The sequence below is a fragment of the Lepidochelys kempii genome, chromosome 13 (assembly GCF_965140285.1).
Source record: "Lepidochelys kempii isolate rLepKem1 chromosome 13, rLepKem1.hap1, whole genome shotgun sequence".
NCBI classification, from domain to species: Eukaryota; Metazoa; Chordata; order Testudines; family Cheloniidae; genus Lepidochelys; species Lepidochelys kempii.
Window position 1 is genome coordinate 37,851,864 of NC_136392.1, and position 131,461 is coordinate 37,983,324.

A 131,461-nucleotide genomic window follows, 5' to 3' on the forward strand; every position below is an offset into this window, starting at 1 on the left:
CAAGGGAGAATTTGGGGGGATTTTAAAGATGGGTTTCCCCAAACTCCTATTGGATTTTGATGCCCAATGTCCGGACATATCACCAGGAATTGGTGTGTGCAGGGGGGCAGAGGGGGATAGATCTTGTGGCTGGCTCTGAAAATTGCACCCTACAATTCTTGGGGAACCTCACCTGTTGTGTTGGTGGCACCAGTTCACCTTGATGGTCACTTAGGATATGAGCTAACTACTTACGCTACTAAACGAGTTGGTCAGCCTTGTATTTAGCTGTGATGTGCTCAGCCCCTTTCTTGGCTTTGAAGAAGAGCTCAGCGTAAGCATGAAAACTTGAACCTCCACCATCAGAAGTGCGTCCAATATATAATATCACCTCAACCACCTTGTCTCTCTAATATGCAGGGACTGACATGGCTACAACAATATGGTGTTACCTGTGACATTCCCAGCCCTGGGGGATGGGATCCACCTCCCACCCCTGTTCTCCTCTTACCTGCAAGTGAATTCCCCAGAGTTGCTGGGACCGGCCTGCAGGATGCTGAGCAGAGAGACATACATAGAGCCGATGCTGGGCTCTGTGGTATCGATCTCAGACCATGCATCCCCGGGGACGAGCTCGGCTCTGTCCTTGTAGAAGTGAAACCTCCGATCACCAGTGTCCTCAGGGGCCGTGCAGGTGATGAGCAGGGGGATCCCTTCACTCACCACTCTGGACAGGGGATCCACTGTCAGCAGCTGTGGGCAGTGCTCTGAGGGGAGCAGCAGAGGGTGGGGGCGGGGAAGGGGCGGCTATACTGTATAATGGGCACTAGGGGGCAGCAGAGGGTGGGGGTGGGGAAGGGGCGGCTACACTGTATAATGGGCACTAGGGGCAGCAGAGGGCAGGGGTGGGGAAAGGGCGGCTACACTGTATAATGGGCACTAGGGGCAGCAGAGGGCAGGGGTGGGGAAAGGGCGGCTACACTGTATAATGGGCACTAGGGGGCAGCAGAGGGCAGGGGTGGGGAAAGGGCGGCTACACTGTATAATGGGCACTAGGGGGCAGCAGAGGGCAGGGGTGGGGAAAGGGCGGCTACACTGTATAATGGGCACGAGGGGCAGCAGAGGGTGGGGGCCGGGAAGGGGCGGCTGTACTGTATCATGGGCACTAGGGGGCAGCAGAGGGTGGGGGCAGGGAAGGGGCGGCTGTACTATATAGTGGGTGTTGGAATATAGATATGCAGGCCTGCCTGTAAAGACCTGTACTTTAAGAACTTAGGTGTATTTTTATCACTTTTATCACAGTTACAAGGGTATAAAACAAAGAATCAAAATCACGGTCCACCTGAGTCTTCTCTCACTAGGATAGTCTGAGGCCTTGTTCTTAGGCTAAGCCCTTTGGTGAAGCAGCAGGGGCAGCCCTAAGCTGGGAAGCAAATGGTCGCATCCTCACATCCCAAACCAGCCACACTGAAATAAGGTGCCATTGCGCTGTTAGGAAGAGGATCCTGTCCTGATAGTGCCCATTGCCTCCAGAGAAAGAAACAGATCTTACGATGGTTAAAGAAACCTTAGTTTGATAACATCCTGTCTGGCAACAACTCACTTATCAGTGGCTGTGGTTGTGAAACCCTCATTTCTGTGTGTTTTATCTTTATGGCCCCCACTTCTCTCTTGTTAATCTGTATGGTTCTCTAACTGATTCTTTCTGCTGTATACTTAATTTTGCAACGCTTTGCGGTGTCAGAGCTGGGAAGGGGACACTGGGGAACAGACTCTATTGGCTTATAGAGAGAAGCCAGACTGGTGTGAAGGGCTTCGGAATATGCTTGCTTGGAAACTAACCCCAATAAGGGTTGAGGATGGGGTGGCTATACTGTATCATGGGCACTAGGGGGCAGCAGAGGGTGGGGGCATGGAAGGGGTGGCTGTACTGTATAATGGGCACTAGGGGGCAGCAGAGGGTGGGGGCGTGGAAGGGGTGGCTATACTGTATAATGGGCACTAGGGGGCAGCAGAGGGTGGGGGTGGGGAAGGGGCGGCTGTACTGTATCATGGTGTCAAGGTTCCTCCCCCACTCTGAACTCTAGGGTACAGATGAGGGGACCTGCATGAAAAACCTCCTAAGCTTATCTTTACCAGCTTAGGTCAAAACTTCCCTAGGTACAAAATATTCCACCCTTTGTCCTTGGATTGGCTGCTACCACCACCAAACTAATACTGGTTACTGGGGAAGAGCTGTTTGGACACGTCTTTCCCCCCAAAATACTTCCCAAAACCTTGCACCCCACTTCCTGGACAAGGTTTGGTAAAAAGCCTCACCAATTTGCCTAGGTGACTACAGACCCAGACACAATGAACAATCCTCCCAACACTTGCACCCCCCCTTTCCTGGGAAATGTTGGATAAAAAGCCTCACCAATTTGCATAGGTGACCACAGACCCAAACCCTTGGATCTGAGAACAATGAAAAAGCATTCAGTTTTCTTACAAGAAGACTTTTAATAAAAATAGAAGTAAATAGAAATAAAGAAATCCCCCCTGTAAAATCAGGATGGCAGATACCTTACAGGGTAATTAGATTCAAAACATAGAGAACCCCTCTAGGCAAAACCTTAAGTTACAAAAAAGATACACAAACAGAAATAGTTATTCTATTCAGCACAGTTCTTTTCTCAGCCATTTAAAGAAATCATAATCTAACACGTACCTAGCTAGATTACTTACTAAAAGTTCTAAGACTCCATTCCTGTTCTGTCCCCAGCAAAGACAGAATATAGACAGACACACAGACCCTTTGTTTCTCTCCCTCCTCCCAGCTTTTGAAAGTATCTTGTCTCCTCATTGGTCATTTTGGTCAGGTGCCAGCGAGGTTACCTTTAGCTTCTTAACCCTTTACAGGTGAGAGGAGCTTTCCCCTGGCCAGGAGGGATTTCAAAGGGGTTTACCCTTCCCTTTATATTTATGACACATGGACACTAGGGGCAGCAGAGGGTGGGGGTGGGGAAGGGGCGGCTGTACTGTATCATGGGCACCAGGGGGCAGCAGAGGGTGGGGATTGGGAGGGGGCTGCTATACTGTATCATGGGCACTAGGGGGCAGCAGAGGGTGGGGGTGGGAAGGGGCGGCTGTACTGTATCATGGGCACTAGGGGGCAGAAGAGGGTGAGGGTGCAGAAGGGGCGGCTGTACTGTATAATGAGCACTAGGGGGCAGCAGAGGGTGAAGGTGGGGAAGGGGCGGCTGTACTGTATCATGGGCACTAGGGGGCAGCAGAGGGTGGGGGCAGGGAAGGGGCGGCTGTACTGTATAATGGGCACCAGGGGGCAGCAGAGGGTGGGGGTGGGGAAGGGGCAGCTGTACTGTATAATGGGCACTGGGGGCAGCAGAGGGTGGAGGCGGGGAAGGGGCGGCTGTACTGTATCATGGGCACTAGGGGGCAGCAGAGGGTGGGGGCGGGGAAGGGGTGGCTGTACTGTATAATGGGCACCAGGGGGCAGCAGAGGGTGGGGGTGGGGAAGGGGCGGCTGTACTGTATAATGGGCACTAGGGGGCAGCAGAGGGTGGGGATGGGGAAGGGGCGGCTGTACTGTATAATGGGCACCAGGGGGCAGCAGAGGGTGGGGGTGGGGAAGGGGCGGCTGTACTGTATAATGGGCACTAGAGGGCAGCAGAGGGTGGGGGTGGGAAGGGGCGGCTGTACTGTATAATGGACACTGGGGGCAGCAGAGGGTGGAGGCAGGGAAGGGGCGGCTGTACTGTATAATGGGCACCAGGGGGCAGCAGAGGGTGGGGGCGGGGAAGGGGCGGCTGTACTGTACCATGGGCACCAGGGGGCAGCAGAAGTTGGGGGCGCGGAAGGGGCCGTTATATTCTGTCAGATCGGGATTGAGTTGTGTGGGGTGTTCCTGTCGCTGTCTTGCAATCCCAAAGCGCCTGTCTCAGTGGTGCGTTGTTTCCCTAGTGCTCTGCCCCACCCAGATATCGCAGTGGGTGCTAGAGCTGGGAAAGCAGAGGATGGGTGTCTGCCTATGGCGTTTCCTGTCACCTGGGCTCCAGGACAATCCTGGTAGGATTCCAGGTGCTTTGGGGATGGGGATGATGGGGATGGGGGAAGCTTCTTCAAGATCTACTTCTCTCCAAGGACAACACACCCTAAAGAGGCCTACGGAGACTCACTCACCACAGATACCCAGCAGCATCACTCTGATTGCACTGGGCGTGTTGTCGGGACTCAGGTCTCCAGCAGCAGCAGGTGTAGACGCCAGCATCTGGCCCGGTAGCGCTCCTGTGTCACGGGCTGGATAGGAGTTCAATTCATCGCTGTCCCTTGGAAATTGGATCCCAGGGTGACGGTCTCTCCCACGATGTAGACCGGATGGTCCGGGCTCAGGAGATCTGGGGCTGGAACAATGAGGCTGGAAAACAAGAGTGGAGCAGAGGGAAGATGGAAGAACTGGGTGGATTTTATTAAAGAAAAATCCTCAATCATGCTCAATTCTAACCACCCCTAGCAGCCCTTCAGTCGATTTCTCTAGTTCTCTGACAATATTTTCTTTATGTCTCTGTGTCGGTTAAACTCAGGGCAGCTCCCCTCTCTCACAGCAATGGGATCAGGCTCTCTGCATACTCCGGCAGAGTCACTGAATCAGTGAAAATCCCATCACATTATCAATTTTTTCTTCCCAGCCCAGGGTGCTAGCGACCAAGTTTGTTTTTAAATGGCAGAGCAGATGCCGCTCTAACCACATGACTTCAGGAGCCGAGTCCTTAGGGCGGGGGCTAGAATCCATCAACCCTGCCCTACAACCATGCTCGGGGCGCAGGAAGCTCACTCTGGTAGCACACACTTACCCATGAAGGACACGGAGGCAGGCCCACACTCCTGGGACGCGACATCCCTATCACCCAGTCTCTTTCACAGCAAGGCTGGGATCTGATAACTCTGGATGTGCTGACCTTTGGCCTCTGGAGAGACCACTTGCAGCTTCCCTTTGAAGAACTGGAATTGGATCAGGGCCTGGTGCCCAGGAGCCAAGCATGTGAAGTTAAGGGATTCCCCTCAGAGATACGCTACCTTGGAGGGGTTCCGAGTGAGCGTAGGGCCTGGCGGAGGGTCTGGAAGAGAGACACGGGGGTTAACGCCCAGAGAGAGGAGTCAATAAGAGGGATATGGAGATAGGAAAGTGGGACACAAAGGGACCTCCCCAGCCCTTGAGGTAGGGCAGCCCCCATTCTATAATAACATTCCCCAGTTTATCAAGCTCAGTCTTCATTCTAATCAGGTTGTTTGCCCCCTGCTGCTCCGACTGGGGGGTTGTTCCAAGCCTCCCTCTTCTGACGGTTAGAAACCTTTTCCTCCTTTCCAGCCTCAACTGACCCCTGGCCAGATTTCTTCTTGAGACCAAATAAATTGGTTAGTCTCTAAGGTGCCACAAGTCCTCCTTTTCTTTTTGTGAATACAGACTAACACGGCTGCTACTCTGAAACCTGTTCTTGAGACCATTTGTTCTCCCCCATTTTTTCTAGTGTCTCCTTTAGCTCCAGGAGCTCTTCTTCCTCCTGGGGGTTTAGCCCTCTAAAATATTTCTAGAGAGCACTAGGTCCCGCCTCGGCCTGCATTTGATGCTTTTCACTTTCCTCTCCAATCTCCTGCGCATCCCACCAGCCTTTCTTTGAACCTGCTCCAGTTAGAACTCCTCTTTCTAGAGCCTGGGTGTCCAGATCTGGACAAGCTATTCCGGAGGTAGTGCAAACAGTGCCTTTGTCCCATGGCATGAATGCTTCTGCATCTCTCTTGGACATACCTCACCAGATCCCATGCCGTCCCATCGCCATAATTGTCACAGTGTCCTATAAGATCCCTGACAAACCTTACTGAACAGAGTTGAATAAAGTTTTAACATCCTGAATTAAGATTTAACATTGGAGTGAAGTTCTGAAATAGCCTCCCAAAAGGAGCAAAAAAACCCTAACTTTTTTCAAGACTGAGCTCAATAAATTTATGGAGGGGATGGTCTGATGAGGTTGCCTATGATGGCATATGGCCCATCTGCAACTGCTATTAGCAAATATCTCCAACAGCTAGAGATAGGGACGGCTCTGAGATACTACAGTGAATTCTTTCCCAAATGGCTAGCTGGTGGGTCTCACCCACACACTCAGCGTCTAACTGATCACCAGATTTGAGGTCAGGTAGGAATTTTCCCCTAGGTCAGATTGGCAGAGAGGGTTTTTTGCTTTCTTCTTCAGCATGGGGCACAGGTCACTTGCTGATTTGTATTGGAGGAAATGGTGGGTTCTCTGGAACTTTAAATCAAGATGTGAGGCCTTCAGTAACTCAGCCAGAGGCTCGGGGCTATTACAGGAGCAGGTGGGTGAGGTTCTGGGGCCTGTGAGATGCAGTAGGTCAGACGAAATGATCACGATGGTGCCTTCTGGTGGAGGGTCACAGGAACCAGAAAAGAGAAGTCCGCCCAGAAAAGAGAAGTGCCCCAAATTGTGCTGAGACCAGGAAAAGGGAACCAGCTGCAGCACAGAGGCATGGCGCCAGTGGTCAGGGATGAGGGCAGGGTTGGCTTTGTCCAACGGAACTGGCTCTGGTGTTGGGCCTGTCACGAAGTCAACAGTCAAGTCAGTAGCTCAGCCAGAGGAGGCGATTACAGGAGCAGGTGGGCGAGTTGCAGGTTTGTTTAGTGACATTTTGCCAAAATTGATACTTTTTTCTAAATGTTTCAATTTCGACAAAACCAGCATGTGCGGAAGAAAATTTTCAAACCAGCCTTGGCCAGGGCTGCAAAAACGAGTTTTTGATTTGACGACCACCCTCCTTCACTGAGTCAGCCAGTCCCCCTGCCCTGGGGCCAGATCAGAGCGAGCGCCCTGACCAGAGCTGGCATCCCCTAGAGAATAAAGCCCCCATGACCCATTCCCCTGAGCCAGCCAGTCCCCACCCTAAGGCTGGATTGCAGCTGGTGTCTCCTAGAGGGGAAAGGCCCCGTGTCCCATTCCCTGCCCCCCTGAGTCAGCCAGTCCCCCTGCTCTAAGGCTGGATCAGACCTAGCGCCCTGACCAGAGACAGCACCCCCTAGAGGGGAAAAGTCCCCATGTCCCATTCCCCTGAGCAAACCAGCCCCGACCCTGGGGCCAGATCAGAGTCAGCGCCCACTAGAGGAGAAAGGCCCCATGTCCCATTCCCTGCCACCCTGAGCCAGCCAGTCCTCCACCCTGGGGACAGATCACAGCCAGTGCCCCCAACAGGGGAAAGGCCCCGCATCCCATTCCCCTGAGCCAGCCAGTCCCCATTCATTGGCGCTGAAACGGACTAAGATAAGGGACCCCAGCTTTGCAGCTGAGCACATCTGCCCAATCCAGATCACACACAGGTCCCACCACGGGTGGACCAGATGTCTGGGAGGTGCGCATTGTCCTGGAGCCCGGTGAGCTGATAGGCCCACCAGGCTCCACAGTGCGGAGCATTTAAAGTTCTTTGGTCGGGGCAGGGAGGTTGGCAACCATTGCTGGCTGAGTCACAGCGAATGGTGGGGGTGAGGTGAGGAGCAACCCGGCTTCCTTCCCATTCTCAGGGACCACAGAGGACAAACACGACCGAGGCTTCTGCTAATGTGAGGAGCATGACAACCCTCTCCCTCCTCTCCTTTTCTTCTCCCCCGCCACCCCCCGGCTTTCTCGTTAGCCACCCACTCCCATCTCTGTAGGGAAGAAGCCGGGAAGGTTGCAACGGCGGGATCTGAGCAAACCCAGACGTTCTAACATAAAAGGGTTGCAGCGTCCAGGAGCTGGGAAGGAACCTGAGCAGAACAGCCCAGCCCCACTTGTAAAGCATCACACGCTCCCTCATGGGAGGCAGGACTGGGATTCTTGAGCCTCTTGTGAGTGGTGGGGAAACTGAGGCACAGGGTGAGGCAGGTGATCAGGCACTGCGTTGTTTTTTTTTTTTTGCACCAGGTCCCCATCCAGGGATTTTCCTTCGATTCCGTAAATGACAACCCCCCCTCCGCCCCCAGGCTGGTCCCTAGCCTGTGTCTGTCCTAGCCTGCTTGCGGTCACAGTTGTAGTGGAGCAGGTCAGCCAGGGTCAGTGTTTGGCTGGGAGACCTCCCTGGGTGGTGAAACTGATACAATGAGGGCGCTGTGCTGCAAAGACCAGAGTCAGGGGCTCAGTAGGGGGCGCTGTCTCCTGTGACTCAGTGCTGACCGCAATGCCCCAGCGCTGTGCAAGGGGGCGTTGTGCTGCAGGGCGCGGGCTCAGCACCTCAGATCCTGCCCTAAGCCTGGAGCAAGCAGTATGGAAACGTGGGCTGTTAACAGCTGCCGTGCCCCGCTCCAGAGCCATCTGCATTTCAGTGCTGGGCAATCTAGCCCTGCCCAGTGGCACTGGGTGGCTACTAAACAGCAGCTGCACCCCACCCCAAAGGCAGCTGCATCTCAGCAGGCTGCTCCAGGGTGGTGCAAGGCGAGACAGAAGGGGGCTAGTCTTTTTCTCGAGGTTTTTACACCTGGACACACCCCCAGTAGGAGCCCAGCGCAGCTGAGAACCAGTTAGAGGAACTTGGGTGTGAACAGGTTCTGCCGGGGGACCCTCCATGCCCCGGACAATTGCAAGTGGCAAAGGCAAAACCTCAAGCAGATGATGGTTGCAACTTCCCTTGTCTCTGCAGGCAGCAGCAGGGAATGAAGATGATGATGATGATGACAATGATGAAAGCTGCTCCCAGGGTCAGCTTCCAAAGCCAGTGACAGCGGAGAGCTGGAGAGAGAAAGAGAGAAAAACATTCATTGACTTGTACTGCCCAGGCTGGGGAACGAGGTCTGGAGTATGTGTTCCCCCTGCCCCCTGCAAAAGGGAATGACCCCCGAGGCTGTGAGCTTCTCCACAGCAGTGCCCCGTCAGCTACCAGCCAGGGCCCCCAGCACTGTGAGCTTCCCCAAAGCAGTGCCCAGCCTGGGGACCCCCAGGGCTGTGAGCTTCCCTGCAGCAGTGTCTAGCCTGGAGATCTTTGGGGCAGTGAGCTTCCCCACAGCAGTACCCTACCAACCCCCAGGTGGGGCCTCCAGGGCTGCAAGCTTCTCCCCAGCAGTGCCCGGTCAGCAGGGGAAGAGAAGGGGAGACGGGGGAGCAAAATCCCAGCAAACATACACCATCCTGCCCAGTATCCGCTGGGCGGGGGAAGTAGATCACACACACAGAGACAGAGCTCATCCCCTCCAACAGGAGCCCTCCTTTGACACCCCACCCACGGGATTTCCTTGTGGTTCTCTGTTCACCACAACTTCAGTTCAGAATAAGCTGCCAGGCTTAGGGGGTCCCCGTGGGCCAAGTCCTTACAACCGTACCCTAAGGCTCGGCGACCCTCCGTGGACTAGGGCCTCTGTCCGTTGGGAAAAAGGCCCAAGACCAACTGAAAACCAGGCAGTTCATTTACAAACCCTTCCTTCACCCACTGGCTCCCTGGGGAATCCAGGTTGAGCTAATAGATGAGAACCACTCCTGGGGGGTGTCTTCAAAGGGGCTGATAACCAGAGCAACTACATTATCATCCCCTAGAGTGAGCAGACATCCTGATATTAGGGGTTCTGTCTTAGCCAGGCAACTCTACACCGTGCTCCGAAAAATAAGTGTCCCAATTTTTCACCCTTGCTATCTGGTCACCCTACCATCCCCCCTCCTGGAGGAGTTATAGACAAGTTCCGTACGAGGAGCGATTAATAAGACCGGGACTTTTCAGCTTGGAAAAGAGACTACTAAGGGGGAATATGCTAGAGGTCTATAAAGTCATGACTGGTGGAGCTCAGTGGTTTTCAACTGTTTTTCATTTGCAGACCTCGAAAAAATTCCAAAGGGAGGTGCGGAGCCCTTTGGAAATCTTAGACGTAGGCTGCGGACCCCCAGGAGTCCATGGGTCACAGGTTGAAAACTACGGCTGTAGAGACAGCAAGCAGAGAGGCGTTATTTACCCCTTTGTATAACACAAGAACTAGGGTCTGCCCAACAAAATTAATAGGCAGTGGGTTTTAAAACAAACAGAACGAAGTACTTCTTCACACAACGCACTGTCAACCTGTGGAACTCATTGCTGGGGGACGTTGGGAAGGCCCAAAATATAACTGCGGTCAAAAAAGAAGGAGATACACTCATGGAGGATAGGTCTATCAATGGCTATTAGCTATGAGAGTCAGGAATGCAACCCCATGCTCTGGTGTCCGTAAGCCTCTGACTGCCAGAAGCTGGGACTGGAGGTCTGGTAACCCCACGAGCGCTCCTCATCAGCCCATCCATATGCCACTTCTGTCCTGTCCTTGATGTACTAGAATCGGCTCAGTTCATAGCCCCTGGGTGCCAAGCTGGTGAACATAACAGGGTCTCCAGTGTGGGGTGGGCACTGGTGACTGATCTTCTGAAGGATTGCTTGAGACTCTAGCTTTCCCCGTTGGTATGGAATTGCTGGCTTTTTGGTCATGTTGCAGAAGACTGGGAGGGTCTCCGGAGAAAGTTGAAGGTCTGCTTCCCAGATGATGAAAGGGGTCAGTGGCCAGCTGAACTCCCACGGCACTGAGGATTTCTCAGGGCTGGGATTTAATTGAATTATATTTATTCTGTGGTGAATGTGAGTGGGTCACTCAGAGCCTGTAATAAACATCTTTACTATTTTCACTAACGACAAGGAAGAATGCACCAGGCGTGAGGATGCTCACCTAGGAGTTGGGCGAGCCCAGTTCAATTCCCTGTTCTATCACAGACATCCTGTGCCTCACTTTCCCCCCTTGAAAAATGGAGGGGAATAGCCCTGCCCAATCTCATGTGTGGGGGGACTATGAGGATGAGTGAATTAAAGGTTGGGTGGGTCCCACATACTAGAGTGATGGGAGACAGATAGGGAGGAGAGGGGTAGATTCCCTATTTAAATATGGACAACGGGCCTGCATATAAATTCAAGACATCATAGTATTTCATACCTGTTATTTAGGGGCCCAGTGGGATTCTCAAAACATCTAGGTCCCTAAAATTCATTTATGGATGATTATTATTGGGTAATAAGTGGGGCGGGGACAGACGGGAGAGCGGAGCGGGGAGAGACGGGAGAGTGGGATAATACCTTGCTGGGTACATCTACACTGCTAATGGCAGTAGGCCTTAGAGCCTGCATCTGTGTCTGCACTACAGGGCTAAAAATAGCAGTGTAGACGGTCCCAGTCAGGCTTGGAGACCCACCCCCCTTTGCTGGGTTTAGGAGCCCAAGTGGGAATGTCTATCCCTGTAGTGCGAGCCCTGTGAGACCAAGTCAGTTAACCTGGGCTCTAAGATGTGCCACCATGGATAGTCGTACCCATTGTCCTTCCCTTTAGGTCGACACTATCTCTGCCCTGTGTTTCTCTTCCTTTCCCTTTATACTTTCCTTCTCTGACTTCCCAGTGAGCACTCAGGGTCCATTGGAACCCAGATCTCCCAGAAGAAATGATTGACCAACACTAGGAAGGCGAAAGCCACAAGACCCCAGCAAGATGACGTCTCCCATCTGGGATCTTGAGGGTCATCCAAGCTTCTGATGCATCCTCCTCCTTTGCATCTTCAGCTTCACGCTCTACATCCAGATGGGACTTGGGGGGAAACTTCCGTTTGCTGGAAGGAGTTACAGGGATTGAGAAATGGGGAACCTCCAGCACAGATGGGGCCATGGGGGCATGGGGAGGGGAAGGCCATGATTCACTGAATCTACCCTACACCAAAAAACACAGTCCCACCCACCCTGGAAGGACCTCCCTTCTAGGAGGGATATGGTAAGAACATAACCCGTGGAACGTGATGCCCGGGAATATTGTGAAGGTCAAAAATATAACTGGGTTCAAAAAAGAATTAGAGAAGTTCATGGAGAGTAGGTCCATCAATGGCTGTTGGCCAAGATGGTCAGAGATGCAATCCCATGCTCCAGGTGTCCCTAAACCTCTGACTGGCGGAAGCTGGGAGTGGACAACAAAGGATGGATCACTCAATGATTGCCCTATTCTGTCTCTTCCCTGTGAGGCATCTGGGAAAGGCCAGTGTTGGAAGACAGGATACTGGGCTAGGTGGACCACTGACCTGATGTCCTTGTGTTCCCTCTAGGAAGGACATTGTCCATTGCTCTCTCTAGCTAGCAGTCACGGAGGACAGCTGGTGAGTGCCAGGCACGTGTGCCATTTGGGCAGCCATCAAACTGGGCCAAGAGCCAGCAAATTCTGTTCATCCAGGGAGCTGCCGGGGAAGGGGGGGAATGACTCTTGGTCACTGCCAATGTGGGCTGGGATTGGAGCCGATGGTGCTAAGAGGAGATGTGATAGGACAGACAGAGCCCTCCAGGTGGGGCACCCTACCACCCTTGTAGGTGAAGGTGGGGGTGACAAACACAGTATCTTGGAGACTATTGCATTGACTTTGTCAATGTGAGCTGCAGCTGGTGTGGGTCAGAGATCTCATTCCAACATCATGGGGAAGGTTCGCCGACCTTCCTTTCCCACTGGGAAAGTGTGATATGAGCTCAAACAAGACCTGAAACCACCAGGAATTGCAAGGGAACTGCAAATCCCAAGTCCGGAGGGAGCCCTGCCAGTAGAGAGGTGAGATCCCACCAGGGTGCTTGAGAAGGTCACACAACCATCTCCTGAGTCACATGGCAGCTACTGAAGGGATCTGCCCACAGTCCCAGGTCCATCACCTCCTTGTTTCCCACAATGACCCACTTGTCTCCGAGACTAGAAAGCCCATCGCTCTGAGTGCTGATCATATCTACTCAATGTTCTCCGCTCCATGAGCTTTCCACCCAGGTCCTGTTACAGCCTCCATCGCTGAAGTTACTGGATGACTTCCAAACATTTAGGAGATTTGCCCTCACAGATCCCCACTCAGACAAGGGATGTGCGACCTTCTCAAAATGACGTGTATTTCCATCAATTCATGGCTTCTGAGTCCAGAAGAGACCATGGCGGCCATCCCATCCAGCTTCCTGTATAACACAGGCCATAGGAATGCCCTGAATTAATTCCTGCTTCAGCCTAGAGCTGATCCTGTAGAAGAATATCCAATCTTCACTGAAACACAGCCAGGGACGGAGACTCCACCACGGCCCTGGGGAAATTGTCCCACTGATTAATCACCCTCAGTTTTACAAATTTACACCTTATTTCCGGTCTGAATTTGTCGAGATTCAACTTCCAGCCATTGGCTTGTGTTAGACCTTTCTGAGCTAGATTGTAGGGCCCATTATCACATATTTGGTCCCCATCTAGGTGTGATGCTATTCACATAATCTGGGACCATATAGATCATTGTTGCAACCGAGGTCCTGTAGTGGCACCAAATCTTGTAAAAAGGGAGTCAAATGAGATGTCAGAGAAGGTGATGGTTTGCTGATTATGATTATGCTGGCTATATGTGTGTATCATTTTTGTAGTTGAAGCTATGAATATTGGCTCTCTACTGTCTGTATTTCAAACTTATGCTATGCTTCTGGGTGACACTCCAGACAAGTTGGTGTCAGCTCTGCCTAGCCTGCTTGATGGCCCATTAAGGACCATCAGCTACACAACTGACCCATTGAGAGAAGGCAGACATGCCTTGGGACTCAGCAAGGTGTGCAGGGACCTGCCTATGAACAGAACTCTGAGGTGTTTCCAGGCCATGTGATGGACAGCTTGTCTTTGGGACGAAGAAAGAAAGACCACATGGCAAGAGACTATAAAAAGCTGCTGCAGCTCCTCCATCTTGTCTTCAGTCCTGCTTCTTACCTCTGGAGGGACTTTGCGACACTGAAGCTTTGAACGAAGGACTGAAAGACCCATCCCAGAGGTGGATGTGCTCCAGAGACTTGATTTAAACCTGCCATTTATTCCATCACTGCTACAAGCCTGAACCAAGACCTTTGCCATGACTGTATGTCATTGATTCCATTTAACCAATTCTAGCTCTCATCTATAGCTTTTTCCTTTTATGAATAAACCTTTAGATTTTAGATTCTAAGGGATCGGTAGCAGCGTGATTTGTGGGTAAGATCTGATTTGTATATAGACCTGGGTCTGGGGCTTGGTCCTTTGGGATCGAGAGAACCTTTTTTGTTTTACTGGGGTATTGGTTTTCATAACCATCTGTCCCCATAACGAGGGGCACTGGTGGGGATACTGGGAAACTGGAGTGTCTAAGGGAATTGCTTATGTGGCTTGTGGTTAGCCTGTGGGGTAAAACCAAAGTCCTCTCTGGCCGGCTGGTTTGGTTTGCCTTGGTGTGCACAGAAACCCCAGCCTTGGGCTGTAACTGCCCTGCTTTGAGCAATTTGTCCTGAATTGGCACTCGCAGTTGGGTCCCACCAGAACCAGCATCATTACACTAGGTACTTACAACCTGAGATCAAGTCCCCTCCCTTAACCTTCTCTCGTGAGCTAGAGAGCAGTTGACAAATGGGAAAACTGAATCACAGAGAGCAACAGGAGCATAAAGAAGCTAAGCACCCAACTCCCACTGGATTCCAGGCGGGATTTAGGCACTTTGACAACACTAGCTTTTCCCATGGTCACACTGGAAGTCTATGGCAGAGAAGCAAATGAACCCAGGTCACCAGAACCCAACTCCAATCCCTTAAACAAAAACACATCCTTCCTCTCCTCACACAGACAGGCGCTTCGACTTGCCATCCTCATCTCCCGGCTGAGTCTGCACCAATACACAGAAATAGTCACATTAAAAAAAAACCCACAATGCAGCATTAGCCTGTGGGACATCTTGCCACATTACCTCATTTTGAGCCCAGGAGCAAAGCAGCAGTCCAAATAGGGTGAAACACGTCTATGTGAAAGACAAGACTATTCCAGCTATAACTCCTAACAAAATAACCAGCAGCTTTGGAAGGCATCTGAACTCTGCCGATACTGTTCTAGGGTTGATTTATACTTAAGCTTCAAAGGGTGAGGTGTTTAAATCAATAAACTGCCATGGCTCTGAGAAGGGATTGTGGTCTACTGGTTAGAGCATGGGAAACTGGAATTCCAACTCGGGGGGAGTGGGTGGCATGTGGGTGTGGGGAATGGGTCACAGGGCCTTTCCCCTCAAGGGGGTGCCGGCTCTGATCCAACCCCAGGCTGGGGGACTGGCTGGCTCAAGGGGTGAGGAATGGGGAATGGGGGCTTTCCCCTCTAGGGGGCACCAGCTCTGATCCAGCACCAGGGGTGGGGAGACTGGACTGGCTCAGGGAATGAGATATGGGATCTGTTCCTTTTTCTAATCCAGCCCCACCTTGATGGACCCTGACTGAATTTGGTGTGTGTGGAAGGAGATTAGGGTGCACCAGGTCCGGTCTGCGGGGGGATCAAAGCCGGTTCCAGCCTCTAAGACCAGAAGAGACCATTGCTTCACTGCAAGGCATCATGGGAGATGGTGCACATGCCCAGCTGGCCTGCCCTGGGTTTTGACATTTCAGAGGGGAAACTGGCGGCTTGGCTTGGCATCTGCATTTCCTGCCGTAGGGGATGTACAGAGGGGATGAGTCTCTAATTTGCAGAGTGGAGATGGCACCGGTGGCAGAACTGAGAACCCAGCTCCTAGCCCCCGAGCCACCAGCTCTGCATGGCGCTAAGTCTCCTTCTGCCCATACTGGGTAAGTGGCCTCCCTCAGCCCTCACCCCGTCTGTCTGTCCTGAGCTCATTCCATCCCTCGGTCCCACAGCTGGAGCCCTCATCCCCTCTCTTCTCTCTTTCAGCCTGTCTCCAGATCCTTCCCCGGCCAGTGTCCCTCACAGGTAATGTTCTCTCCTAGAGGGAAAGGAGGGCTTTTCTATCCCCAGCCCATGTCCACCCTGTGGATGGCTCAAGGGGCCCCATAGGAGCGTAGGAACCAAGGTCTGTTGACTCCACAAGCCTGTCTCTGACAGCGGCCAGTGCCCAAAAGCAAGGGGTAATCTGACCGTCGCTCGAATCTCTCACCTTGATCCTTAGTGGGTAGAGATTGGGTTAAGGCTCGAAGCTTGAGGTTGCATACCCCTGGCAACATTTGCATTGGCATAAATTCTGATAGCCTGTGGCAGTCAGATAAACATCCCAGGCCTCTTTAAATCCTCTTAAGTCCTTTACCTCAACCCATCTGGTGGCAATGACTTCCACAGGCTCACTTGCCTACTCCCCTTCCAAAGCGTCTCCTGTGGAAGCCAACTATCCACTTGGTCCACACGCGAGACATTTTGTTTTGTTTTTCATTGAGAAATGCCACTTCATTGAAAGCAAGAGTTTTTTGGGGGGAATGGTTAAACAAGATTTGGCATTGTTGAACCAGAAACTTTCATTTTTCTGAGGCAAACTTTTTTTTTTTTTGGAAACCTTAGTAAATTCCCCCTATGAAAGAGTTGGAGAACCAAATGCAGGCCTCTCAAAACAATCATTTCAATTGACCCCCCAGCTGGATTGTTGCTCAGATTTTAAATTCACACATTTATGGGCGATTTTGAATTTTCTTCACAGTTTGGGCAAAAATATCAAAGTGTCACAATTTCTCACATGCTGGGAAAACAGTCTTGCCCCCGAACACCCACCCGCCTACCCATGCAATAAGTAGCTGTGATTTCCCCCCACACAAGCATGCTCAACGGCTGAAGAGTGAGTCACGTAATTGCTCAATATTTGGGGTTCTCTGCATGTTAGCGGGATGGCATACGGAGAGCTCACCCAGCTGAAGCCTGTCTTGGAAGGAAACAAACTGTTCCTCAGGGGCTGCTAGCATGGCCTACAGAGGAAATGTTTAAAATGGTTTATAAATAGACTTCCGCTCCCACCCACCCCCAGTCTGCAGTCGTGGAGGAAAGCTCATTTGTGCATTGCACTCTCTATTCAGCTTCCTCATTTTTCCTAGTCATGGCCAGGACTAGTAATGACAAATTTGGTACAATGCACAGTAAGACAGGAACTCCTTCCTTAGCCCTGCCCTGCCCTAAGAATCAGGGGCTGCAGGAGTGGGGCAGGGCCTTTCACCCTTAAACACACGCACATAAAACTCGTGGTTAGACTGCAGATCTCCTGGCCACAGGATGTTGCAAAGGCCAAGAGTTAACAAGGTTCAAAGTGCGGAGGGACCTTTATGTGGATTACGAGAGCGTCTGGGTTTCTAAGAGTTAATGTCATTAGATCTTCTTAGACCTTAGTCCTCACATTTTTGGTCCCCCTGTAGGTCCTGATGTATGTAATCACCGCACCCACTGTCCTGCTCTTTGGTAAACTAAATAGATTGAGCTCATTGCGTCTCTCATTCTAATCCTTTAATCATTCTCGTAGCTCTTCTCTGACCCCCTCTCCACTTTATCACCATCCTTCCTGAAATGGGGACGCCAGAGATGGATGCAGGATTCCAGCAGCGGTCACCCCAGTCTCAACTACAGGGGCTAAATAACCTCTCTAGTCCCATCTGAGAATCCCATTTATGCCCCCAAAGATCACATTAGCCCTTTTGGCCACAGAGTCGCTGGGGGAGCTCATGGTTTAAAAGGTTACTCACAACAACCCCACAGCTTTGCACGTTCCCTGTTCCAGCCGTTGCTCAGTACACCCTCACGGCTCCATTGACTTAATTTTCCTAAGCCTTCGGAGGCAGCTGTATATTTGAGAAGGAGACTGGAATTTTCTCTTCAGCTGGGAGCTACTGTTCTGCCTATCTCATAAGTCTAGCTGATATTTAGTCCTGTCTTGAGTGCAGGGGACTGGATTAGAAGACCTTTTGAGGTCCTTTCCAGGCCTACAATTCTATAACAACTCGGGCTGGGCAAAAATTTGCCACAGACAACATTGTTCCATCCAGAAATGCAGATTTGGTGATGTCAAAACATTTCACACCTCTGTGAATTTCATGCCATTTTTCATTTAGGGAAATGAAACGAAAATGGAGAGTTTTGATTTTTTCTAAATGAAAGAGTGTTTCCTTTCAAAATTTCCTTCCATGCTATTTTTTTAAATGTCAGAAATGTGTAAAAATGCTCAAAGTTAAAGCAAGACATTTTGATTTTGTCTGAACTAAATGGTTCCTTCAGTGCTAAACAATTTTTTGCTGTTGTTACTTTTCAGTGCGCCAGAAATGTTCAGTCCAATGCAAACCATATTTTTTCTTTTGACTTTTCGAACAAAAAAAAATCCAGTTTTCAAACAGCTCCACTCATAATGCAATAAAAAGTGCCACTGAAAAGCAGCCAATTCAGAACCAGCCAAAAGAAATATTTCTTTCTGCCCAGCACATCATTGGGCTTTGGAACTCATTGCCACAAGACATGGTTGAGGACACAAGTTTAGCAAGATGCAAAGAGGGGGTTGTATGTTTAAGAAGAAATAGCCAGAGTTAGAATAATGCTAACAAAAAACACTGGAAAGGATATTAAACTTCATGCCTCAGGGTTTAGGACAATCAGTAACTCTTAGAGATCAGGAGGAGAGATTATTCCACATCCTCAAGGTCTCATGCAGCTTCTCCTGGAACATCTGCAAAGTGCCTGAGACAAGATACTCCATTGGGGTACCTGGCATCTGATCCAGGTGGCAATCCCTCTGTTGCTATGGGAATGTGTCCTCGGGTCAGCTGAAGAAGTTCAGTTCCTGGGCAGGTTAGGAAGTGGGCTGGGATGACTCCATCAATTTCAAGTTTGGGATGGCATGGTGGTAGGGGTGGGGGCGGGGGCATCTAACTTCTAACACACTACGCTTGCTGCAGTTTTTACTCATTTGTGCGTATTGTGGCCTAGAGCTGTCCTGGCCAGCTGCATGACCTAGGACATTTCCCTACCCTGTGCCTTGGTTTCCCCATCTGTAAAATGGGGATAATGAAACAGACCTCATGCTTGGAGACCAATTGATGAAAAACGCTAGGAAATATTATTATTAGACCACTTTCTGCTTCCAGCTGAAGCTTCCCCGACGCCCTTGCTGACTGTGAGCCCAGAATATTCCACCTACCGTGTTGGCAATTCTGTTACCTTCACATGCTTAACACCCAAAGGGCACCAGGCCATGCGATTCCAATTTCTAAGGGATGGAGCTGAAGTGGACTCTGCAGAGACCCAAAGTCAGCTTCCCCATACCTACAATCTGCCTCGTCTAAACGTGCATGACTCCGGATCCTACCGCTGTCGGTACTGAACACCTGGGCAGAAGATTCCATCCAAACTGAGTGATCCTATCACCATAAATGTCTACGGTGAGTCCATGTTATCAGATAGAGAGTTTTCCAGCTACAATGGCCCCATCGCTCAGCGGTTAGAGCCTTGCTCTTATAGACTAGGTGTTAGCATTTCAATTCTCACTGCAGCTTGGAAGAGTATTTTGTGCTGTACCTCAACCACAAGATATGGCTCAATGGACGAATGATTGGGTGGGACTCTCTGGCCTGCGTCATACAACAGGAGGTCAGGGTAGATGATCACAGATGGTCCCTTCTGACCTTATAATGAGTCTATGAATGGGGGGAAGGAGAGATTTCAGTGAGCAGATGTTAAAAGATGATGATTAGGGCTATGAAGCAGCTTCCATATGAGGAGCGATTAATAAGACTGGGACTTTTCAGCTTGGAAAAGTGGTGACTAAGGGGGGATATGATAGAGGTCTATAAAATCATGACTGGTGCGGAGAAAGTAAAAAAGGAAGTGTTATTTACTCCTCATAACACAAGAACAAGGGGGTCACCAAATGAAATGAATAGGCAGCAGGTTTAAAACAAAAAAGGGAAGTATTTTTTCACACAGCGCACAGTCAACCTGTGGAACTCTTTGCCAGAGGATGGTGTGAAGTCCAAGACCATAACAGGGGTCAAAAAAGAACTAGATAAGTTCATGGAGGACAGGTCCATCAATGGCTTTTAGCCAGGATGGGCTGGGATGGTGTTCCTAGCCTCTGTTTGCCAGAAGCTGGGAATGGGCGACAGGGGATGGATCACTTGATGATTCCCTTGTCTGTTCATTTCCCCTGGGGCACCTGGCATTGGCCACTGTCGGAAGACAGGATACTGGGCTAGATGGACCTTTGGTCTAACCCAGTATGGCTGTTTTTATGTTCCTATGTACAAGATTAAGCTATTCACATGGCTGGCTGGAAAGTTTCAACCAGAGCTATTTTTATTGAAGTATCTGGTTTTGTCGAAATCAAAACACCCTGTGGGAATGTCCCAATCTCAAGAAGTTTCAAGAGAAAGCAGACAGAATTTTATTGTAGGTTGATGAAGTTAGATTTAAAAAGGACCTTAAGAAATTGGAGAATGGCCCTGAAATCCACAAGATGAAATTTGATAAAGACAAGTGCAAAGTGCTACACTTAGATAGTCATTAGGAAGGGGAAAAAATCAAATGCACAACTGCAGAATGGGGAATAACTGGCTAGATGGTAGTCCAGCTGAAAAGGATCTGGGGGATATAGTGGATCACGCATGGAAGATGAGTCAAGAGTGTGATGCAGTTGAGAAAAAGTCGTATCTCATTGCAGGGTGGGCACATATCGTTAAAGGAGGGCCGTATGTAAGACACGGGAGGTCATTGTCCTGGTCTACTCAGCACTGGTGAGGCCTCAACTGGAGTACGGCTCCAGTTCTAGGGCCCACACTTTAGGATGGTTGCGGACAAATTGGAAAGAGTCCAGAGGAGAGCAACAAAAATGATGAAAGGTTTAGAAAAATCAGACCTAAGAGGAAAGGTTTAAAAAAATTGGGCATGTTTAGTCTTCAGAAAAGAGGACTGTATGGAACGGACTGGAAATATCTGCAAACCAGAGAACAGTCTGTAGGTATGTTATGGGCTGTGCTAAAGAAGATGTGGATCAATGGTTCTCCATGTCCAGTGAAGGTAGGACAAGAAGTAACAGGCTTAATCTGCATCAAGGGAGATTAAGGTTAAATAGCAGGAAAAACTTTCTAACTCTAAGAGGAGCTAAGCTCTGGAATCGCCTTCCAGGGACAGGTGTGGAATCCCCATCACTGGAGGTTTTGCAGGGCAGGATGGACAACCATCCACCTGGGATAGTCTACGTTCACTTGGTCCTGCCTCAGTGCAGGAGGTTGGATGTGATGACTTCTCAAAGTTCCTTCCAGCCCAACATTTAGAGGATTCTGTGAAATGTTTCATTTCAATAGTTGTACGCAGTGTCGTTGGAGCAGTGTTGGTCCCAGGACTTTGGAGAGACAAGGTGGGTGAAGTAATATTGTTTCTTGGATCGACTTCTGTTGGTGAAAGAGACAAGCTTTCAAGCTACACAGAGCTCTTCTTTGTCTCTTCCACTAACAGAAAATTGGTCCAATAAACTATATTACCTCACCCACCATCTCAGCTAGCAAACAGGGGACCACAAATAGGGCAGTTTGAGAAGGGGAGAAGGAGATCCCCCAGCTGAATGAACAAGGTGCAAGTACTAACCTTGAGGTGAGTGAATTTGTTTGACTGCTTGTGTGTTTCTTTCTCTTTCAGGTTATTTCAGTTATTTTAGTTACTGGGTCAGGTGGGATTGTGTGTCTCGGGACTGTTTGGCCCTTTGTTCCCTGGATCATCCTTGATCATGTTTGATCACCCTCCCCCTGTATGACTAATGAGGGGGTAGGACTGACCTAGGAGAGAAGGCCTTAAAAGCCGGAGGCTAAGCGACCAAGGGGAGCTAGTGCATAGGGGAGTTTGAGAGGGAGTTTGTAGGAGGGAGTTGTAATACAGTCACTATTGTTAGGAAGAGCTGCCTCACCACTGCCAACACTGCTCCTGTCTCCTCCACCTGTGCCTGTATCCAGACAAACAACCTGACCATAGACGCCGCTACCCAGACCCTGGTGTGGACTTGCAGAGACTGTGGCCTGCATTTCCCACTCACAGAAACCCAGGCTGGGGGGAGCATCCAGGGTGAGAGGTGCCTGCTGGCGGAATCTCTCAGGAAGCAGGAGGGAGAGCTATAGGAGGAGGTGACTGGGCTGAGGAGCATCCGTACCCATGAGGAATTCCTCGAGAGTATTCACATGGAGACATCCAAGGCTGAGGAAGCTATCCAGCTACAGAGGACTGCTGTCACACCACTCGGGGAGGAGGCCATGGCTCTGTCACAGGGAGGACACTGGCTGCTGGTTACTTCTGGCAGCAGGCAGTGCTCCACCCCTACTCCCAACCCACCCACCGTGGTGATGGAAAACTGATATGCTACCCTGGCAACGAGCGATGAGGAATCACCCCCAAAAATGGAGAAGGAGAAGCCATGTACCCCCAAGGCTGGGAGAATCTCAGCCGCCACTCCTAGGAGGAAATGTAGGGTAGTGGTGGTTGGTGACTCTCTTTTGAGGGGGATGGAGGCACCCATCTATCACCCTGACATGGCATCCCGAGAGGTATGCTGCCTGCCAGGGGCTGTATCCGAGATGTTACGGAGGGACTGTCGAGGATCATCCGGCCCTCTGACTCCTACTCCATGCTACTCATCCATGTGGACACTAATGATACTGCGAGGTAGAGGCAGACGCATTCTGGAGGTGAATGTCTGGCTGCGAGAATGGTGTCACAGAGATGGGGTCCACCTATCGAGGAAGGGGATGAGAATATTTGGATATAGACTGGCTAACCTAGTGAGGAGGGCTTTAAACTAGGTTTGAAGGAGGCAGGTGACCACAACCCACAGGTAAGTCAAGAACAAGGAGACCTGGGAGAAGGTTCAGATTTAGGCAGAAGCATGGGCTGTTATAGCAGGGATAAAGGAGAGACAAGACAGAACTGGGAGGAGAATCAAATTAGTATCTTAGATGTCTGTATACTAATGCGAGAAGTATGGGAAGGAAGCAGGATGAATTCAAAATGCTAGTAAATAAATACAACTACGACATAGTTGGCATCACAGAGACTTGGTGGGATAATACACATGACTGGAACTTTGGAATAGAAGGGTACAGCTTGCTCAGGAAGGACAGGCAGGGAAAAAAGGGAAGAGGTGTTAACTTGTATATTAAATATGTACACACTTGGACTGAGGTCGAGCTGGAAATAGGAGACAGACTTGTTGAAAGTCTCTGGGTTAGGATAAAAGGGGTCAAAAACAAGGGTGATGTCATGGTAGGGGTCTACTACAGACCACCTAACCAGAAAGAAGAAGTGGATGAGGCTTTCTTTAAACAACTAACAAAATAATCCAAAGTACAGGACTTGGTGGTGATGGGGGACTTCAACTACTCAGACATCTGTTGGGAAAATAACACAGCAGGGCACAGATTATCAAGTAAATTATTGGAATGAATTGGTGACAAGTTTTTATTTCAGAAGGTGGAGAAAGCTACGAGGGGAGAGGCTGTTCTAGATTTGATTTTGACAGTGAGGAACTGGTTGAGAATTTGAAAGTGGAAGGCAGCTTGGGTGAAAGTGATCATGAATGATAGAGTTCATGATTCTAAGGAATGGTAGGAGGGCGAACAGCAAAATAAAGACAATGGGTTTCAAGAAGGCAGACTTTAGCAAACTCCTGGGAAGTAGTAGGTAGGATCCCATGGGAAGCAAGTCTAAGGGGAAAAACGATTGAAGACAGTTTGCAGCTTTTCAAAGAGACATTATTAAGGGTACAAGAGCAAACTATCCCACTGTGTAGGAAAGACAGGAAGTCTGGCCAGAGACCACCCTGGCTTAACCAGATCTTCAACGATCTAAAAGAAAATTTAAAATGTCCGACAAAAAGTGGAAATAAGGTCAAATTACAAAGGATGAATATAAACAAATAAGACAAGTGTGTAGGGACAAAATTAGAAAGGTCAAGGCATAAAACGAGATCAAACCTGCTAGAAACAGAAAGGGTAACAAGAAAACATTCTACCAATACATTAGAAGCAAGAGGAAGACTAAAGATAGGGTAAGCCCATTACTCAATGAGGGGAGAAAAACAATAACAGAAAATGTGGAAATGGCAGAGGTGCTTAATGACTTCTTTATTTCAGTTTTCCTCAAGAAGGTTGGTGGCGGTTGGACATCTAACGTAGTGAATGCCAGTGAAAATGAGGTAGGATCAAAAGAGGCTAAAACAGAGAAAGAACAAATAAAAAATTACTTAGACAAGTTAGATGTCTTCAAGTAACAAGAGCCTGATGAAATACATCCTAGAATACTCAAGGAGCTGACTGAGGAGATATCTAAGCCATTAGTGATTATCTTTGAAAAGTCATGGAAGATGGGAGAGATTCCAGAAGACTGGAAAAAGGCAAATATAGTGCCCATCTATAAAAGGGGGAATAAAGACAACCCAGGGAATTACAGGCCAGTCAGAGAGGGTACACTACTAAAGTTTGTGGACGATATCAAGTTGGGAGGGGTTGCAAGTGCTTTGGAGGATAGGATTAATATTCAAAATGATCTGGACAAACTGGAGAAATGGTCTGAAGTAAATAGGACGAAATTCAATAAGGACAAATGCAAAGTACTCCACTTAGGAAGGAACAATCAGCTGCACACACACAAAATGTGAAATGACTTCCTAGGAAAGCGAAAGGGATCTGGGGGTCATAGTGGACCACAAGCTAAATATGAGTCAACAGTGCAATGCTGTTGCAAAAAAGGCAAACATCATTCTTGGATGGATTAGCAGGAGTGTTGTAAGCAAGACATGAGAAGTAATTCTTCCGCTCTACTCTGCACTGATTAGGCCTCAACTGGAGTATTGTGTCCAGTTCTGGGTGCCACATTTCAGGACGGATATGAACAAATTGGAGAGAGTCCAAGAAGAGCAACTAAATGATTAAAAGTCTTGAAAACATGACCTATGAGGGAAAATTGAAAAAATTGGGTTTGTTTAGTCTGGAAAAGAGACAATTGAGAGGGGACAGTTTTCAAGTATATAAAAGGTTGTTACAAGGATGTGGGAGAAAAAAATGGTTTTCTTAACCTCTGAGGACAGGATAAGAAGCAATGGGCTTAAATTGCAGCAAGGGAGGTTTAGATTGAACATTAAGAAAAAAATCATACCTGTCAGGGTGGTTAATAACTGGAATAAATTGCCTAGGGAGGTGGTGGAATTTCCATCATGGGAGGTTTTTAAGAGCAAGTTAGAAAAACACCTGTCAGGAATGGTCTCAATAATTCTTCGTCCCACTATGAGTGCGGGGGACTGGACTAGATGACCTCCCGAGATCTATGATTCTATGATTCTCTCTCCATAATTATAAATGGAAAATGGTAACAAAGTGGTGAATTAAGAAAATGTGGAGGAAAACTCGATGGTTTTGAAACAAACATTTCCAAAATGTTGGATGTTTTAATCCTGAATTTTTTTCATTTTGTGGGGGGAAAACCCTCAGGTTTGATTTCCAGTTTTTCCCTTACTATGAAATAATTTCAGAAAATGAAAAATACATCATTGGAAATTATTTTCTTTTCCATTTAAATAAAAAAACAACAACCCCATTTTCCAATGGAAAAAAAATCCATTGAGTGGAAAAAGTTCTACCAAGAACCAGGCTACGTACTCTTGAGTGCCATCTGGTGGTGTTTTATCTGTTAACTAACTGTATCTCCAGACTTCAGAGGAGCAGCCATGTTAGTCTGTATCCGCAGAAAGAACAAGAGGACTTGTGGCCCCTTAGAGACTAACACGTTTATTTGAGCAGAAGCTTCTGTGGGCTACAGCTCCCTGCATGGGATGCATGCCAGACAGAGAGAGCTCTGGTTATAGGAACTGGGGATGAACATTTTTCAGAGACAACTTCATGCTCCTCCCATTGCTGCTTCTCTTGAGATACGTCCCTTCGCGAGGAATCAGCTCCTGTTGAGTTATCACAAAACCTATTTCTTAGAGGATAGTTCACTGGGCTAGGGGTTGGGAACCAAAATGTGGGGTTGTTTGTACCAGTGTATCGGGAATCACTTTGAGTCACTCTCTTTTCACTAACCCTTCTGCTCCTATTCCAGAACGACCACCACCACCGTCACTTTCTCTGGACCCCCCCCCCCCCCGCCTTGAGTACCTTCTGGGGGAACAGGTGATGCTCAGCTGCATAGATCCCAAAGTCGGGGAGGTGACAGGATACAGATTCTACAATGAAAGAAATGGGGAGACCTCCACCTCTGCCCCTGACCCAAGCGGGGGAGCCAAACTGGTCTTCCTTGCACTTAACGTGGCTGATGCTGGACCATATATATGCAAATACTGGAGAGCAAAATCTGGGCAAGAGATACGGTCGGTGGGAAGCCAACCAGTCTCTGTTTCAGTGCTGGGTGAGTCCCCCATTCATGCTGCTCTTCGATGGAGCTGGAGGATGGGTGGGGAAAGCTGATCCCGTTTCACAGAGGATTTCCATAGTTCAAAATCTGGTTTCGTTCCAATTTGGAACAAAAGCCAAGAATTTCAAAGTTCATTCTCCAATAGTACCAAAGATAGGTCTGTCTAACGTGGCCACTTTAATTGGCTACTCCAGCTCACTGCAGAATCCAATAGGACCTTCCGACTGAGAGTCATCCTAGCCACAGGGAGTGGGACTTATGTATGCGCTCAATGCTTTCCCATTGATGAAGGCCTCCACAGACACCAGGAAGTTGGGCAATGCTGGTGGCAATGGAAAGACAGTGACTCGGAAGGGATTGCAATTTATTTCCAGTGTTTTGGGTCCCAGAGACCCCCAAAGTCCCTCTGAATAAAACCATTTCACCTCTTTAATCTCCTCCACTAGCGTGGTGTCCCACGCCACATGAGACCTGCCTCTGCTAACCCTTCCTTTTGCTGCTCCCCTCAGATCCTCCTTCCCAACCATCACTGAGCATGGATCCCCCGACTGGAGTGATTAAGTAAGGGCTCCCCCTGCTGATCACCTGCACAGCCCCCAGGGACACCGGTGAGCGAAGATTCCACTTCTACAGGGATGGAGCTGAGTTCATCCCTGGGAACACATGGTCTCAGATCAGCACCACGGGGCAAGAGACTGGCTCTACTAATGTCTCTGTGCTCAGAATCCCACGGGCCAGTCCCAGCAGCACTGGGAAATTCACCTGTGGGTATGTCCAGAAAGTGTGCCAGAAGTGGGTCTCGTCTCCCAGGAGCCAGGCTGTGAACATCACCGTGACAGGTGAGGAAACTCCTACTTCCTAGCTACCAAGATAAAGACTTCCCCTCCCATGCCACATGATGCAAAAGGAGAGCAGAGAACACCATGAGCATACTGGGAAATGTGCAGTATCAGGGGCAGAACCCGGCAGCACCCACTGATCCCACAGCACGGACCCCTGCCCTTGTATAACAACTGAAGCCTGTTGTCACTGCATCAGGGTTAATATTTACATATTCTGTGCGGCCATCCACACCACAGAGTGACTCGCATATCCGGAGAGCTGGCTGCATTTCCTCCTCCAGGGGGCAGCACATACCTGCACACACACAGAGAAAGAAAGGGCGGGTGGGGAGGGCAGCAGACAGCTAAATACACGATTCATTGCATCATTTCACAGGGGAATTCTTTTCTCTACTGTCTGTGCAGCGGACAAAGTTTTCCTGCTCCGGTTCCTGGTGGTGGGTGGTTCCTTCTTCATCACCAATGGCCTCATCTTCCTCATCTCCCACTGCTGCTTGTTGCGCACAGGTAACTGGTTAAGGCGGCAGCTCTGATGCATGGACTGTTCCCAAGAAAATAACCCTTTAGAGATCTCAGAAGTCCCCCCTCCCTCCACCCCTCCAGAATATCAGCTCAGAGCAGTGGGTTTACAGGGGAAGGCTGTGACCTGTGAGACATCACTAACCCTCTGAGCTGCAGACAGTCCTAGTGCCAGTGACCGAGACGTGGGCAGTTTTGTCTAGTGGCTAGAGCAGCCATCAGGAATCAGAGGCAAGGGTCAGAACTGGAGTCAGAGGCCAGGTGGCAGAGCCAAGGTCAGGAATGTGGGATGTTAGATGGGGTGGGGTCTGAGTTACTAAAGGAAATTCTTTCCTGGGTATCTGGCTGGTGAATCTTGCCCATATGCTCAGGGTTCAGCTGATTGCCATATTTGGGGTCGGGAAGGAATTTTCCTCCAGGGCAGATTGGAACAGGCCCTGGAGGTTTTTCACCTTCCTCTGTAGCATGGGGCACGAGTCACTTGCTGGAAGATTCTCTGCTCCTTGAAGTCTTTAAACCACGATTTGAGGACTTCAATAGCGCAGACATAGGTGAAAGGTTTTTCGCAGGAGTGGGTGGGTGAGATTCTTTGGCCTGCGTTGTGCAGGAGGTCGGACTAGATGATCATAATGGTCCCTTCTGACCTTAGTATCTATGAATCTATTAATCTATGAATCGGAGCAAGACCATGCAACAGCTGTGCATGAGATGGGACATGGAGACTCTTACATCCATTGGAACCTGGAGGAGGAATTGTCAGGAGATGAAAGCTATGAATGAAAAATGCCAGGGGATCCAGAATGACGCAGAAGGGAGTGGGGCGGATTGACCTGGGAATGTCATCTGGTTTTACTGGGACTGTCGGCATTGGGGATGGGATAGCAGGAAGTGACTTTACTTGAGGGAAGATACCTGAGCCTGTAACCTGAGCCAGGAGGGGGGTTGAAGCCAGGTGACACCTTTGCCTGGGAAACTGGACAAAGGCTGAAGGAGGAGCTGGGGGGAGGGGGAGAGAAACGCCTGGAGGGGGGGTTGTTTTCAGTTTTGGGCTGGTGGATGAAACGCAGGGAACCCCAAGGCTGGGGTCTAAGCTCCCTGCCCCTCAGAAGGACTTGATTTTACTGGCTGGCTGAGAGTCACGGTGAATCCCAGGAAGAGGGGTGCAGGGCCCTGACTCCCCCACACTCCGTGACAGGTGGTGAAGGCGGTTTTGCACGGTGAAGCGCCCCCCAGCAGCACACTGGGGAATTACAGTCAGGAAGGACTCAGCTGGGACAGCACCTGTCCCGAGCACCCAACCCACTCCCTGCAGCACAGCGCCATCTAGCGCCACAGCGGGGAACTGGAGTCAGCACACTGCTCCCTGCATTACAGCGCCCCCAAGAGCTGCACAGGGGAATTGGGGCCTGAACGGACTCAAAGAACAGAGCGCCCCTAGTGAGTCCTCCCACGTCCTCTCTTCAATTTTTTTGCCTCAGGGTGTGGATGTAGCCAACCCTGTTTAGCTGGGGGGGTGTTTACGAGATCCCAACCCTGGGGCAGGAGTGCAGGAGCTGAAGCTCACTGGGTGATGGGGCAGAGAGGGCTAAAGAATGCTCATTGCTTCTTGCGTTTGTGTTCCCAGGGTCTGCAGGACGCTCGAGGGGATTTTGGATCAGTAAAAGGCTCCCAGCCGTTCTCAGTCTCTCCATTTCACGATGCAGTCCACTTATTTGGTGAATGCCGAGGGCCAAGAATTCTCCATGCTCCCAACTGCGTCCTTCCATGGGTGAAAGGGTTCTTCAGAGGCTGCATGCCTAGGGGTTAGAGCAGGGGGCAACTGGGAGTCAAGATACTTAGGGTCTGTTTCCAGCCCTGTGACAGAAAGGAGGTCTAATGGGTTAGAATAGGCAGGGCTGGCAGCCAGGACTCCTGGGTTGTGTTCCAAGCTCTGGGAATGGAATGGGGTCTAGTAATTAGAGCAACGGGGGCTGGGAACCAGGACTCCTGGGTTCTATCCCTGGTTGTGGGAAAGGAGTGTCATTCTCTTGGGTGTTTTAGGGGACTCCTTCCTTGCTCTGTCACCATCAGCTTGCAACTTTGTTTATAGGGGCTCACAGTGATCTCTTAACAGCTCCTGTCAGCACGGCTGCATGGGCTCCTCTCATGTGGGCACCGCATTTACCACATCACCGGCAGCTGTTTTTGTTTTGCTCTCTGGCAAGAAGCCCTGTTGCTGTTGACACCTCCCTTCCCCCCTCACAGAACCACCAGCAGCTCAGCACCAGACATGTCAAACCCGCACACACAAAAAACCAACCCAGAAATTGGGCTTGTTGCTTGTTGTAGCTTGTTGCTTCTGGTTTTTGATCAGCTCCCGGCAAGCAGGGGCAAGGGGTGGAGAGAGAGTCAGGGATCCACAGTGGGCCCACCGCAGTCCCAGACTGCACACCGTGGGATCTAGTCACACAGAGAGTTGGAGTTCTTAGGGATTGGCTTGTTTTGGCCTTGTTTTGAAATGGGATTAGCTTGATTTTTGGATTATTATGAAAGTCAGGGTGCTTATTTACCACATGAATGTTGGCAACTGTGCTCAGCACCTGTGGAACCTCCTGCTGCTTTGGATGCAAAAGGTCCCTGCCCCGTGAGCCTCCCTGGCCACCCCTGATGTGCCACCTGAGTCGGCTGAATGCCAGCCAGCCAGTCCATCTCCAAACCAAACTCTGCACCCATCTGTACACGCTTATGCTTCGTATCATCCACTTTCTTGCCCTCATGGCCCACTCCAACACTAAATAGCAGGTCCTGTTGCAACCTGGAGAGGGCAGGAAGCCCTGGTGGGCCAATCTGCACTCCACTCTGGTCTTCTCCCACTCACTTTTTCATCCTGGCACACTCCACTCATGGCCCCACAAAGTCACAAGGCCTTCTCATCAACCTGCAGGTGTTGGCCAAGCCGGCCATCCTCCCAGCCTGGAAGGGAAGCTCAATGGAGGGGCTGCTTCATAACTATGGCACCTCTTCCCTCTTCCTCACCCCATCACACTTCCAGGCAGAATTCCTCCGGGTGGCATCCTCTGACTCCACGGACACGTTTGAGGAGTGGGGAAAGGGGCACTGCCAGGGGTTCTCTGCTAGGTGCCTCTGACTTCACTCCTGTCCTGGCTTATTCATTTGTTGTCCCTCCTAGTCACTTGCTGGTGAGGTTCAGTGGCTGGTCTTTCGAGTTGGATGAGCCAAGGCCCGCTTGTCCAAGTACCTCCAGGAGGTACTTGGTCACCTAAATTGGTCTCAGATGCCCCAAGCTGTGGCCGCTGGGTTTCCCAGACCCTCTAACAATGGCTGGCTCTGTGACACTTTATCAGACCTCTGTCAGACTCAGGAAAATGCTCCCACAAGTTCCCCGGCAGCTGGACATGGGATGGGGGTGGGGCTGTGCTCTGAGAATCCTCTTCCTAGACGCTGTGGTGGGTCTGGTTCCCAAGCTCAGGGTCACCGGAGCTGGAGTTGGGAAGGAATTTCCCTCCTCCCCGCAAGCTAGCTTGGCAGGGACCTTGGGGGTTTTCACCTCCTTCTGGAATGTGGGGTGCAGGTCACCTGCTGGGACCACAATGGGCTGCAGGCATCAGTGACATGTCAGTCTCTCCTGTTCTCCTGAGGTCCGAAAGTCTTTGGGCTCAAGATAGGGGGCCCAGGTGAAATGAAGTGGCCTGCACTATACTGGAGGTCAGCCTAGATGAACTCCATGATGCTACACTCAGATCGAGAGATGGGACCCCTCATCAAGGTGCCTTCACTTTTGTGACCCAACTGACCTCTCCTTATTTCTGGCTGTTTTGTGGTTTCCCTGCCACTGCTTGTGTAGAAATCAACATGATGCCAGCTTATTTCTGTTCTCCTTTAGAGGCTGCTCGAGTGGTTAGAACTGGCGGGCTGGGAATCAGGACTCCTGGGTTGTATCCCTGCTCTGCGAGGGCAGTGGGGTCTAGTGGTTAGAGCAGTGGGGGCTGGGAGGCAGGACTCCTGGCTTCTCTCCTCAGCTCGGGGAGGGGAGTGGGGACTGGTGGTTAGAGCAGTTTGGGCTGGGAGCCAGGACTTGGGTATTGCAGGGAACTCCTTCCTCATTCTGCCACAAACAGCAGGTGACCTCGTTTGTGGCTAATCACTGAGATCTGTTAATCTCTGAAGCCAGAACAGTCCTGGCCCCTCTCACTTGGCCAACCAGCTTTGTCCGTTATCCGCAGCCCCTGCTCGGCCTTTGTGTGGCACCAAGAAGAACAAGGCAGCCACCCACACACCTCCCCCATGGTCCCACAGAGGCGCTTGAGAAACCTTCTCTGGTTAAGGGGCTTGTGAAGGGGTTGACTCACCACGGGAGCACCTTCTCATGGCTAGGTGGGGCTGAGCAGCTGCCTCTCGCTCTGGCACCCCCTGCTGATGTCCCTCGGCAGGTCCCACTCTTCAAGTCCACCCTTTTTGGGGTAACAACTGGCAGCAACTGAAAGGCCAACCAAAGTAACTCCGAGACCTTATGTGGGATCTGTGGTCCTTGTGATCAGCACATCCCTGCAGGCTCCAGAGTGTGCTTAGCCACTTAAATCAGGGGTCTTCACACCACCGTCCCAGGCCACCTGGCCCTGTCTGCTGCAAGCCAAGGTCTGCGCCTGTCCAACTGCTTGGGGCTGCTTTCCCAGCGGTTTCTTCCTGCCCAGCCTCTCTCCAGCTTTCCTCCCCACAGCTGCTCTGGCTTGACCCTTCTTTCAGGATCCCTGGGCTCATTCTCCCACACGCCCAGGCTTTTGTCCTAGTCCTGACTCTGAGAAGGGAACGGGGTCTAGTGGTTTGAGCACTGGGGGCTGGGACCCAGGCCTCCTGGTTTCTATCCCCACCTCTGAGAGAGGAATGGGGACTGGTGAGTAGCAGGATGTGTGTCTGGGAGCCAGGCCTCCCAGGAAGCAAATGCAGACACCACCACCTGCCCCTTCTGCTACAAACGATCTTCTGTGTGTACTAACCAGCCTGTTCCTCCCCAGCTGCATGGCACAACCTGTCAAGCCTGGCTTTGCCCTCCAGGTGTGGTTAGGTAAAATAACAAGCCTGTGTGGGGCAGGCATGCTGTCCCAGGGCTTAAACACCCCTGGGGTTCTGTTCCCAGACCCTCCAGCCACTGGCACAGGCCTGGCATCTCCCCGGGCCAGGACGCAGGCCTGATGTGGAATCTCCAAGATCTGCTCCTAGAGACGCTCATCTGGGTTCTCTCACCTGGGAGCATTTCCAGCTCCTGGGCTTTCCCCTCACTCTGGTTACTGACGCTCTTGTGTTTACTGCTCTTTGGTGATGTGCCAACTCCTCCCTCCAGCTCTTGTTAGGTGGAAATAAAGATGATATTTATCACCAGGTGTCATCTCTAAATCATGTTTCTCTCTTGGAGATAGATAGATAGATAGATAGATAGATAGATAGATAGATAGATAGATAGATAGATAGATAGATAGATAGATAGATGGGTATGTATGGGAATGGACAGACAGATAGATGGGGACATATAGGGATAGACAGACAGATAGACGGATGGGTGCGTAGGGGGATAGACAGGCAGATTGCAGATAATCTCACATGCAAAGCCCTGAACACTGAATCCAAGATGGAAGCTGGGCCATGAGACACCGCTGGTTCTGAAACAGCTGTTTCAAAATCAAGTAAAAAGCGATGATTATTTCAACAAATAGATTCAATTAATTCTAAGCAAGAAGGTTCCCCTTTGAATCTGGTCCCAGGATGGGGACTGGCTGGTTCATGGAGTGGGAATGAGACATGGGCCCCTTCCCCTCTATGAGGTGCTGGCTCTGATCCACCGCAGGGTGGGGAACTGGCTGGCTCAGGGGGCGGGTAATGGGACACAGGGCCCTTTCCTCTTTAGGGGACACTGTCTCTGATATGGCCCCAGGAGGGATGACTGGCTGGCTCAGGGGGTGAGGATGGAGATATGGGGCCTTGCACCTGGAGGGCAACTCTTTTTCAGTGCTCTGGGGATGCACAGAAAATTCAGGCTGCAGCATCTCTGGCACCAACCCTTCTCACGGGCTGTCATAAACATACAGCTAAGGGTGGTATAAAATCCCTCCTTTACCTGTTAGGGGTTAAGAAGCTCAAATAACCTTGTTGGCACCTGCACAAAAGGACCAATAGGGAAAGAAGATACTTTCAGATCTGGGCGGGGGGAGGTTTTGTTTGTGCTCTTTTTGTTTTGTTCCCTCTGGTTAGAGAGAGAGAGACCAAGCAGGTAACCCAGCTCCTATTGAAATGATACATCTAAAATTACAGAAATTGTAAGTAATAGCAAGGAAATGCATTAGATTATCTTTTGTTTTAGCTTGTGAATTTTCCCTATGCTAAGAAGGAGGTTTATTCCTGTTTTTGTAACTTTGAAGTTGAGCCTAGAGGGGAATCCTCTGTGTTTTAAATCTTTTTATTACCCTGTAAAATTACCTTCCATCCTGATTTCACAGAGGTGCTTCTTTTACTTTTTTCTTTATAATAAAGTTCTTCTTTTAAGAACCTGATTGATTTTAGTGTCCTAAAGATAAAGGGTCTGTGCTCACTTTGTTAACCTATTGGTTAGTATGAATTCTCAAGACTCCCCAGGAAAGGGGGTGAAGAGGCTTGGGGGGATATTTTGGGGAAATAGGGACTCCAAGTGGCCCTTTTCCCTGGATGTTTGTCTAAATCACTTGGTGGTGGCAGCAATACCATCCCAGGACAAAGGAAGGATTTGTGCCTTGGGGAAGTTTTAACCTAAGCTGGTAGAAATAAGCTGAGGGGGTCTTTTATGCAGGTCCCCACATCTGTACCCCAGAGTTCAGAGTGGGGAGGGAACCCTGACAGGGCCACTCCCCTCTAGTGGAGGCAGAGGAAGTCACAGCCTCAGTTGTAGTCACCGCTCAGCTCAAAGGTTGGACATGCAGCATCATCCCAAGTGAGGAGGGACTGAGGGCAGCTGATCACTTTCCGTCACCTTCTCCAAGACCTGCACTGGCGGCTGTACTTCAATGAAGTGCTTGTGTGAGGGGCCGGAGTCTCAGCTGGTGTAAAGAACTCTCAGGAAAGTGGGGTACAAAAAGGGGGGTGGGTTGCTGAGGCAAATGGTTCAACCCCAAGACCCTCATTCCCATCAGGTTTTCACCCTACATTCTCCATCCAGGGGCAGGGGCAGAAGAGAACCCACCAGCTAGCCATCAGACTTCCCTGGAGATCCACTGATTTACACCTGCTGGGGATCTGGCCCCTTTGACTCCAGTGGAGCTACGACCCATTGACCCCAGCTGGGGATCTCGCTCATTCATGGCGATGACTCTGAAACCAGCACACTGGGTCCTTGGGTGTGTTTGAAACTAACATTTGGAGGTGCAACTGTGGTGCAGGGAGCGTTTGCACTGACGGGGAGTGATGGGGCTGCGGAGGGTTTCCAGTCCCCAAACCCTGACTCTGCGTGATGGGTATTGACTCTGAACTGGCACTAAGAGGGGGTAACAGGAGGTGGAGGGTGGGCCAGGCCCAGTTGGAAATGGAGCCTAGCTGCGGAGGGCTGGGTGGTGAGCAGAAAGGGAGGCATTCCAGATGTGATGAGGGATGTGGGGAGAAGCTCTCCTGCCTCTCTGGTTGCTGGAGGCTGGAGGGAAGGTCTGGAGAGCAGCAGCTGTGCAGACAGCCCAGGGAGGAGCTGGGGAAAGAGCCTGGGGGAAAGCCAAGGTACAAAGGAGTCCGGGAGGCAGTTGTGAGGCATCTGAGGGAGCAGATCTTAGCTGCTCACCACAGGGTCCTGGGACTGGAGCCCAGAGAGGACCGGCAGGCTTTGGGTTCCCATACTGACCCCTGGGAATGGTGGACGGGATCCTCCAACACAAGAAGAAGAAGGACAGCTGAGTTTGGGAGAGGGCCTCCAGAGGGAAAGTCCTAGGAGGTATTGCTCAGCAGAACTGCTGGGCAACAACCCTACAGAGCCTGGAGAGGGGTGAAGGGGCTGCAGAAGAGGGAGCCTGGGGAACGATGGAGAATTATGTTTATGTAACCCTTCTGCCCATCAGAGTTGGCAGCAACAAGGTTCAGTATCTAGGGGTTCCATTTCAATAACACAATGCAAAACCGGATCGAGCCCTCACCCAGTGACCTGGGACAATTACATACCACCCCCCTGGGAGCCTCTAAGAGGAAATACTTCCCCTCTTGCAAGCACAGAGTCTGAGTTTAGCAAAGCCTTTTAATAGAGGAGAGAAACAATGCAGCATTATGTTGGGGGAAACACCATAAACAAGATTCATAACACAAACCATGAGCAAGAGACCCATCCCCAAGTAAATTTGGCAGTGTCCTTTTCCCCTCAGGGTCTTAAGTCCAGCAACCCAACAGTCACCCCCCGCACACACACACACAGTTTCTGTCCTTGGTCAGTGCAGCCCCAGAGTGGTCCTTGAGTCCAGCAACCCAAAAGTCACCCCTCCACAGTTTCTGTCCTTGGTCAGTGCAGCCCCCACCCAGTTCAGAAGTTTATCTGCAGAGTTTACTGCCCAGCCTAGGTGGAAGTGGGGGGAGGCAGGTGGGGGGCATCTTATATGCTCAGCTGCTTGGGTCGATGGCCAAGTGCCAGGCCTCTCCATGGGGTTCTGCTGCAGTCTTCACCACCAGCTGCACCTCTCCGCCAGCCATCCTGCTGGCTGCTTCTCTCTGCCAACCACCCTACTATCCGCTCTGCTCCCCACACCTCTCCGCTAGCCAGCCTGCTAGCTGCTCACCAAGTTGTCTTCAGCCCCCACCCTTTAACACAGCTCTTAGTAACTTCAGCTCTCAGTGATTTTAGCTGATAGTAGGGGTGCCCCAGTGCTGGTGCACCAAAGTAGATCTAATGCTTAGACCTAGGTATCAGTGATTTCAGCTCTGCAGCATGTAACGAGACTCCTAATGGAGTCAAAATTAGCTATGTTATTACACAGTGGAGAGAGAAGGAGTCAAAGTAGCATTTAGGGCCCACAGAAGAGACCCACACTACTAGGTACACATACCTGTCGTCGTCGTCATCGTCATCATCATCATTGTTGTTGTTGTTTTGTGTTGTTTTGTTTTTTGTTGTTGTCATCTCCCCCCACGCCCTTTCAGTGGGTTTTGGAACCCATGTCCCTTGCCTAGCGAGTTCTGCTTCGTTGAGGGTGAGTCCCCCTTGCCTGGCGAGTTCTGCTTAGTTGAGGGTGAGTCCCCCTTGCCTGGCGAGTTCTGCTTAGTTGAGGATGAGACCCTCCATCATAAAATGCCAAGTATAGGTCTACTGTCCTTGATTCACATAACCAGGATAGCAACGCTTTATTACTCCTGCCCCAATAACAAAGATACTGGGGACCCCACAACAGCCAAAGTGACCATTTGGGCAGGCAGTCCATCATGTTAGGCAGGGTGGGTGTGCCCATGCAAATGAGATCAGCCCCTGAAGTCCTTTTCCACAGCTCACCACCAGATGTCACGGTAGAGCTCATTCCAATTCTGCTTACATGTATTTGAGTTTAATTTACTGAACTCTGTTTATCCCCATAGCAGAGAGTCCTTAAAGTGACCCTGCTGAAGGGCCTCAACGTGGGAGGCGAAATCACCCCAGGGCATGAGGATCTGGCGGAAGTGGTGCTATGCCAGGCTCTGCCATGAGGAGGAGCTCCAGCAGTGAGTTCCCTCTTCCCCACCCAGCCAGACCCTTAACCTGGGGCCAGACCTTCTTTCCCAAAGTGAAAGAATCCGACATTTCCAGTTCACCAGGAAACTGCCACCTATGGACCGGCATTGTACCTGCTGCGGCTTTGATCTCTGGCTCTGTATTCTGGGCATTGTGAGTTTCAAGCCTTCATATGAGGCAGAGATTTCAATTACCCAAGGTCAAAGCGCTTTGGGGCTTTACTTTATCTACCCTCACATGACCCACAAATACCATGGGGATCATTTTCCAAAAGTTGTGGCTCTTCTACAGCAGGAAGAAGGATAAAAGATAACACCAACCAAACTGGGCTGAAAAGCTTAATGGAAAACAGAGCAGTGGGTTGATTTCCATCTCCAACCCACTAGAGCCCATTTCCCTCCCAGAGCGTGGAGTAGAACCCATACATCCTGACGCCCAGTCTCCCCTGCTCTATCCACTAAACCCCACACCTCTCCCAGAGCCATGAATAGAACCCAGGAGTCCTGGTTCCCAGATCCCCCTGCTGGCTGCCTCAAAAGAACACATGGGAGGAACAGAGAGAACTCTCCATCATTAACATTCAGACAAATCAATGAAGTGTCTCAGTGTTGGAGGGTGTCAGAGAATTTCACTTTTGTCCTACAGCCCTTGTGGGCTCTGCCTGGGGGCCTCTTGCAGACCCTGGAAGACACAAACACAAGGAGCAATGAAGGGTCATCAACGATCTGGTCTCCATTTTACACCAGGTCCTGCCTCATGAGCTGATATACGCTCTGATTTCTCACACTCAGCCAGGTTGAGTGACCCCCAACAATATTCTGTGTATTCCTTTGGGGGCGCTGTGCTGCAGGGAGCAGGGCAGGGGCTCAGCAGGGGGCGCTCTCCCCTGGCAGATAGTGCAGGCTGCCATGACCTGTGCAGTGCCAGGGGGCACTGTGTGTTAGGAAGGGGCATGAATGTCTCCTTAGCGTGCATCATGCTAATGGATTTGTCATCTCATGGAAGGTGTGCATAGAAGCGAATGACCTGCCCCGTCATTAAATACCCATATACTGGCTCTTAACATGCACAATTCTTGTCCCCAAAATTCCCACCTCCGCTTCGACTGGGCATGTAAATCTTGCTCTGCTGTGTTCATAGATGTCAGTTCCATGCCTTTGTATAACAGCTGCAGTGTCCTACACTGGGGGAGGTTGGATGGTGGCTGGGATCACTGCTCGCTGACATTGTGCAAAAGCCACTATGCCCCACTGCAGGGGGACTGCATAAAGTGCTGGGTGCCATCTTTTGGGGTTTGAATCAGAACCTTCTGCCCCATAACCTTTGGTGCCTTGAAATGCTCAGCTCCTGCAGCTCCCTGTCTGGATGCTCCCTGCCAGCAGACAAGCGTGTACGGAGCATCTGCGATCAACAGCCCTGGTTTAGGAATGCCGACTCCAGTAGCCTGCTTGGTACCTCTCACCATGCTCTGGTCTCTACAAGTCTTGGTTACTACTAGCCAAGGGACGCCAACACTCCCTGCCCCGGCACAAATTTCTCCCCAAACCATCTGCCTGGAAATGTCCATCCCTCTCCTGGAGCATCCAGACCAATAATAAGGGTCACTTGCTCCTTTAAAGAGACAATCCACAGCTGCTCGCCACGTTAACTCGAGTTACCAGTGACTTGAATTCAAACCCAGCCCTGGGTTGGTTTAGATTAAAATGAAGCAAATTTATTAACAACAGCCCATGGGTTAAGTGATGCCAAGTGAAAAGAATCCAAGCGAAAAATGATTACAAGAAAATCACTGTGAAAACACGCAGCTGAAAGACTAAAACTCAATGTAGCAAGGCACGGTCTGCATTCAAGATGGTTTCGCCCTCCGATTATGCTTGGTCCAGCCTGGCCAACTGGCTCTCAGGTCATAACCTTCCATCAAACTTTGGGGCACTGGTTTCACCTGTCTTCTTAGGTGGAAGATAACTTGGAGGTTCACTGCCCCTCTCTCTATTGTCCCTGAGAGCATGTTCCTTTAAGTTCATTGATGCTGCTTCAAGAAGCAGGAAAGTCTCCTGGGGGAGCCGCTTGAGCTCCCCGCCGATAGCTGAGTCCTTACCTCCTGTCCTTGGTGGCTTGATGGCTTTGTAGAATTTCAGAAAGCCTTTGACAAGGTCCCTTGCCAAAGGCCCTTAAGCAAAGTAAGCTGTTACAGGATAAGAGGGAAGGTGCCCTCATGGATTGGTAACTGGTTAAAAGACAGGAAAGAAAGGGTAGGAATAAATAGTCAGTTTTCAGAATGGCGAGAGGTAAATAGTGGTGTCCCCCAGAGGTCTGTACTGGGCCCAGTCCTATTCAGCATACTCATAAATAATCTGGGAAAAGGGGTAAACAGGGAGGTGGCAAAATTTGCAGATGATACAAAACGACTCAAAAGAGTTAAATACAAAGCAGACTGTGAAGAGCTACAAAGGGATCTCACAAAACTGGGTGACTGGGCAAAAAATGGCGGATGAAATTCAGTGTTGTTAAATGCAAAGTAATGCCCATGGAAAACATAATCAACACTCTACATATAAAATGATGGGGTCTCAATTAGCTGTTACCACTCAAGAGAGAGATCTTGGAGGCATTGTGGATGGTTCTCTGAAAACATTCACTCAATGTGCAGCAGCTGTCAAAGAAGCAAACAGAATGCTGGGACTCATTAGGACAGGGATAGATAATAAGACGTGTAACAAGGGAGCATGGCCTCCCTCCCAGATGGATGGAGGGACAACCACAACCGTGTCCTCGTGGGCCGAGCCAGGACACCCTCTCCCTCCCCGCCGGAAACAGAGGGGCGGAACAGGAACCTGAAGTGTAAAAGGCAGGCCCGCCAGCTCAGATGGGGAGGAGCCACCAGAGGAGAAGGACATCTTCCATCCACTGCTGGAGCTCGGACCCAACAGCGCCTGCTACAGCGCCCGAAACCCACAGAGACTGCCAGAGCTGCCAGAGACACCAAGTAGCTTCTGGGGCTGCCGCTAGCTATTTATCCCGGCAAGATGAACGACGACCCTGGGACCAGGTACCCCAGCCCCAAATAGGAGTGTAGAATGTAGCCCAGGGCAGTGGTGCTCAACCAGGAGTATGTGTACCCCTGGGGGCACCCAGAGGTCTTCCAGGGGGTACATCAGCTCATCTAGATATTTGCCTAGTTTTACAGCAGGCCACATAAAATGCACTAGCGAAGTCAGGACAAAGTAAAATTTTATACAGACAATGACTGGTTCAAACTGCTCTACATATTATACACTGAAATGTAAGTACAATATTTATATTCTGATTGATTTATTTTATATTGCATGGTAAAAATGAGAAAGGAAGTAATTTTTCAGTAAGTGTGGCTGTGACTCTTTTGTATTTTTATGTCTGATTTTTTAAGCAAGTAGTTTTTAAGTTTCATAGTAGCAACTGTGTTAGTCTGTATTCGCAAAAAGGAAAGGAGGTCTTGTGGCACTTTAGAGACTAACCAATTTATCTGAGCATAAGCTTTCTTTAGCTACAGCTCACTTCATCGAATGCATTCAGTGGAAAATACAGTGGGGAGATTTATATACATAGAGACCATGAAACAATGGGTGTTACCATACACACTGTAAGGAGAGCTATTACCAGCAGGAGAGCGGGGGGGGAACCCTTTTGTAGTGATAATCAAGGTGGGCCATTTCCAGCAGTTGACAAGAATGTCTGAGGAACTGCTGGAAATGGCCCACCTTGATTATCACTACAAAAGGTTACCCCCCCACCCCCACCCCGCTCTCCTGCTGGTAATAGCTCACCTTAACTGATCACTCTCTTGTTACAGTGTGTATGGTAACACCCATTGTTTCATAGTCTCTATGTATATAAATCTCCCCACTGTATTTTCCACTGAATGCATCCGATGAAGTGAGCTGTAGCTCACGAAAGCTTATGCTCAAATAAATTGGTTAGTCTCAAAGGTGCCACTAATACTCCTTTTAGTTTTTAAGTGAGGTATAACTTAGGGATGCGCACAACAAATCAGAAAGGGGTACATTAGTCTGGAAAGGTTGAAAGCCACTGGCCCAGGAGAGCCAAATATAATTGTTTTGGCTGGATTTCTCCACTGACCCAGTGGTGGACCATTCCACCACTCTTAGGGCCCTGGGCTAGAGTTGGGTGGGCCTGGGTCCCCCTACCCCCTGCCACCCACCCGGGATGGCAGGATCCCCACTCTAGGCCAAGAGGCCTGTGTTTGTTGGTGGTTTGCCAGAGCCAGGACCCCCAACTGTTTGCAGCCCAGCCCTGCTTGAGTGTCTGGGCTTATAGACTTTACTGCTCTGCCCTGACTACAGGTGAGAATCCTCTATCTGTTTGGTGCCCCATCCTGACCGGGGGCCTGGAGGCCTAGACTCATTATTGCTGTGTCCTGAATACAGGCCAGAGCCTCCTAACTGCTAGCTGCCCCACTCTGCCTGAGGGTCTGGGCTTATAGACCTTGCTGCTCTAACCTGATTGCAGGCTAGAGCCCTCTGTTTGGTGCCCCGCCCTGTCAGAGGTCCTGGCCCCCTAGACTCATTACTGCTCTACCCCACCAAGTGGTGGAGACCCCGGTGCTAATTCCCCCTGAACCGTGCCCTTTCAGAAGCCTTGTTGCGAAGGAGCGTGGCCTTCCTCCCAGAGGGATGGAGAGACAGCCACGACCACCTTACAGACAGAAAACATCATATTGCCTCTACATAAATTCATGGCATGCCCACTGTGACAGGGCACCCCATATTCTTCACAGTGATATTATTGTTAATTGCTTATGGCATCATCATAATGCATTTTATGCAAGATAGGTCATGTTAGATATCATTGAAAATTTTATAATTTACTGAATATGATTATCCTATTTGTATGCGTGTATCCTTTTTGTATCTGAAGTTAAGAATATTGATTATGTATCTGTGTTACAAATGTGTTTACACACGGGCAACACCCACTAAGCAGAAGGCACTCAGTCTAGATGGCTGGATGGGAAAGGCCCATTCAGGTTAATGAGCCATTAGGAGAAAACAATAGGCCTTAGAAGAAGTTTATCTCCACCAGTGGTGGAGGGAGGAGGGGGCCTTCCTGAGGAACCTACAAACAGCCTCTGACTCATGGCTGATATGACACTACAGGGACTTGTGACCAGGTCACCTGGTGCTGGACTCCATCTTGGAATACATGTTTTTCCACTGGCTGGCATGGGAACCAAGCTTTGACACAAAGGGTTCCCGCCATATGCAACAGCTAATTCAGGCAGGGGAGGGATATCATCATGGCTCTTCACTGACTCCCCATCCAAAGAGACTCCTGAAAACACCTGAGGAACAAAGACTGAACTGGGGGAAGTCCTGGACCCAGGCTAGAGGTATTTTTAGCCTGTGAACAAAACACCTGGGGATTCCAAGTCATAAGTTAGTGCAGCTTACCTCTTAAGAGCCTGCATCTGCTTGTGTCATCATTTAAGATGAGAATTTTCTATTCATATCCGATCTATGTAATATACGAGCAAAAGAACATAAAAACAGCCAGACTGGGTCTGACCAAAGGTCCATCTAGCTCAGTATCCTGTCTTCCTACAGTGGCCAGTGCCAGGTGCCCCAGAGGGAATGAACAGAACAGGTAATCATCAAGTGATCCATTCCCCGTCACTCATTTCCAGCTTCTGGGAAACAGAAACTAGGGCCACCATCCCTGCCCATCCTGGCTAATAGCCATTCATGGACCTATCCTCCATGAATTATCTAGTTCTCTTTGAACCCTGTTATAGTCTTGGTTTTCACAGCATCCTTTGGCAAAGAGTTCCACAGGTTCACTGTGCATTGTGTGAAAAAAATACTTCCTTGTGTTTGTTTTAAACCTGCTGCCTATTAATTTCACTTGGTGACCCCTTTTACTTGTGTTATGCGAAGGAGTAAATAACACTTCCTTATTTACTTTCTCAACACCAGTCATGATTTCATTATGTTACGATTAGTTTGCATGTTTTGTTTATTTGCAAGGTAATCTGCTTTGATCTGATTGCTATCCCTTATAATCACTTAAAATCTATTGTTTGTAGTTAATAAACTTGGTTTTGCTTTTTCTAAAAGCAAGGTGTCTGTTAATCATAACTCGGGGCAGAAAGCTATTGTACATTCCTCTCCACATTGAGGGAGGGGACAAATTTCATGAGCTTACGCTGTACAGTTCCCTGTGCAGTGCAAGGTGGTATAATTTTGGCTTTACACTCCAGAGGGGGTGCTTGCCTTAGGAACTGAGAGGTGCCCTAGCTGGGCCTTCCCAGGCAGTGGCTGGTTAAAGAACCTGTCTGCATATAACTGCAGCTGGGTGTGTCCCTACCTGTGTGTGTGCTGGTAAAAGTGCAGGCTGGAGCCTGGGAGAGGGCTTGTCAGGCTGGTCACAGCAATACAGTGTAAAGGGAGCCCAGGCTGGTGGGTCAGGGGACTCAGTGGTACCCCAGTTCCAAGTGGCAGCCCATGGAGGGGAACCCTTCACACCCATATCTTGAATACTGCGTGCAAATCTGGTTGCACCATCTCAAAAAAGATATATTGGAATTGGAAAACATACAGAAAAGGGCAACAAAAATGACAAGGGGTATGGAACAGCTTCCGTATGAGGAGAGATGACTAAGACTGGGACTTTTCAGCTTGGAAAAGAGACAACTAAGGGGGGGGATATCACAGGGGCCTATAAAATCATGACTGGTGTGGAAAAAGGAAATAAGGAAGTGTTATTTACCCTTCTTAACACAAGAACTAGTGGTCACCAAATGAAAAGGGCAGCAGGTTCAAAACAAACAAAAGGAAGTATTTCTTCACACAACGCACAGTCAACGTGTGGAACTCTTTGCCAGAGGATGTTGTGAAGGCCAAGACTACAACAGGGTTCAAAAGAGAACTACATAAGTTCATGGAGGATAGGGCCACCAACAGCTATTAGCCAGGGTGAACAGAGCTACAAACCGTGCTTTGCCAGAAGCTGGGAATAGGTGACAGGGGATGGATCACTTGATGATGACCTGTTCTGTTCATTCCCTCTGAAGCACCTGGCATTAGCCACTGTCAGAAGACAGGATACTCGGCTAGATGGACCTTTGGTCTGACCCAGTCTGGCTGTTCTTATGTTCACCACATATGTACATCATAATTCTCTTGTCACTGGGCACCTGCTTCATTTGTATTCAAGCCCTGGGAAGACCTGGTTCCCCTTTGTTCAAATGCAGACTTTATAATAGACTCAGAGAGGACAGCCATATCTCCACCTGGTGCGTTCTCACATATACGCCACAGTGATACTATTGGCCAGTGTGGTGGGAGTGTGCAAGGCAGAACGTATACACACGTCATTGCAGCCATGTGTAGGGTGTGAATGCAGGGCTTCCTGGGTTCACACTGAGCAAGCAAACTCTGTGCATGAGAGTTGTGTAGCTGTGAAACAGTAGCCACGCCCCTCCCCAGACATGGATGCATTTTGGTTGGTTGCTGGAGCCTGTGTGGTGTCTAAAACCCTTTCAGATTGAGCAGAGGCACTGACTTCCCCTCTTTCCACTGGGTGCTTGACCCGCACTCTGCCCCTAGTCCTGCCCCCACTCCACCCCTTCCATGAAGCCCACCCCTGCCCCGCCTCTTCCCACCCCTTCCCCACCCCCATTCCAACCCCTTTCCCAAAGTCCCTGCCCCACCTCCACCCTATCCCTGCCCCTATTCCAACTCCTTCCCCAAATCCCCGCCCCAGCCCCACCTCCTCCCCAAGAGCACCGCGTTCTCGCTCCTCCCCCTCCCTCCAGCTGTTTGGCGGCGGCCGGACAGGAAGCACTGGAAGGTAGGTGGAGGGGCAGGGATGCGGTGCACTCAGTGCAGGGGGAGGAGGTGGGGCGGGGGGACGGGAGCTCGGCTGCCAGTTTGTACAGAGCACCCACTAATTTTTCCCCATGGGTGCTCCAGCCCTGGAGCATCCAAGGAGTCGGCACCTATGAGATCCAGTGGATGCTTCTCAGATCTCACTCTTGGACTTTCCACCAGAACCTTCTAACCCCCTCTCCCAGACTAAAATTCAAGGGGAGCGATTGCAGCCCAAATGGGTCACCCTATGGAGAGAATCCAGGGCCCAAACTGAAGGTCCCCCTTCACAGAGCAAGCCAGTTACCTGGATCTAGAAGCAGCAGTGGGAGACGAGGAAGATGAGGCCATTGATGAGGAAAAAGGAGCCACCCACTACCAGCTCCTGGACCCAGAGGAAGCTGTGAGCTGCAGAGAGAGGAGAATAATGAGTGGAACCGGTAGATGAACATCACTGCTAATGGTGACCCACATGATCTCTGTGTGTCTGTGCCTCCAGGACTCATGACAAACTCCCCTGGATCCCAGGAGCCATCAAGGTGAGATGTGAGACCCACCCAGCCCTTCTCTCTTAGATAGGTGGATACCGACCCCTGATTCTTCCCATCTGTGTGTCTGTTCTGCTTCTCTCTTCCTGCCCTCCAATGCAGTAACCTGCCCTGACCTCGCTTGGCCATCAGGGGCACTGGGTGCTGGTTGCTCGCTTGAGAACTGTGTCTCGGGTTCGAGGGTGAATTTATGTGGGAAGTTGTTAAAAGCCATAGCCCGCCTCACCTGATACTGTGACATTCATGGCCCAACTCCTTGGGGACAGGATCCACCTCCCGCTCACATTCTCCTCATACTCGCAGGTGAATTCTCCAGTGTTGTTGGGACCAGACCACAGGATGCTGAGCACAGAGATGTTCATAGAGCACGTCCTGGACTCTGTGGTGTTCACCTCAGATCCAACGTCCCCGGGGAAGATCTTGGCTCCGTCGTTGTAGAAATGAAACATCCGCTTGCCGGCATCCCTGGGGGCCATGCAGGTGATGAACAGGGGGAGCCCTTCACTCACTGCTCCAGACAGAGGATACATGCTCAGCACCGGCTGTGGAAGGGTGTCTGAGGGGAGGAGCAAAGGGAAGGGTTCAGCAAGGACAGGGCAGTGGGGGAAATGGAGATGATGCCCGAATTTAGTTTACCCAGAGCTGACCTGTGCTCTCTCTCCAGAGCCTCTTGCTTTACTTCAGGATCCTGAGGGGATCCCCGCAGAAATGAGTGAGAGCCAGGCTAGGGGATGGGGATGGATTCCTTCAGATACAATGTGGGACTGAGATGTGGGGGTCATAAGGTGGCCAGGGTCACCAGGAGGTGATTCATTTTCTGTAACCCTTCCATTACTGGTTTCAGAGTAACAGCCCATGTTAGTCTGTATTCGTAAAAAGAAAAGGAGTACTTGTGGCACCTTAGAGACTAACCAATGTATTTGAGCATAAGCTTTTGTGAGCTACAACTCACTTCATCAGATGCTGTAGCTCACAGAAGCTTATGCTCAAATAAATTGGTTAGTCTCTAAGGTGCCACAAGTACTCCTTTTCTTCCTTCCATTACTAATGCCCTAGCTCCCAATATTTATGGAGCCCTCTGTAGATAGGGAGGGCCCAGGTTGTCTAGCCATCCCACCCTCTCTGGCCAGACTTTCTGAGACTTGGACGGCCTTGCTGGGATTCTACCATCCGAGAGGTTAAAGGAGCAAGGCAACCATGTTGGATGCCCAGGTCTGTTTCCGTTGGGCAGCCATGTTCTCGGCCATGTTGAGCAGCCATATGTTGTGCTGGTCTTTGAGGAGCAGACATTTTGGAAATCAGGGGGACATATTGGGTAGACATGTCCTTGGCTGTCTTGAGCAGCCATGTTATGTGACTGTGTTGACATCAGTATAGCGGCCATGTTGCCAATTGGGTGGGCATTTGGGATATTGAGGAAGCCATTTTCTCAGCTGGGCACCCATTATGGGCCTGAATATTGTGATGTAAGGCTCATTGAGAACATGAAAGAAGAACGGGCAGAAGAGAAGGGGAATAAAAGGAGCAGAAGTTAATTTAAAGACTAGAGTCCAGCTTAGAAGGAGGGAGAAAGGATAATAAGCAAAGTGGAATCAGAAGAGGCAGGAGTAGGGGCCAGAGGGAAGTTAGCACTGGTTCTGGTCTAGTTCTCTGGCCTGTGTAATGCTGGAGGCCAGAATAGATGGTCACAGTGGTCCTTTCTGGCTTGGCAACCTATGAAGTATGATCTATGATCCATTGATCTGCCTGGATTATCCAGGCCTGGGGCTCTGGTTTCTTTGCTTCAGCTATTACCCCAGCTGGCCTCTCCTGGTTGCAATGGGGACCGTGTCAGAGACCTGCTCCCTTCCTTGTCTGTGGGGTCTGTGCCTAAGAGCAATGAGTTGTGGAAAGGGCAAAGCAGTGAGGCTGGGGGCTGCTCTGGAGAGCAGAGGGAGGGGAAGACAATTGTTCTGTGGAGAGGAGCATCTGGGGCAGATGGGGCAGTGCAGAGGGGAGAGGAGAAAGTCCCAGGCTCTGCGAACGGGTCTCTGGGCAGTCAGACTGGGGGCACTGCTGGGGAGAGGCAGGGGGCACTGGGAGCCCTGGGATCATGGCCTGGGCTGCACCAGCACAATTCCCGGGAGTGGCTGGGAAGGGATGGAGAAGGGCCCCCCCCAGTGAGGACCCTCACGTCACACACCCCCAGGTGGAAATAGGGTCTCACCCATCACAGGCACTGGGACAGGAGGGCTCATTTTGGACGGGATCTGTCGCCCATGCTCTAGTCTCCAGTACAGACAGGTGTATGCCTTGCTATCTGCTGCGTAAGTCGTGGTGATCAGCCAGGTGCCCTGGCTGAAGTCTCCTTTGGAGATCCGCTCCCCTCTTTGATTGAAGAACCTGTATCTCTTCACTTCCTCTCCAAAGGGAGCTGAGCACCTCAGCATTACCGACTCCCCTAGGATATAGATGGGATGCAGGGGGTGGAGAGAGAGCGTGGGGGGTGGTGGAGGATCTGGAATAAAGGTAGAAGAGGTCCCCACAAAATGAGAAGAGGAGATAGATGAGCAAAGTTCGTGACCCACACACACACAAACCAGCCCAATTTCCCTGCCCAGTGCTGCCTCCCCCAGGCTGATAGAGGTGGGCTGGCTTTTCCAAGATGGGATCTCCCAGACGGATGGGCATACCCGGAACAGACAGGTGTGTAACCCAGAGACTCCCAGTGCTGTGACATTCAGTGTATGAAGAAGCTGCTCCCAGATCAGCCCCCAGCTGAGATGCTCCACCCTCCCACAATGTTGAATTGGATTTTGCAGCTTTGTGACCCCAGGGGCAGCCCAGCATGTGACAGGAACAGTCTCTCCAGAGAGCTATCCAGGGTGCTCAGGGCTCAGGGAGTGGGACGGGGCCGCAGGGGTTTTGGAAAACAGGGGTCAGCATTAGATACAGAAGAAGTGTCTCACCCAGCTGGAATCTGTGGAAGGACCTGGGAGGTGAGGGGCAGATATTACAAGGCAAATTTCATTTCAGGAATTAGGAGGGGTTGGAGACTTCTCCATGGGAAACTCCCTGCACCTCTGTACCTCACTGACCCCCAACCCTGCACTGTGCCCACATGTTTCCCAGCAGGGCTACGGTATGGGTGGTCTCTGCCTGAGCTGTGAGCATCACCCAGTCACTCCACTGGAACCAGGGACCTCTTTGGAGACCAAATCCCTGCCATGATAGACTAATTTGTGTCCTATGGTGCTTTCACCCCAGGGGCCAAGCATGTCAGGATAGCACCTTCCCTTCTCATACACATGGGCAGGGAGGAATCCTGGCATATTGGTGCCGGCAGGGGGTTGGGTAACATGATAGTAACCAATGCCTCCCCTGACAGAAATCATGACTGAGGAATCCAGGCAGCTGCAGGGCTGTAGATTTACAGAGGGTGGCCCTGACAGCACCCACCTGGGACCCTGGTGCTTTGAGCTTGCCCACAGCAGTGACCCATCAGTGCCCAGTCTTTTCTGATCAGTAGGGACCTCCTGAGGCCACCACAAAGTGTCTGAGATCCTGGGAGTGGCCCTGACCAGAGACAGGGGGTGAAGCTGGGGTGTTGGAGTGGACTTAACATTCCCAGGAAGTCTCCCATCAAACAGCAGGAAAAACAGGGGCTCACCTGTCACTGTTATGGAGACGGAGCTACTGTTCCTAGATGAGATCTCTTGATTGGATTCCAATCTCCAGTACGCACAGCTGTATGACCCAGCATTTTCCTTCTCTGCTGTGAACTCCAGCCGGGCTCCAGCGTTAGGGTTGAGGACTACGCTGGAGTCCTGCTGCCCTTTGTGATAGAAGAATCTGTATCCTGAAACCTCCTCATGCCCAGGAGCCGAGCATGTGAGGTTAACCTGCTCCCCTAGGAGATACACTGTGTACCAGTACTCCCGCAAGAGTTTGGGGGCTGGCGAGAGATCTAGAAGAGAGGCAGGGGGTCACTGTTGAGGGAGAGGCCACGATGGAATGAGCAGAAGGGAGAAGGGGACAGAGATGAGTCCTGGACAGACATGATCACAAACCAGCCTCATCTCACTGTTCAGCACCCGCCCCCACACTGGGAAATACACCACGGAAAATAGACCATGGCCCGTCTCTCTCCCTCTGGGATCATTTTATAGATTCCAAGGCCACAAGGGACCATTGTGATCATGGAGTCCGACTTCCTGTGTCATCCAGGCCCTAGGACTTCCCTGCAGTGATTCCTCTGTGACCTAGAGCAGATCTCTGAGAGAAACATTCAGGCTTGATTCAGAAATCACCAGTGCTGGAGAATCCACCACGACCCATGGGGTATTGTCCCAGTGGTTAGTTCACCTCACTGTTAAAATCTGCACCTTATTTTCAGTCTGAATTTATCTAGCTCCAGCTCCCAGCCATTGGCCATGTTTGATCTTTGTCTGTTCAACTGATGAGCCATCGATTGTCCAATTTCTGTTCCCCACATAGGAACTGCTAGATTGTGATCAACTCCCCCTTAACCTTCTCTTTGTTATGCTAAACACCTCCAGCTCCTGGAGTCTCTCACTATAAGATGGACCCACTCTTTGTGCGGCTGGGCAAATTCCAGCTCCCCCATCTGTGAAACTTAACACCCTCCATTCCACAGCCTGCTTCCCCTTGATAATATCCCCCCTCTGACCCACAATGTGCTGGTTTCCCCTCCCTTGCACAGAGGAGATGGCAGAGTGGGTGGGACCCAGACTGTGCTGAGGAATAATTCAGAGATGGGGGCAGGAGCCCAGGAGAGAATCTGCTTTTCTCATCAGGGATTAGGGGCATCAGGAACAGAGATAGGGCAAAAAGGATCCTTCATCCACCTGGTGCACCCCAAATCCCCACACTCTCTGTAATGTTGCACCCCATAGTGCTTTATGGGAATATGCTCATGAATTTATATATGACATAACTGGAATATGTTTTATGCTACGTATGCCATGTAACATATCTCTATAAAGGTTATGATCTAGTGAATATATTCATCCTATTTGTATGCATGTATCATTTTTGTATTTGAAGTTATGAATATTGGCTGTGTACTTATTTAATCTTAAAAAGAACAGGAGGACTAGTGGCACCTTAGAGATTAACCAATTAATTAATCACTTCATCGGATGCTGTAGCTCACGAAAGCTGATGCTCAAATAAATTGGTTAGTCTCTAAGGTGCCACTAGTCCTCCTTTTCTTTTTGCGAATACAGACTAACACGGCTGCTACTCTGAAACCCATTTAATCTTAAGTAGCCTCAGTGAAGCGGTTGGTCAGCTTCCTGAGAAAAGACTATTCTCAATAAGTGCCCAATCAAGAAACACTTAAGGCAATAATGAACGTGGAGACGCCAATCCACATCTGAGCTTTCCCAGGAATGTGGCTTGGCTGGTAAGGAACTCAGTCACGCATGGACATGTGACTGGCCCATGTGACTCCAAAACTCTATTTTGTAGCTGGATTCTACACAGGGGGAAAGAAGGGTGACCACCCACAAGTGAAAGTCTATTTAAACCCCTGGGAGACCCCTCCATTTTATCTTCAGCTGGCTCAAGAGATAGCCTCTCCACCCCAAAGGATACCTGAAAGAAACTGGGACTGTCATAAATATAAAGGGAAGGGTAAACCCCTTTAAAATCCCTCCTGGCCAGAGGAAAAATCCTCTCACCTGTAAAGGGTTAAGAAGCAAAAGGTAACCTCGCTGGCACCTGACCAAAATGACCAATGAGGAGACAAGATACTTTCAAAAGTTGGGAGGAGGGAGAAAAACAAAGGGTCTGTGTCTGTCTGTGTGATGCTTTTGCCGGGGACAGAATAGGAATGCAGTCTTAGAACTTAGTAAGTAATCTAGCTAGGTATGTGTTAGATTATGATTTCTTTAAATGGCTGAGAAAATAGCTGTGCTGAATAGAATGACTATTCCTGTCTGTGTGTCTTTTTTGTAACTTAAGGTTTTGCCTAGAGGGATTCTCTAGAATCCCTTCAAGAAGGATGTGGATAAATTGGAGAGAGTCCAGCGAAGGGCAACAAAAATGATTAGGGGACTGGAACACATGAGTTATGAGGAGAGGCTGAGGGAGCTGGGATTGTTTAGCCTGCAGAAGAGAAGAATGAGGGGGGATTTGATAGCTGCTTTCAACTACCTGAAAGGGGGTTCCAAAGAGGATGGCTCTAGACTGTTCTCAATGGTAGCAGATGACAGAACGAGGAGTAATGGTCTCAAGTTGCAGTGGGGGAGGTTTAGATTGGATATTAGGAAAAACTTTTTCACTAAGAGGGTGGTGAAACACTGGAATGCGTTACCTAGGGAGGTGGTAGAATCTCCTTCCTTAGAGGTTTTTAAGGTCAGGCTTGACAAAGCCCTGGCTGGGATGATTTAACTGGGAATTGGTCCTGCTTTGAGCAGGGGGTTGGACTAGATGACCTTCTGGGGTCCCTTCCAACCCTGATATTCTATGATTCTATGATTCTATGTTTTGAATCTAATTACCCTGTAAGGTATTCACCATCCTGATTTTACAGAGGTGATTCTTTTTTACTTCTATTAAAAGTCTTCTTGTAAGGAAACTGAATGTTTTTTCATTGTTCTAAGATCCAAGGGTTTGGGTCTGTGGTCACCTATGCAAATTGGTGAGGATTTTTACCAAACCTTCCCCAGGAAATGGGATGCAAGGGTTGGGAGGATTTTGGGGGGAAAGACGTTTCCAAACTACGTTTTTTCAGGAACCCAGATAAAGTTTGGTGGTGGCAGTGGAAGTCCAAGGGCAAAGGGTAAAATAGTTTGCACCTTGGGGAAGTTTTAACCTAAACTGGTAAAAGTAAGCTTAGGAGGTTTTCATGCAGGTCCCCACATCTGTACCCTAGAGTTCAGAGTGGGGAAGGAACCTTGACAGGGACAAAGGACAGTAACTACAGGGGGTGCGTGAGTGATTGCTGGACCCAGACTAGAAGGAGCCTAGTCTGTAAAAGAAGCTTACTGGAACATCTTTGAGGGTGAGGTTTCATCTGTAATCACCTTCTTACTGTATTAGGCATAGACTTGCGTGTTTTATTTTATTTTGTTTGGTAATTTACTTTTTTCTGTCTGTTACTACTTGGAACCACTTAAATCTTACTTTTTGTATTTAATAAAATCACATTTTACTTATTAATTAACCCAGAGTATGTATTAATGCCAGGGGGGTGGGGGGTGGGGAACAGCTGTACATATCTCTCTATCAGTGTTATAGAGGGCGAACAATTTATGAGTTTATCCTGTATAAGCTTTATACAGGGTAAAATGGATTTATTTGGGGTTTGGACCCCATTGGGAGTTGGGCATCTGAGTGTTAGAGACAGGAACACTTCTTAAGCCGTTTTCAGTTAAGCTTACAGCGTTCGGGGACCTGCTTCAGACCTTGGTCTGGGTTTTCAGCAGGCAGGAGTGTCTGGCTCAAGCCAGCCAATGTTCTGAAGTCCCAAGCTGGCAGGGGAAATGTCTCAGAGGTAGTCTAAGCACATCAGTTGGCAGTTCCCAAGGGGTTTTCTGTGATCCAACCCGTCACACTCTCCATCCAGGGGGAAGTGGGTGCAAAAATGGGGATTATTGATACAAATGGTTCAACCCAAAGACCCCCATTTCCATCAGGGTATTCACCCCATGTTCTCTACCAGGGGCAGTGGTAGAAGAGGGGGGAGAATCCATCAGCCAACCATCGGACCTGCCTAGCAGTAGCTAGAAGGCATTGAAAAGAAAAGAGGAAGCTCAGGCGGATGTGGGGAAGGGAAGGGAGGGGGGCAGTTTTTCCACCCACCTTGTTTCCTCTGGGGTCTCTGAAGAACCTGCTTTTAATGTCCTCTGGGCGGGGCTGAGTCTGTGCCCCTGCGCCCTTAGTCCTTTGTGGGAGGCCAGAGCTGGAGCAGAGAGAGCCCCCCCTCCACATTCAGCCCCACAGTGATGAGCCCCTGACCGGGAGGGACTCAGAGTAATGGGGAGGTGGGTGGTCAGTCTCCATGGCCCGTCCAGCCCTTGCTCTCTCTGCTGAGGCTGCCAATGTGCAGCTGGGTAGCATCATGGGGAAGGAGGGATCTTCTCCCCTATGGCCTGGGGTGGGACCCACCAAAGGGATCAGCTGGGGTCACTCTTCCATCCCCATGGACATGGCTCTGGACTGGAGCTGCTGCTGCTGGGGCAGGTTCCAAAGGAGATACTTGTGAACGGGGCAGCCTGGCCCACCCAGGGGATGACATGAGGGCACCCGGGGATCCCCCCCTTGCTATTCCAAACACCACAGTGTGAGAGGAGCGGGGTCCCTGACCTCACTCCCTGAGATGCCCCTTCCCACACGAGCAGCTCAGAAAGGACAGGAGACGTCGTTACCTGCGGGGTACACCGGTCTGAGGAGTATCTGGAGAGAGGCTGGAAGAGAAGAGAAGAGAGGGGCTGAGAGCTCCAGCGAGGGGATGGGGATTCAGGGGGATGGAGGGATGTGGGGCAGGGAGGGGGAGGAGTCTACAGACAGACAGAGGGGTGAGGGCCGAGGGAGGTCACTTACGCAGCAGAGGCAGAAGGAGAGTTAGCGCCATGCTGAGCTGGTCGCTCTGGGCTGGGAGCTGGGTTCTCGGCCCCGTCTGGGTGCAAGGAGGGGGCAGGGCCCCTCCCCTCTGATGGAGGCAGAGGAAGCCACAGCCTCATTTGCAGCCACTGCTCAGCTGGGCGGCAGGACAGGCAGCAGCATCTCAGGTAAGGAGGGGCTGAGGGCAGCTGACCACTTCCCGCCACCTTCTCCAGTGTTTGCACTGGCTTTTGTACTTCAACGCAGAGCTGGGGGGAGGGGCCGGACCAGCCGCCCCCGAGGGCTGGATCTTCCCAGGGTAGCCCAGGGTACCAGCTGGTGTAAAGAAATCTTCCTTGAGTTACACGGGTTTACACCCACTGGGGAGCTATGGCCCATTGACCCCAGCTGGGATCTGCCCCATTGACTCCAGTTGAGCTACAACCCATTCACCCCAGCTGGGGATCTGACCCATGGACCCAAGCTGGGGGTCTGGGCCATTTACAGTGATGAAATGGCTGTCACTGCTGGAGGGTTTTTTTCATTGTTTGATGTTCCCGATGTGCTCACGGATATTTCTGCCCAGAACGCAAGAAGAGAAATTGCAGTATTATATCTTTGATGCAACCAGCCTCCTGGCCTGGGGCCAGCCCTCCTTACCAGGGCATAATTTGCATGTCTGTTGATCGAAGTAATCAGAGTCACTTTTAGTTCATCAGGAAGCTGTCATCTAGGGTTTGCCCTAGTGCAGCTTTGATGTCCGGTCCCGTCCGTAGCGCTCTCAGCCTTGTAAGCATAAAGGCTCAATAGGAGCTGGAGATTTTAGTTGACCAGTGCAAGCAACTATAGGGACATAGTTTGTCTTCCTTGGGACACCCTGAAAATATCAGGATCCCCAAACTTCCCACTACTCCACAGTTGATACATGAATAAAAAATGGCACGAACCAAACCGGGCCAGAAACAAGTTTAATTCAGAAGAGCATGGTTGGACAGGGGCATTTACCAGCAGCTCTAACCACTAGATCCAAACTCCTCCCAGACTTGTGATAGACCCCATGAGCCCTGGCTCCCAAACCCCCCTGCTCTAACTACTAGACCCCACTCCCCCTCCCAGAGCCAGGACAGAACCCAGGAGTCCTGCCTCCCAGCCCCCTGTCACGGAGTCACTGGAGCGATGCCCTGGAACTACTCCATATGAAGCCAGTCAGTACTCTGGGGGAACCTCCTCTCTCTGAGCAGACTGTCTCCAGGGCAAGAAGCTTACACCTTCCTGGGTCTGACCTTGAAGCATTCAGCATCCCCTTCCACACCGTGGGCTTCCCACAGCAAGTCTGCCCGGGGGGGGGGCTCCTGGGTAAGCCAGAGGGCTCTACACCCCAACTCCGCAGTCAGATATGACTCTCAGCCAGCCAGTAAAACAGAAGGTTTATTAGTCGACAGGAACACAGCGTAGGGCAGAACTTGTTTGCACAGAAATCGGTGACTTTCAGCCAAGTCCATCCTGGGGGGAGGGGAGCCCAGAGCCAGGGCTCTGGCCCACCCCCTGCGCCACAAGCCAGCCGAGACTGACTTGCTTCCAGCTGCCTGGCCCCTGCCCTGCCAGTTGCTCCTCCTCCGGCCTTTGTCTCGCTTCCTGGGCCAAGAGTCAACTGGTCACATCCCCGTCCTGGGTCTCAGGTTATGAAGGGGCAACCATAGCATCCATGCAGGCAGCTGGAGCAGCCCCCGCAAAAGTCACACATACTTATTCCCACCACCTAGACATTGATGCAATACACAGGGAAACTGAGGCACACACGGCATTCATGCAAAACAGTAAGATTCCCATACATCATAACAAGGGAAAATCCCCACTTTGTCACAAACATTCTCTCCACCCACCCCACTCTTTCAGTCTGTTCATTCTGATCTCACAGTACTTGATATTCATAAGTAGTGAATCTATGACCCTGACACACTCAGACGCCCTGTCTCCTGCTGTTTGCTGGGTATCTCTGCTCCAAGTATCGGGTGCAACACAGCTCAGTTTTTCAGCTCCAGAAGGGGCCATCCACCTGGTCAGTTTCAATCTGTCTCTGATCAATGTCACTCCCTGGGTCTCTGGATCCCCTGGTGTGTTTGGAGGGGGCATAGGTGCTATTTTGGGGTTTGGGGGCTGCCAGTCAGTAGTAACATTTGAAAACTTAATGAAGCAAACCACAAATCTCCCCCATCTCTGGTCTCTGTCAGGCCCTGGTGTCAGACAAGGCATGGTGGGGTTGGGCTCCCCAACAGCAGGGAGAGGCTCCCAGCTAATTATTAAATTTGTCATTTAGAGGGCACTGCTGTGAGGAAGCTCGCAGCCCCGGGCAGTGCTGTGAGGAGCTCGCTATATAGTCCATTCTAAGCCTCCAGCCCTGCCACTTCATTCATGATTATCATCAGGAGATGGATCAGTTAATGGCATCTTACCCAGTCCCCATGCTGGCACCAATATGCCAGAGAGGGATAATCTGCTGTCTCCTGCTGGGTAACATGTGGGGGGGAAGTGCAGGGTTGGAGCTCAGTGAGGTACAGCGGTGCAGGGAGTTTCCCATGGAGAAGTCTCCATCCCCCTCTAATTCCTGAGATGAATTTGACCTGGTAACATCTGCCCCTCACCTCCCAAGCCCTTCCAGAGATCCCGGACAGGTGTGACCTTCTTCTGTATCTAATGCTGACCCCTGTTTTCCAGACCCCCCTGTGGCCCTGTCCCTCTCCCTGATTCCTAATCTCCCTGGGTACCTCCCCGGAGACCCTGTTCCCCTCACATGCTGGGCTGCCTCTGGGGTCACAAAGCGGAAGGATCCACTTCAACATGGTGGTCAGATGGAGCACCTCAGCTGGGGGCTCATCCAGGGGCAGCTTCACTCATCCATAGAGCATCGCACAGCTGGGGGCCTCTGGGTTCTGCACCTGTCTGTACTGGGTACCCCGATCCAGCCAGGAGATCCAAGTTGGGAAAAGCCATTCCCTCTCCACCAGCCTGGACACAGACCTGGGCATCAGACATGGTCGCCTTGCATGTGTACCCTCTGGGAAGGTAGAATCCCAGCAGGGCATCCAGCTCTCACACAGTCTGGCCAGATGGGGAAGGAATCCCCAGATGTCCTGGGCCCTCCCCATCTACAGAGGGTCCATAAATATCACGGGCTGGGGCATTGGTAATGGAGAAGTGACAGAAAATGAGTCACATCCTGGTGACCCAGGCCACCTTCTGACCCCTACATCCCATCCCCATATTGTAGCTGAAGGAAGATATCCCCCTAGCCCGGCTCTCACTTATTTCATTTGGGAGCCCCTCAGGATCCTGAGGTGAAGCAAGAGGCTCTGGAGAGAGAACACAGGTCAGCTCTGAATAAACTGAATTCTGGGCACCATCTCCACTTCCCCACTGCCATTTCCCAGCTGACTCCTCCCCTTTGCTCTGCTCCCCACAGATCCCCAGCCCGTGCTTGAGCTGGATCCCCCTTCTGGAGCAGTGAGCAAAAGACTCCCCCTGCTCATCACCTGCATGGTCTCCAGGGATGCCAAGGAGTGGAGATTTCACTTCTAAAAGGACAGTGTCGAGATCATCCCCGGGGACATGGGGTCTGAGATCAACACCATGGAGTCTGGCACCGGCACTATGAATGTCTCTGTGCTCAGCATCCCGCAGGCCGGTCCCGACAACACTGGGGAATTCACCTGTGGGTATGAGGAGAACGTGAGCGGGAGGTGGATCCTGTCCCCCAGGAGCGAGGCTGTGAACGTCACTGTGAATGTCACCAGGACAGGTGAGACTTCTCTAATTACTTAATTCAGCTCAGTGTGTTGCTCCCATTGGAGGAGAACCATCCCCTGGAGCTCTCATAGGAAAGGGAGGTTGGATGAGGTGACAGATGTCACATGGGGATAGAAAACAAAGTAGAGATGAAAATCCCTCTTCTCCCCTCAGGCCCTTTCTATCTATGACACTTGCATGCCCAAGTATCTGAGCTCCTCAATGTTGTTAATGGATTTAGCCCCTCAGTGCCCATTTTAGAGATGAAGGCCAGGAGACGGTTAGTCAAACAGGGGGCTGTGGTAGAGCAGGGAATTGAACCCCCATAGCCAGTGTCCAATGTTCACTGAACCATCCTTCCCCTCTTTGGATTGACGAGCAGGCTGCTACAGACTGAACGTGCCATAGACAACACAGTGAACTGTTGTCACAAAAGTTTGGGGGCAAGGACTGATTCCTTTGTGGACTTCAGAACTTTTCTCAGGGATGTCTGGCTGTCCTCATGGCCCCTTCTCTCTCTTTTCTTATTCTGCTGCGTGAACAGCCTCTCACAATACCCGTGGTATTCTGCTGACAACAGGTGGCATCTTGCTTCTGCGTGGAGCCCTGGCTGCTCTCATCTCTTACTGCAGGAGGAAGAAAAGAGGTGTGTGAAAGGGGGAAATGTGCTGTGATCTCCCATCTGCTCCCTCGATATGGTCTAGCCAATAACTATTCTGTAGTGATCAGTGTAAATAGTTTTAAACCATTAACAACCTTTTAGAAAGCAATGTGCCATGGTGTGGGTATGGAAACCAAATCTAAAATATGCATGGCAAATGAGGTATATTCCTTTAAATGAGAAGGCAATGTTTAAAAGGAAGATAGAGGTGTAAAAAATATTAATGGACTTTTCAAATGCATCTTGGTATGTATTTATTTTAATAACACGTTGTCAAATAACCAACTCAGTTGAGGTTTGATTTAAGACAATCAATCAATCCTTAATACAGCACTATATAGAGAAAAGAAAGGAAAACGTACAAACCCTCTGAGCCTGGAGAAGTGTTGGCAGCTTACTTCACTTCTAAGTCACTCCCCAAAACTCACACCTTACATACTGAAAAAGAACGAGGAGGACTTGTGGCACCTTACAGACTAACAAATTTTATTGAGCGTAAGCTTTCGTGAGCTACAGCTCACTTCATGGGATGCATGCAGTGGAAAATACAGTGGGGAGATTTTATATACACAGAGACCATGAAACAATGGGTGTCACCATACACACTGTAAGGAGAGTGATCAGGAAAGGTGAGCTATTGCCAGCAGGAGAGCGGGGGGTGGGGGAGTGGGAGAACCTTTTGTAGTGATAATCAAGTAGGGCGATTTCCAGCAGTTGACAAGAACAGTAGGAGGGGAAATAGTTTTACTTTATGTAATGTAGACTGTAATAAAGACTCCCAGTCTTTATTCAAACCTAAGTTCATTGTATGCAGTTTGCAAATGAATTCCAATTCAGCAGTCTCTCATTGGAGTCTGTTTTTGAAGTTTTTTTGTTGAAGAATTGCCACTTTTAGGTCTGTAATTGAGTGACCAGAGAGATTGAAATGTTCTCTGACTGGCTTTTGAATGTTATAATTCTTGACGTCTGATTTGTGTCCATTTATTCTTTTACGTAGAGACTGTCCAGTTTGGCCAATGTACATGGCAGAGGGGCATTGCTGGCACAGGATGGCATATATCACATTGGTAGATTCGCAGGTGAACGAGCCTCTGATAGTGTGGCTGATGTGATTAGGCCCTATGATGGTGTCCCCTGAATAGATAAGTGGACACAGTTGGGAACGGGCTTTCTTGCAAGGATAGGTTCCTGGGTTTTTGTTGTGTGGTGTGTGGTTGCTAATGAGTATTGCTTCAGGTTGGGGGGCTGTCTGTAGGCAAGGACTGGCCTGTCTCCCAAGATCTGTGAGAGTGATGAGTCGTCCTTCAGGATAGGTTGTAGATCCCTGATGATGCATTGGAGAGGTTTTAGTTGGGGGCTGAAGGTGATGGCTAGTGACGTTCTGTTCTTTTCTTTGTTGAGCCTGTCCCGTAGTAGGTGACTTCTGGGTACTCTTCTGGCTCTGTCAATCTGTTTCTCACTTCAGCAGGTGGGTATTGCAGTTGTAAGAATGCTTGATAGAGATCTTGTAGGTGTTTGTCTCTGTCTGAGGGGTTGGAGCAAATGCGGTTGTATCGTAGAGCTTGGCTGTAGACAATGGCTCATGTGGTGTGGTCTGGGTGAAAGCTGGAGACATGTAGGTAGGAATAGTGGTCAGTAGGTTTCCAGTACAGGGTGGTGTTTATGTGACCATCGCTTATAAGCACAGTAGTATCCAGGAAGTGGAACTTTTGTGTGGACTGGTCCAGGCTGAGGTTGGTGGGGTGGAAATTGTTGAAATCATGGTGGAGTTCTTCAAGGGCTTCTTTTCCATAGGTCCAGATGATGAAGATGTCATCAATGTAGCGCAAGTAGAGTAGGGGCATTAGGGGACGAGAGCTAAGGAAGCGTTGTTCTAAGTCATCCATAAAAATGTTGGCATACTGTGAAGCCATGCGGGTACCCATAGCAGTGCCGCTGATTTGAAGGTATACATTGTCCTCAAATATGAAATAGTTATGGGTGAGGACAAAGTCACAAAGTTCAGCCACCAGGTTTGCCGTGACATTATCAGGGATACTGTTCCTGATGGCTTGTAGTCCATCTTTGTGTGTGTCATAAATATAAAGGGAAGGGTAAACACCTTTAAAATCCCTCCTGGCCAGAGGAAAAACCCTTTCACCTGTAAAGGGTTAAGAAGCTAGGATAACCTTGCTGGCACCTGACCAAAATGACAAATGAGGACACAAGATGCTTTCAAAAGCTGGAGGGAGGGAGAAACAAGGTCTCTCTCTGTCTGTGTGTGTGATGCATTTGCCGGGAACAGAAAGGAATGGAGTCTTAGAACTTAGTAAGTAATCTAGCTAGAGCTGCGTTAGATTCTGTTTGTTTAAATGGCTGAGAAAATAACCTGTGCTGAACGGAATGGATATTCCTGTTTTTGTGTCTATTTGTAACTTAAGGTTTTGCCAAGAGGGATTCTCTATGTTTTGAATCTGATTACCCTGTAAGGTATTTACCATCCTGATTTTACAGAGGTGATTCTTTTACTTTTTCTTCAATTAAAATTCTTCTTTTAAGAACCTGAGTGCTTTTTCGTTGTTCTTAAGATCCAAGGGTTTGGGTCTGTGTTCACCTATGTAAATTGGTGAGGATTTTTATCAAGCCTTCCCCAGGAAAGGGGGTGTAGGGTTTGGGAAGGATTTTGGGGGGGAAAGACGGTTCCAAGCGGGCTCTTTCCCGGTTATATATCTGTTAGACACTTGGTGCTGGCAGCAATAAAGTCCAAGGGAAAAAGGAAAATAGTTTGTACTTTGGAGAAGTTTTAACCTAAGCTGGTAAAAATAAGCTCAGGGGGTTTTCATGCAGGTCCCCACATCTGTACCCTAGAGTTCAGAGTGGGGAAGGAAGCTTGACATATGAATGTCTCTGTGCTCAGCATCCCGCAGGCCAGTCCCAGCAACACAAGGGAATTCACCTGCGGGTATGAGGAGAACGTGAGCAGGAGGTGGATCCTGTCCCCCAGGAGCCAGGCTGTCAATGTCACTGTCAATGTCACAAGGACAGGTTAGACTTCCCAAATTACTTAATTCAGCTCAGTGCGTTGCTCCCAGTCGAGGAGAACCATCCCCAGGAGCTCTCATGGGAAAGGGAGGTTGGAAGAGGTGTCACATGGAGATAGAAAACAAAGTAGAGATGAAAATCCCCCTTCTCCCCCGCAGGCCCTTTCTATCTATGACCCTTCCATGGCCCAAGTATCTGAGCTCCTCACAATGTTTTTAATTGATTTAGCCCCACAGTGCCCATTTTAGAGATGGGGAATGGAGGCAAGGAGAGGGTAAGTCCCACAGCGGGCCTGCGGGAGAACAGGGAATTTAACACCAATATCCAATGTTCAAGGCCAGCTCAATAACCACTGAACCATCCTTCCCCTTTTTGGAACAAAGAGCAGGCTATTACAGATGGAACATGCCATAGACAACACAGTGAAGGGTTATCACAGCAAATTTGTTGCAAGTGCAGATTCCTCTGTGGGTCCCAGACTTTGTCCCAGAGTTGTCTGGCTGTTCTCATGTCCCCTTCCCTCCCTTTCCTTTGTCTGCTGTATGAACAACCTCACACGTGATATTCTGCTGAGAACTGGTGGCGTCTTGCTTATGGGTGGAGCCCTGGCTGCTCTCATCTGCTACTGCCATAGGAAGAAAAGAGGTGTGTGAAAGGGGGCAAGAGGATGTGATCTCCCATCTGCTACCTCGATATGGTGTAGCCAATAACTATTTTGTAGTGATCAACATAAAAAATTTTAAACCATTAATTACCACCAAGCATCTTACCACGGTGTGGGTAAGGAAACCAAATCTAAAATATGCATTAGAAATGAAATATTTACCTTTCAATGAGATGACAAAGTACAATGAGAAGATAGAGTTCTAAAAAATATTTATACGCTTTCAAATGTATAGTGGTATGTCAAGGTTCCTTCCCCACTCTGAACTCTAGGGTACAGATGTGGGGACCTGCATGAAAACCTCCTAAGCTTACTTTTACCAGCTTAGGTTAAAACTTCCCCAAGTTACAAACTATTTTACCTTTTGCCCTTGGACTTTTGCTGCCACCACCAAACGTCTAACCGGGTTTATTATGGGGAAAGAGTCATTTGGAAACGTCTTTCCCCCAAAAATCCTCACCAAAACCTTGCACCCCCCTTCCTGGGGAAGGTTTGATAAAAATCCTCACCAATTTGCATAGTTGACCACAGACCCAAACCCTTGGATCTTAAGAACAATGAAAAAAACATTCAGTTTCTTACAAGAAGAATTTTAATAGAAGAAAAAGTAAAAAGAATCACCTCTGTCAAATCAGGATGGTAAATACCTTACAGGGTAATTAGATTCAAAACATAGAGAATCCCTCTTGGCAAAACCTTAAGTTACAAAAAGACACAAAGACAGGAATATCCATTCCATTCAGCACAGTTTATTTTCTCAGCCATTTAAAGAAATCATAATCTAACGCATCTCTAGCTAGATTACTTACTAAATTCTAAGACTCCATTCTTGTTCTGTCCCCAGCAAAAGCATCACACAGACAGAGAGAGAGGCTTTGTTTCTCCCTCCCCCCAGCTTTTGAAAGCATCTTGTCTCCTCATTGGTCATTTTGGCCAGATGCCAGCGAGGTTATCCTAGCTTCTTAACCCTTTACAGGTGAAAGGGTTTTTCCTCTGGCCAGGAGGGATTTTAAAGGTTTTTACCCTTCTCTTTATGTTTATGACATGGTACATGTTCCATTTATTAGCACATGATGTCAAATAACCAACTCAGCTGAAGTTTGATTTAAGACAAATCATTTCATTTGATGCGAGCACTAAGACCTTTGTTTGTGGTTAGGGTGAAGTGAGAGGTAAAACAATTTAAAACTTGCAGACATCTTCATGTCTCTGGGCTGGGAAAATACATATTTAAACAAATACAGAGGAATTGTAGGACCGTTTTCACCCTGTGCCCTGGTAGAAGCCCCAGAATCACACATGCACTGAAATCTATGGGTAAAAAGCTGAGTTTACCTTCTTCTTTCTCAAGGCTGCATATTGCAGCTAGGCATTGCCTCATGATATCTCCCCACTTCAGCTCTATTCTCATCTTGTTCTGTTTTAGTTCCACAGCCTCTGAAAAGAACAGAGGGATTGTGACGTTATTGGCATATACTGTGACCTTATAGATAATTGTTGCAACCACTGTTATATATTTGTAGCAAATATTGTGCAAAGGTGGTCAAGTGAGGTGTCTATGAGGAGGTTATGATTTGCAGGTTATGATTTGCTGTCTGTATGCATGTATCATTTTTGTGTTTAAAGTTATAAGTATTGGCTCTATACTGTCTGTAGTTCAAACTTGTGCTATGCTTCTGGGTGACACCCCAAACAATAAGAAAAGGAGTACATGTGGCACCTTAGAGACTAACAAATTTATTTGAGCACAAGCTTTCGTGAGCTACAGCTCACTTCTAGCTCACGAAAGCTTATGCTCAAATAAACTTGTTAGTCTCTAAGGTTCCACAAGTCCTCCTTTTCTTTTTGCGAATACAGACTAACACGGCTGCTACTCTGAAACCACAAACAATGTGGCATCAGCACTGCCTAGCCTGCTTGATGGCCCATTAAGGAGCATCAGCTACACAATAGACCCGTTGAGAGAAGGCAGATACACCTTGTGACTCAGCAAGGTGTGCAGGGACATGCCTATGGACAGAACTCTAAGGTTTTTCCATGCCATGTGGCAAGAGACTATAAAAGGCAGCTCTCTCATCTCCATTTTGTCTTCAATCCTGCTTCTTACTTCTGGAGGGACTTTGCTACAAACTGAAGCTCTGAACAAAAGACTGAATGACCCATCCCAGCTGTGGATGTTCTCCAGAGACTTGATTTGAACCTGCACTTTATTCCATCACTGCTACAAGCCTGAACCAAGAACTTTGCCATTACTGGATGTAATTAATTCCATTTAACCAATTTTAGCTCTCATCTATATTTCTTTCTTTTTATGAATAAACCTTTAGAGTTTAGATTCTAAAGGATTTGCAACAGCATGATTGGTGAGTAAGAACTGACTTATATATTGACCTGGGTCTGGGACTTTGTCCTTTGGGATCGAGAGAACCTTTTTTCTTTTACTGGGGTATTGGTTTTCATAACCATTCATCTCCATAACAAGTGGCCCTGGTGGTGATACTGGGAAACTGGGGTATCTAAGGAAATTGTTTGTATGACTTCTGGTTAGCCAGTGGGGTAAAACCAAAGTCCTCTCTGTTTGGCTGGTTTGGTGTGCCTTAGAGGTGGAAAACCTCCAGCCTCTGGCTGTGACTGCCCTGCTCGAAGCAATTTGTCCTGAATTGATACTCTTAGTTCTGTGCCACCAAAAGCAGCGTCATTACAGGGATCTCAGCCCAAAGAATGCACCAGGAACCTGGATCCCAGCCATCATGATAATAAGGAATCAAAAGCCACGGGTGCTGGAGCAGACCAGATGGAACAGGTAGCATGAATGGATTTATAGGCTAAGTTTCAAACCATAGCACAGTCCAACTGCCTTGAAACTATACGGTCTGAATCTTTTGCCCATGCCTGAGATGCAGCTGCCTCTCTGGGGTGGGAGAGTCACATAAAAGCCACAAAGAGATGCTGCACAGGGTTCATTCACGCAGGAGGAAGGGCAGGGGACTGGTCATCAAATTCCCCATCACCCAAATCTCCGTTGAATCTCAGAATGTAGGGTTGTGAAGGGACCTCAAGAAGTCATCTAGTCCAGCCCCCTGTGATGAGGTAGGATTACTTAAACCTAGACCATCCTCATGGGTGTTTGTCCAACTCTTCTTAAAAACCTCCTGTGACGGAGATTGCACAACCTCCATAGGTCACCTGTTCCGGAGATTAACTACCCTTAAAGTTAGACAGTTTCTCTTAATATCTAACCTAAATCTCCCTTGCTGCAGATTAAACCCATTATGTCTTATCCTACCTTAGGTGGACATAGAAAACAATTCATCACCATCCTCGTTATAACATCATCTTAAAAGACAGTTACCATGTCCCCGCTCAGCCTTCTCGTCTCTAGACTAAACATGTTCTCCTCTGGACCCTCTCCAATTTGTCCATGTGTTTCTTAACGTGTGATATGCAGAACTAGACACAGGACTCCAGCTGAGGCCTCACCAGTGCAGAGTAGAGCAGGACACTTATCTACCGTGTCTTACATATGACACTCCTGTTCATACACCCAAGAATGATATTATCCTTTTTCTCAGCAGCAGCGTCTATGCACCCCTCCCCCTCACCATTTCTCTTTCCTCCCCCACCAGGGCTCAAAAGTCACCTACGCGCTCAGGGTATTCCAGGCCTTACGGGCCCACACAACCCAGTCGAAAAACAAAGCCAAGCCTGATGAAGATGAGCATGTGCTGTATAGCGAGGTGGTGACAACGCACACCTGGAAGGCAGCTAAATAAGGAGGGGAAACCCTCTCTACGTCTCTCTGCATCTTCTCCACCTCCTCCAGGCAACTGTATCCTTAACCCTTTATACCCCAACAGCTCTTTTATGCCACTTGGCAAAGGGCAAACCCAGCACACTGTTGACAGAATATTTAGCCAACCAACATCTTGTCAGGTGTCATATAAAAACTGGTGACACACTGGTCATGAATATCACTGCATGATGTGTATACGGGTGGTGTAGAAAGAGTTATGTATGTGTGCTGGAAATATGTTATGAAGCTATTTGGGAAACAAACAAATGTGGATTTATGATCTCCCTGGATCAAGCTAATGGCAGATCAGAAAAACAGCCTGGCTTGTGTGACACTGGCAGATCAGATGCCAGCTCTTGCCCAGGCTGCAGGCATTAGCTAAGAACTGACACCCTTGTAGCTGGAGATCAGACCAGGCCACCTGTGTGTTAGTTTTCCTCAAAATAAGTATTAGGTCTTGTCTACACTACAGAGTTTTGTTGACTCAAGTTGTGCTGACGCACGGCTGCTACTCTAATTAAACCGTTGTTGCATGTCCACACTAGCAGCTCTTGCATCGACACAGGGAGCGGTGCTCTGTGGGTAGCTATCCCACTGTGCAACTGGTCGCAGGGGGCTTGGGAAGGGCTTCCAATGCCTCATGGGCCAGGTACAGCATCACACGATTCAGGTTCCTCAATCCCATCGTTCCATGGGCATCCTTTTAGATTGCCAGCCATTTCTCAACGGTCCTGGTCACATAAGAACATAAGAACAGCCACACTGGGTTAGATTAAAGGTCCATCTAGCCCGGACTTCTTTCTTCTGACAGTGGCCAAAGCCAGGTACCTCAGAGGTAATGAACAGAACAGGTCTTCACCAGGTGATCCATCCCCTGTCGCCCATTCCCAGCTTCTGGCAAACAGAGGCCAGGTAACCTGCAACCCAGCCATCTCTGTCAGAAAGCATGGATCCTGCTCTTCAGTATTGTGCTGTGCGTTATGAACACAAGGCTACCAGAGGAGCCCAACGGGAGCTATTGGGCTGAGGGATGCCTTGAAGGATGATATTAACACTGAGCCCCAGTAATGTGTGTTGCTGTCAGGTGCTGAACCTGGCATTGTTTGTTTGCACCATGCTAAGAGCCTTGTAATGATTGCTGTGTGTGCCCCAAAGTAACACATTTTAAATCACTTTTTAAAGTAGCGCTCGGTAATAAGACCAAGCTGACATTCCTGATCACTAACACAAGAAGCCCACAGCAGTGGGGGGGGGGCAGGAGGGCAGTGTGAAAGGGAGTGAGAGAGGCAGAGTGTGAGTTGGGGGAGAGTGAGTGTGTCCGCACGCTGTCTCTTTAAGTCCAGACAGCAGCCAGAAGCAACCAATCCTGAGGCAAAAGCTGATGCACAGACAGCTGGTGTCCCTCTATTCCCCCACCCCAGCTCATTACACCAGCATGGGGAAGGAGACACCCCAACTTCAGCCTCCAACTCCCTCCCTGGCTCTGCACAGCATGGCACGAGCCTCCCCGTCCCCAAGCAGCAGGCCACCCTGCCTGCCTGCTGCTGCGGTCCTAGGGCCAGGCAGAGCAGGATTCCCTGGTAGTGTTTTGATTCCATGATTCCCTCCGAGTTCTCCCACAGCCTCCTCTCCCCACAGACCCAGGAGATCCACCCCGTCCCGTCGTCCAGGCGGGAGTGCATCTGCTGCGGAGCTGGCGTGCTCAGCTGGGCAGTAGCTATGGGAGCTCTCCATGCTGAGCAGTTTCAAAACTTCCTAGGGCTTTGAACAGGGAGGTGCGCGAACCTCTGTCGCTGGATGTGGGGCAGCAGAGTTCAAAACTGAGCAGAGCGGTCCTGCTGGGCATTGTGGGATACCTCCTGTAGGCCAGTTACAGCGGCATAATGAATGCAGTGTCCACACAGATGCTTTGCCAATCTCACTTTGCTGCAGAAAAGCTCTACACCTAGGGCCACCAGACAGCAAATGTGAAAAATCGGGACAGGGGGTGGGGGGTAATAGGAGCCTATATAAGAAAAAGACCCCAAAATCGGGACTGTCCCTATAAAATTGGGACATCTGGTCACCCTATCTACGCCTCTCATTGAGGTGGTTTTATTTTGTCAGCAAAGCAGGAGAGTTTTGTCTGTGGGAGGCACACTGTAGTGTGTACACCTCCATGTGTTGTCGACAAAAGCTGCCTTTTGCCAACAAAATTGTGTAGTGTATACAAGGCCTTGGACTTATAAGAATGTTTTTAGTGTTTAGACTCTATGAAATGCTTGTATGTTGCTGCCTGCATTAACCTCACAGATAGAGTCCATATCCATGGTGTAAGGTGATAGTTAAGTGTTTGTTCTGAAACTATAAACGCCCACAGTCTGGAGAGAAACATGACCGAGTGTGAAATATAAGTTTGCCACAAGAGGTGTTATTTCCTGCCCAGCAAAAGAAGGCCCATAGACACCGACACACCATTGTGGAACATCAGAGGACAAAACACTTTGTTGCTCTTGTCCCCACACCCGTAAAGAAGAGACAGGCATGTGAACACATCCAACCCTCTTGAAATCTGGGGGAAGGGAATAAAAACCCCTGACAAGAAGAAATGGCATCTTTGGGGCTATTTGAACTCTGAAGGGCCAGAGACTCTGAACTGAAGCCAGAGATCCGCAGGGGCTGCCTCCTGAGGCTGCCCTGAAAGGTACTTTGGATAGACAGATCACTACAAATCTGTCACTCTCTGGGTTTAGATGGTAACTCACTGGTGTGTATCTGTTTGCTTGCTTCAACCTGCAGATAACTCTCTTATTCCTTTTTCCTGGTTAATAAACCTTTAGATAGTTGATTCCAGGATTGGCTACAGGTGTTGTTTTTGGTGTAGGATCTAGAGTACCAATTGTTCTGGGGAAGTGAGTGGTCTCTTGATTCTGGAAGCAACCTGAATGTGATGTGATTTTTGGTGTAAGTGAACATTACCACTCAGTCCAGTGTGCCTGGGTGGCAAGACAGATTGGAGAACCTAAGGGGACTGTCTGTCACTCCATGGTAACGCAGTTACAGTGATCCAGGAGGTCACATTTGTTACTGGCTTGGTGAAATGGAATAATAGGACCCACTAGCAGCTTCGGGTGTCTGCCCTCTTTCAAACAGTACGTGCTGAGGTAGGGATCTACCATCATGAGCCAGTCCAGACAGTGTGACAGCTTGACTCCAAGCGAAGGCCCTCCGCAGAACATTTCCATCTAAGGTACAGTAGAACTTCAGAGCCACAAACACCTCAGGAATGGAGGTTGTTTGTAACCCTGAAATGTTCGTAACTCTGAACAAAATGTTGGGGCTGTTCTATCAAAAGTTTCAAACTGAACATTGACTTAATATGGCTTTACTATGCAGAAGGAAAATGCTGCTCTCCTTTTCTTAAAGCAGGTTTCAGAGTAGCAGCCGTGTTAGTCTGTATTCGCAAAAATGTGAATGCAAAAAATGTGTGCAAAAATGTGTGCAAAAATGTGTGCAAAAAAAAACATACAGTGTGTGTATGGGGGTGGGGGGGATGTGAGAACCTGGATTTATGCAGGAAATAGCCCAGCTTGATTGTCATGCACATTGTGTAAAGAGTTGTCACTTTGGATGGGCTATCACCAGCAGGAGAGTGAATTTGTGTGGGGGGGTGGAGGGTGAGAAAACCTGGATTTGTGCTGGAAATCACTTTAGATAAGCTATTACCAGCAGGACAGTGGGGTGGGAATAGGTATTGTTTCATATTCTCTGTGTATATATAAAGCCTGCTGCAGTTTCCACGATATGCATCTGAGGAAGTGAGCTGTAGCTCACGAAAGCTTATGCTCTAATAAATTGGTTAGTCTCTAAGGTGCCACAAGTCCTCCTTTTCTTTTTTCTTAAAGCAGTTTACGTTTAACGCAGTACTGTACTGTGTGGGGGTTTTTTGTCTCTGCTGCTGCCTGATTGCATCCTTCCGGTTTCTTCTGTCTTCTTAGGGACAAACTTTACTTATCAGCTGGGAGCCTCTCCCCCCACGGCTTGTCTGACACCAGGGCCTGACACTGACCAGGGAGGGGGAGTTTTGGGGTTTGTTCCATTAAACCTCTCCAAGTTTTCAAATGTTACTGCAGGCTGCAAGCCCCCAAACCTGAAAGTACCACCGTCGCCCCGACCCAACCCAGCAGAGGAGCCAGAGATGGGGGTTGAAACTGACTGGTGGGTAGGCCTATCTGGAGCTGAGTGACCACGCTGGGTCTCACCCCGCCATGGGGCCAGCAAACAGCAGGAGAAAGCGGACTCACCTGTCACATCTATGGAGACAGGTCAGCTTCTCTCCAATGGGATCATTCGCCCAGACTCTGTCTTCCAGTAATCACATCTGTACACTCCGACATGTAATCCAGATACCCCCGATAGCCGAGTCGAATTGATGTAACAGTAGGGAAGCGAGGGGAGTTCCTTGGAGTGGATTTTCTGCCCGTCCCTGAAGAACTGGATCCCGAACACGGTGGACGCCCCGACACCTGAGAACTTCAGGGTCACAGCTTCTCCAGTTATGTAGACGGGCTGCTGCGGGGACACAGTGAGCTGGGGAACTGGGAGGGGGGCTGGAAAAGGCAAGGGGGTCAGAGAGGAGACGGTTCCTACTTTGGAGGTTGGTGACACAGAAGCAGAGGAAGAGCCAGTGAAAGAGCAGAAGAGGGAGCAATTGTGGTCACAGACCCCAGCCAGCCCCAGCTCAGTGCCCAAGGACCAAGTCCTCACCGGACCATGCAAACACTGAGCTGCAGAGATCTCGCTGCTGGGGAGCCCAGTGGGCCCTTGTTGTGTGTTTTAAACTAACGTTTGGAGGGTCAGCTGCATCGCAGGGAGCGTTTGCACAGACAGGGACAGACGGGGCTGGGGAAACCCCAAACCCTGAGCCTGTGTGATGGGTATTGACCCACACTGGCACTAAGAGGGGTCCCTGGAGCTGAGGAGCTTGTCAGATAGGAATTCTTAAAGTCTGTGACATCACAGGCAGCCCAGCGTGTGAGGGGAACAGGCTCACTTGGGAGGTACCCAGGGTGATCATGGTGAAGGATGGGGCCACGGGGGCTGTGGATAACAGGGGTCAGTGTTAGATACAGAAGAAGATCACCCCCGGCAGGGATCTCTGGAAGGAGCATGGAGGTGAGGGGCAGATGTTACCAGGTAACATTCATCTTAGGAATTGTGGGGGATCGAGACTTCTTCAGGGAAAACTCCCTGCACCCCTGTACCTGACTGAGCCCCAACCCTGTATTGTGCCCACATGTTACCCCAAAGAAGGCAGGGCCTCTCTGTGTGGGATCCACCGGCTGGACTGGATAGCCCTATCCACAGCAGGGACAAGGGACGGGTGATCACGCCACTTGGACAAGGGACTTCTTTAAAGAGAAAATCCCTGACTTGATAGAGGAATTTGTATCTTGTGGTGCTTTTGCCATCAGGTGCTTGGCACATCAGGGTAGCACGCTGCTCTCTGATACAAATGGGCAGCAGGGCATCCTGGCATATTGGTACCAGCAGGGGGATGTTGTAAAATTATAGAAACCAAACCCTCTTGTCATAGAAACCGTGACAGAGGAATCTAGGTAGCTGCAGGGTGGTCCTGACCATTCCTAGCCAGGTCCTCAGTGCTGTGAGCTTCCATGCAGCTGTGCCCACCTCGGACCCCAGCTCTGTGAGCTTCCCCACAGCAGTGCCCATTCTTTGCTGATCAAGTGGGACCCCCATGCCCAAGATGGAGTGTCTGAGAGGGGTGGAGTGGCCCTGACCAGAGAGAGGGGGTAAAGTTGAGGTGTTGGGGTGTGTGACCACGTGAGAATTTTCCATAATATTTTCTATGCATACTGTGCATGCTTCAGGTTCCCCTATGTGTTGCATGACTAACTAGGTGGTGGGGAAAGGTTGTTTATTCTTTTCAGAGACCCAGAGATCCAGGTGTGACTGATGCCTCACTGCTGGGGGCATGGGCTGCCTTGCCCATGGAGCCTGAGAAGACAATGGTGACTCCAATTGCCGGACATTTGGTGCATAGCAGATAACGACCATGTATGGCTCACTCTCTGCAGGAAGCCAGTGGGGTCTGAGAAGCTGGAGAACAAAGGGCTAACAAGAAGGCCAGGTGACATCTCCAGTATGCACAGGTGTATGACCCAGCATTTCCTTTCTCAGCTGTGAGCTCCAGTTGGGCTCCTCCATTTGGGTGTTGGACTGCGCTGGGGTCATGCTGCCCTTTTTGGTAGAAGAATCTCTATCCTGAAACCAGCTCACGCCCTGGAGCCGAGTATGTGAGGGTAACAAGCTCCCCGAGAAGATACACTGTGTACCTGGGGTCCTGAGAGAGTGTGGGGGCCGGCAGGTGAGCGAGAACAGGGGCAGAGTGGTGAGTGTAATGGGTGAGGCCACGATGGAATGAGAGGAGAGAAGGGGGAAGAGATGAGTCCTGGATCGACATGATCACAAACCAGCCTCCTCTCACTGCCTGGCACCCGCCCCCATGCTGGGAAATACACCATGGCAAATAAACCACGGCCTGTCTCTCTCTCTCTCTGTCTCCCTCTGGGATCTTTTCATAGATCCCAAGGCCAGAAGGGACCATTGTGATCATGGAGTCCGACTTCCTGTGTCACCCAGGCCCTAGGACTTCCCTGAATTGGTTCCCCTGTGACCTACAGCAGATCTCTGAGAGAAACATTCAGGCTTGATTCAGAAATCGCCAGCACTGGGGAATCCACCACCATGACTGGGGAATTGTCCCAGTGGTTAATTCCCCTCACTGTTAAAATCTGCACCTTATTTCCAGCCTGAATTTATCCAGCTCCAACTCCCAGGCATTTGATACTGTTAGATCTTTGTCTGTTAAACTGAAGAAACATGGATTATTAAATTTCTCTTCCCCACATAGGAACTGTTAGACTGTGATCAAGTCCCCCCTTAACCTTCTCTTTGTTACGCTAAGCAGCTCGAGCTCCTGGAGTTTCTTATTATTAGATGGAGCCGCCCTCCTATGACGTTATGAGTGTAATATAATATCTCATTGAAAGGCGACAGGGCCAGAAAGAGTTAATTAACTCACAGACTGACCTGACCCATGGCCGAACTTTAAAGACTGGTTAGGGGAGCAATTGCAGCCCAAATGGTTCACCTTGTGGAGCAAGTCCAAGGCACAGAATGAAGGTACCGCCTTCCCAGAACAAGCCAGAAGCAGGAGACGAGGAAGATGAGGCTATTGATGAGGCAGAAGGAGCCACCTACCGCCAGCTCCTGGACCCAGAGGAAGCTGCGAGCTGCAGAAGAGAGGAGAATCACAAGTGGAACCTGCAACCAATGGATACCGCAAAGGGCGGACCTTGTCTCCCGTTGGTTAGTATATGAGCGTGGTGCAGGGTTGGGGTGCAGGGAGGTGCAGGGGAAAAGTGCCCCCTGTTGAGCCCCCGCCCTGCTCCTGCAGCACAGTGCCCCAAGGGCAATGCATTGAACGTGGTTGGGGTCACCCAACCTTGCTGAGCATGAGAGATCGGAGCTCACGAGGCAGGACATGGTGTGAAATGGAGCCCGGAGGGTTAATGACCCTTCATGGCTCCTGGTGTTTGAGTCCTCCACGATCTGCAACAGGCTCCCAGGCAGAGCCCACAAGGACAACAATGAAAGTCTCTGCCACCCTCCATCCCTGAGACACTCCATTTGTTTCTCTGAAAGTTCATGAGGCAGAGTTTTCTACGGTTCCGACTCAGAGCAGGGAGAGATGTGACGAAGCTGGGGCTTTGCTTGTTTTTTCAATGATGTGTGGGACTCTGTTTCCCTGTGTGTTACTGGTTTAACAGGGTGGTGGGACAGGGAGTTTGGTGTTACAGAGGGCCAATAGTGGCACTAGGGACCCTGGACATCAGCCTGGAGAATGGATACCCCAGCGACCGGTGACCTGGTGACTGGGAGGCTCAGCTGAGAAGTCACAGCTGGTTCTGGCCAGTGGGAGGACAATGGGCTGTGGAGAGAGGACTCTGGTGACCCGACCAGCTGGATCCAGCCAGTGGGAAAACAAAGGATGGATGAGAGGAGAGGAGAGGCTGAGAGGAGAGGAGAGGAGGCCCAAGCAACCTGTTTACCGGGGACATAAGATAGAGGTCAGAGGCAAGGCTTGGGGGAAAGTGATATTGGATGCCCAGCTGGAAGGAGGTGGCTGCTGGACTGGAGAAAGAGAGCAGCCAGAGCCCCCCTGGATGCAGGAGAGACCCTAGATGTGCTCAGGGTTGCTAGGCCCGAGGGCCCGGAGAGTTTCCTAAGTTGTGTTCAGATGCTCAATAAACCCTTATGCTTTATGCCGGCTGAGAGTCACTCCAGTCTAGAGATGAGGGTGGCATTATTCCCTCTGGGCGTGGAGGCCCCGGGGGGCCAGAGCGAGGGGACTCCCTGAGGGCTCCCATGGCAGGCACCCTGAGGGCTCAGAGAGGTGAGGTTCCAGGAGGCAGAGGGGCTTAACCCCCAAGACAGAGTGGACCCCTGAGAAGGGCTGTGGCTCTGAAGGAGGTTCCTCCCAGGGACCGTAAGGAGCCGAGAGAGCACGAGTCCTGTGAGTCTGTGACAGAGGCACAGAACCTCTAAATGTTAGTTTAAAACACACCCCCAAGGCCACAACAGGACCAGAGGACTGGTTTTAGAGTCATCGCCATGAATGAGCGAGATCCTGAGCTGGGGTCAGTGGGACATAGCTCCATTGGACTCAAAGGGGAAGATCCCCAGCTGGGGTCAATGGGCCCAGATCCCCAGATGGTGTAAACCAGTTTAACTCACCTTAGGTTCCTTTAGCCCCGCTGAGTCCCTAGCCCACCCCTGGAGGTGTGAGTTACCTGGGGCTGTTGCTCCAGCCCCTCCCACCAGTGTCAGCTGTGGGAAAAGGCCAGTTCCCCTCCGCACACCCTGCGCACAAGGATCCGGTGTCTCTCCAGTCCCCGAGCTGAGCGGTGACCACGCCTGAGGCTGTGGCTTCCTCTGCCTCCATCAGAGGGGAGGGGCCCGTTCCCCTCCTTGCACCCAGACGGGGCCGGTGGCTGAGCTGAGAACCCATCTCCCACCCCAGAACGACCACCTCAGCATGGTGCTAACTCTCCTTCTGCCTCTGCTGGGTAAGTGACCTCCCTCGGCCGCCCTTCCTCCCTCTGTCAGTCTGCCTGGTGATCCCCCCACCTATGTCCCTCCATCCCCCTACTCTCCCCATCCCCTCCCCGGAGCTCTCACCCCAGCTCTTCTCTTCTCTTCCAGCCTCTCTCCAGGTTCTCCCCAGGCCGGCATCCCCCACAGGTAACGACGTCTCCTGTCCTGGCTGAGATGCTCGCAGTGGGGAGGGGAGGTCTCAGACAGTGGGGGTGGGGATCCCCCTGCTCCCACACTGTGATGTTTGGCATTTCAAGGAAGGGGGGATCCCCAGGTGCCCCCTTCTCATCCCTGGGTGGGTCAGGCCGCCCCATGCACAGATGTCTCCTGTGGAACGTGCAGCTGCATCAGCTCCACTCCAGAGCCACGACCGTGGGGCTGGAAGAGAGACTCCAGCTGATGGCTGCTTGGGGGGTCCACGTGGTGGGTCCCAGCCCAGGCCGTAGGGGAGAAGATGCCCCCGTCCCCATGGGCGCTACCCAGCCTCTCATTGGCAGCCTCAGCAGAGAGAGCGAGGGATGAACGGCCAAGGAGATTGAGCACCCACCTCCCCATTACACCAAGTCCCCCCTGGGCAGGGGCCATCACCGTGGGGCTGTGTGTGGAAGAGGGGAGCTCTCCCTGCCCCAGCTCTGGGCTCCCATGGTGGACTCAGGGCCAGCACCCCTTCAGCGGGACACTAAACGCAGGTTCTGCAGAGACCCCAGAGGAAACATGATCGGTGGAAAAACTCCCCCTTCCCTTCCCCACATCCGCCTGAGCTTCCTCATTTCTCTTTCTCTTTGAAGCCTTCTAGCTACTGCTAGGCAGGTCTGATGGATGGCTGATGGGTTCTCCCCCCTCTTCTTCCCCTGCCCCCCGGGATAGAGAACTTGGGGTGAATACCCTGATGTGAATGAGGGTCTTGGGGTTGAAACATTTGCATTAACAACCCTCCCCCCTTTTTGCACCCCCCTTCCCCTAGGAGGGAGAGTGTGGGATATTGGGGTGCCCCAGGTGGATGAAGGACCCTCCCACACTTGTCATCCCCTTACTTGCTGCCCCAGGATGGACACAGAGGGGATCCTGGTGCTCCCCAGGCACATGAAGGACCCTTCCCCCACAGCTCCGCTCCTCATGCCCCTCGTCCCTGGTGAAAAAGGCAGATTCTCTTCTTGGCTCCTGCCTGTCTCCCTGAATTGCTCCTTGCAACAGTCTAGTCCCACCCACCCTGTCATCTCCTCCACCCACAGGATGCAGGACCAACAGATTTAGGGTCAGTGGGAGGATATAGGGGTAAGCAGGCTGTGGGATGGGGGGTGTTAAGTTTCACAGATGGGGGGAGCTGGAATTTGCCTAGAGCACAAAGTGTCAGTCCATCTTATAGTGAGAGACTCCAGGAGCTGGAGGTGTTTAGTGTAACAAAGAGAAGGTTAAGGGGGAGTTGATCACAATCTAGCAGTTCCTACCTGGGGAACAGAAATCGGACAATCAACGGCTATTCAGTAGAACAGACAAAGACCTAACACAACCCAGTGCCTGGGAGCTGGAGCTAGACAAATTCAGACAGGAAATAAGGTGCAGATTTTTAAGAGTGAGGGGAATTAACCACTGGGACAATTCCCCAGGGGTTGTGGTGGATTCTCCAGCGCTGGCGATTTCTGAATCAAGCTTGAATGTTTCTCTCAGAGATCTGCTCTAGCTCAAAGCGGAATCAATTCAGGGAAGTCCTAGGGCCTGGGTGACAGAGGAGGTCGGACTCCATGATCACAATGGTCCCTTCTGGCCTTGGGATCAATGAAAAGACCCCAGAGGGAGAGAGAGCGAGACAGACTGTGGTATAATTCCCAGTGTGGGGGTGGCTGCTGAGCAGTGAGATGAGGCTGGTTTGTGATCATGTCTGTCCAGGACTCATCTCTTCCGCCTTCTCCCTTCTTATTCCATCGTGGCCTCTCCCTCAACAGTGCCCCTCTGCCTCTCTTCTAGATCTCTCGCCAGCCCCCAAACTCTTGCAGGAGTCCTGGTACACAGAGTATCTCCCAAGGGAGCGGGTTAACCTCACATGCTCGGCTCCTGGGCATGAGGAGGTTTCAGAATACAGATTCTTCTGTCACAAAGGGCAGCAGGACTCCAGCGTAGTCCTCAACCCTAACGCTGGAGCCCGGCTGGAGTTCACAGCAGAGAAGGGAAATGCTGGGTCATACAGCTGTGCGTACTGGAGATTGGAATCCAATCAAGAGATCTCGTCTAGGAACAGTAGCTCCGTCAGGAGCTCCATCACCAGGGTCCCAGGTGGCTGCTGTCAGGGCCACCCTCTGTAAACCTACAGCCCTGCAGCTGCCTGGATTCCTCAGTCATGATTTCTGTCAGGGGAGGCATTGGTTACTATCATGTTACCCAACCCCCTGCCAGCACCAATATGCCAGAATCCCTCACTGCCCATGTGTATGGGAAGGGAAGGTGCTTGGCCCCTGGGGTGAAAGCACCATAGGACACAAATTAGTCTATCATGGCAGGGATTTGGTCGCCAAAGAGGTCCCTGGTCCCAATAGAGTGACTGGGTGACGCTCACAGCTCAGACAGAGATCACCCAATACCTTACCCCAGCTGGGAAACATCTGGGCACCGTGCAGCATTGGGGTTCAGTGAGGTACCGGGGTGCAGGGACTTTCCCTTCTCGAAGTCTCCAACCCCTCCTAATTTCTGAAATGAAATTTGCCTTGTAATATCTGCCTCTCACCTCCCAGGGACATCCAGAGATCTCTGCTGGGTCTGACCTTCTATATCTAACGCTGACCCCTGTTTTCCAGACCCCTCTGTGGCCCAGTCCCTCTCCCTGGGCCGTGATCTCCCCGGGTACCCCCCTGGAGAGCCAGTTCCCAGCACAGGCTAGGCCGGGATCGTCAACATGCAGGATTCTGACATGACAAGCTCTCCAGCTCCTGTTGCCCCTCTTAGCGCCAGTGCGGGGTCAATACCCGTCACACGGAGTCAAGATTTGGGGACTGGAAAACCTCCCCAGCCCCATCACTCCCCATCCATGCAAACGCTCCCTGCGATGCAGCAGAAACATTAGTTTAAAACTCACCCCAAGGCCCCAGCGGGACCAGGGGGCTGGTTTCAGAGGCTTCGCTAGGAAGGAGCGAGATCCCAGCTGGTGAGAATCAGCAAAATCTCCGAGGGAGTCTATGGGTAGAGCTAGATCAATGTAAATGAGCCCTAGCTCCTTTGGAGTCAATGGGGCCAGACCCCAACTGGCGTGTGTGATGCTCCCACGGGGGGTACCCAGGGCTCTGAGGCACGTCGCTACCACCTGCCCTTAGTGCAGGGAAGCCTGGTCTGTGCCTGCTGGGGGCAGCTCCCTGACACCCCCGGCCTCAGCCACACAAGCCCTCCCCTCCCAGCCCCTGCAGGCTGAGCTGGCCCTGGGCAGGAGCTGCCCCCTCAGGTAACGAGGAGGGGACGCTGGTCCCACTGGGTTTCCTGGCAGTGAGATCTCTGCTGCTCAGTGTGTGCATGGCCCGGCAGGGACGTGGTTACTGGGCACTGAGCTGGGGCTGGCTGGGGTCTGTGTCCAGGATCCCTCCCTCTTCTGCTCTCTCTCTGTATCTTCCTCTGCTTCTGTGTCACCAGCCTCCAAAGTAGGAACCGTCTCTTCCCCGACCCCCTTGTCTTTTCCAGCCCCCCTGCCGGCTCCCCAGCTCACCGTGTCCCCGAAGCAGCCTGTCTACGTAACGGGAGAAACTGTGACCCTGACGTGCTCAGCTGATGGGGCATCCACTGTGTCCAGGATCTGGTTCTTCAGAGACGGCCAGAAAGTCCACTCCAAGGAACTCCCCACACCTTGGTACAGTTACACTGAGTCCATTCGACTGTTGGTGGTGTCTAGATCACAAGCCGGAACGTACACCTGTGAATCCTGGAAGACAGTGTCCAGGCGAGAGATCCCATCGGAGAGGAGCCGACCCATCTTCATAGCAGTGACAGGTGAGACCCCTTGTGACGAAGTGGGCCTGTTCTTAATGTTTCCTCCGAATAGTGTGGGGGTGCCTCAGTTTCCCCTATGCAGTTCTTAAGTACCTAGGTGGTGGGGTAAGGGTGTATGATCATTGCAGAGCCCTAGAGGGCAGGTGTGTGCAGGGGTCTGGACACAGAGAATGGCCAACACCCTGTTTCCTGGCCACTGATGGCCTGGGCCCTTCCCCCCTGCGAGGTGAGAGCTAAAGGGTTGGAGAACAAAGGAATCAGGTGACCACCTGGCCCGGGAAAGGAACAAAGCCCAGAGGAGGAGGGGCTGGAGGGAGTTTCAGTTTGGGGCTGGCTGGGACATGGAGTGAAGGGCAGACGGGATTGTCTGGCTCACTGCCCCCCAAAATGGACCCAGCTGAGGGGTCCCGTTCTCTGCACCTGCAAGCTCTGTTTTAGACCATGTTCCTGTCGTCTAATAAACCTTCTGTTTTACTGGCTGGCTGAGAGTCCCGTCTGACTGCGGAGTTGCGGGGCAGGACCCTCTGGCTTCCCCAGGAGCCCCACCTGAGCGGACTCGCTGGGGGGAAGTGCACGGAGGGGCAGAGGATGCTGAATGCTCCGAGGTCAGACCCAGGAAGGTGGAGCCGGGTGAGCTGTGTGTCCTGAAGACAGGCTGCTCACAGAAAGGCGACTGCCCCAGAGTCCTGACTAGCTTCATGGGGAGCAGTTCCAGAGCATCGCCCAGGGACTCCGTGACAACTGGTGGCAGCGGTGGGATGTACTGCACCCCGTGGATGGCGCTTCCTGCAGTAAGTGACTGGGGAGCAGTAACACGAAGGGGGATTGCCGAGGACCAGGCCTGCTGAAGGCTCAGAGAGGAGCGGTTTCGGGGGGCGGTTAACCCCTGGGAGTGTGTGACCAGCGAGAAGGACTGTGCAGTAATGGGGTCCCCTTGGGGACTGCAGTGAGCAGTCTCAGGGGCGGAGGAGCCTGCAGCTTGGCCCGGGGAGAGAGAAGGACTTTTGCAGTAACAGGGTTCCCCTGGGGATTGCAGCGAGCAGTCCAAGGGGCGGAGGAGTCTGCAGCTCGACCCTGGCAAAGAGGTGGTGACCTCGAGAAGGGCTGGCACACTAGGGGTTCTCCCTGGAAACCGTGGGGAGCTGAGAGCACACAGGCCTGTGAGTCCACAACAACTTGGGAGGAGCGGAGTGACGGCCTGTCACCGTCTCCTGAAGAAGGACACCGTAACCCGGTGCAGAAAGAGGGTTGAGCATTGGGAAGTTCACCAAAGCACAGTTAATCGTGCAGCTGGAGGAGGATGACCGCTCTAAGGAACAGATTCCTGACCCCAACTGGGGCTATAGCAGGATCTGGGAGCAGCTGGAGTGGGAGCCAGGCATCGCCAAGACTCCTGTCCCCGACCAGATGGGGGTCTTCACGATCGGGTTCCCCATCGGGGGATCAAGACGGACGGGATTGGAGCTGAGTCTGAGAGAGCAAGAGGACTGTGGGAGACAGCGAGAGCCCGAGAAAGAGCTGCAGAAGCTGCAGCAGCATGAACTGGCGGTGGGGGAGCGGAGAGGCCTAGGGGACCTCCCCGGGGTGAGTGGGGATAGACCCCGGGGGGCCAGTTCCGCAGGGAACCTCGAGACTAAATTGCTGCCCCTAGTTAAGGGGGGGGGGGGTGTGGATGCCACCTCACTGCCTTTGAGCAGGCTGGCGATTTGAACCAAGGGGACCCTGCAGAAAAGCCCCGGTGTCTAGCTCCCTTGCTGGGTCCCAAGGCCACAGACTCCATCAGCCAGATGGGTGGGGAGGTGGACACGCTCCCACTCCTGACCCCAACCTATATGTCTGTGTGGAGTTTCCTGGGGCCAGGCCCCTCGGACCCCCAGTGGGAGCGGAAGGTGATGGTGAATGGGGAGACATTCCTGGGGTGGCGAGATCCTGGGACAGAGAGAACTGGTGTCAGACCCTGGGTGGTGCAGCCTCAGATGCTGAGGGGCTGCGTGAGCTGTGTGAGGGTCCCAGGGACGAAGCCCCTCGCCCTGCCTAGGGCCCAGATCCCTGTGCAGACCCAGGAGGAGTGGGGCTGGCTGGTCGTTGGGGTGCCCCAGGACACCAGCTGCGAGACCCTGTTATGGGGTGACTGTGTCTCTTTGGGACAGGATCCAGGCCCTGCTCCTGTAACTCCCAAGGGTTTGAATTTGAATCCAGGGAACCAATCGGCGGAGAGGGAAATGGTCAGTGAAAATGCAGATGACCTGGCTGGCAGCAGGGAGGAGCCGCTAGGCTCAGGCTACCTGCCTGCCTGTAACCAGCCCCCTGGGGCTGGGTGGTACAGAGAGATGCTCCCTGCCCCCTTGCACACAAGAGTGGGGACTCTCCCTGGCTCTGATGCATTGAGGAAAGCAGGGAGCTCACTGCCTACCCCCACTGGGACAGCCAGGGCAGCGCTGAGCACAGTGGGAGCTGAGACCCCAGCAGAGTGGGGGGAGACACAGGCAGGGCACGGGATCTGTGGGGAGTGGCAAGGTGCTGGGTAAGGAAAGTTTGGATGAGCCTAGGCAGCCTTGTGATCTGATGGCTGTGTCCAGTCAGCAGGGTGGGAAGGCGAGGAGAGCGGAAGATGAGAGTCCCTGGACCTTACCTGTTAGCTGGGTGGAGAATTGGGACAGTGAAGGAAATGGGTCTCTGTCTGTCAGGGGTATTGACTTGCCTGTGGAGGGAGCTACCCTGATCTCCAAGCAGTTGTCTGTGACCAGCCTTGTGTGCTGGGACAAAGGGAAAGAGATCCCAACCTGGGTGTCTGGTAAAGGAGAAAGTGTGTCCGGCTCTTCTTGGTCTGTGGAGCTAACAGAACGGGCCTTTCAGCCTGTGATGGTTGAGGGTCGTGCAGTTGTCTCAGAGCTGGTTCTGGATTCAGCTAAAGCCCAGGAAGGGAAGGGTCCTAAGTTTCTGTCTGCTCGGGAGAATGGCCCTGTAACTAGGTCGCATCCAGTTAGGGTCTATGTAAAATCCCCGAGACCAGACAATTCTGGTGCTTGTATTTTGCCTGTTGCTAGTGTGTTGTTGGAAAGGGTGGAGCAACTCTGTCTAATCAGGGTGAGATCCTAGCCAGGGCACAAGGAGAGCATGAAGGTGTGTGATTGTGTTACCTACTGAGGGTGTGGAAACCTGTAGCAAGGAGGAAAAGATTCCTGAACTTGTGTGTGGCAAAGGGAAGGAGAATGCTTCTGACCTTTTATCTAGGAAGTCTGTAAGTTTGCCTCAAAGGGGATTATGTAGGAATCCTCCTGATGGGCCAGAAATGATTCTGGATGTAAGGGAGACCCAGAAAGAGTCTGTTGTTGCTCAGGAAAGTGTTCCCCTAGAGCAAGCCCTAGGTAAAGAGGGTAAGAGCAGAATTTCTGGGAGGGGTGAATTGTTGCATAGAAAAGCCCTTGGGAAAGGAATCCTCCTGGAGTCTTTGCAAGCAGTTTACTGCAACTGAAGGGTGTGAAAATGATTTAATCAAGAAAGTTTCAGTTCCTAACAGCCAGAAATTTTCTGTTGTGAATGGATCCACTGACTTTCCTGTTGAAAGATCCAGTGTGGATAGCTTTGAGAAGGTCTCAGATGAAATGAAAGCTGTTAAGAAAGGTATACCGTCCTATAAGCAAGTGGCTGTGTTTGGCCAGCTTGTTGGGAGACAAGGTTGTGGAGAAAGGGATGTCTCCATGCTAGTTCTGTAAGTGAACAGTATGTGGCCCAGGTCAAGATGGGGGCTCTTAACCAAGAGAGCCCGAATTGCAGCCCTCCAGACTGGAGCACTCGGAGAAAACCCAATCCCAGTTTGACCCCCTGGGGTTTTGGGGTGGCCAAAGGGCACGGGCTGCAGAAACCTTCCCACATGCAGCCTGCTAGTGCTATCGACCACCCCCGACCTAAGGGAGGGCGTGAAACTGGAAGGGCCTGGTGTAACTCCTACCAAGGAATGGGAGAGATGCTGGGGCATCCATGGGAACATTGGCGGCTTCGAACTTCCCCAGGTCACCGGGTAAAGTGACCCCGCTCAGTTTGATCTCGAAGGGGGGAGAGATGTGACGAAGTGGGCCTGTTCTTAATGTTTCCTCCGAATAGTGTGGGGGTGCCTCAGTTTCCCCTATGCAGTTCTTAAGTATCTAGGTGGTGGGGTAAGGGTGTATGATCATTGCAGAGCCCTAGAGGGCAGGTGTGTGCAGGGGTCTGGACACAGAGAATGGCCAACACCCTGTTTCCTGGCCACTGATGGCCTGGGCCCTTCCCCCCTGCGAGGTGAGAGCTAAAGGGTTGGAGAACAAAGGAATCAGGTGACCACCTGGCCCGGGAAAGGAACAAAGCCCAGAGGAGGAGGGGCTGGAGGGAGTTTCAGTTTGGGGCTGGCTGGGACATGGAGTGAAGGGCAGACGGGATTGTCTGGCTCACTGCCCCCCAAAATGGACCCAGCTGAGGGGTCCCGTTCTCTGCACCTGCAAGCTCTGTTTTAGACCATGTTCCTGTCGTCTAATAAACCTTCTGTTTTACTGGCTGGCTGAGAGTCCCGTCTGACTGCGGAGTTGCGGGGCAGGACCCTCTGGCTTCCCCAGGAGCCCCACCTGAGCGGACTCGCTGGGGGGAAGTGCACGGAGGGGCAGAGGATGCTGAATGCTCCGAGGTCAGACCCAGGAAGGTGGAGCCGGGTGAGCTGTGTGTCCTGAAGACAGGCTGCTCACAGAAAGGCGACTGCCCCAGAGTCCTGACTAGCTTCATGGGGAGCAGTTCCAGAGCATCGCCCAGGGACTCCGTGACACCCCTCTGTCTCCTGCTGTTTGCTGGCTCTGTGGTGGTGTATCTCATTCAGGATGGTGAATACCTTACAGGGTAATTAGATTCAAAACATAGAATCATAGAATCATAGAATATCAGGGTTGGAAGGGACCCCAGAAGGTCATCTAGTCCAACCCCCTGCTCAAAGCAGGACCAATTCCCAGTTAAATCATCCCAGCCAGGGCTTTGTCAAGCCTGACCTTAAAAACCTCTAAGGAAGGAGATTCTACCACCTCCCTAGGTAACGCATTCCAGTGTTTCACCACCCTCTTAGTGAAAAAGTTTTTCCTAATATCCAATCTAAACCTCCCCCACTGCAACTTGAGACCATTACTCCTCGTTCTGTCATCTGCTACCATTGAGAACAGTCTAGAGCCATCCTCTTTGGAACCCCCTTTCAGGTAGTTGAAAGCAGCTATCAAATCCCCCCTCATTCTTCTCTTCTGCAGGCTAAACAATCCCAGCTCCCTCAGCCTCTCCTCATAACTCATGTGTTCCAGTCCCCTAATCATTTTTGTTGCCCTTCGCTGGACTCTCTCCAATTTATCCACATCCTTCTTGAAGTGTGGGGCCCAAAACTGGACACAGTACTCCAGATGAGGCCTCACCAATGTCGAATAGAGGGGAACGATCACGTCCCTCGATCTGCTCGCTATGCCCCTACTTATACATCCCAAAATGCCATTGGCCTTCTTGGCAACAAGGGCACACTGCTGACTCATATCCAGCTTCTCGTCCACTGTCACCCCTAGGTCCTTTTCTGCAGAACTGCTGCCTAGCCATTCGGTCCCTAGTCTGTAGCTGTGCATTGGGTTCTTCCGTCCTAAGTGCAGGACCCTGCACTTATCCTTATTGAACCTCATCAGATTCCTTTTGGCCCAATCTTCCAATTGGTCTAGGTCCTTCTGTATCCTATCCCTCCCCTCCAGCGTATCTACCACTCCTCCCAGTTTAGTATCATCCGCAAATTTGCTGAGAGTGCAATCCACACCATCCTCCAGATCATTTATGAAGATATTGAATAAAACCGGCCCCAGGACCGACCCTTGGGGCACTCCACTTGATACCGGCTGCCAACTAGACATGGAGCCATTGATCACTACCCGTTGAGCCCGACAATTTAGCCAGCTTTCTACCCACCTTATAGTGCATTCATCCAGCCCATACTTCCTTAACTTGCTGACAAGAATACTATGGGAGACCGTGTCAAAAGCTTTGCTAAAGTCAAGAAACAATACATCCACTGCTTTCCCTTCATCCACAGAACCAGTAATCTCATCATAAAAGGCGATTAGATTAGTCAGGCATGACCTTCCCTTGGTGAATCCATGCTGGCTGTTCCTGATCACTTTCCTCTCATGCAAGTGCTTCAGGATTGATTCTTTGAGGACCTGCTCCATGATTTTTCCAGGGACTGAGGTGAGGCTGACTGGCCTGTAGTTCCCAGGATCTTCCTTCTTCCCTTTTTTAAAGATTGGCACTACATTAGCCTTTTTCCAGTCATCCGGGACTTCCCCGGTTCGCCACGAGTTTTCAAAGATAATGGCCAGTGGCTCTGCAATCACAGCCGCCAATTCCTTCAGCACTCTCGGATGCAACTCGTCCGGCCCCATGGACTTGTGCACGTCCAGCTTTTCTAAATAGTCCCTAACCGCCTCTATCTCCACAGAGGGCTGGCCATCTCTTCCACATTTTGTGATGCCCAGCGCAGCAGTCTGGGAGCTGACCTTGTTAGTGAAAACAGAGGCAAAAAAAGCATTGAGTACATTAGCTTTTTCCACATCCTCTGTCACTAGGTTGCCTCCCTCATTCAGTAAGGGGCCCACACATTCCTTGGCTTTCTTCTTGTTGCCAACATACCTGAAGAAACCCTTCTTGTTACTCTTGACATCTCTGGCTAGCTGCAGCTCCAGGTGCGATTTGGCCCTCCTGATAACATTCCTACATGCCCGAGCAATATTTTTATACTCTTCCCTGGTCATATGTCCAACCTTCCACTTCTTGTAAGCTTCTTTTTTATGTTTAAGATCCGCTAGGATTTCACCATTAAGCCAAGTTGGTCGCCTGCCATATTTACTATTCTTTCGACTCATCGGGATGGTTTGTCCCTGTAACCTCAACAGGGATTCCTTGAAATACAGCCAGCTTTCCTGGACTCCTTTCCCCTTCAAGTTAGTCCCCCAGGGGATCCTGGCCATCCGTTCCCTGAGGGAGTCGAAGTCTGCTTTCCTGAAGTCCAGGGTCCGTATCCTGCTGCTTACCTTTGTTCCCTGCGTCAGGATCCTGAACTCAACCAACTCATGGTCACTGCCTCCCAGATTCCCATCCACTTTTGCTTCCCCCACTAATTCTACTCGGTTTGTGAGCAGCAGGTCAAGAAAAGCACCCCCCCTAGTTGGCTCCTCTAGCACTTGCGCCAGGAAATTGTCCCCTACGCTTTCCAAAAACTTCCTGGATTGTCTATGCACCGCTGTATTGCTCTCCCAGCAGATATCAGGAAAATTAAAGTCACCCATGAGAATCAGGGCATGCGATCTAGTAGCTTCCGTGAGCTGCCGGAAGAAAGCCTCATCCACCTCATCCCCCTGGTCCGGTGGTCTATAGCAGACTCCCACCACTACATCACTCTTGTTGCACACACTTCTAAACTTAATCCAGAGACACTCAGGTTTTTCTGCAGTTTCGTACCGGAGCTCTGAGCAGTCATACTGCTCCCTTACATACAGTGCTACTCCCCCACCTTTTCTGCCCTGCCTGTCCTTCCTGAACAGTTTATAACCATCCATGACAGTACTCCAGTCATATGAGTTATCCCACCAAGTCTCTGTTATTCCGATCACGTCATAGTTCCTTGACATCACCAGGACCTCCAGTTCTCCCTGCTTGTTTCCAAGGCTTTGTGCATTTGTATATAAGCACTTGAGATAACCTGTTGATCGCCCCTCATTGCCAGTATGAGGCAGGAGCCCTCCCCTCACAGACATTCCTGCCTGTGCTTCCTCCCGGTATCCCGCTTTCCCACTTACCTCAGGGCTTTGGTCTCCTTCCCCCGGTGAACCTAGTTTAAAGCCCTCCTCACTAGGTTAGCCAGCCTGCTGGCAAAGATGCTCTTCCCTCTCTTCATAAGATGGAGCCCGTCTCTACCCAGCACTCCTCCTTCATGGAACACCATCCCATGGTCAAAGAAACCAAAGCCTTCTCTCCGACACCATCTGCGTAGCCATTCGTTGACTTCCACGATTCGACGCTCCCTACCTAGGCCTTTTCCTTCCACGGGGAGGATGGACGAGAACACCACTTGCGCCTCCAACTCCTTTATTCTTCTTCCTAGAGCCACATAGTCCGCAGTGATCCGCTCAAGGTCATTCTTGGCAGTATCATTGGTGCCCACGTGGAGAAGCAGGAAGGAGTAGGTAGTAGCAGGAAGGTGCCCACGTGGAGAAGCAGTCACTCAGCTCCAGACCGGGCCACCAGCTGGGTCAGTTTCAAACCCACCATGGCTGGTTAGTGTCACTCCCTGGATCTCTGGCTCCTCTAGTGGATGTTACTGGGGGTCTATAGTGCTACTTTGGGTTTCAGGGACTCCCAGCCAGCAGTAACATCTAAAACTTGGAGGCCATCTCTTGTCAGTGTCAGGCCCTGATGTCAGACACGGGGGTGGGGGGCTAGGCACCCCAACAGCATGGAGAGGCTCCTAGCTGATCTGAGAAGTTTGTCACTTAGAGGGCACAGCTGTGGGGGAACTTTCAGCCCTGTCATCCTCGCTCACAAGTCTTCTAGTTCTACGCCCTCAGCCCTGCCACTTCATTCATAATTTTTATCAGAAGAGGGATCAATTTCTGATGTCACCCTTACCCACTGCTGGCACCAGTTCATCAGGATCCCTACGGCCCATGTGTATGCGGGGGGAAGGTCCTGCCCTGAGGTGCTCGGGCCCTGGGCATGAAAGCACCACTGGATACAAATCCTTCCCTCAAAGCAGGGATTTGGTCTCTAAAGAGGTCCCTGGTCCCAGTGGAGTGTCCGGCTGATGCTCAAAGCTGAGACAGACCACCCATCCCTTACTCCTGTTGGGCACTGGGCAACCCAGTCCAGCCAGTGGATCCCACACAGAGATACCCAGCCTCCTGCTGGGTAACATGTGGGCACAGTGCAACACTGGGGCTCAGTGAGGTGCAGGGGTGCAGGGAGTTTCCCACAGAGAAGTCTCCATCCCCCTCTAATTCCTATGATGAATTTTACCTGGTAACATCTGCCCCTCACCTCCCAGGCCCTTCCAGTGATCCCTGCAGGGTGTGACCCTTCTTCTGTATCTAATACTGACCCCTGTTTTCCAGATTCCACTGTGGCCCCAACCCTCGCCCTGAGCCCAGACCACCTCGGGTACCTCCCTGGAGACCCTGTTCCCCTCACATGCTGGGCTGCCCCTGGGGTCAAAAAGCTGCAGGATTCCAATTTGACATGGCAGGAGGATGGAGCATCTCAGCTGGGGGCTTATCCAGGGGCAGCTTCACTCACCCCTTGAGGATCACAGCTCTGGGGTCTCTGGGTTGTGCACCTGTGTAGCGGGTACCCCCATCCAGCCAGGAGATCCAAGGTGGGAAGAACCAGCCCATCTCCATCAGCCTATGTTAGACAGCACTGGGCAGGGAGATCGGGGTGGTTTGTGTCTCTGTGTGTCAGGGACTTTTCTCATATATCTCCCTTCCTCATTTTGTGGGGGTCCCCCTCTCTATCTCTATACCAGACACTCCACCTCCCCCCATGCTCTCTTTGGACCCACTTCACCCTATCTATATTTGAGAGGAGCCGGTCACGCTCAAGTGCTTTGTTCCAATGAGTGAGGAAACAACAGGGGATACAAGTTCTTAAATCAAAGAGGGAGGTGGATTTTCAACGGGGTCTCCTGCCAGGACACCTGGCTGATTAGCACAACTTACATAGCAGACAGCAAAAAGTACACCTGTCTGTACTGGAGAGTGGAGTGTGGATGAAAGATCCCATCTGAAAGTAGCCCTGGTGTCAGTAATGGTGAGACCTATTTCCACATGGTGGTGGCTGAGACTTGAGGGTCATCACTGGGGAGGGCCCTTCTCCAGCCCTTCCCAGCCACACCTGGGAATTGTGCTGCTGGCACCCCAGGCCATGCCCTGCCTCTCCTCAGCAGTCCCCCCAGCCTGACTGCCCAGAGACCCGGTAGCAGACCCTGGGGCAAACGCCCCTCTGCACTGCCCCATCTGCCCCAGACGCTCCTCTCCACAGAACAATCATCTTCCCCTCCCTCTTCTCTCCAGACCAGCCCCAGCCTCTCTGCTTCGCCCTTTCCCCAACTCATTCCTCTTAGGCACAGACCCCACAGCCAAGGAGAAGAGCTGATCTCTGACGTGGTCCCCATCTCAACCAGGAGGGGCCAGCTGGGGCTCACAGCTGAGGCGAAGAAACCAGAGCCCCAGGCCTGGGTAATCCAGGCCAGTCAATGGATCATAGATCATACTTCATAGGTTCCCAACCCAGAAATGACTACTTTGTCCAACTAATCTGACCTCCAGCATTGCATGGGCCAGAGAACTAGAGCAGGACCAGAGCCCCTCTGACCCCTGCTTCTGCCTCTTCTGATTCCAGTTCTGCTTATTATCCTCTTTCCCTCCTTCCATGCTGGACTCTAGCCTTTGAATTAACATCTGCTCCTTTTATTCCCCTCCTCTTCTGCCCCCTCTTTGCTCTTTCATGCTCCTGATGAGCCTCATGCTACAACATTCAGGTCTAACATGGCTGCCCAACTGGGAAAATGGCCTCCTCACTGCCTTACATGCCCAGCTAACTGGCAACATGACTTCTATTCTGATGTCATCACAGCCACAAAACAAGGCTGCTCAACACAGCCAAGGACATGTCTATCCAATATGGCTGCCTGATTTCCAATGTGTGGCTGCCCTTCAGAGAGCAGCACAACATATGGCTACTCAAAATAGCCAAGAACATCGCTGCCCAACAGACACAGATCTGGGCATCCAACAGGCCACCTTGTGCCTCTCCCCTCTGGGGAGGTAGAATCCCAAAAGGGCCACCCAGCTCTCAGCCAGTCTGGCCAGAGTGGGCGGGATCTACAGAGAGAACTGGGCCCTCCCTAACTACCAAGGTCTCCATAAATATCAGGGGCTGGAGCATTAGTAATGGAGGGGTGACAGAAAATGAGTCATGGCCTGGTGCCCCTGGCCACCTTCTGACCCCCACATCCCAGCCCCACCTTGTATCTGAAGGAAGCCATCCCGACCCCCTAGCCTGGCTCTCGTTCATTTCCGTGGGGAGCCCCTCAGGATGCTGAAGAGAAGCACAAGACTCTGGAGCAAGAATAAAGTTCAGCTGTAAATAAACTGAATTCTGGGCACCATCTCCACTTTCTCCACTGCCATGCCTCTGCTGACCCCTCTCCTTTTTTAATCCCCACAGATCGCCCTCCCCAGCCTTCGCTGAGCATGGATCCCCCATCCGGAGTGGTGAGCGAAGGGTTCCCCCTGCTCATCATCTGCATGGCCCCCAGGGATGCTGATCAGCGGAGGTTTCACTTCTACAAGGACAGTGTCAAGCTCGTTCCTGGGGATGCAGGGTCTGAGATCAGCACCACAGAGCCCAGCACCAGCTCTATGAACATCTCTGTGCTCAGCATCCTGCAGGCCGGTCCCAGCAACACTGGGGAATTCACCTGTGGATACGAGGAGAACATGAGTGGGAGGTGGATCCAGTCCCCCAGGAGCCACGCTCTGAATGTCACTGTGACAGGTGAGACTTCCCTAATTTTTTTAATCCAGCTCTCTGATTTGCTCCCATTGGAGGAGAACCATCCCCAGGAGCTCTCGTGGGAAAGGGAGGTCGGATGAGGTGACAGATGTCACATGGAGATCGAAACCAAAGTGAAGATGAAAACCCCCCTCTTTCCCCATGCCCTTTCTATCTATGATACTTCCATGACCCACATGACCTATTATCTGAGCTCCTCACAATGTTGTTAATGGATTTAGCCCCGCAGTGCCCATTTTAGGGATGGGGAATAGAGGCAAAGAGAAGAGTCCCACAGGGCATCTGCGGTATAGCAGGGAATTGAACCCCCATAGCCAGTGCTGAAGGCCAGCCCCATAGCCACTGGATCATCCTTCCCCCCTTTGGAAAGGGGAGCAGGCTGTTCCAGACAGAATGTGCAATAGACAATATAGTGAGGGGCTGTCATCACAGCAAATTTGTTTCAAGGACGGATTCCTCTGTGGGTACCAGACCTTTTGACAGGGCTGCCTAGCTGTTCTCATGTCCCCTTCCCTCCCTTTTCTTTGTCTGCGGCATGAACAGCCTCACACTATACCCGTGACATTCTGCTGAGAACTGGTGGTGTCTTACTTCTGACTGGAGCCCTGGCTGCTCTGCTCTGGTATTGCCATAGGAAGAAAAGAGGTGGGTGAAAGGGGGCAAGGGGCTGTGGTCTCCCACCTGCTTTTGTGATATGGTCTCATCAAAAACTATTCTGTACTGATCAGTGTAAATAGTTTTAAACCATTAACAACCACAAAGAATCCTACCACCATGCGGGTATGGAAACCAAATTCTAAAATATGCATGGTAAACGAGGTATTTACCTTTGAACGAGAAGACAAAGTACAATAAGAAGATAGAGTTCTAAAAAATATTTATGGGCTTTCCAATGTGTATTGGTACATGTCCAATTTATTAACACATATGTCAAATAAATCAAACTTCAGCTGAGTTGGTTAAGACAAATCATTTCATTTGATGTGAGCACTAAGACCTTTGCTTGTGGTTAGGGTGAAGTGAGGGGTAAAATAATTTAAAATTTGCAGACATCTTTATGTCTCTGTGCTGGGAAAATATATATATAAACAAATGCAGTAACTCCTCGCTTAACATTGTAGTTATGTTCCTGAAAAATGCGACTTTAAGCAAAACGATGTTAAGCGAATCCAATTTCCCCATAAGAATTAATGTAAATAGTGGGGGTTAGGTTCCAGGGACATTTTTTTCACCAGACAAAAGACTATATTATATATATATATATATATATATACACACACACACACACACAGTATAAGTTTTAAACAAACAATTTAATACTGTACACAGCAATGATGATTGTGAAGCTTGGTTGAGATGGTGAAGTTAGAGGGTGGAAGAGGGTGGGATATTTCCCAGGAGATGCCTTACTGCTAAATGATGAACTAGCACTTGGCTGAGCCCTCAAAAGTTAACACACTCTACAAGGCAGCACAAATGGAGGGAGAGGGGACAGCATGGCAGAGAGAGAAAGAGACACACACCCTGTGTGTGAGAGAGAGAGATGTGCATTGCCCCTTTAAGTATGCTTACCTCACTCTAAGTACATTGCCTTTTTAAGTAGGTCAGCAAGTTGAGACCGCAAGGTGAGGGCTCTGGCTGGAGGTGCGGGCTCTGGGATGGGGCGGGGCTGGGGCTGGGGCTGAGGAGTTTGGGGTGCAGGCAGGCTGCCACAGGGCTGGGGCCAGAGAAGAGGACTCCACAGTTCCCCGGCCCTCTCCCCCCACCTCCCGGCAGCACACTCATCCAGCACCATCACTGCATGTGCTCCTAGGGGCCGGGGCCCTCTCAGGTCCCAGAAGCCCCCTTGCCTCCCCTGTAGTGGGTGCCGGGGGGGAGGCTGCCATTACATGTGGCCCCCTCCCCTGCTACAGCCTGCTGCCCCTCACCATAGCCTCACAGGGGATGGGGCTGCCCCTTGCCCAGCATGGGGCAGGAGTGGTGGCTGCGGGGGAGAAGGGGGAAGACACGGATCACACGGTCAGACATTCATCCAAGCCCCAGCAGCTGCTCAGGTGAGGTTCAGACTCCATCTCCTGGAAGTCCCCTCAGCGTCACCTCCCGGTGGGTGCGACCGGGCTGCCAATCGTGTGAGCACCTCCTCCCTCCGCAGGTGCAGCAGCCGCCTCCGCCTGCCACTGGCACCGTTCTTGTCCTGTAGGCAGCAGTGGCCACCGCCGCCACCGGCAAGGGAGCACAGAGCAGAGCTGCAGGGCAGCCGCCCGCTTGAGGCAGGGACGCTGCGGGGCCCGGGGGAGGCACGGGGGGGTGGCAGACAAGACCGGGGGACACTCTGGGGCAGGCACGTGGCGGTGGCAGACAGGGCCGGGGGAGAAACCCGGCTCTGAACATTGGTGGAGCCGGGCCCCCAGGCCCTGAATATTCCTGGAGCCTGGGCACTACAGGCCCATGTAACTCGCCGCCCCTGGTTATAAGGGAGCATTGCGCAACTTTAAATGAGCACGTTCTCTACTAGATCAGCAATTTAACAACGCAACAACGTTAACTGGGACGACTTTAAGTGAGGAGTTACTGTACAGATAAATTGTTGGACCGTTTTCCCCCTGTGCCCTGGCAGAAGCCCCAGAATCACACACGCACTGAAATCAATAGTTACAAAGCTGAGTTTACCTTCTTCTTTCTCAAGGTTGCACATTGTAGCTAGGCATTGCCTCACAATCTCTCCCCACCTCAGCTCTGATCTCATCTGGTTCTTTTTTAGTTCCAAAGCCTCTGAAAAGCACCAAGGGATCTGAGCCTGGAGAACACACCAGGAACCTGGATCCTGGTTGTGATAATGAGGGATCAAAAGCCACGTGTACCGGAGCAGAGCAAATGGAACAGGTAACGTCAATGGATTTATAGGCTAAGCTTCAAACCCCAGCACAGTCCAACCACCTGGAAACTGCACGGCCTGAATCTTTTGCCCAGTCCTGTGATGCAGCTGCCTCTCTGGTAACAGGTAACAGCCACAAAGAGATGCTGCACAGGGTTTGCTCACACAGGAGGCAGGGCTGGGAATTCATCATCCCTTTCCCCATCACCCCAAACTCCATTGAATCACAGAAATGTAGGGCTGGAAGGGACCTCAAGAAGCCATCTAGTCCAGCCCCTGTGCCAAGGAAGGATTACTCAAACCTAGACCATCCCAACGGGGTGTCCAATGGTTCTTCAAAACCTCCAGTGATGGAGATTCCACAACCTCCCTAGTCACCTGTTCCAGAGATTAACTACCCTTCGAGATTGAAAGAGTCTCTTAATATCTAACCGAAATCTCACTTGCTGCATATTAAGCCCATTACATTTTGTCCTACCTTCCGTGGATACAGAGAACAATCGAGCACTGTCCTCTTTCTAATGTCATGTTAGAAGATGGTTCTAAGGTCCCCTCCAGATTTCACATCTCCAGACTAAGCATGCCCAGTTCTTTCGCCCTTTCCGCATAGGACATATTTTCTAAACATCTGATCATTTTTGTTGCTCTTCCCTGGATCTTTTCCAGTTTGTCTACATCTTTCTTAAAGTGAGCGGCACAAAACTCGACACAATACTCCAGCTGAGTCCTCACCAGTGCCAAGTGGGACAACTGTTACCTCCTGTGTCTTACACACGACAGTCCTGTAAATACACCCCAGAATGATATTAGCACGGTGCTGCTGAGACGAAGGCTATCGACTCATACGCAACTTGGGCTCCACTAGAACTCCTTTTCTACAGGACTGCTGCCGTACAAGTTAAACCCCTTTTGTCCTGCTGCCTTTAATTTTTCCTTCCTAAAGGGAGCACTTTGCACTTTCCTGAATTCCATTTTACTGATTTCAGGGGAATTCTCCATTTTTTTGAGATCACTTTGATCTTCTCCTCCAATGTCTTTGCAACTACCTATTTTATAGGTGTCCTCTCCACTCCAGCGTCCAAGTACTTAGTGTCCGTGCACCCCTCCCCCTCACCATTTCTCTTTCCTCCCTCACCAGGGCTCAGAAGTCACCTACGCACTCATGGTATTCCCAGCCTCACAGGCCCACGCAACCCAGCCGACAAAAAATCTAAAACCTGCTGAAGATGAGCATGTGCTGTACAGCGAGGTAGTGACAACACACACCTGGAAGGCAACTAAATAAGGAGGGGAAACTCTCTATACGTCTCTCTGCATGTACCCCCCTCCTCCAGGCGTCCATATCCTTAACCCTTTATACCCCAAGAGCCCTTTTATGCCACTTGGCAATGGGCACACCCAAAGCACCGCAGACAGAATATTTAGGCAACCGGCATCTTGTCAGGTATCATATAAAAACTAGTAACCCATTGGTCATGAACACCACTGCGTGATGTATGCACGGGTTGTGTAGAAAGTGTTACGTATGTATGCTGGAAATACGTTATGGAGGTAGTTGATAAAGAAGCCGGCCCTAGACAAAGGAACGTGGATTCATGCATCTGCGTGAATCAGGCTAACTGGCAGATAAGAAAAACAGCCTGGCTTGTGTGCTGCTGGCAGGTCTGATGCCCACTCTTGCCCAGGCTGCAGGTATTAGCTGAGAACTTACAACCTCATAACTGGAGACCAGACCAGGTCACCTGTGTGTTAGATTTGCTCTAAATAGGTATTAGTCTTCTAAGAATGTCTTTAGTGTTTAGACTCTATGAAATGCTTGTATGTTGCTGCCTGCATTAATCTCACGGATAGAGTCCATATCCCATGGTGTAAGGTGATAGTTAAGTGTTTGCTCTGAAACTGTAAACGCCCACAGTCTGAAGAGAAACATGACCAAGTGTGAAATACAAGTTTTCCACAAGAGGTGTTATTTCCTGCCCAGCAAAAGAAAGCCCATAGACACCAGACAAGCCATTGTGGAACATCAGAGGACAAAACACTTTGTTGATTGCATCCCCCAACCCATATAGAGGAGACGTGGATGGGAACTTCTCCCCTGCTCTTGAACTCTGGGGGAAGGAAATAAAAATCCCTGACAAGAAGAAATTGCATGTTTTTGGCTGTCTGAACTCAGAAAGGCCAGAGACTCTGAACTGAAGCCAGAGATCCCCAGGGGCTGCCTCCTACATCTACCCTGAAAGACCCTTTGAATTGACAGATCACTACAAATCTGTCACTTTTCAGATTTACATGGTAGCTCATTGGCGTGTCTCTAATTGATTGCTTTTACCTGCAGATAACTCTCGTATTCCTTTTCCCTAGTTAATAAACCTTTATAATAGGATTGGCTACAGGCATTGTTTTTGGTGTAGGATCTAGGGTACAAGTTGATTTGGGGTAAGTGACTGGTCTCTTGGGCCTGGAAGCAACCTAAGAGAGACGTGATTTTTGGTGTAAGTGACCATTGTGACGGGATCCCCAGGATGCAGGCTGGGACCATTGGACCCCTGTACCCCCTGAACTCTCTGCAGCCTGGGCTGTCTCTCACAATGCTTTGCTAGTGACTAGCAGCAAATCCGTCCAGGCACTGTGATCACTCAGCACAACCGCATGTGGAGCCCCACCCCCAGCTAAACGGCATGAGTGCTCCCAGAGCCACTCATGAATCACACAGAGAAAAGCATCAGCCAGATCCCCCCAGCTCCCAGCACTGCACCTCAGGAATATACCCTCTTGCTCTGCTCAAGATGAGCTGTGAAAACTTATTCACTGGTTCACCACTTCATCAATGGAAAGAGGACATATGCCAGCCTTTGCAAACCTGAGCAGATTTGCCCCACACTTCAAGCAAACTCACTGGTAAAGATAAACAGTTAAACAAATTTATTGACTACAAAAGACAGATTTTAAGTGATAGGCAAAAAGTCTGAGTTAGTTACCAACAGAAATAACATATAAGCATGCAGTCTAAATGCTCAACCCTATTAGACTGGGCAACAACTAGACTACGCAGTTTTTCTCACCCCACTGGATATAATATACCACCATGTATCCATTTTCAAAAGCCTAGGACTCTCTTGTAAATGACTTTCTGCATTTTCTTAAGGGTTTTTGTCTCAGCATGGCCAGAGGGCAGTAGGAGAGTTGTTTTTTTTTTTTACTTTTTTGAAGCAGAAAAGAATTTTATTTGTGTAACACTTACAAGGAATCACCAAAAAAGATAAAGCAAAACTATGCAACAAAACAAAAGCAAACACAAGGTATAACACAGCAGCCTTCAGGAGGGAGAAGTGTTCAGGCTAGCTTGGGCCCAGAGCGGGGGGGCTTCCTCGACACTCGTGGTCTTCCACCCTCCTGAGTTACCTGGTGGCCTAGAGCGGGGGGGCTTCCTCGACACTCATGGTCTTCCACCCCCTCGAGTTACCTAGTGCCACGCCCAGTGTCACCGATTATTCCTCTCCTGAGAGTGCCTGACAAGATGGGCACGGCTGCGGGGTGGGCGGTTTGAGGGTGGGGGGGATTACACCCATGTGTTATAGGACCCCTCCTAGGTGACAGTGATGATGGTATCCACAGCGGCAACGGCTGGGGCTGGGGTCTCTCGCTCTTCCCCTCAATCAAAGGGTCAGACAGAGGGAACCGGACGGGGTCACCGAGCAGAGAACCTCGGACAGCACCCACCGCTCCTCGAAGGCGTCAAGGGAGTCGATGGACGCCACCCAGAGGAACTCCGCCCAGATACGTGAATGTATTGAGGATCGGAAAACGGCCCTACAATTGCAGGACGCTTCATTAGCCAACCTCCCCTCTCTGGTTTTATAAATGGCTGTTTTAGCTAGGGCTAGGAGGAGGTTAACCAGGAGATCTCGCAATTTTGTAGGGCCATGGATGGGGAGTGTGTAGATAAAAAGGTGAGGGGAAAAGTGGAGCCAAAAGCATAATAAAATATTCGTGAGGAGCTGGAAAAGGGGCTGCAATCTGGCACACTCTAACTATACGTGCGCTAGGGTTTCCCTCACGTTGCAAAAAGGGCAAGTATCCGGGATGGGGGTAAACCGTGTCAAAAACATGCCCGTGCTCACAGCTCCGTGAAGAAGCAGCCAACTAATGTCCCCGACGGGCCTCGGGACCAAGGTGGAATACAGGCTGGCCCACCGAAGTTGCTCACCCTCCAAAGGTGGCAGGAGGTCCCGCCACTTTGTATCGGGGCGGGACACCAGGGTGTGGGCGTGAAGGGTGTGAAGCGTGAGTGTATATAAATATTTCCGTGGCACTATTTGGAAGCTGACCAGCTGCAGTTCATGCAGCCGGCTTGCAGTGAAAGGGTGAGGGGTTTGTTGGGATCTACGGGGTAGAGGCCCAATTGAAAGGTCCGGCGGGCCTGGGGTAGAGGGTGGGTGAGGCGCGCCCTCGCGCAGGGCTCAGTTGAGATAAGCCCGAGCAGTGGGCGTCAAGGCAGCCTTCACCTCCTAAAGTACGCGCCGGGGGATACGAAGTCTGGAGAGCCCCATGTGCTGGGCGAGCATCAGGGGATCCAGCCAGTCTCCCCGGTCATAGTCCAGGAGGTCTCCGACTCTCATGACTTCCGCCAGGACCAACCTCTGGCGCACCGAGCGGGACTCCGCCACCTGCACACGGAGCTGGGGGTTGTGTAGCAGGGGCTCCGTGAGGAGATCTGCTCCCACGGTGGCCGTCATGGACCTGATCATTGAGAACAGTTTCCAGGTCCGGAGGAGGTCCTGGTAGAAGACCGGCAGCCCAGAGAGGTCTCGCGGAAAACCCCTCGGAGAAAGATAAAAGAGCTGCCGGTCGTATCGGAGCCCTTGGAAGCGGCGCAGGAAGGCGTGCGCCAGTATGCTCCACGTCAAACTACCTGCACTATAAAGGAGCCTCTGCAGGGCCTGGAGGTGGAAGACATGGTCCTGAGTGTACAGACACTTCAGGCCCTGCCCTCCTTCCTTCAGGGGTAGATGAAGAACCCCAACAGGGGCCCAGTGCAGTCCTGACCAAAAAAACTCTAGAATCGATGTCCGGAGGTTGCTCAGGAAACCCGGGGCCGGGACCAGGGTGTTGAGCCGGTACCAGAGCGTGGACAGGACTAGTTGGTTAAGCACCAGTGCTCTCCCTCGGAGGGAGAGACATCGGAGTAGCCTCGTCCATTTCCGGAGCCGCTCTATCACCCCGCCCTCTAAATTTTGCCAGTTCTCCGGCAGGGAAGGGTGCGTGGCAGAAAGGTAAACGCCTAGGTAGAGCAGTGGACCCGCACTCCACCGGATGGTCTGAAGCGCAGGTGGGAGGGAGCTCACCTGCCGCCAGTCCCCCACCGCCAAGCCAGAGCTCTTGACCCAGTTGACTCGGGCAGAGGAGGCTGCCAAATAGATGGCCTGGCAAGCCTCCACCCGCGCCAAGTTGCCCGGGTCCTGGACCATGAGGAGCACGTCATCGGCGTACACCGACAGGACCAGCCGCAGCTCCGGCTCCCACAGCATCAACCCTGTCAGCCTCCTGTGGAGGAGACAGAGGAAAGGCTCGATCGCCAGAGCGTACAGCTGGCCCGAGAGGGGGCACCCCTGCCGCACTCCTCGCCCGAAGATGACCGGTTCGGTCAGGGTCCAGTTGAGCCTAACCAGACACTCTGTGGAGGCGTACAGCACCCGGAGAAAACTCACAAACTGAGGTCCGAATCCAAATGCCTGCAGAGTGCTCAGGAGGTACCCATGGTCTACTCTATCGAACGCCTTCTCCTGATCGAAAGACAGGAGGGCGAACGACAGACCGTCTCTAAGCCCGAGTTCCAAAAGGTCTCGGACTAGAAATAGGTTGTCAAAAATGCTGCGACCTGGGACAGTATAGGTCTGGTCTGGGTGGATCACGTCCGCCATCACGGACCCTAGCCACAGCGAGATTGCTTTCGCTACTATTTTGTAGTCCGTGCTAAGGAGCGAGACGGGTCACCAGTTTCGTAAATCACTGAGGTCCCCCTTCTTCGGCAACAAGGTGAGCACTGCTCGCCTGCACGAAAGAGGGAGGACCCCACCCTGCAAAGATTCGGCCCAGACAGTGGCTAGGTCTGGGCCAAGGATGTCCCAGAACGCGCGGTAGAACTCCACGGTCAGCCAGTCCATGCCTGGAGATTTATTGGTGGACATGCAACGGAGGGCTTCCGAGAACTCGGCCAGGGTGAAAGGCAGCTCTAGCCGGTCTCGGTCGCCCATGCTGACCGTGGGGAGTTCCTCCCAGAGCACCCTGCAAGCGCCAAGATCGGTCGGATCCGGGGAGAAAAGGCTTGTGTAGAAGTCACGGGCCCTCCCACACATCTCCACCGGATCTGTGAGGCGGGTGCCGTCTTCTGCTAGAAGGTAGGTGACGTGTTTCTTGGTCCCCCTCATTTTCTCCAGGGTGTAGAAGAAATGGGAGCTGCGATCCATCTCCCGAAGGAGGCGGATGCGGGATCGAACAAAGGCACCTTGGGCCCGATGGTCCTCGAGGGCCCGGAGCTCCTCCCGCTTCTCCCGGCACGCTCCGCAGAGGAACGGGTCCTCGGGGCTGGCGGCCAGATGCCTCTCCATCCCTAAGACCTCCCATTCCAACTGCTCTATCGCTGCATTTCTCCGTCGGCTGGTGCCCCGAGTGTAGTCGCGGCAGAAGAGCTTGGCGCGCACCTTCCCTAGATCCCACCATCCCCGCGCCGAGGGAAAGGTACGCTGCTGCTCTCACCAGGCCAGCCAAAACTCCCGGAAGGACGTCACGAAGCCCTCATCCTCCAACAGGCTGTTGTTAAAGTGCCAATAGGCCGGCCCCGGTCATTTTGGTCCAATAAACAGTGTTGCTTTCCATCCTGACGGAAAGAGTTACAGCAGTGGAGGTGAAGATGGTTACGTTCGCATCCATTACTTCGACCCACAGTACTTTGAGTTCAAATTTGAAGCTTGAAGCAGCTCCTGTTTCTTCCCCCACCCTCCTTATTTTATTTTTATTTTATTTTTTATTTTTATATTATTTTATTTTTATTTTACCCCGGTGGCTAGATGATGGTCAGAAAATGGGGCCGGCTGAATTTTGGAGGAGTGGGCCTGTGAAAGATGGGAACGGGATAAATAAATACGGTCCAACCGAGAGTGGTATGACCGATGGGCCTCCACCCGGACAAAGGTGAACGTGGAAGTGTCATCTGGGTGGTGGTCACGCCAGACGTCTACTAGAGAGTGATGTTTAACTATTTCTCGGAGAATGTTTGCAGCGGCCGGGCTCAGCTCGGCCCCTGAGCAGTCCTGTTCCTTGAGGGTGGTGTTAAAGTCCCCTCCCAGGACTAAGCACTCGTGAGAATCTAGGGTGCTGAGGAAGTCGGACACCCGCTGATAGAATTGCGGCCGCTTCGGTGTTAACGAGGTTAACGATGTTAACGAGGTTGACCACGAGCCCCTCCATACGGACTCGGAGATGCAGCAGGTGGCCCGGCACGGCCTCCATGACCCCTAGCACCTCGGGCCGTAGGTTGGAGGAGAACAGGGTCGCCACTCCAGCTTGTCGAATTGTGAAGTGGCTGAAGTAGACGCCGTCCCCCCACTCCAGCCGCCAGCTGTCCTCGGCAGTCGGATCCGTATGGGTCTCCTGCAGGAAAACCACAGAGTACCCCCCTTCCCGAAGCTAAGAGAGCACCTGGGACCTGCGGAGAGCCATCCTACAGCCCCTGGTGTTCAAAGTTGCAATAATGAGGGGCGTCATGCAGAGGGATGGGGGGGTGGGGGTTCCTTGTTGGCGGGGGTGTTCGCAGCCCCCGGCAGGTCGCGCAACAATCCGTGACCCATCCCATAAGTGAGTAAATCGTCACGGAAGCTGTGGGCCCGCCCGTAGGCTGCGGCACCGTGCCTTCCTTTCCCTTTACCCTCCTTTATAAGGGCCCTTGTGACCTGGAGGATTTGATCAAAGTCCCCCCATAGCTGGAGAGCCAGCTGTACACTGTTGCAGGAGCCACGGATGTCTTCTAAAAACTCTCGCAATGCTTTTCGCAGCTCATGGGGGGGTGGGGTTGCGATTTCCGGGTTATTCCCTGGTGGGGCTCTTGGTGCAGCCTCGTGGTCCGCTGAGGTGGGCAGGCAGGGTGCAGACCACCAACGGGGCGTCTGACAGGCTAAAGTTATTAGGTCCATCTCAACCCTTGGGGTAGAAGGGGATGGCAGAGGGAAAATTGCAGCTCCTAATGGGTCGCGGCAGGAAAACGCAAAGGCTGCTCCCTGGGGGGGATCCGCAAAAAACGAGAAGGAAATAACCCCAGGGGCAGCAATAGCATTTCAGGAGGAAGTGGATTGGGCAGGGACAGGGGTGGGGGTGGGGGCGGGGGCAGAGGCGAGGCTCTGGACTTCGGGAGGCAAGCAGCTGAGAGGTGGCACCTCCCGAACAGATTCGAGGGTTAAGGGGGTGGGGAGGGGGCTCCCAGTGATGCTAGGCGCAGGCTCTGTGGTGGATTTGGCGGCCATGGCATCAGGTGGTGGACCACCTTCTGCAGGGTGCCCGCCCGGGAAGGCAGTTAGGGGGAGGGAGCATGGGGAAAGGGGGACTGGGGTGAGGTTGCCCAGATCGAGGCCGGCCGGCAGTAGGTCATCCTCTCCCAGGGTGACCAGGTTCAAACCAAAGGCCTCGATCTCCTCATACATGGAGGAGAGGTCGTCTTCTGCCACCCCAGGGATCTCCCCTCTGGCGCCCGCTACGACAGTCGCTTTGGGGTTCGTGGAGGGTTTGGGTGATATTCGGGCAGAAGGGGCTTCCTTAGGGGTCTTGGAGGGGAGGGTATCCCGTGGAGGGGAGGGTCTACCTTCCAGTCCTATTTTGTCTTCCCCTCCCGACACCGGCGGATGGATCTCGCTCGTGGGCATAGCAGAAGGCTCAGTGTCAGTGCCTCCCTTCCTGGTCTTCCGGGGGGCCTCCGCATCGGATGGGTGCAGCGGAGCTCGAGGCTTCCGCTTGCCTCGCTTCCCCTGGATTAGAGTCCAGCCCTCCATACCATCATCTGGGGGCTGGTTAGCAGGGGTCGTGTCGGGGGCAGAGGCGATGGTTCAGGGGCTCAGGGGGGTAACGGTGAGGCAACATGGGGGCGGTGGTTCTCCTTGGGGCAGGCCCTTTCCTATGCCCGGTAATATCTTTGCTGCACCCTCCTCCATAGGCTCTGCTGGATTGTTAACAGCAAGGGCGGGGCTCCCTCGCTTGTCTGGGTGTTGTAGGGGAGGTATTTCTTGGGTCCGGGCAGGAGCAGCAGTGGATCGAGCAGGAGGAGAGGTGGTTTCAGATGTCGGGTGGCCAGGGGTGTCGGCAACGATGGAGCCGATGTCCTGCCGGGTCTCAGGGGTCTCGGGTGCCCCTCCCCACCAGGCCAAGGGGCAGTCTCTTCAGACATGCCCCGCTGATCGGCAGAGGTAGCACCGGGCCTCTTCTGTGGAATAGTAGACCCGATAGCGGGCTCCCTGGTAGGGGACTAGGAAGGACCCCTCGAGCGCCTCTCCGTCACACACCACCGGTGGCGGTAGAAGCTGCACTTGCCAGCAGAATGAAAGGACGTGACAGAGGGTGGGGTCCTTGAAGCCCAACAGGAGAGGGCTGATGACAGAAACGGGTTTCCCCAGGGTGGAGAGAGCGGGTAACAGGGCGGCATTGGATAGAAAAGGATGGACGGAGGTCAGGACTAGGTGGACGCCCAGGTCTTCTAGCGGCTCCAGGGGGACAAATACCCCTCTCCACCGCCAGGCCCTTCTCCACCACCTCCTGGGCGGCAGCCTCCGATGCTAAGAAAAAGATGACCTTCCCATACATTTTGGAGGCTGCCACAATAGCCGTGGGTCCTACCACCCTCGCCAATGCCTACACGTATGTCTCCACATGGGCGAGGTGGGCACCAGGAGGCAACGGACGCCGTGCTTCCTGGTCATGGTGGGAAAGGGGCCCCGGCTGCTATTGATGGTAGCGGAGGCGGTGGGTGGGCGAGATGACAAGGCGGCAGGCGGGGGGGGCTGCCACCGCCCAGGCATACGCCCTGGGGGCCGGGGGAGGGACGCTCGCAGAGCTGGTGGAGGGAACAGCGGGGAGGGACGCCATGGTCGATGACAAGGCCACAGCGGTGGGGGCAGCCTCTGCCATGGAGGGCTTGGTGGTCGTGGCAGGGCCCTTCCCCTTCTTCACACCCTGGCTTTTCCGGTTAACCGGGGGGACTTTCCTAGAATCTGGGGGGCAGTGGGCGTAGCAGCAGCAATAGTCGCACCGGTGCCTCCGGCTGCCGATGACCCAGTGGGGGTGATGGCAGGTGTTTTGGCAGCAGTGGGGGGGGAAGGCTTGGGGTTGGGCAGGGGGGTAGGTGGGGGAGGGGCAGCTGAGGTTGTTAGAGGGGCCTCACCCCTCTCATTCCCCGCCATCGTGAGCAGGGAGAGACGGGGAGACACCAGAAGGAGGAGGGGGGAGGGGGAAGCAGATTAACCTCTTCTCCCTGTTGGGCTGCAGGTGGGGGGGGCAAATGGGTCCGACTAGACAGGGGAGGGAAACAGGAGTTGGGGTCAGGTAATAGGGGCAAACTGTGGGGTGGGCAGTCTGCAGGGGGGGGGCAGGGACGTGGACCCACGCGCGTTTGTCCAAAGAGTCTTCTTTGGTCAGCTGTTGTGTCTGGTCCCGACGATGGAATTTAGGGCAAGCAGTTGAGTCTAGAGGCAGATGGCAGGTTGCCAGCAGGGACGGACGGCGGGGGGGCCGTGACGGTTGTAGTAGTGTTGGGGGGGGCACCGATGGATTGGGGGGGCAGCTCCGTGCCACACCCCCTGTGCCCCTACAAACGCAGTTAAGACACAGTCAAACTCCCCCCACATGAGAGTACAGTTCAAAAGTTACTCAGTCATATGGCCCCCTCCACGATGATTTGTAGCTTCGCCGGGCGATGTCTCTATCAGCTGTCTTCTCTCCCTGTCTTTGTGGAGCATTCCAAAAATGCCAAGCAGATAAGAAGATGATTAATTGCGGGTCCACAAATGAACAGCAAAACAGTTGGGTCTGGGGGCGTCCACTCCCCTCCTCCGGGGAGCGGGTCGGCAGTCCTCCCCCCCTCCTCCGGGGGTTGCAGCTGAAGCAATAGCAGCATCCGAGGGCAGGCGTGGGGGGGCTGGCAGGCAAGCTGGCAGCCGACCAGCATTTGAACGGCAGCAAAGAAAAACAGAAAAAAAACCAAAACGAAGAAAAAGCGTCTGGCCCGGTTCGGGGCGGGGGGAACTAAAGCAGGTGCAAAAAGCAAGGAAAGCCCAGGCCAGAGGGCAGCAGAAGCATACTAGAAGGGAGCCTTATTCCCCGCAGAGGGAAGAAAGTTTGCTATAAATTAATTAAAGCACCTGAAGCCAATTAGAGCACCTAAAGCCAGTCACATGATAAAACCCCCCTGCTTCAATCAGTCAAGAGGAGGAGTTGAAGCAGAGTGGATTGGTGTTGGAGCAAAGAGCAGTTTGGAGGAGTTGAAGTAGAGTGGATTGGTGTTGGAGCAGAGAGCAGTTTGGAGGGAAGTAGAAGAGAGTTTGGAGAAGTGCTGCGGTGGGCTGAGAAGACCGAGACCCTAGGTAAAGGGACACTTGGTTTGTACAGAGGGCGGGTAGGAAGCCCCACAAGCTGAAGGGCAGGAGAGGGAAGTAGCCCAGGGGAAGGAACCTCTAGTTCTAGTGGTTTACCGCTATCCCTAGGGCCCCTGGGCTGGGGCGCGGAGTAGAGGGCAGGCCTGGGTCCCTCCCTCTCCACTCCCCTCCTCTAGGACACTAGTGGGGCAGTTAATACCCCAGTTCAGGGGCAAGAAACGGTGCCCTGAACCCCCACCCAAGAAAAGAAAGTGTGAGACCCATCATAGTAGTGCTGGCAATTTGCCACACTCTGTTTGCCACTGATTTTTGTTCCTTACGATAGAGGGCTGCAGTGTTTCCTCACAGGACTGTGCAGTAGTCCAGGACTAGATCTTTACTATGTTCAGGGTAATCCCTTTGACTTTCATACAGGCCTTTCCTCCTGACAGCTTGTACCTGTACGTTTTCGGGCCTACTGACACAAACTCAGTGTTGTGTTGGTCTGGCGGGCTCTCACTCGTGAGGTCCCCTAAATAATCCCTCAGGGGGGTGGATGACGAGAAGCCGCCACGCTCATCAGGGTGTCTCATAAGCGGTTGGGTTTCAGGGTTGGGTTCCGGCGTATCCATCAACAACTGGGCCAAAGGACTCCCCTCAGCCACTCCCTCCTCCTCCTCCTCCTCGGAACTCTTGCTGATGTAGCACTTTCTCTGTGGATAGTTGAAGGCCCTTGGAGCTAAAACAAAGTCCAAAGTTCTCACAGGAATGGTGAAGGAGTCCGTGTTTCCTCTCAGCATTTCTACGATTTCTAGAACATGCACTCTTTGTAAGAGATGGCCTCTTCTGCCCAGAGCTGGCACTTATGGGGTGGTGGTACTGCACTCTGATTGGCAGTGGGTGGTGGGAAGAGTTCTTAGGGGGGTCACACGACCCTCTTCTGGGCAGTTCATCCCGCCCCAGAAGCTGCCCTAGTTTGCTCAAATCTGCTCTCAGGGCGATCCTCTGTGGCTGAAGCCCATCCCGATTGGTAGAGAGCAGTGGGAGGAGTTCTTAGAGGGGTCACATGACACACCTTGCTTCTAGTCATGTGTCCGGCTTCACCCCAGAAGTAATAAACCAGGGGCTGGGATTTCTGGTGACAGGTGGGCGGGGCTTAAAGAGTCAAGACGTGGGGTTAAAGTTTGATTGACAGTAGGACCCTTATATTACTCTTCTGTTCTGTATGGTAACTAAGGACTTTCTCTGCTGTGTCCCAGACAGCTAATAAATCCCCTGCTGTACCCGGCAGTCTGAGAGTCACAGCAGTTTAAGGAAGGTGGGGGTGTATTGCTCCCCTTGGATGTGCAAGTCTCTGTCTCAGGTGTCCAATTCAGGTGGACTCATTCAGGGGAGCTCACAGGGTGACCCAGGGTTGCTAAAGGCTCCAAGGTTCGATCCCAGGAGGCACTGAAGCCAAATGCCTTCCCCAGAAAGAGACTGTGACCTGAAGGGAGCTGGTGTGTGGATGGGGCCCTCTCAGGGACTGTTCCAGACTGCTTACTTCTGGGGTGAAGCCAGACACATGACCGGAAGCAAGGTGTGTCATGTGACCCCTCTCAGAACTCCTCCCAAAGCTGCTCAAGAGCACTGCACCTGAGGCTCTGTGACAGGGTGGGCTTCAGATTCGCAGTGACTCGCCCTTCAAACAGCAGGAAAAGCAGGGGTCACCTGTCACTTTGATAGAGACAGACCTGCTATTCCCAGATGAGATCGCTCCATAAAATTCCCGTCTCCACTGTCCACAGGTGTATGGTCCCGCATTTCCCTTTTCAACCGTGAGCTCCAGCTGGGCTCCTGCATTCGACTGTTGGACTATGCTTGAGTCATCCTGCCCTGTTTGAGGGAAGAATCTGAATCCTGAAACCTGCTCACACAAAGGAGTCAAGCACCTGAGGTTAACCCACTCCCCTGGTAGATACGCTGTGTACCCGGGGTACAGAGAGAGCGTGCAGTCAGCAGGCAATCTAGAACAGAGGCAGAATGGTCAGTGAGAGGGAGAGGCCATGATGGAGAAGGGGGAAGAGATGGTCCTGGACAGACATGATCACAAACCAGCCACATCTCACTGCCCTGCACCCACCCCCACACTGAGAAATACACCATGGCAAATAAACCACGGCCTGTCTCTCTCCCTCTCTCCCTCTGGGATCTTTCCATAAATCTAAAGGCCAGAAGGGACCATTGTGATCATGGAGTACAACCTCCTGTGTCACCCAGGCCCTAGGACTTCCCTGAATTGATTCCTCTGTGACCTAGAGCAGATCTCTTAGAGAAACATTCAGGCTTGATTCAGAAATCACCAGCACTGGAGAATCCCCATGACCCCTGGGGAATTGTCCCAGTGGTTAATTCCCCTCACTGTTAAAATCTGCACATTATATCCAGTTTGCATTTGTCTAGCTCCAGCTCCCAGGCCCTGGGTTGTGTTAGATCTTTGTCTGCTCTATTGAAGAGCCGTCGATTGTCCAATTTCTGTTCCCCGCGTAGGAACTGCTAGACTGTGATCAACTCCCCCTTAATCTTCTCTTTGTCATGCTAAACACCTCCAGCTCCTGGCATCTCTCTCGGCACAGCTGGGCAAATTCCAGCTCCCCCATCTGTGCAACGTCACGCCCCCATCCCACAGCCTGATTCCCCCTGATAATATCCCCCCACTGACCCGCAATCGCAGGTCACACTGTGACCTCACTCCAGCAGGCTGCTTGGTACCTCTCACCATACTCTGGTCTTCACAAGTTTTGGTTACTACTAACCATGGGACCCTAATGCTTCCCTGGCCAAAATTTCCCCACAAACCATCTGCCCAGAAATGTCCAGCCCTCTCCTGGAGCATCCAGAGAAATAATAAGGGTTGCTTGCTCCTTTAAAGAAATAATCCACAGCTGCTCGCCACATTAACTGGAGTTACCAGTGACTTAAATTCACATCCAGCTCTGGTTTGGTTTAGATTAAAATAAAACAAATTTATTAACAACAGGCCATTCTCTGTTCCCATTTCCCCCACACACACCCACTTCCTGATTGACTGCAAACTATATAGTGAAACTTGAGTTCTGCTTAGCTATACCTTAACCAATCATTTTCCTGAAATTTAACTAACCAATCCTAACATATTGTAACATGATTATGTAACCAATTATATCCCACCACCTTAATTAATTTACACCCAGCAAAATTAATTATACAGCAGACAGGAACAATCACAGAACCAGACAGAGATTATACAGACAAACAATAGCAAAGTGGGAACTATAATGACAAAACAATACAGAAGTGAGGATTTCACATCCCAGCTATTGAGAAGTGAGTTCTTGCCAGGCAGGATGCTATCAAACTAAGTTTCCTTTTACATTTTCTAGGCACTTCCCTTTCTCTGGAGGTGCTGGGCACTATCAGGACAGGATTGTATCCTAACAGCCCAATAGCACCTTCTTTCAATGTGACTGGGTTGGAATGTGAGGAGGTGACCGGTCGCTTCCCAGCTTATGGCTGCCTCTGCTGCTTAGCCAAAGGCCTTAGCCTAAGAACAGGGCCTCAGACTGTCACAGTAAGAGAAGGCCCTTACACCAGCAGACAGTGATTTTGATTCCTTCTTTTATACCTCTAACTAGCCAAGTAATAAGAATACACCTAAATTCTTAAAGTACAGGCCTTTGCAGACAGGCCTGAATATCTTTATCCTAACACTCCACCCCTTTTTTTTTCTTTTTCTTTTGGGATCCTCCTGCCCAGGTATCCCTGGAAAAGCATAGGACATATGGCGACACATTTCCTGATAGGGCCAGGCATCAAGGTGGAAGGTGTCGATATTCCATTTGTCCCACTGCCCCTTGTGTAGTATAGAGCCCTGCACCTTCTCTCGCACGGGCATACCACACCTATTCCAATTAGTGTTCCAGACTTCCCATTAGAGTGGGCCTGAGAAGGTTGGGTCCGGGTTGTCTAGTACACTGTAGGGTTTGGAGGGCTTATTACATTACTTATAGGTTATCTCCATATGCAACGTAACACGAGTACAGTTAACAATACAAAATCCACAGCAACACCGAGTCCTGACCACTGTAGTATGGCTCAACATCCGAGCCACCCCCAAAACACTGCCTCTCCTCCTTCGACAGGGTCACGATCTGATGTGTCCAGTTGCTGGTAGTTGCAACAAGCTGCCCCTCCCTCCAGGTTTTGCTTGCTTTTGTCCATATCATAAGTCCATTGAATGTTCACAGAGAAATGGGATATTGTCCAAACCAGCTTGACCACTTGGTATGGAATCAGGCAGTAAGCCCTGGCTTATTCACAGCAATAAGATTCACAGATCCATTTGTGCACCAAAGTCCATATAGCAGCATGTAGATGGGTGTAGTTTGGTTATGGGCTGGTGTAATTGTGCCCCCAGTAAGATGTACATTCCCAGCAAAACACCTTATACACAGTACACCCAATTGTCTACCCCTTGCATAGGCCATTGATTCTGCTCCTCCATAGTCATAGGAGAGGGGCACATCCAAACATCTTCTGTTGATTTACACTATTTTACACACCCCTCCATTGATTCCCAGTGAGCTCCTCCCCTTCTCATTATTTCCATAGGGCTTGTGGGGGCCACCTTAGTTGCCATTCCATTTCCAGGTACCACGGTAGCTATTACACAGGTGCTGGCCTCCTAGTTGAGCATTTTGCATTCCCATACACATCTGCCCCCCCAAGGTCAGCCTTTTGAAGCCATCCCCCACCCACATCATGAGATTTTCTGTTCATTAAAACACAACAATGCTAGCAACAAGACAAACACCACAGACAAACAACACAAAACATAGATCCATGGTATTCTGAGTTATTCTTCCCCTGGCGCCAGCTTGCTTGTAGAGTGTCTGAAAAACAAAAGAAACAATTTCCACCCGCCTGGTGGGGACAGATTATTGCTTAATAATAATGCCACTTTCTTTTACAAATTTCCTTGCTAATTGCAGGGAAAACAGAAGAATTACCTCCAGGCTGTCCTTATTTCGTTCTATAGTCAGGCTAGTGAATTACCCCATTCACTGGTCATTTATGAAATTCATGAGGTGGTGTACCTCAGTTTCCCCTCTTGTACAACAGACCATGTTTGCAATAGTTTCTCTGCTGTACCAAGCTTTAAGTTTATTCTCAGGTAATAGCTGAGACACAGCTTCAGATTTTAGCACTGTACACACACACACAACATTCTATTTTGCCTAACATCCCTTGCACTGTGATTACTCTTTTTTACACAACTGTACCCCGATTACACTTCCATCTTGTACATCTAGACACAACCAAGAGCAGCCAAGTTGAGTTCCAATAGAAACCCCTTCCGTCCTTTAGTGATTTTGATTACATTACCCAAAAGTCAAATAATTTTGATCAGATTCTCTCTCTGCCTGCTGCCTGCAGCAGTCCCTTGTAGACCATTTCTGTGGGAAAAGGGCCCATTTTCCCTTAGAATAGCTGTAAAGGCTTCTGGGGACAGAAGCATAGTGGTGGAAGTAGCCACTCTGCCTGACCCCCTTGGATAATTTAATGACCAAGCTTCCATCCAATGTGACTGCACAGAGTTGCACATACAGTTACATTTATATAACTGGGTTTGATCATTAAACAAAAACTTCCTTCCTGTAACACCACAACTGTTACCTTTTACCATTTCCACAACTCCCAAAGGTTTACTTTCCTGCAAACCCTGGATTATCAATTTTTGCAAAAGCTATTTGTAACTTTTCACTCACTTCTTTAAATCACTTACTCCTACATTTAGTTCTTTAAGGTAGTGCAATTTGTCTGTAACAACTTAGCCACCAAGTACAATTATTGCCACACAGCTGCCTTAACCTGTGCTGTCTTTACCTTGACAGGTTTCAGAGTAGCAGCCTGAATACCTATATCCTAACAGCTGTGAAGGCCAAGCTATAACAGAGTTCAAAAAAGAGCTAGATAAGTTCATGAATGATAGATCCATCAATGGCTATTAGCCAGGCCGGACAGGGCTGCAAAACCATGCTTTGCCAGAAGCAGGAAATGGACGACAGGGGATAGGTCACTTGATGATTATCTGTTCTGTTCATTCCCTCTGAAGCACCTGGCATTGGCCACTGTCAGATGACAGCATACTGGGATAGATAGACCATTGGTCTGACCCAGTATGGCTGGTCTTATGTTCACCGCACATGTACATCGTAATTCTCTTGTCACTGGTCACCATGCTTCATTTATATTCAAGCCCTGGGCAGAGCTGGTTCCCCTTTGTTCCAATACAGACTTTAAAAGAGACTAGCAGAGGACGGCCATATCTCCACCTATGGCACTCTCACATATGTACCACCATTATATTATTGATCAATGTGATGGGAGTTTCAAATGATACCTTGCAAGGCAGGGTTGGTACACACATCGTTGCAGCCATGTGTAGGGTGTGAATGCAGGGCTTCCTGGGTTCACACAGAGCAATCAAACTCTGTGCATGAGAGATGTGGAGCTATGAAATAGTAGCCATGCCCTGTTCCTGCCCCAGATATGGCTGCATTTTGGTTGGTTGCTAGAGCCTGCATGGTGCCTAAAGCCCTTTCAGATTCTGTGGAGGTTTCTCAGATCTCACTCTTGGACTTTCCACTAGAACCTCCCTTCCCCCCAGGCTGAAATTCAAGGGGAGCAATTGCAGCACAAATGGGTCACCTTGTGGAGATAATGCAAGGCAGAGAATGAAGGGCCCCCTTCCCAGAACAAGCCAGTTACCTGGATCTAGAAGCAGCAGCGGGAGATGAGGAAGATGAAGCTGTTGATGAGGAAGAAGGAGCCACCCACCACAAGCTTCTGGACCCAGAGGAAGCTGCGAGCTGCAGAAAGAGGAGAATCAAGAATGGAACCGGCAGGTGAACATCAATGCTGAGCGTGATGCACATGATCTCCGTGTGTCTGCACTTCTAGGACTCATGTCAAACTCCCCTGGATCTCAAGAGCCAACAAGGTGAGATGTGAGACCCACTCCAGCCCTTGTCTCTTAGATAGGTGGATACCGACCCCTGATTCTTCCCATCTGTGTGTCTGTTCTGCTTCTCTCTTCCTGCCCTCCAATGCAGTAACCTGCCCTGACCTCGCTTGGCCATCAGGGGCACTGGGTGCTGGTTGCTCGCTTGAGAACTGTGTCTCGGGTTCGAGGGTGAATTTATGTGGGAAGTTGTTAAAAGCCATAGCCCACCTCACCTGATACTGTGACGTTCACGGCCCAGCTCCTTGGGGACAGGATCCACCTCCCGCTCACATTCTCCTCATACTCGCAGGTGAATTCTCCAGTGTTGTCGGGACCAGACCACAGGATGCTGAGCACAGAGATGTTCATAGAGCACGTCCTGGACTCTGTGGTGTTCACTGCAGATCCAACGTCCCCGGGAAAGATCTTGGCTCTGTCACTGTAGAAATGAAACTTCCGCTTGCCAGCATCCCTGGGGGCCATGCAGGTGATGAACAGGGGGAGCCCTTCACTCACTACTCACTACTCCAGACAGAGGTTACATGCTTAGCACCGGCTGTGGAAGGATGTCTGAGGGGAGGAGCAAAGGGAATGATTCAGGAAGGACAGGGAAATGGAGATGATGCCCAGAGTTTAATTTACTCAGAGCTGACCTGTGCTCTCTCTCCAGAGCCTCTTCCTTCACCTCAGGATCTGGAGGGGCTCCCTGCAGAAATGAGTGAGAGCCAGGCTAGGGGATGGGGATGGATTCCTTCAGACACAATGTGGGGCTGGGATGTGGGGGTCATAAGGTGCCAGGGTCACCAGGAGATGATTCATTTTCTGTCACTCTTCCATTACTAATGCCCTAGCCCCCTGTATTTATGGAGCCCTCTGTAGATAGGGAGGGCCCAGGTTGTCTGGCCATCCCACCCTCTCTGGCCAGACTTTCTGAGACTTGGACCGCCTTGCTGGGATTCTACCATCCCAGAGGGTAGAGGTGCAAGGCAGCCATGTTGAATGTCCACGTCTGTGTCCATTGGGCAGCCATGTTCTCGGCCATGTTGAGCAGCCATATAGAATCATAGAATCATAGAATATCAGGGTTGGAAGGGACCCCAGAAGGTCATCTAGTCCAACCCCCTGCTCAAAGCAGGACCAATTCCCAGTTAAATCATCCCAGCCAGGGCTTTGTCAAGTTTGACCTTAAAAACCTCTAAGGAAGGAGATTCTACCACCTCCCTAGGTAACGCATTCCAGTGTTTCACCACCCTCTTAGTGAAAAAGGTTTTCCTAATATCCAATCTAAACCTCCCCCACTGCAACTTGAGACCATTACTCCTCGTTCTGTCATCTGCTACCATTGAGAACAGTCTAGAGCCATCTTCTTTGGAACCCCCTTTCAGGTAGTTGAAAGCAGCTATCAAATCCCCCCTCGTTCTTCTCTTCTGCAGGCTAAACAATCCCAGCTCCCTCAGCCTCTCCTCATAACTCGTGTTCCAGTCCCCTAATCATTTTTGTTGCCCTTCGCTGGACTCTCTCCAATTTATCCACATCCTTCTTGAAGTGTGGGGCCCAAAACTGGACACAGTACTCCAGATGAGGCCTCACCAATGTCGAATAGAGGGGAACGATCACGTCCCTCGATCTGCTCGCTATGCCCCTACTTATACATCCCAAAATGCCATTGGCCTTCTTGGCAACAAGGGCACACTGCTGACTCATATCCAGCTTCTCGTCCACTGTCACCCCTAGGTCCTTTTCCGCAGAACTGCTGCCTAGCCATTCGGTCCCTAGTCTGTAGCTGTGCATTGGGTTCTTCCGTCCTAAGTGCAGGACCCTGCACTTATCCTTATTGAACCTCATCAGATTTCTTTTGGCCCAATCCTCCAATTTGTCTAGGTCCTTCTGTATCCTATCCCTCCCCTCCAGCGTATCTACCACTCCTCCCAGTTTAGTATCATCCGCAAATTTGCTGAGAGTGCAATCCACACCATCCTCCAGATCATTTATGAAGATATTGAACAAAACCGGTCCCAGGACCGACCCTTGGGGCACTCCACTTGGTACCGGCTGCCAACTAGATATGGAGCCATTGATCACTACCCGTTGAGCCCGACAATCTAGCCAGCTTTCTACCCACCTTGTAGTGCATTCATCCAGCCCATACTTCCTTAACTTGCTGACAAGAATACTGTGGGAGACCGTGTCAAAAGCTTTGCTAAAGTCAAGAAACAATACATCCACTGCTTTCCCTTCATCCACAGAACCAGTAATCTCATCATAAAAGGCGATTAGATTAGTCAGGCATGACCTTCCCTTGGTGAATCCATGCTGGCTGTTCCTGATCACTTTCCTCTCATGCAAGTGCTTCAGGATTGATTCTTTGAGGACCTGCTCCATGATTTTTCCAGGGACTGAAGTGAGGCTGACTGGCCTGTAGTTCCCAGGATCCTCCTTCTTCCCTTTTTTAAAGATTGCACTACATTAGCCTTTTTCCAGTCATCCGGGACTTCCCCGGTTCGCCACGAGTTTTCAAAGATAATGGTCAATGGCTCTGCAATCACAGCCGCCAATTCCTTCAGCACTCTTGGATGCAACTCGTCCGGCCCCATGGACTTGTGCACGTCCAGCTTTTCTAAATAGTCCCTAACCACCTCTATCTCCACAGAGGGCTGGCCATCTCTTCCCCATTTTGTGATGCCCAGCGCAGCAGTCTGGGAGCTGACCTTGTTAGTGAAAACAGAGGCAAAAAAAGCATTGAGTACATTAGCTTTTTCCACATCCTCTGTCACTAGGTTGCCTCCCTCATTCATTAAGGGGCCCACACATTCCTTGGCTTTCTTCTTGTTGCCAACATACCTGAAGAAACCCTTCTTGTTACTCTTGACATCTCTGGCTAGCTGCAGCTCCAGGTGCGATTTGGCCCTCCTGATAACAGTCCTACATTCCCGAGCAATATTTTTATACTCTTCCCTGGTCATATGTCCAACCTTCCACTTCTTGTAAGCTTCTTTTTTATGTTTAAGATCCGCTAGGATTTCACCATTAAGCCAAGCTGGTCGCCTGCCATATTCACTATTCTTTCGACTCATCGGGATGGTTTGTCCCTGTAACCTCAACAGGGATTCCTTGAAATACAGCCAGCTCTCCTGGACTCCTTGTGCTGCTCTCTGAAGGGTGGCTCTATTTGGAAATCAGGGGGACATACTGGGTAGACATGTCCTTGGCTGTGCTGAGCCGTGTTATGTGGCTGTGCTGATGTTGGTATAACAGACGTGTTGTCAGTTGTGTGGGCATTTAGGAGAGTGAAGAGCCATTTCCTCAGCTGCAAAGCACTGTTGGGCCTGAATGTTGTGTCGTGAGACTCATCAGGAACATGAAAGAGCAAAGAGAGGGCAGAAGAGGAGGGGAATAAAAGGAGCAGATGCATATGCAAAGTCTAGCATCCAGCATACAACGAGGGAAAGAGGATAATAAGCAAAGTGGAATGAGAAGAGGCAGGAGTGGGGGCCAGAGGGACGTTAGCGCTGGTTCTGGTCTAGTTCTCTGGCCTGTGTAATGTGGGAGGCCAGAATAGATGGGCACAGTGGTCCTTTCTGGCTTGGCAACCTATGAAGTATGCTCTATGACCCATTGATCAGCCTGCATTATCCAGGCCTGGGGCTCTGGTTTCTTTGCTTCAGCTGTTACCCCAGCTGGCCCCTCCTGGTTGAGATGTGGACCATGTCAGAGACCTGCTCCCTTCCTTGGCTGCGGGGTCTGTGCCTTAGAGTAATGAGTTGTGGAAAGGGAAAAGCAGAGAGGCTGGGAGCTGGTCTGGAGAGCAGCGGGAGGGGAAGACAATTGTTCTGTGGAGAGGAGCATCTGGGGCAGAGGGGTCAGTGCAGAGGGGGAAAGGAGAAAGTCCCAGGTTCTGCTAATGGGTCTCTGGGCATCCAGGTTGGGGGCACTGCTGGGGAGAGGCAGGGGGCACTGGGAGCCCTGGGATCATGGCCTGCGGCTGCACCAGTGCAGTTCCCAGGTGTAGCTGGGAAGGGATGGAGAAGAGTCCTCCCCATTGAAGACCCTCATGTCTCACACACACCACAGGTGGAAATAGGGTCTTACCCATCACAGGCACTGGGACAGGAGGGCTCATTTTGGACGGGATCTGTCACCCAAGAGCCATTCTCCAGTACAGACAGGCATGTCTGTTGCATAAGTCATGGTGATCAGCCAGGTGCCCTGGCTGCAGTCTATTTGGAAATCCGCTCCTGTCTTTGAATGAAGAACCTGTATCTCTTCACTTCCTCTCCAAAGGGAGCTGAGCACCTCAGCTTTACCGACTCCCCTGGGATATAGATGGGGTGCAGGGGGTGGAGAGACAATGTGGGGGGCAATGGAGGGTCTGGAATAAAAGCAGATAGATGAGCACCGTGACCCACACATACAAAACCACCCCAATCTTCCTGCTCAGTGTAGCCTCTCCCAGGCTCTTAGAGACAGGCTGGCTGTTCCCAGATGGGATAGCCTGGCTGGATGGGAGTACCCGGAACAAACCAGTGTTTAACCCAGAAACTCCCAGCCCTGTAGCATTCAGTGTATAATGAAGCTGTTCCCAGATCAGCCCCCAGCTGAGATGCTCCACCCTCCCACAATGTTGAATTGGATCCTACAGCTTTGTGACCCCAGGGGCAGCCCAGCGTCTCATAGATAGACTCATAGACTTTAAGGTCAGAAGGGACCATTATGATCATCTAGTCTGACCTCCTGCACAATGCAGGCCACAGAATCTCACCCACCCACTCCTGTAACAAACCCCTAACCTATGTCTGAGCTATTGAACTCCTCAAACCATAGTTTAAACACTTCAAGGAGCAGAGAATCCTCCAGCAAGTGACCTGTGCCCCACGCTGCAGAAGAAGGCGAAAACCCCCTGGGCCTCTGCCAATCTGCCCTGGAGGAAATTCCTTCCCAACCCCAAATATGGCAATCAGCTAATGTGGGCAAGACTTACCAGCCAGACACCCAGGAAAGAATTCTCTGCAGTAACTCAGATCCCACCCCATCTAACATCCCATCGCAGGCCATTGGGCATATTTACCGCTAATAGTCAAAGATCAATTAATTGCCAAAATTAGGCTATCCCATTATACCATCCCCTCCATAAACTTATCAAGCTGGGTGTGGCTACACTACGAAATTAGGTTGAATTTATAGAAATCTGTTTTTTAGAAATCGTTTTTATATAGTCGATTGTGTGTGTCCCCACACAAAATGCTCTAAGTGCATTAACTCGGCGGAGTGCTTCCACAGTACCAAGGCTAGAGTCGACTTCCGGAGTGTTGCACTGTGGGTAGCTATCCCACAGTTCCCGCAGTCTCTGCCACCCACTGGAATTCTGGGTTGAGATTCCAGTGCCTAATAGGGCAAAAACATTGTTGTGGGTGGTTCTGGGTACACGTCGTTAGCCCTCCCTCCCTCTGTGAAAGCAACAGCAGACAATCGTTTCGTGCCTTTTTTCCTGAGTTACCTGTGCAGACGCCATACCACGGCAAGCATGGAGCCCACTCAGCTCACTGTCACCGAATGTCTCCTGGGTGCTGGCAGACGCGGTACTGCATTGCTACACAGCAGCAGCTCATTGTCTTGTGGCAGTAGATGGTACAATAGGCCTGATAACCATCATCATCATGTCTGAGGTGCTCTTGGCCGCCTCGGTAAGGTCGGTCAGGAGCACCTGGGCAGACATGGGCACAGGGACTGAAATAGGAGTGACTCGACCAGGTCATTCTCTTTAGACCTGCTGGCAGTCCTACTGCACCATCTTCTGCCGAGCAGCCAGGAGATGAGGATGGCTAGCAGCCCTACTGAACCGTCTGCTGCCAGCCAAAGATGTAAAAGATAGATGGAGTGGATCAAAACAAGAAATAGACCAGATTTGTTTTGTATTCATTTGCTCCCTCCCTCCCTCCGTGAAATCAATGGCCAACAATCGTTTTGGTGAGGTCTGTCAGGGGCACCTTGAAAAGTTTAATGGAGATTCAGTCCTGACTGGCATCCCGGGGGGAGAGATAGCTCAGTGGGTTGAGCATTGGCCTGCTAAACCCAGGGTTTTGCGTTCAATCCTTGAGAGGGCCATTCTCTGTGACAGTTGTTTTTGTTTCTCCTTGATGTAAAGCCACCCCCTTTGATGATTTTAATTCCCTGTAAGCCAACCCTGTAAGCCATGTCATCAGTCGCCCCTCCCTCCATCAGAGCAATGGCAGACAATCGTTCCCTGCCTTTTTTCCATGCAGACACCATACCACAGCAAGCATGGAGTCCACTCAGATCACTTTGGCAATTAGGAGCACATTAAACACCATGCACATTATCCAGCAGTATATGCAGTATATGCCAAAGCGAAACCGGGCAGGTAGGCTATGACAGCACAGTGACGAGAGTGATGAGGACATGGACACAGACTTCTCTCAAAGCAGGGGCCCTGGCAATGTGGGCATCATGGTGCTAATGGGCCAGGTTCATGAGGTGGAACGCCGATTCTGGGCTCGGGAAACAAGCACAGGCTGGTGGGACCGCATAGTGTTGCAGGTCTGGGACGATTCCCAGTGGCTGCAAAACTTTTGCATGCATAAGGGCACTTTCATGGAACTTTGTGACTTGCTTTCCCCTGCCCTGAAGCACCAGAATACCAAGATAGATCAGCCTTCACAGTTGAGAAGCGAGTCGCAATAGCCCTGTGGAAAGTTGCAACGCCAGACAGCTACTGGTCAGTTGGGAATCAATTTGGAGTGGGTAAATCTACTGTGGGAGCTGCTGTGGTGCAAGTAGCCCACGCAATCAAAGATCTGCTGATATCAAGGGTAGTGACCCTGGGAAATGTGCAGGTCATAGTGGATGGCTTTGCTGCAACGGGATTCCCTAACTGTGGTGGGGCCATAGACGGAACCCATATCCCTATCTTGGCATCGGAGCACCAAGCCAGCAAGTACAATAACCGCAAGGGGTACTTTTCGATAGTGCTGCAAGCACTGGTGGATCACAAGGGACATTTAACCAACATCAACGTGGGATGACCGGGAAAGGTACATGACGCTCGCATCTTCAGGAACTCTGGTCTGTTTCAAAAGCTGCAGGAAGGGACTTTATTCCCTGACCAGAAAATAACTGTTGGGGATGTTGAAATGCCTATAGTTATCCTTGGGGACCCAGCCTACCCCTTAATGCCCTGGCTCATGAAGCCGTACACAGGCAGCCTGGACAGTAGTCAGGAGCTGTTCAACTACAGGCTGAGCAAGTGCAGAATGGTGGTAGAGTGTGCATTTGGACGTTTAAAAGTGCGCTGGCGCAGTTTACTGACTTGGTTAGACCTCAGCGAAACCAATATTCCCATTGTTATTACTGCTTGCTGTGCACTCCACAATATCCGTGAGAGTAAGGGAGAGACATTTATGGCAGGGTGGGAGGTTGAGGCAAATCGCCTGGCCGCTGGTTACATGCAGCCAGAAACCAGGGCGGTTAGAAGAGCACAGGAGAGTGCGATGTGCATCAGAGAAGCTTTGAAAACCAGTTTCATGACTGGCCAGGCTATGGTGTGAAAGTTCTGTTTGTTTCTCCTTGATGAACACCCCCCCCCGGTTCACTCTACTTCCCTGTAAGCTAACCACCCTCCCCTCCCCCCTTCGATCACCGCTTGCAGAGGCAATAAAGTCATTGTTGCTTCACATTCATGCATTCTTTATTAATTCATCACACAAATAGGGGGATAACTGCCAAGATAGCCCGGGAGAGGTGGTAGAGGAGGGAAGCACCAGGTGGGGTGGTGGAGGAGGGAAGGACAAGACCACACAGCACTTTAAATCTTATTGAATGCCAACCTTCTGTTGCTTGGGCAATCTTCTGGGGTGGAGTGGCTGGGTGGCCGGAGGCCCCCCCACCACCACGTTCTTGGGTGTCTGGGTGAGGAGGCTATGGAACTTGGGGAGGAGGGCGGTTGGTTACTTAGGAGCTGTAGTGGTGGTCTGTGCTCCAGTTGCCTTTCTTGCAGCTCAACAATATGCTGGAGCATATTAGTTTGATCCTCCAGCAGCCTCAGCATTGAATCCTGCCTATTCTCATCACGCTGCCACCACCTTTCAGCTTCAGCCCTCTCTTCAGCCCGCCACCTCTCCTCCCAGTCATTTTGTCCTTTCCTGCACTCTGAAATTGTCTGCCTCCATGCATTCGTCTGTGCTCTGTCAGTGTGGGAGGACAGAATGCGCTCAGAGAACATTTCATCGCGAGTGCGTTTTTTTTTTTTTGCCTTCTAATCTTCGCTAGCCTCTGGGAAGGAGAAGATCCTGTGATCCTCAAAACACATGCAGCTGGTGGAGGAAAAAAAAAGGACAGTGGTATTTAAAAAGTCACATTTTCTAGAACAATGGGTACACTCTTTCACGGTAAACCTTGCTGTTAACATTACATACATAGCACATGTGCTTTCGTTACAAGGTCGAATTTTGCCTCCCCCCAGCGCGTGGCTAGCCCCTCAGCCCTCACACCTCCCCGTGGCTAACAGCAGGGAACATTTCTGTTCAGTCACAGGCAAACAGCCCAGCAAGAATGGGCACCTCTGAATGTCCCCTTAAGAAAAGCACCCTATTTCAACCAGGTGAACATGAATGATATCACTCTCCTGAGGATAACACAGAGAGATAAAGAATGGATGTTGTTTGAATGCCAGCAAACATACACTGCAATGCTTTGTTCTGCAATGATTCCTGACTACATGCTACTGGCCTGGCATGGTAAAGTGTCCTACCATGGTGGGCGAAATGAGGCTGCCCTCCCCAGAAACCTTTTGCAAAGGCTTTAGGAGTACATCCAGAAGAGCTTTATGGAGATGTCCCTGGAGGATTTCCACTCCATCCCCAGACACATTAACAGACTTTTCCAGTAGCTGTACTGGCCGTGAATGCCAGGGCAAATTAATCATTAAACATGCTTGCTTTTAAACCATGTATACTATTTAAAAAGGTACATTCATCAGAGGTCCCTTCTCCACCTGGCAGGTCCGGGAGGCAGCCTTGGGTGGGTTCGGGGGGTACTGGCTCCAAGTCCAGGGTGAGAAACAGTTCCTGGCTATCGGGAAAACTGGTTTCTCCGCTTGCTTGCTGTGAGCTACCTACAACCTCATCATCATCATCATCTTCCTCATCCCCAAAACCTGCTTCCGTGTTGCTTCCCTCTCCATTGACAGAGTCAAAGCACACGGTTGGGGTAGTGGTGGCTGAATCCCCTAAAATGACGTGTAGTTCATCATAGAAGCAGCCATTTGCCTCTCTGGTTTTCTGGTAGGCTTGCCTCAGCTCCTTCAGTTTCACGCGGCACTGCTTTGGATCCCTGTTATGGCCTCGGTCCTTCATGCCCTTGGAGATTTTGACAAATGTTTTGGCATTTTGAAAACTGGAACGGAGTTCTGATAGCATGGATTCCTCTCCCCATACAGCGATCAGATCCTGTACCTCCCATTCGGTCCATGCTGGAGCTCTTTTGCGATTCTGGGACTCCATCATGGTCACCTCTGCTAATGAGCTCTGCACTAACCTGCAGCGTGCCACGCTGGCCAAACAGGAAATGAGATTCAAAAGTTTGCAGGCCTTTTCCTGTCTACCTGGCCAGTGCATGTGAGTTGAGAGTGCTGTCCAGAGCGGTCACAATGGAGCACTCTGGGATAGCTCCCAGAGGCCAATACCGTCGAATTGCATCCACACTATCCCAGATTCGACCCAGCAAGGCCGATTTCAGCTCTAATCCCCTTGTCAGGGATGGAGTAAAGAAATCGATTTTAAGAGCCCTTTAAGTCAAGAAAAAGGGCTTCGTCGTGTGGACAGGTGCAGGGTTAAATCGATTTAACGCTGCTAAATTTGACATCAACTCCTAGTGTAGACCAGGGCTTAGTCTTGAAGCCAGATATGTCTTTTGCCCCCATTGCTCCCCTTGGAAGGCTGTACCAGAACTTCACTCCTCTGATGGTTAGAAACCTTCATCTAATTTCAAGTCTAAACTTCCTGATGGCCAGTTTATAGCCATTTGTTCTTGTGTCCACATTGGTACTGAGCTTAAATAATTCCTCTCCTTCCCTGGTATGTATCCCTCTGATATATTTATAGAGAGCAATCCTATCTCCCGTCAACCTTCTTTTGGTTAGGCTAAACAAGCCAAGCTCTTTGAGTCTCCTTTCATAAGATAGGTTTCAGAGTAACAGCCATGTTAGTCTGCATTCGCAAAAAGAAAAGGAGGACTTATGGCACCTTAGAGACTAACCAATGTATTTGAGCATAAGCTTTTGTGAGCTACAGCTCACTTCATTGGATGCATACTGTGGAAAGTGTAGAAGATCTTTTTATACACACAAAGCATGAAAAAATACCTCCCCCCACCCCACTCTCCTGCTGGTAATAGCTTATCTAAAGTGACCACTCTCCTTACAATGTGTATGATAATGAAGGTGAGTCATTTCCAGCACAAATCCAGGGTTTAACAAGAATGTCTGGGGCGGGGGGGGTAGGAAAAAACAAGGGGAAATAGGTTACCTTGCATAATGACTTAGCCACTCCCAGTCTCTATTCAAGCCTAAGTTAATTGTATCCAATTTGCAAATGAATTCCAATTCAACAGTTTCTCGCTGGAGTCTGGATTTGAAGTTTTTTTGTTGTAATATCGCAACTTTCATGTCTGTAATCGCATGACCAGAAAGATTGAAGTGTTCTCCGACTGGTTTATGAATGTTATAATTCTTGACATCTGATTTGTGTCCATTTATTCTTTTACGTAGAGACTATCCAGTTTGACCAATGTACATGGCAGAGGGGCATTGCTGGCACATGATGGCATCTATCACATTGGTGGATGTGCAGGTGAACGAGCCTCTGATAATGTGGCTGATATTATTAGGCCCTGTGATGGTGTCCCCTGAATAGATATGTGGGCACAGTTGGCAACGGGCTTTGTTGCAAGGATAGGTTCCTGGGTTAGTGGTTCTGTTGTGTGGTATGTGGTTGCTGGTGAGTATTTGCTTCAGGTTGAGTGGGTTTGTGTGGGGGGGGTGAGAAAACCTGGATTTGTGCTGGAAATGGCCCACCTTGATTATCATACACATTGTAAGGAGAGTGGTCACTTTAGATAAGCTATTACCAGCAGGAGAGTGGGTTTGTGTGTGTGGGGGGGGTGAGAAAACCTGGATTTGTGCTGGAAATGGCCCACCTTGATTATCATACACATTGTAAGGAGAGTGGTCACTTTAGATAAGCTATTACCAGCAGGAGAGTGGGTTTGTGTGGGGGGGGGGGGTGAGAAAACCTGGATTTGTGCTGGAAATGGCCCACCTTGATTATCATACACATTGTAAGGAGAGGTTTCAGAGTAACAGCCGTGTTAGTCTGTATTCGCAAAAAGAAAAGGAGTACTTGTGGGTGCCACAAGTACTCCTTTTCTTATTGTAAGGAGAGTGGTCACTTTAGATAAGCTATTACCAGCAGGAGAGTGGGGTGGGGGGAGGTATTTTTTCATGCTTTGTGTGTATAAAAAGATCTTCTACACTTTCCACAGTATGCATCCGATGAAGTGAGCTGTAGCTCACGAAAGCTTATGCTCAGATAAATTGGTTAGTCTCTAAGGTGCCACAAGTCCTCCTTTTCTTTTTGCGAATCCAGACTAACACGGCTGTTACTCTGAAACCTGTCATTATGCAAGGCACTGCATTTAGCCGTATGGAGTGGAAATCTATCAACTGCATGAAAAAACTTGTACAGATACAGACAGACATCATCTTCCTTTCCAAATGCAAACAGATGGACATCGTACCAAAAGGACTGAAGGTAAAAAATCCATTACAATCTACATACCACACAGACTATGCTGACAGCTTGTGCCGCATGATCTCAAAGAAACTGCGGAATCACCTGATCAACATCCTCTACAGCAAACAGGGAAAGATTAAGAATGAGCTCTCAAAAATGGATACTCTCATAAAAAACCAACCTTCCGCACAAACTTCCTCGTGGCTGGACTTTACTAAAACTAGACAAGCCATTTACAACACACACTTTGCTTCTCTACAAAAGAAAAAGGACACTAAACTTTCTAAACTACTACATGCCACAAGGGGCCACAGCAATGGTTCCCTCAACCCACCTAGCAATATTGTTAACCTATCCAACTATACTCTCAGCCCAGCAGAAGCAGCTGTCCTATCTCGGGGCCTCGCCTTCTGCCCCTCCACCCCCATGAACATGATACAGTTCTGTGGTGACCTAGAATCCTATTTTCGACATCTCCGACTCAAGGAATATTTCCAACATACCTCTGAACAACATACTAATCCACAGAAACCTCCCTACCAACACTACAAAAAGAAGGATTCTAGGTGGACTCCTCCTGAAGGTCGAAACAGCAGACTGGACTTCTACATAGAGTGCTTCCGCCGACGTGCACGGGCTGAAATTGTGGAAAAGCAGCATCACTTGCCCCATAACCTCAGCCATGCAGAACACAGTGCCATCCACAGCCTCAGAAACAACTCTGACATCATAATCAAAAAGGCTGACAAAGGAGGTGCTGTTGTCATCATGAATAGGTCGGAATATGAACAAGAGGCTGCTCGGCAGCTCTCCAACACCACTTTCTACAAGCCATTACCCTCTGATCCCACTGAGAGTTACCAAAAGAAACTACAGCATTTGCTCAAGAAACTCCCTGAAAAAGTACAAGATCAAATCCGCACAGACACACCCCTAGAACTCCGACCAGGGGTATTCTATCTGCTACCCCAAATCCATAAACCTGGGAATCATGGACACCCCACCATCTCAGACATTGGCATCCTGACAGCAGGATTATCTGGCTATGTAGACTCTCTCCTCAGGCCCTACGCTACCAGCACTCCCAGCTACCTTCGAGACACCACTGACTTCCTGAGGAAATTACAATCCATCGGTGATCTTCCTGATAACACCATCCTGGCCACTATGGATGTAGAAGCCCTCTACACCAACATTCCACACAAAGATGGACTACACGCCGTCAAGAACATTATCCCCGATAATGTTATGGCTAACCTGGTGGCTGAACTTTGTGACTTTGTCCTTACCCATAACTATTTTACATTTGGGGACAATGTATACCTTCAGATCAGTGGCACTGCTATGGGTACCCGCATGGCCCCACAGTATGCCAACATTTTTATGGCTGACTTAGAACAACGCTTCCTCAGCTCTCGTCCCCTAACACCCCTACTCTACTTGCGCTATATTGATGACATCTTCATCATCTGGACCCATGGAAAAGAAGCCCTTGAGGAATTCCACCATGATTTCAACAATTTCCACCCCACCATCAACCTCTGCCTGGTCCAGTCCACACAAGAGATCCACTTCCTGGACACTACAGTGCTAATAAACGATGGTCACATAAACATCACCCTGTACCGGAAACCTACTGACCGCTATTCCTACCTACTTGCCTCCAGCTTTCACCCTGACCACACCACACGATCCATCGTCTACAGCCAAGCTCTGCGATACAACCGCATTTGCTCCAACCCCTCAGACAGAAACAAACACCTACAAGATCTCTATCAAGCATTCTTACAACTACAATACCCACCTGCAGAAGTGAAGAAACAGATTGATAGAGCCAGAAGAGTTCCCAGAAGTCACCTACTACAGGACAGGCCTAACAAAGAAAATAACAGAACGCCACTAGCCATCACCTTCAGCCCCCAACTAAAACCCCTCCAACGCATTATTAAGGATCTACAACCTATCCTGAAGGATGACCCAACACTCTCACAAATCTTGGGAGACAGGCCAGTCCTTGCCTACAGACAGCCCCCCAACCTGAAGCAAATACTCATCAGCAACCACATACCGCACAACAGAACCACTAACCCAGGAACCTATCCTTGCAACAAAGCCCGTTGCCAACCTGTGCCCACATATCTATTCAGGGGACACCATCACAGGGCCTAATAACATCAGCCACACTATCAGAGGCTCGTTCACCTGCACATCCACCAATGTGATAGATGCCATCATGTGCCAGCAATGCCCCTCTGCCATGTACATTGGTCAAACTGGACAGTCTCTATGTAAAAGAATAAATGGACACAAATCAGATGTCAAGAATTATAACATTCATAAACCAGTCGGAGAACACTTCAATCTTTCTGGTCATGTGATTACAGACATGAAAGTTGCGATATTACAACAAAAAAACTTCAAATCCAGACTCCAGCGAGAAACTGTTGAATTGGAATTCATTTGCAAAAGAGACTGGGAGTGGCTAAGTCATTATGCAAGGTAACCTATTTCCCCTTGTTTTTTCCTACCCCCCCCCAGACGTTCTTGTTAAACCCTGGATTTGTGCTGGAAATGGCCCACCTTGATTATCATACACATTGTAAGGAGAGTGGTCACTTTAGATAAGCTATTACCAGCAGGAGAGTGGGATTGTGTGGGGCGGGGGGGGTGAGAAAACCTGGATTTGTGCTGGAAATGGCCCAACTTGATTATCATACACATTGTAAGGAGTGTGATCACTTTAGATAAGCTATTACCAGCAGGAGAGTGGGGTGGGGGAGGTATTTTTTCATGCTTTGTGTGTATAAAAAGATCTTCTACACTTTCCACAGTATGCATCCGATGAAGTGAGCTGTAGCTCACGAAAGCTTATGCTCAAATAAATTGGTTAGTCTCTAAGGTGCCACAAGTCCTCCTTTTCTTTTTTCATAAGATAGGTTTTCCATTCCTCGGATCATCCTAGTAGCCCTTCTCTGTACCTGTTCCAGTTTGAATTCATCCTTCTTAAACATGGGAGACCAGAACTGCACACAATATTCCAGATGAGGTCTCACCAGTGCCTTGCATAACGGTACTAAAACCTCCTTATCTTTACTGGAAATACCTCACCTGATGCATCCCAAGACCGTATTCACTTTTTTCACGGCCATATCGCATTGGCAGCTCATAGTCATCCTGTGATCAATCAATACTCTAAGGTCCTTCTCCTTCTCGGTTACTTCTAATTGATGTGTCCCCAGTTTATAACAAAAATTCTTGTTATTAATCCCTAAATGCATGCCCTTGCACTTCTCACTATTAAATTTCATCCTATTACTATTACTCCAGTTTACAAGGTCATCCAGATCTTCCTGTATGATATCCCAGTCTCTCTCTAAATTGGCAATACTTCCCAGCTTTGTATCATCCGCAAACTTTATTAACACATTCCTACTTTTTTTGGCAAGGTCAATAATAAAAAGATTAAATAAGATTGGTCCCAAAACCGATCCCTGAGGAACTCCACTAGTAACCTCCCTCCAGCCTGACAGTTCACCTTTCAGTATGACCCATTGTAGTCTCCCCTTTAACCAATTCCTTATCCACCTTTCATTTTTCATATTGATCCCCATCTTTTTCCAATTTAACTAATAATTCCCCATGTGGCACAGTATCAAACGCTTTACTGAAATCTATGTAAATTAGATCCACTGTGTTTCCTTTGTCTAAAAAATCTGTTACTTTCTCAAAGAAGATCAGGTTGGTTTGGCATGATCTACGTTTTGTAAAACCATGTTGTATTTTGTTCCATTTACCATTGACCTCAATGTCCTTAACTACTTTCTCCTTCAAATTTTTTTCCAAGACCTTGCGTACTATAGGTGTCAAACTAACAGGCCTGTAGTTACCCGGATCACGTTTTTTCCTTTCTTAAAAATAGGAACTATGTTACCAATTCTCCAATCGTTTGGTACAACCCCTGAGTTTACAGTTTCATTAAAAATTCTTGCTAATGGGCTTCCAATTTCATATGCCAATTCCTGTAATATTCTTGGATGAAGATTTGCCTCTTTGGAGACCAAATCCCTGCCATGATAGACTAATTTGTGTCCTATGGTGCTTTCACCCCAGGGGCCAAGCACGTCAGGATAGCGCCTTCCCTTCCCATACACATGGGCAGGGAGGGATCCTGGCATATTGGTGCCGGAGGGGGTCGGTTAACATGATAGTAACCAATGCCTCCCCTGACAGAAATCATGACTGAGGAATCCAGGCAGCTGCAGGGCTGTAGATTTACAGAGTGTGGCCCTGACAGCACCCCCTGGTGCTTTGAGCTTGCCCACAGCAGTAACCTGTCAGTGCCCAGTCTTTGCTGATCAGTAGGGGCCTGATGAGGCCACCACAAAGTATCTGAGATGCTGGGAGTGGCCCTGACCAGAGACGGGGGAGACGCTGGGGTGTTGGGGTGGGCTTCAGATTCCCAGGGACTTTCCCATCAGACAGCAGGAAAAACAGGGGCTCACCTGTCACTGTTATGGAGACGGAGCTACTGTTCCAAGACGAGATCTCTTGATTGGATTCCAATCTCCAGTACGCACAGCTGTATGACCCAGCATTTCCCTTCTCTGCTGTGAACTCCAGCCGGGCTCCAGCGTTAGGGTTGAGGACTATGCTAGGGTCCTGTTGCCCTTTGTGATAGAAGAATCTGTATCCTGAAACCTCCTCATGCCCAGGAGCCGAGCATGTGAGGTTAACCTGCTCCCCTAGGAGATACACTGTGTACCAGTACTCCCGCAAGAATCTGGGGGCTGGCGAGCAAGCTAGAACAGAAGAAGAAGGGTGATTGTTGAGGGAGAGGCCATGATGGAATGAGGAGAAGGGAGCAGAGATGATTTCTGGACAGACAAGATCACAAACCAGCCTCATCTCACTGTCCAGCACCCGCCCCCATACTGGGAAATACATCACAGCAAATAAACCACCTCCCGTCTCTCTCTCCCTCTGGGGTCTTTATATAGATTCCAAGGCCAGAAGGGACCATTGTGATCATGGAGTCCGACTTCCTGTGTCATCTAGGCCCTAGGACTTCCCTGAATTGATTCCTCTGTGACCTAGAACAGATCTCTGAGAGAAATAGTCAGGCTTGATTCAGAAATCGCCAGCGCAGGAGAATCCACCATGACCTTTGGGGAATTGTGGGAGTGGTTCATTCCCCTCACTATTAAGATCTGCACCTTATTTCTAGTCTGAATTTGTCTAGCTCCAGCTCCCAGGCACTGGGTCATGTTTGATCTTTGTCTGTTCTTTTGAAGAGCAGTTGAATGTCCAATTTCTGTTCCCCACGTAGGAAATGCTAGACTGTGATCAACTCCCCCTTAACCTTCTCTTTGTTATGCTAAACACCTCCAGCTCCTGGAGTCTCTCACTATAAGATGGACCCAGGCTTTGAGTGGCTGGGCAAATTCCAGCTCCCCCCATTTGTGAAACTTAACACCCTCCATCCCACAGCCTGCTCCCCCCAATAATATCCCCCCACTGACCCATAATGTGCTGCTTTCCCCTCCCTTGCACAGAGGAGATGGCAGGGTGGGTGGGACCCAGACTGTGCCAAGGAACAATTCAGGGATGGGGGCAGGAGCCCAGGAGAGAATCTGTTTTTCTCATCAGGGATTAGGGGCATCAGGAGCAGAGCTGGGGCAAGAAGGATCCTTCATCCACCTGGTGCACCTCAAAATCCCCACACTCTCCATCCGGGGAAAGTGGGGTGCACAAAGGGGGGAGGATTGTTGATGCAAAGGGTTCAACCCCAAGACCCCCATTTCCATCAGGGTATTCACCCAATGTTCTCTATCCAGGGGCAGTGGTAGAAGAGGGGGGAGAATCCATCAGCTGACCATCAGACCTGCCTAGCAATAGCTAGAAGGCATTGAAGAGAAATGAGGAGGCTCAGGCAGATGTGGGGAAGGGAAGGGAGAGTTTTTCCACCCACCGCATTTCCTCTGCAGTCTCTGTAGAACCTGCTTTTAATGTCCCGCTGGGCGAGGCTGAGTTTGTGCCCCCTGGCCCTGAGTTCTTTGTGGGAGGCCAGAGCTGGGGGAGAGAGAGCCCCCGCTCCACACACAGCCCCACAGTGATGGGCCCCCAGTGTAATGCGGAGGTGGATGCTCAGTCCCTATGGCCCATCCAGCTCTTGCTCTCTCTGATGAGGCTGCCAATGAGGGGCTGGGTAGCACCAGGGGGATGGGAGTATCTTCTCCCCTATGGCCTGGGGTGGTACCCACCAAAGAGACCGGCTGGGGTCGCTCTTCCACCCCCACGAATGTGGCTCTGGACAGGAGTTGCTGCTGGGGAAGGTTCCATGGGAGATGCCTGTGAACAGGGCGGCCTGGCCCACCCAGGGGATGACACAGGGGCACCTGGGTGTTAGGGGGCTTATTCTTTCACCCACTCATTTCCCTGGTCCTTCTCGCATGAACAGAGAGCAACAATACCCGAAGTCCAAAGGTGCAAACAATTCGATGTTTATTGGGGTGAACTTCCAGCAAGCATGATTCCAGTTTCCTTCCTTAGTTTCCCCCTTCCCAGCTCTGACGCCACAGAACCTTACACCTGTGTCCCTGTTCCCATTCCTGCCCTTAGCCAAACATGATTCCAATTCCCCACCCCCATTCCCTGTTCCCATCCCCGCCACTTCCTGATTGACTACAGACTATATAGTAAAACTTGAGTTCTGCTTAGCTATACCTTAACCAATCCTTTTCCTGAAATTTAACTAACCAATCCTAACATGATTATTTAGCCAATTATATCCCACCATCTTAATTAGTTTACACCCAGCAAAATTAATTATACAGCAGACAGGAACAATCACAGAACCAGACAGAGATTATACAGGCAAACAATAGCAAAGTGGGAACTATAATGACAAAACAATACAGAAATGAGGATTTCACATCCCAGCTATTGAGAAGTGAGTTCTTGCCAGACAGGATGCTATCAAACTAAGTTTCCTTTTACATCTTCAAGGCACTTCCCTTTCTCTGGAGGCGATGGGCACTATCAGGACAGGATTGTATCCTAACAGCCCAATAGCACCTTCTTTCAGTGTGACTAGTTTGGAATGTGAGGAGGTGACCGGTCGCTTCCCAGCTTATGGCTGCCTCTGCTGCTTAGCCAAAGGCCTTAGCCTAAGCACAGGGCCTCAGACTGTCACAGTGAGAGAAGGCCCTTACACCGGCAGACAGTGATTTTGATTCTTTCTTTTATACCTCTGTAACTAGCCAAGTGATAAGAATACACCTAAATTCTTCGAGTCT

General features: G+C 50.7%; 1 pseudogene; it reads left to right on the forward strand.

Annotated features, from left to right (window-relative positions):
- The first annotated feature begins 25,950 nt into the window (after nucleotides 1-25,950).
- Nucleotides 25,951-66,102, forward strand: LOC144929187 (Fc receptor-like protein 5; annotated as a pseudogene).
- The last annotated feature ends 65,359 nt before the right edge of the window (nucleotides 66,103-131,461 follow it).